The sequence below is a fragment of the Anomaloglossus baeobatrachus genome, chromosome 4, assembly GCF_048569485.1.
Source record: "Anomaloglossus baeobatrachus isolate aAnoBae1 chromosome 4, aAnoBae1.hap1, whole genome shotgun sequence".
In the NCBI taxonomy this organism is placed as follows: Eukaryota; Metazoa; Chordata; class Amphibia; order Anura; family Aromobatidae; genus Anomaloglossus; species Anomaloglossus baeobatrachus.
In genome coordinates, this window is record NC_134356.1 from 201,479,354 (window position 1) to 201,623,532 (window position 144,179).

Genomic DNA, 144,179 nt, shown 5'->3' on the forward strand with positions numbered 1-144,179 from the left:
ACTAATGATTTATACGCAACTATGTTTGTGAATATGACTACAAATAAATGTGCCTTTCAACTGTCTTAAAAAAAAAAAAATCTATGACGCCAATCGTGTTGCAGCATGGAACAGCATGTTTACTGCCCAATTTTTTTTTTACTTAAAACTGGGATAAGATCCAACAGAGAAGTTTAGGCCTCTAGATGTTGGATCCATCAGGAAGTTATCTTAACAACAATGGAAGTGGTTATTTTGTTGGGCTGAGATAGTATTTTTCAGTGTATGAACCATTTCATTCATTAAGATTTGGGTCTCATTCAGACATCTTTTCCATTAGGCCTCATTCAGACATCCGTGTCATTAGAGTTTGGTCGAATGTCATCAGTTTTTCTCATTGCTGAAAAAAGAAAACAAAATTATATTCTACTAGTCCATGAAAATTATACTGCACTTGGATAGCAATCGAGTACTGTACGATTTTTTTCATTGACCCATACACTTACTATTGGACATATATCTGTTATTTTCCTTGGAACACTCGATCCACGGAAAATCTTAGACACATGAATTATGCCATTCAATATTATAGGTATGAGTTCTCTCTTTGAAAAACATGGATAGTATTCATAGGCTAAAAAATGGACCCCTAAATTACAATACAATTGGCAAGATTTCTGGCAAAGGGTGTCCTTTTGGCATATATTGATATAACTGTACCTATACTGAAAGTTTAGTGCGCAAATATTCTTTAATTTATGTGAATCAAACTATAACAGAACATATTATGTGGGATCGGATTTATTAAAGCTGTTACCAATAACTGACCTTGTTGTTTATAGCAACCAATCACAGCAAAGTTTTCAATTTGTAAATGTACCGCCCCAGCGTCAGCAGCCAAGACTCCTCGGATCCAGATCCGCGGTGGCTCGAGGGGTCTCCGGACCTGGGAGGGGTCGTGCGGCCACTCGAAATAAAAGGTGGTATTTACAGGGGGGTTGTGTGTTGAGAGTTCGTGACGCCACCCACTGTGTGTGGTAAGGTAGAATACCACCTCTGCTGTTGGGAGCGCCTGGTGGCGATGGGATGGCAGCCAGGTGTTTAACCCCTCAGTGGGTAGGGGGGATGCCCCCGGGCTCGGTGATGGTAGTGAGAGGATACCGTTGGGGAGGAAAGGGTCACTGGGCTCACTCAGTTCAATAACGCTGACAACTTGTAAACCGTAATTCTGAGCACCGCTGCAGCTGGGAGGGAGCACGCCTGGATCCCGTGCCCGATGGTATTGCTTGTTAGCCTGTGACCTTTCCCTTGGCACCTTCTTTACTGGTTGGCCCCTGTAGTATAGAACTAGTCGGCGTCCCGCTCACCCGTATGGCTAACGGAGTGAGCGTGCTCTCAGGGTTCACGCTTGGGATTTTCTGGACTGTATATTGGGAAAGTCCTATCCCCCTCATTGCGCTAGTACCCCGATTTTGGAGCGGCTGGAGAATGGATCTTGAAGCATCCATCCTTGTCGGGAGAATTACCAGGATGCTTGAAGCTACTTCCCGGCCTAGGGGCCACATACCCCGTCATGCCCTGGCCCCTGCCCAGAGATGGCACAAGGCCACCGGCTGCCCTCTTCAGCAGTCCATGCCCCTTGTCATGATCCCCTGCGACCGGGGTTCTAGCTCCTACCAGGCCCAGACCAACGTCTGCCACATAGTATTAGCAAGGAGCCCAGGTCCTGTCCTCCTCCAACTGACTTGTGATCTCTCCTCACTAGAGTCACCACACAACTGACTACTCCTGACACTCCTGACCCTCCTAACCAATCCCCCAAGTGGGCGGCCCTATTCCCTTCAGGCTACCCATTGGTGTGTCTGGTAGGTGTGGTGCAGAGTGTTTCTAGGATTTCGATTGGCTTGTTCTTAGCAACACTAAAGATCAGGGACCCGTAACCAAGGAGGATGTGGATACTGTGCAGAAGGGCTGATTGCACAATACCCTGTGACGACCTGATAGGCCAGGGCGTCACATAAACATTGTTGGAAAAACAATGCTGCAATGTCATTGGCTGCTATGTGCAATAAATAACTAATCTATTGCATTGATCAATTCAGTAGCTAAATTTCTCTTGATTCATATGTTCATGGCAGTAATGCAGATTCCATTTTTCACATTTTCACTCTTGCATATAGCTATTGGATTTTTCAAGTCAGTATTCACACAGCAGTTTCTGCTATTTCATGTATTCCCCTTACATAGTCACTGGTGTGCATACCTTATCTCCCCATAGTGATGTTTTTTTTAGGTTTTTGCACCCAGCTTGGACTTAGAATGGTGTTCCAAACGTTATTCCTTATTTGTTAGTATTTTTTCATTTGTGAACCCTCCCCAACCACACCTATTGCCAATCCATATAATACGCATAAATAGCCTGGGTCTCAGCTTCCCATACACGGTAAGTTTTTTTTAACTGCATGAGAGGACACACACAAGCTAGGGACCCCAACGTAGAGAAATACTTTGGCGTAGTGTTGGGGTTCTATTGCATTGATCAATTCAGTAGCTAAATTTCTCTTGATTCATATGTTCATGGCAGTAATGCAGATTCCATTTTTCACATTTTCACTCTTGCATATAGCTATTGGATTTTTCAAGTCAGTATTCACACAGCAGTTTCTGCTATTTCATGTATTCCCCTTACATAGTCACTGGTGTGCATACCTTATCTCCCCACAATAAATAACTAAGGCCTAGCAGTGTGTGTTGGTTGCTATGTGCAATATATAAATGAGGCCTAGTGGTGTGTTTTGGTTGCTATGCAGAATAAATAAATGAGAATTAGCGGTGTGTGTTGGTTGCTATGTGCAATAAATATGAGCCCTAGTGGTATATGTTGGTTGCTATATGCAATAAATATGAGAGCGAGTGGTGTGTGTTGGTTGCTATATGCAATAAACATGAGAGCGAGTGGTGTGTGTTGGTTGCTATATGCAATAAATAACAGAGGCCTTTTCCGTGTGTGTTGGTTGCTATGTGCCAAAATTAAGGCCTAGCGGTGTGTGTTGGTTGCTATGTGCAATATATAAATGAAGCCTACTGCTGTGTGTTGGTTGCTGTATGCAATAAATAAATGAGGCCTAACAGTGTATGTTGGTTGCTATGTGCAATTGTGAAGCCCCGCTAGTATGTGTCGGTGCAGTACCTTCAGGGACTCCACGTGGATGGAACAGTCTGGTCACAGGTAGGGAACCTTCTTTTAGGATTGTCGTGACGCCACTCTCAGTATTGCGGTCAGCGGGGACCGCCACTGCGGATTAAGGGATGCCTGGGGCTGATGGTGGGTGCAGTCAGTATATTAGCCCCCTGAGAGTGAGGCAAGCCCCAGGCCCCGGTGTATGTGTGTGGGACCACAGGTCGCAGAATGACTCAAACACAGTCCAAGAAGTCTTTCAACGTGTTTACTCACTGTTTGGAGGTCACGGTGAGATGCCCGGGCGACACTGTGATAACCAGGTTGAACCAGGAATTCCAGGAGGCCGTTCTGAGGGTAGCTGTCCACTCGCCTTCCTTGCACTCTTTCTGTTTTAGGAGGATCCTTTGCTTGAAGCGTGGTAGGACCCCTCCAGGGAAGCTGTTACCACCCTGCTCCCCTCTCTCTGGCTCGTCTGCCGGCAGCGTGGCCTTGGTGGGATGGCTTCTGGCCCTGTCCCCTTATGGGCCTGGTGATTGCTGCTTGGCTCAAGCTCTGTGTAGTCGTGGTGAGGGCATGAAGTACCCCCCCACCTGTAGGTTAAGCAGCTCTGGATGATCTGCTGCCTGTACTGGGGACCTAGTTCCCCTTGTGTGCTCGGATACCGGGATCTCCGTACTCAGCCACCCTTCTCTCTGGATGATTTTCAGGCCGACCCACGGTACTCCTTTCTCCCCCGCTTTCAGCTACTGCACTCCTCAGGACCCGTCTTACACGAGAGCTCCTCTGCTCCCTTCCACACACTTCAACTTCTTCCTCCAGACTCCCCTCCTTCCTCTCTCTCTGCCCTGCTTCCTAGCAACTAGCCCCTGAACACACCCCTAGCTGGGAATTGAAAGTTAACCCCTTCGGGCTACCCAAGGGTCCCCTCTGGTAATGTGGGAGGCCTGGTCACTATATGTTTGTGTGTGCACCTCATCCTGGCCTTTGGAGATTACCTGGAAGCATTGCTCCCGCATGGGTGCAATACTCTGTGGTGCCTGACCAGGTCAGGGGCGCCACATTCCCCCTTAGTTATCATCAGCACGTCCTCGGGCTGCAAAGACAAGAGAAAAGGTAAATACAAACTTTTCCCACACAGGGGCAATTATTTACATTTAAACATACCAGGTACCATTCCACCACCAACCACCCACATGTCCGAACCCCACCCAAAAACCTCCAGGAGGTAGGTCGCCGGTCCTTTTGGTGACCAGGCCTGAGCCATCACATTCCCTAGACCTTTCCTCCAATCTTCCTCTCCTGAAGAGAGTGGTGTAAGGTAGGCCCCATAAACAGGCGTACCCGCTTCCGAGTGTTGGAGGGCAGGCCCCATAAACAGGCGTGCCCCCTTGTTGGTGCAGAGCCATGCCCCTCAACAGGCAGACTCTGGGGTTGATACCAAGGAGGCAACTTTTTACAATGCAAAGTTTGTGGTTAAAGCCAGTTCATAACCAGTGGTCTAACATTTTAAGGAGGTCTCACAATAGTCCTTGTGGGCACATTTCGCTTAAACGTTACTTAACTATAAACAGGTTAAACATTACCTTTCATACCGTCACTTTGAACTAAACTGTACTCTCTCTATAGCGTAATGGGAGCTGACCAAAGTTGCTGCGGGTTGATCTACGCAGTACTATACTGTCATCTGTCTGAGGTTGTGTCCTCCCACCCGATGTATGTGTCTCAATGTGAATAATAGGTGTGCTAGGTATTGATACCAGTGCATGGTCTTCTGCTTCAGCTACATTTGGCTCTTCCAGGTTCTGAACAGGTTCTTCTGGGTCTCTTACTTCTCCAGATTGAGGGAATGTAATAACCGGAATAACTACTGCTCCATTGTATTGAGGCCAACTTGCTGGAAAATCTCCAAGTACAGTATGGATCATCTTTTCTTTTGGTTCTTGAACTGGCAAAGGGTTGGGAATTTCTTCAGGGGTTCTTAGTTGTTCAGGACATTTCTTTAGGCGATCTCTAGAAACGACAGCTGTTGTTTTTCCTCCATCTTTGCTGATAAGGCATGTCTTTTCATTGCTAAGCGTCGATGGTAACACAGTATAGGGTTCTTCTTCCCAGTGATTGTCAAGTTTATGACGTCTTCTCTTTCTTTTGAGAACTATATCTCCTGGCATCAAAGGAACAGCAGGTGCTTTTCGATTGTAGGCCTTTTCTTGTTTCTCACGCTGCTGAGTCAGGCTTCGCTCCACACACTCTTGTACTTTCTTGTATTGGGCTTGGCGGTTGGAATCCCAATCAGCACCTTGTAGATGGTCTTCAGGGGTCTCAACTCCCATTTCCAGATCTACTGGCAATCTCCCTGGTCTGGCCCTCATCAGGTATGCCGGTGTGCAGTTCGTGGAACTCACAGGGATGTTGTTATACATGTCCACTAGATCGGGCAGTTTTTTCCGGCCACTGACTTCGTTCTTCTAGTGGGAGCATCTTCAGAAGGTCGAGAATGATGTGGTTCATCTTCTCACACATGCCATTGGTCTGAGGATGGTAAGGCGTAGTACGGATCTTCTGGCAGCCGTATAGGTTACAAAACTCCTTAAACACTTCAGCTTCAAAGGCTGGTCCTTGGTCAGTGAGCACTTGATCTGGATAGCCATGTGGTCGACAGAAGTGTGTCTGGAAAGCTTTGGCTGCAGTTTGACCTGTCAAGTCCTTGACTGGTACTACCACCAGGAATCTGGAGTAGTGGTCAACCATAGTGAGAGCGTAGTTGTAGCCTTGTCTGCTGGGTGCCAACTTTACATGGTCCAGGGCCACGATCTCCAGGGGCCGTTTAGTTTGGATTGGCTGGAGTGGTGCTCTCTGGCTGTGCTGGTCTTTTCTTCTAAGATTGCAGGGCCCGCAGTTTCGACACCACTTCTCTAGGGCAGATCTCATGCCCACCCAGTAGAATCTTACTTTAAGTAGGGCCTCCAGTTTCTTCCAACCAAAGTGGCCTGCACCATTGTGATAGGCTTCTAGCACCATCCTCGTATCCTTCTGTGGTACAATCACTTGCCACACCTTCTCATGCGTCCTCGGGTCAATGATGCTCCTGTAAAGTTTGTCTTGATAGATGAATAATCGACCCCTCTCCTTCCATAGGTACTGTGCCTCAGGTGGGGCTCCTTTGTCAAGGCTGGCGCCCGGCTGGCTGATCAGTTTCTTTACCAAGCCTACCGCTGGATCATTTTCCTGGGTCTCCTTCCAGTTGTAGTGAGGTAGTGGGTTCAGGGTCACCTCTTGGCGGTTGGCACGCGACTGCCGACACTGTTTTGCTCCATGGCGATGGAACGCTGGCAGCTCAATCTCTTCAAGATCATCTACATCTTCACCCTCGTCTGCTAGGTGAGGCATCCTGGACAGAGCATCTGCGTTGCCGTTCTTGCGGCCAGCTCGATACTTGACAGTAAAGTCATAATTCGCCAGTCGGGCTACCCAACGCTGCTCCATGGCACCCAATTTAGCAGTATCCAAATGGGTCAGGGGGTTGTTGTCCGTGAAGACAGTGAATTTGGTGGCTGCCAGGTAGTGCTTGAACCGCTCTGTGATAGCCCATACCATGGCCAGGAACTCTAGCTTGAATGAGCTATAATTCTCCGGGTTTCTTTCAGTAGGCCTGAGCTTCCTGCTGGCGTAAGCAATCACACGCTCTTTGCCTCCCTGCACCTGTGAAAGCACTGCTCCCAGTCCCACATTACTGGCATCGGTGTACAGTACGAATGGCAGACCGTAGTCAGGGTAGGCTAGGATCTCTTCACCCGTCAAGGCCCCTTTCATTTGTCTGAAGGAGTGTTCTTCTGCTTCTCCCCAGTGAAATGGCGGGCCGGAGATCTTTCCTTTCTTCTTTGGGTGGCCTACCAGGAGCTCTTGCAAAGGCGCTGCCATTTTCGTGTAGCCCTTGATGAACCTTCTGTAGTAGCCTACCAAGCCAAGGAACTGACGTACCTCCCGGACGGTAGTAGGTGTGGGCCATTCCTGGATGACTGTGACCTTCTCTGGGTCCGGTGCTACTCCTTCTGCACTGACCACGTGACCTAGGTACTGGACCTTTGGCTTCAGTAAATGGCACTTGGATGGTTTCAGCTTCATTCCATATCGGGATAGTGCTTCAAAGACTTCAGCCAGGTGTTTCAGGTGGTCCTCGTAGGTCTTGGAGTACACGATGACATCATCCAGGTAGAGCAGGACGGTTTCAAAGTTGAGGTGCCCTAGGCAGCATTCCATAAGCCTCTGGAAGGTCCCGGGGGCATTGCAGAGTCCAAATGGCATGCTGTTGAACTCACAGAGGCCCATTGGGGTGGTGAAGGCCGTCTTCTCCCGATCTTCTTCTGCTACAGATACTTGCCAGTAGCCACTAGTAAGATCTAGGGTAGAAAAGTAGTTAGAGGCTTTCAAGGCAGCGAGGGATTCCTCTATCCTTGGCAAAGGGTAGGCATCCTTGTGTGTTATCTGATTTATCCGTCTGTAATCCACACACATCCTCATCGTGCCATCCTTCTTTCTTACCAGGACCAGGGGAGCCGCCCAGGGGCTACAACTGTCCCTTATGACGCCTGCCTCCTTCATGTCCTTCAGCATGTCCTTTGTGCGCTGGTAATGGGCTGGTGGAATAGGCCTATGTCTTTCCTTAATGGGAGGATGACTGCCTGTGGGTATGTGATGTTGCACCCCTTTGATCCTACCAAAGTCTAGTGGGTTCTTACTAAAGACCTGCTCGTATTCCTGCACGACCCTGTAAACCCCATGTTTCTGGTAGTCGGGTGTAGAGTCAGTCCCCACGTGTAGTTTCTGGCACCAATCCTCTAACTGCTTTTGGGAGGTCTCGCCCTCTTTTGAGTCAGCTTGTGTCAGGGGACCTACAGGTGTTATGGCGTCATCTGAGCATGTAGACAGTTTGGCTATGGTAGCGTACCTTGGTAGTCTGGCTTCCTCCTCCCCACAGTTCAACACTCGTACAGGCACTCGTCCCTTGTGTACATCAACTACCCCCCTGGCTGTCAGAATCGTGGGCCAGTGGTCTGAATGAGTGGGCTCTAGTACAGCCTGGTAATCTTGTCCTCTGAGACCTACCGCTGCTCTACACCACATCATCATTTCACTCCGTGGGGGTATCACAATGGGGTTTGCATCCATCACCCGTACACTACCAATCTCACCGCCAGTCTGTTTTACCTGTTGCTTCCTCAGAATGATTCGGATCTCCTTTTGCAAGGCTCTTTGCGACCTGCCCTCAGCACCTTCAACAATCTGGTGAAGCAACAACAACACTTCCCCTAGGCAATTTTCTATGACATTAGTGCCTAAAATCATTTGCGGGTTCCTTTCTCTAATATCAGTGTCCACAACAATCAGTCCTTGTCCCTTCATTTCCTGCCTTCCCACCTTTATGGTGACCTCTTTGACCCCGATCTGGTCTATAGGTTGTCCGTTGGCAGCATAGATGGTGAGGGAGGGGTCCGGTGGTCGGAGATCGTCGTCCGACCAAAACCTACGATAAAGGACATACGGGATCGTGGTGACCTGAGAGCCGGTGTCCAATAATGCCGGGGTAGGGATCCCGTCCAGGACAATGGACAGGACAGGACGTCCACCCACGTACTGATCACAGCAGCGACCTGGGCCTGATCTTCTTAATCCTGAGGACTGGCCCCCGGCCCCAGGTTTGGCTCGTTTAAAGGACAGGCCCTTGCATAGTGTCCTGCCTCCTGGCAACGACGACAGATGGGTTGTCCAGATGAGTCATAGCGATCACTGCTCCTGCCTCGGGTTGGGGGACCTCTTCTCCTCCGCATCCAAGGGACGTCCTCTGGGTTGTCAGCTAGCAGGATCCGATGAGGGACTTTGGTCTCTGAGGGCAACTGCATTGCTTTCAGGATTTGTGCGACGTCCTTAGTGAGCTGTTGCACCTGGGAGGATAGTGTATTTATGGTCTCTGCTGGCGTGTTGAGTCCTTTTGCAGTTACCAGGGCCTGCGAGGAGGATTCCGCTCCTGCAGCCGTGGAACTGGCAGGCCATGCTGGTGCGACGGGATCTGTGTCCACAGGAGGTTGGAGTGCTTTCACTGCCCTGTCTTTCAGAATGGCAAAGTCCACGTCAGGGTGTTCCAGGGACCACAGCTTCATCTGCTTCCCATCCTCAGGAGAGCGCAGGCCCCGCAAGAATTGTTCCTTCATCATCCGGTTTCCTTCCTGATCACTGACAGGGTCCACCAGCTTGAGAGCCCGTAGTGCAGCCTGCAGCCTGAGGGCATAGGCTCTTATGCTATCTTGGGGCTTCTGCCGGCAGTTATAGAAGTCCGTCCTCAGCTCTCCCTCGGTGCGGTGTTCAAAAGCAGCTGCTAGTTTGGCAAAGATGGTCTCAACAGAGCTCCGGTCATCATTGGTCCAGGACTCAGCTTCCAATTCTGCTGCTTCAGTCAATTGTCCCAGCACCACAGCGGCCCTCTGCTTACCAGTCATCGCGTGCATGTCTAGCAGGGTGTTGATCTTCTTCTTAAACCCGGTCAGCGTGTCTATTTTACCGGCATATTGGGGCAGCCATTGCGCTCCTGGGACATACAGCAAGGAAACTGGCATTATGGGGGAGATTTCAGCCGGCGCGGCTGCGACCGCGGCACCGGCACCAGGCGCTGCTGCGTCCAGCGCGACGGGGGCTGGCATCGCTTGGGCTGCGTCGCCCTGACCAGGGGCATTACCTCCTGCAGCGTCCATTTTTCTTCAAAAATCTCCGCGCCCCCTTTCCACTTCCTGGGTCAGAACGCTCTCTGAATTGTGGGGGTTCTGGGGCGGCCACACCTCTTCGTGGGCGGTGCTCTTCTCCCTCGCGCGGGCTGCAGCGCGCGCTTTTGAAGATGGCAATATGGCGGCGGTTCAATTTTTGCGGTCGGACCTCTGAGGCACACGGTCACCTGTCTGAACAGGTCTAGTCCTTATCCTGTTCGTGACGCCAGAAGTTGTGAAGCCCCGCTAGTATGTGTCGGTGCAGTACCTTCAGGGACTCCACGTGGATGGAACAGTCTGGTCACAGGTAGGGAACCTTCTTTTAGGATTGTCGTGACGCCACTCTCAGTATTGCGGTCAGCGGGGACCGCCACTGCGGATTAAGGGATGCCTGGGGCTGATGGTGGGTGCAGTCAGTATATTAGCCCCCTGAGAGTGAGGCAAGCCCCAGGCCCCGGTGTATGTGTGTGGGACCACAGGTCGCAGAATGACTCAAACACAGTCCAAGAAGTCTTTCAACGTGTTTACTCACTGTTTGGAGGTCACGGTGAGATGCCCGGGCGACACTGTGATAACCAGGTTGAACCAGGAATTCCAGGAGGCCGTTCTGAGGGTAGCTGTCCACTCGCCTTCCTTGCACTCTTTCTGTTTTAGGAGGATCCTTTGCTTGAAGCGTGGTAGGACCCCTCCAGGGAAGCTGTTACCACCCTGGTCCCCTCTCTCTGGCTCGTCTGCCGGCAGCGTGGCCTTGGTGGGATGGCTTCTGGCCCTGTCCCCTTATGGGCCTGGTGATTGCTGCTTGGCTCAAGCTCTATGTAGTCGTGGTGAGGGCATGAAGTACCCCCCCCACCTGTAGGTTAAGCAGCTCTGGATGATCTGCTGCCTGTACTGGGGACCTAGTTCCCCTTGTGTGCTCGGATACCGGGATCTCCGTACTCAGCCACCCTTCTCTCTGGATGATTTTCAGGCCGACCCACGGTACTCCTTTCTCCCCCGCTTTCAGCTACTGCACTCCTCAGGACCCGTCTTACACGAGAGCTCCTCTGCTCCCTTCCACACACTTCAACTTCTTCCTCCAGACTCCCCTCCTTCCTCTCTCTCTCTGCCCTGCTTCCTAGCAACTAGCCCCTGAACACACCCCTAGCTGGGAATTGAAAGTTAACCCCTTCGGGCTACCCAAGGGTCCCCTCTGGTAATGTGGGAGGCCTGGTCACTATATGTTTGTGTGTGCACCTCATCCTGGCCTTTGGAGATTACCTGGAAGCATTGCTCCCGCATGGGTGCAATACTCTGTGGTGCCTGACCAGGTCAGGGGCGCCACACAATATATAAATGAGGCCTAGTGGTGGGTTTTGGTTGCTATGCACAATAAATAAGTGAGACCTATCAGTGTGTGTTGGTTGCTATGTGCAATATATAAATTAGCTATGTAATTACACGGTCCTGGGGAGCGCTAAGGAGGAGAAGGATGGTTTCTTGCTTAAAATTCTTTTTTTTTAAAACAAGAATTTTAAGTAAGAAACCATCCTTCTCCTCCTTAGCGCTCCCCAGGACCGTGTAATTGCATAGACTATTCTACATTCCCTCATTGGGACTCACAGCAAGAGCTGCTTTAAGTCTGAGGCTGAAAATCTAAACTGGGATCAGCGGTGACGGGGACTGCACGTGACCGTCCCATAAGACACAGATTACCCGGGTAGAGGAATACTTTAGTGGTGTCAGGGTTTTCCGCCCAGCTCTACAACCAACAATGTAACCTAGGTTGTGCAGGGTTGCATGACCTCTCCAGGTGAGTGGTTATACTACATTTCCAATTACCGTGTCTCTGAAATTCTTCACATGTACTCCTCCTTTTCTTTTTTTTGTGCCAATATATAAATGATGCCTAGCGGTTTGTGTTGGTTGCTATGTGCAATATATAAATGAGGCCTAACGGTGCGTGTTGGTTGCTATGTGCCATAAATAGGTGAGGCCTAGCGGTGTGTGTGGGTTGCTATTAGCAATAAATAAGTGATGCCTAGCAGTGTGTGTTGGTTGCTATTAGCAATAAATAAGTGAGGTCTAGCAGTGTGTGTTGGTTGCTAATAGCAATAAATAAGTGAGGCCTGATGATGTGTGTTGGTTGCTATTAGCAATAAATAAGTGAGGCCTAACATTTGTGTGTTGTTTGCTATGTGCCATAAATAAGTGAGGCCTAGCGGTGTGTGTTGGTTGCTATGTGCCATAAATAAGTGAGGCCTAGCAGTGTGTGTTGGTTGCTATTAGCAATAAATAAGTGAGGCCTATCAGTGTGTGTTGGTTGCTATGTGCCATAAATAAGTGAGGCCTAGCAGTGTGTGTTGGTTGCTATGTGCCATAAATAAGTGAGGCCTAGCAGTGTGTGTTGGTTTCTATGTGCCATAAATAAGTGAGGCCTAGCAGTGTGTGTTGGTTGCTATGTGCCATAAATAAGTGAGGCCTAGCGGTGTGTGTTGGTTGCTATGTGCCATAAATAAGTGAGGCCTAGCGGTGTGTGTTGGTTGCTATGTGCCATAAATAAGTGAGGTCTAGCAGTGTGTGTTGGTTGCTATGTGCCATAAATAAGTGAGGCCTAGCGGTGTGTGTTGGTTGCTATGTGCCATAAATAAGTGAGGCCTAGCAGTGTGTGTTGGTTGCTATGTGCCATAAATAAGTGAGGCCTAGCAGTGTGAGTTGGTTGCTATGTGCTATAAATAAGTGAGGCCTAGCGGTGTGTGTTGGTTGCTATGTGCCATAAATAAGTGAGGCCTAGTGGTGTGTGTTGGTTGCTATGTGCCATAAATAAGTGAGGCCTAGCAGTGTGTGTTGGTTGCTATGTGCCATAAATAAGTGAGGCCTAGTGGCGTGTGTTGGTTGCTATGTGCCATATATAAGTGAGGCCTAGCGGTGTGTGTTGGTTGCTATGTGCCATAAATAAGTGAGGCCTAGCAGTGTGTGTTGCTTGCTATGTGCCATAAATAAGTGAGGCCTAGCAGTGTGTGTTGGTTGCTATGTGCCATAAATAAGTGAGGCCTAGCGGTGTGTGTTGGTTGCTATGTGCCATAAATAAGTGACGCCTAGCGGTGTGTGTTGGTTGCTATGTGCTATAAATAAGTGAGGCCTAGCGGTGTGTGTTGGTTGCTATGTGCCATAAATAAGTGAGGCCTAGTGGTGTGTGTTGGTTGCTATGTGCCATAAATAAGTGAGGCCTAGCAGTGTGTGTTGGTTGCTATTAGCAATAAATAAGTGAGGCCTATCAGTGTGTGTTGGTTGCTATGTGCCATAAATAAGTGAGGCCTAGCAGTGTGTGTTGGTTTCTATGTGCCATAAATAAGTGAGGCCTAGCAGTGTGTGTTGGTTGCTATGTGCCATAAATAAGTGAGGCCTAGCGGTGTGTGTTGGTTGCTATGTGCCATAAATAAGTGAGGCCTAGCGGTGTGTGTTGGTTGCTATGTGCCATAAATAAGTGAGGTCTAGCAGTGTGTGTTGGTTGCTATGTGCCATAAATAAGTGAGGTCTAGCGGTGTGTGTTGGTTGCTATGTGCCATAAATAAGTGAGGCCTAGCAGTGTGAGTTGGTTGCTATGTGCTATAAATAAGTGAGGCCTAGCAGTGTGTGTTGGTTGCTATGTGTCATAAATAAGTGAGGCCTAGTGGTGTGTGTTGGTTGCTATGTGCCATAAATAAGTGAGGCCTAGCGGTGTGTGTTGGTTGATATGTGCCATAAATAAGTGACGCCTAGCGGTGTGTGTTGGTTGCTATGTGCCATAAATAAGTGAGGCCTAGTGGTGTGTGTTGGTTGCTATGTGCCATAAATAAGTGAGGCCTAGCAGTGTGTGTTGGTTGCTATGTGCCATAAATAAGTGAGGCCTAGTGGCGTGTGTTGGTTGCTATGTGCCATATATAAGTGAGGCCTAGCGGTGTGTGTTGGTTGCTATGTGCCATAAATAAGTGAGGCCTAGCAGTGTGTGTTGCTTGCTATGTGCCATAAATAAGTGAGGCCTAGCGGTGTGTGTTGGTTGCTATGTGCCATAAATAAGTGAGGCCTAGCAGTGTGTGTTGGTTGCTATGTGCTATAAATAAGTGAGGCCTAGTGGTGTGTGTTGGTTGCTATGTGCTATAAATAAGTGAGGCCTAGCGGTGTGTGTTGGTTGCTATGTGCTATAAATAAGTGAGGCCTAGCAGTGTGAGTTGGTTGCTATGTGCTATAAATAAGTGAGGCCTAGTGGTGTGTGTTGGTTGCTATGTGCTATAAATAAGTGAGGCCTAGCGGTGTGTGTTGGTTGCTATGTGCTATAAATAAGTGAGGCCTAGCAGTGTGTGTTGGTTGCTATGTGCTATAAATAAGTGAGGCCTAGTGGTGTGTGTTGGTTGCTATGTGCTATAAATAAGTGAGGCCTAGCGGTGTGTGTTGGTTGCTATGTGCTATAAATAAGTGAGGCCTAGTGGTGTGTGTTGGTTGCTATGTGCTATAAATAAGTGAGGCCTAGCAGTGTGTGTTGGTTGCTATGTGCTATAAATAAGTGAGGCCTAGTGGTGTGTGTTGGTTGCTATGTGCTATAAATAAGTGAGGCCTAGCGGTGTGTGTTGGTTGCTATGTGCTATAAATAAGTGAGGCCTAGTGGTGTGTGTTGGTTGCTATGTGCTATAAATAAGTGAGGCCTAGCGGTGTGTGTTGGTTGCTATGTGCTATAAATAAGTGAGGCCTAGCAGTGTGAGTTGGTTGCTATGTGCTATAAATAAGTGAGGCCTAGTGGTGTGTGTTGGTTGCTATGTGCTATAAAGAAGTGAGGCCTAGCGGTGTGTGTTGGTTGCTATGTGCTATAAATAAGTGAGGCCTAGCGGTGTGTGTTGGTTGCTATGTGCTATAAATAAGTGAGGCCTAGCAGTGTGTGTTGGTTGCTATGTGCCATAAATAAGTGAGGCCTAGCAGTGTGTGTTGGTTGCTATGTGCCATAAATAAGTGAGGCCTAGCGGTGTGTGTTGGTTGCTATGGGTGTTTATTAGTAAAAAACCTGGCAAGTGTTGTCAATATCGTCAGAGCGGCCGGATCAATGCTTCCTCTTTAAATAAAGAAAGCTAGAATCGGCTTGCTGTAGGCAACGCTGGCACTTTTTGACGTTTGTACTATTATGTCCTCCTTGGCTATGCGTGAGGGATAGGTACACATAATTAAAATGACGTTTTATTCAGTTACGCAATATGTCATATTGAGAATGTCACGCTGTGGAAAGTGCACGTGGAACACTATTGTTCTGTTTAATGTATGTGGGGGGGATTTAACCATGGCTGATCACACAGAATGGTGAATATTTTTGGAGTGTTTATGTTAGTGTTTATATTGTCAAAATAATTTTTAACTTACCTTTATAAAGGTGACAATAGTCTGTATGGCTGCTAACTGACAAATACTGACAGTTCTCCTATAGGCTGAGTACCAGAGCAGCTTCCCTTTAAAAGGGGTTTTCTTGGATTTTCAGGAAAACAAAACAAAACATTTGATCGCTCCCTGTAATATTTGCTTTGCAGTAATTCTATTCCTGACGTCCTCCATGTATGCTTTCCTCATCAGGGAAGCATTCTGTGTAAACATTCAGCGTTCTTTAGCTAGCTATGGTCCTCGAGATTCAGGTTAACTACAGTTAGGTCCAGAAATATCTGGACAGTGACACAATTTTCGCGAGTTGGGCTCTGCATGCCACCACATTGGATTTGAAATGAAACCTATACAACAGAATTCAAGTGCAGATTGTAACGTTTAATTTGAAGGTTTGAACAAAAATATCTGATAGAAATTGTAGGAATTGTACACATTTCTTTACAAACACTCCACATTTTAGGAGGTCAAAAGTAATTGGACAAATAAACCAAACCCAAACAAAATATTTTTATTTTCAATATTTTGTTGCGAATCCTTTGGAGGCAATCACTGCCTTAAGTCTGGAACCCATGGACATCACCAAACGCTGGGTTTCCTCCTTCTTAATGCTTTGCCAGGCCTTTACAGCCGCAGCCTTTAGGTCTTGCTTGTTTGTGGGTCTTTCCGTCTTAAGTCTGGATTTGAGCAAGTCAAATGCATGCTCAATTGGGTTAAGATCTGGTGATTGACTTGGCCATTGCAGAATGTTCCACTTTTTTGCACTCATGAACTCCTGGGTAGCTTTGGCTGTATGCTTGGGGTCATTGTCCATCTGTACTATGAAGCGCCGTCCAATCAACTTTGCGGCATTTGGCTGAATCTGGGCTGAAAGTATATCCCGGTACACTTCAGAATTCATCCGGCTACTCTTGTCTGCTGTTATGTCATCAATAAACACAAGTGACCCAGTGCCATTGAAAGCCATGCATGTCCATGCCATCACGTTGCCTCCACCATGTTTTACAGAGGATGTGGTGTGCCTTGGATCATGTGCCGTTCCCTTTCTTCTCCAAACTTTTTTCTTCCCATCATTCTGGTACAGGTTGATCTTTGTCTCATCTGTCCATAGAATACTTTTCCAGAACTGAGCTGGCTTCATGAGGTGTTTTTCAGCAAATTTAACTCTTGCCTGTCTATTTTTGGAATTGATGAATGGTTTGCATCTAGATGTGAACCCTTTGTATTTACTTTCATGGAGTCTTCTCTTTACTGTTGACTTAGAGACAGATACACCTACTTCACAGAGAGTGTTCTGGACTTCAGTTGATGTTGTGAATGGGTTCTTCTTCACCAAAGAAAGTATGCGGCGATCATCCACCACTGTTGTCATCCGTGGACGCCCAGGCCTTTTTGAGTTCCCAAGCTCACCAGTCAATTCCTTTTTTCTCAGAATGTACCCGACTGTTGATTTTGCTACTCCAAGCATGTCTGCTATCTCTCTGATTGGATTTTTTCTTTTTTTTCAGCCTCAGGATGTTCTGCTTCACCTCAATTGAGAGTTCCTTAGACCGCATGTTGTCTGGTCACAGCAACAGCTTCCAAATGCAAAACCACACACCTGTAATCAACCCCAGACCTTTTAACTACTTCATTGATTTCAGGTTAACGAGGGAGACGCCTTCAGAGTTAATTGCAGCCCTTAGAGTCCCTTGTCCAATTACTTTTGGTCCCTTGAAAAAGAGGAGGCGATGCATTACAGAGCTATGATTCCTAAACCCTTTCTCCGATTTGGATGTGAAAACTCTCATATTGCAGCTGGGAGTGTGCACTTTCAGCCCATATTATATATATAATTGTATTTCTGAACATGTTTTTATAAACAGCTAAAATAACAAAACTTGTGTCACTGTCCAAATATTTCTGGACCTAACTGTATATTATCTATTGTGATCACATAAGTCTGCCTTTTAGTTTTTTAATCACCATTGTTTTCTTAACGCTTGTGGAATTTGCTATGTCTATGTGCCTATCACATATTGATTCTTACATTTTTGAAGAATGTATCTTTTAAAGTCAGTTTACATGTTTTGGTCTACTACTTAATCCAGTTAAAAAATAAACGGGGATGGTAAAAGTCAGAAATTTTTTTTTGTAAGGAACCTGTCACCATTTTTTCGGCCTATAAGCTGCGGCCACCACCACTGGGCTCTTATATACAGCATTCTAACATGCTGTATATAAGAGCCCAGGCCGGGGGTATAATGTCGCGGGCGGAGGAGGGGACGCTGCACTCTCCCACTGCTCGGGTCCGGCTGCCGCTGCTGCTGCGGCTGCTGCTGCTCGGTGGTGGCTCGAGCGGTGGGCCGGATCCCGGGGACTCGAGCGGCGCTCCTCACCCGTGAGCGAAAGGGGGTGGTTTGGTTTAGGGATATTGTCCGTGACGCCACCCACGGTTGTGGTTATTTTGGTGACACCACCGCTGCTCTGGACGAGGATCCCGTGAGCGGTGACAGGGAGCAGCTTGGTTGTTAGTTCTCCCCTCCGTGGGCAGGGGGTTGGTTGTCCCGGGGCCCGGTGATGGGGTAGGGATGAATGGCAGGCAGATTACAGGGCCTGGTGAGATGCAGGGTCGCGGGGGCAGCGCTGTGCCGCACGGCACGGTGGTACTCACTCAGCCCAATGATGAAGACACAGTTCTCGGTAAAACACTCGGCTGGATGGACGGTGTGACGGGGGTGTACAACAGAGCAAAGGATGGACGAGGCCGAGGGACGATCCAACAGGTTTATTCACAAGAACACTGGAACAGCACACGATAAGTCCACGTAAAACAGATTCGGGGGCCCTTCCCGACAATCCTCGGACCGGATTACAAAGCAATCGTCCTTACAGTAGTCCAAAGAGTTCCACACAATCCCACGGGCCGCCACACAGGCCTAGCTCCGTCCGTGTCCACCGCCACACAGGCTGGAGCTCCTGCTCTCTTCAAGTTTCAGCTCACTCTGACTGAATCTCCCAGGTAAGCAGAGTTTACACTAGTTGGACTCTAGGCCCACCTCCCCCTACTCCCAGGGATGGAAGTGCCTCAAGAGGATATAACCTTGCATTTTAGGGGGTGATTACCTACAACAATAGAAATGTACACAGAAGTAGTTCAAATAAGACAATGAACCCAGCTTGAAATAGGAATCTGTACAGCATATACAGTGAGAGGGTAAATTACATCTTCACAGATGGGTCCCACAGACGGCTGCGGTGTTGTTGCTCCCGGCAGGTTGGTGGTAACTGCCTTTCCCTGCACCTAAGTTGTTTGTACGGTTCCAATGGGTTCCCACCGGTAACCCGCTCCCCGGCTTGGATATGGGCCGGAGGAGCCCCTTTTGCCCGCAGGCGCTGGCCCTGTGAAATGGTTGCCTTGGCGGTGGCGGTGTCTCCCTCACTTGGTTGGACTGTTGCCTTCTGTCGGGACTTGACTGTTTGGAAACCCAGGAGGTCCCCTTCACTAACGGATTCGGCAAATTCACGGCAACTCCTAGCCTGCCGGGGTTCGAAAAGCACCTGCCAGATGGTGCTGGCTTTTCTTTGTGTACCGGTCCGGTACCGCCGGGCCACCACCCGTCCACGGTCCTTACGGTAACTCAGATAGGCCACTCCTGCAGACGGTCACCACCGTCTGCCGACCTTGCTGTTCCGCCCGGGCCACACACCCGGACGCTGTCAGTCAGTTGCTCCACTACTACTCTTTCCTCCTTCCACTTTCACTGTCCAAACTAGACTGCTCTCAAGCTCTGCCTGAGCTAAACTGACTACAGTTTCCTGCCTCCAGGACTGTGAACTCCTCAGTGGGCGGGACCAACCGCCTGGCCCACCCCCTGGTGTGGACATCAGCCCCTGGAGGAAGGCAACAGGGGTTTTGTGTCTGACTTTGGTGTACCTGCTGGGAGTGTGGGGTGTTGTGGTGTTGTTCTCTGTGGCCCCTGGCTTGTCCAGGGTGCCACATTCCCCCTTAGTTAAATGCAGACCGTCCGCGGGCTGCCTGTCTATCACCGGTTTTATTTTCACCAACTGAAAAAAAGATAGAAAAACGGTAACACACATACAATTATAATAACATCTTCCCACATCGGGAGGTACTCTTACTTAAAACGTTGCAACGGTTACGGCTTCCGCTCTCACCCACTCAAGCAACCTGGCCCTGATGCTGCCCCTAAGCAAACAGGCAGCACCCCTTGACCCCAGTCCTGCACAAGTTTCCCGAGCGGGTTCTGTCCTTTTCAGGGGACCCACGTCCATGGGGAACCCCTGAAACCCCCAGAGGATTGCCACCGGTTCCGGTGGTGGCTGGGCCCCAGCCTGCTCCACTGCGGGCCCTTCCTCCAATCTGCCTCTCCGGAGGCGGTAACGGTGGAAGCTATAACAAACATTTTTATTTACAGGCCACAAGTTTGTGGTTGCCTTGCAAGTTCTCAGGCATGTTCATAAGTAGTTTCTTATGTAAACTTGTAAAAGGGGGTCCCAACGGGGACCAGTTGCCGGCAACGACCGGTTTTAAATCACGGTTGACAATCAGGTGACTTTTTCACGGGGTTCATTTGCTTATCATTTTCAAAACTTTCAAACTTTAAACACACGCATATCTGGTGGTCCCAACGGGGACGGTGACAACGGCATTCCGCTGCCCTTACTCCGACTCTTCGGTGTCTGCTGGGGGAGAGGGTGCGGCGGACACCCGAGCTTCCTGGCTGCCCCTCAGCTTGGCATCCAGCGCAAACCACCCCCTCTCCCCACAGTGCCGGGTGTACTGCACCAGGTCGCCCGGCATCAGGGTGCTCCTCCGGCAGGTGGGCATTAACATCCCGCCGGGCTATGAATACTTCGGCCTCCAGGCCCGGTTCATATATGAAACCATAGCCCCGGCGGACATCAAACCGCATCACCTGCCCTTCATACAGGGGGTCCCGGACACGGAAGGTCGCTTGTCTCAGGCTCTCCTTCTCCCGGATTGCACGGGCCACCAACTCCGCCTTCTTCCTTTCCCTTTCCTCGATTTCTGGGCCCAACGGTACCGGCTCCCTATCCCAGTACGGTGCTGCTGCGAGCTCCGGTGCACGGGTCGGGCCCCGCGAGACCTTTTGGACCATGCCCACTGCTGGTGATCTGGGCGGAAGGTCACACGGTGACTTGACCTTGGACGCCGCCTTGCAGCGGCAACCCGGCGCAACCTCAGCCGAGGTGTGGGGGATGGGCACAGGGGCTTTCTTTCGCTGGGCCTTTGGCACGGAGCGGTCTGTCGGCTCCGGCTCGGGGAATCTCTCGGGGGGTGCCTCCGGTTCAGGCTTCGGGGCTTTCCATGGTAGCACCTCCGGTCGGCTATGGGCTCCGGCTACATGCTGAGTATCGCTACCGGTTGCGGGGGTAGCGGGCCTAGTGGCGGGGTCACGGCAGCCGGGATGGGTGGCGAGGGAGGCAGCAGGGCGAGGAGGTTCAGACCGGGTCCCGCAGCCACGATGACCGACCCACTAGGGGTACCGGGGCATGGGTCACTCACCCTCCCTTCCGCAACTTCCTCCTCGCGTCTCCGCACGGTCGCAATGACCTCCGTCATGTCGGTCTCCCACTCCTCCAAGAGGAGCTGTATTTTGATCTGCAGCCGTTGTTGGAGCTGCGCGGTCCGGATCTTCACCCACGCCGCGGTTCCAGGCGCGGGGGCTACGGTGCTTCAGGACGGCATGTACATCTTGCCGGCGGCCTCTCCCAGGAACAAGATGGCCGCAGAGTCCTGGCGTCCCTGCTTTTATAGCCGCGCTCACATGCGACCAGTCGCCATTTCGTCCCCCTTAGCCTCTTTCCGGCTCCTCGTCTATTGGGGCGGGGTTTAGGCCTTCGCGCCTCCACTACTCGAGGAGACGCTCGAGCGGGAACTCTTCGCGCCCAAGATGGCGGCTTTTCAAATTTTCCAGCCGGACACCTCCGGCGGTAACAAGGCGCACCTCTACCAGACGGCAGAGTGGTAGGATGCTGTTCGTGACGCCAAGTTGTCGCGGGCGGAGGAGGGGACGCTGCACTCTCCCACTGCTCGGGTCCGGCTGCCGCTGCTGCTGCGGCTGCTCGGTGGTGGCTCGAGCGGTGGGCCGGATCCTGGGGACTCGAGCGGCGCTCCTCGCCCGTGAGTGAAAGGGGGTGGTTTGGTTTAGGGATATTGTCCGTGACGCCACCCACGGTTGTGGTGATTTTGGTGACACCACCGCTGCTCTGGATGGGGATCCCGGGAGCGGTGACAGGGAGCAGCTTGGTTGTTAGTTCTCCCCTCCGTGGGCAGGGGGTTGGTTGTCCCGGGGCCCGGTGATGGGGTAGGGATGAATGGCAGGTGGGTTGCGGAGCCTGGTGAGGTGCAGGGTCGCGGGGGCAGCGCTGTGCCGCACTGCACGGTGGTACTCACTCAGCCTAATGATGAAGACACAGTTCTCGGTAAAACACTTCCCTAGATGGACGGGTCCCACAGACGGCTGCGGTGTTGTTGTTCCCGGCCGCTCCCCGGCTTGGATATGGGCCGGAGGAGCCCCTTTTGCCCGCAGGCGCTGGCCCTGAGAAACGGTTGCCTTGGCGGTGGCGGTGTCTCCCTCACTTGGTTGGACTGTTGCCTTCTGTCGGGACTTGACTGTTTGGAAACCCAATAGGTCCCCTTCACTAACGGATTCGGCAAATTCACGGCGACTCCTAGCCTTGCCGGGGTCCGAAAAGCCCCTGCCAGATGGTGCTGGCTTCTCTTTGTGTACCGGTCCGGTACCGCCGGGCCACCACCCGTCCACGGTCCTTACAGTAACTCGGATAGGCCACTCCTGCAGACGGTCACCACCGTCTGCCGACCTTGCTGTTCCGCCCGGGCCACACACCCGGACATTGTCAGTCAGTTGCTCCAATACTACTATTTCCTCTTTCCACTTTCACTGTCCAAACTAGACTGCTCTCAAGCTCTGCCTGAGCTAAACTGACTACAGTTTCCTGCCTCCAGGACTGTGAACTCCTTGGTGGGCGGGACCAACTGCCTGGCCCACCCTCTGGTGTGGACATCAGCCCCTGGAGGAAAGCAACAGGGGTTTTGTGTCTGACTTTGGTGTGCCTGCTGGGAGTGTGGGGTGTTGTGGTGGTGTTCTCTGTGGCCCCTGGCTTGTCCAGGGCGCCACAATAACATAAAAAAAATGTTATAATACTTACCTAACGGTCGCGCGGTGGGTCTAATGGGCGTCTCCGTTGTCCAGCGTCATCTTTTTTCTCTTTCTTCTCTAGCCCCGGTGCATGACGGGTCCGACGTCATATACACTCGCCGGCATTCAGGTCCTGAGCAGGGCAGATCAAAATATTGTAGTGCACCTGCGCAGGACCAGCGAGTGTGTATGACGTAGACACGTCATGCACCGCGGCTTCAGAAAGAGAACGAAGATGGCCGAAAGAGGAGGCGCCAGCACCGGACAACGGAGACGCCCATTAGGCCCGCCGCACGACCGTTAGGTAAGTATTATAAAGTGTTTATTTATGTTATACCCCTGGCCTGGGCTCTTATATGCAGCATGTTAGAGTGCTGTATATAAGAGCCCGGTGGTGGTGGCCGCAGCTTATAGGCCAAAAAAGTGGTGACAGGTTCCCTTTAAAGGGAACCTGTCATCAGATTTTGGCCTTCTAAACTACTGTAAAACTAGCACCTTGAGCAGCAACTGTGCTGCATTCTATTAAGGTGCACATTACCCCCTGACCCCCCTGTAAACCCCAAAAATACATTTATAAAATCTCCCACGCTGTATGTAAATTGTCCGATCCAATCCTAATCTGCACCTCCTGTACCTCCTTTTGCCCTCCTCCTGTGCTGATTTACATGGATAACACCTCAGACACCATCCACTTAGGCGGGTAAAATCTCCATATTCCCGGCTCAGGCTGGCACACTTCACTCTGAGCATTGTGGGGGAGCTGAAAACATAGGTGTACCTACGTGAACTGTCAAGTTCTCTGCGCAGGTGCGAGATTTTGCTTGGCGATGTGGTTAACGTTAGCCGCTTCATCCACATTGCCATGCAAAAGCTCACACAGGTGCAGAGAACTTGCCGGTTCGCACAGACACACCTATGTTTTCGATTCTGCGCGCAAGAGTGCAGAGCAAAGTGCGCCTGAGCGAGTCGGGAATGTGGAGATTTTGCCCACTTACGTGGATGGCATCCAAGGCGTCATCCACTCCAATCAGCACAGGAGGAGGGAGAAAGGAGGGACAGGAGGCACAAATTAGGATGCCCATTGGATCGGACAATTTACATACAGGACGGGAGAATTTATAAAGGTATTTTTGGAGTCTATAGGGGGGTCAGGGAGTAACATGCACCTTCATGGAATGCAGCACAAGTGCTGCTTAAGGTGCTGGTTTTAGTTTAGAAGGCCAAAATCTGGTGACAGGTTCCCTTTAAAAATATGTGAAAGATTGGATAAAAAAAACATGCAAAATTTACTGCAAAGGTGTTGTCAAGGCTTGGGACAAGGTCCGTAATTACCCTATGTGACTATAAACTGCTGAATCGTGAGAGCGTGGGCTGTATACACTGTCAAGATTTCCAGTTATTGCCACTGGCAGTCATGTGACCGCATGTATTATGGTTTGGTAAAATGCTCGAATGTTCCTCAGTTCGAGCTACTCAAACGAGCTTGACACGAATAACCAGCATTATGGAAAATCAAGGATTATCCTGTTCGGGTCATTGCCAACCATACACAGAGCATTTCAGGAGGGAGGGCAGGAGGTCTTTTTTTAGTCACACTATGTCCTACAACGTTGTTTCATCCCATTGGAGAGGAGCCATTCAAATACTGCGACTGGCTCTTCTTGGGGTGCCTGCACACATCATGTAGGGAAGCAAGCCGGTGGGTCGTGATTGTTGTTTCACTGACTAAATATCCAAGCACTCGCGATACTCTGTTGTGCTCCGCGAGTACCCGAGCATGCTAATGCTCGATCGAGTAATGAGCCGTGCCGAGCACATATGCCAAGGAAAGGTACAGAGGACTTTTTTTTATTACAGATTGATCCAAAATAAATATAAAAAACAAATCTCAATATTCTGTGTTAAGGCTCAATCTGATCAGCATATATTCTGTCCATATGGTGTTTGTGTCAAAATAATGCATGCAATGTAAAAGCAGCTCCAGCATATCCACAATGTAGGCGGCAAACGGAGCTTGTCACATCCACGCCTGACCCATTTTTCATTCTGGCCGCATGAAATAGGCCTTGCTGAGGTATTCCCACCATATAATGCTATCATAAAATAACACATGTAAACTACTATTCACACTAGTGTCATGGCTTGTTCAGCATTTGACAGATAACTCATTGAGTTGAATTGGCACTGTGTAATGCCCTATTTCTCCTATAGTACTGGTTAAAACTAAAGGCCCCGTTACACACAGAGATAAATCTTTGGCAGATCTGTGGTTGCAGTGAAATCATGGACATATTGTTCCATTTGTGCACAGCCACAAACCTGACACTGATTGTCCACAATTTCACTGCAACCACAGATCTGCCGCAGATTTATCTCTGTGTGTGACAGGGCCTTAAGTACAAGGTGTTTCTACAGATATGGTGAAGAATCAACAACAAGTGGGACACAATTGTGAAGTTGAATGAAATTTATTGCTTATTTTAAACTTTTTTTAAAAATAAATAACTGAAAAGTGGGTTGTGCAATACTATTCGTCCCCTTTACATTTAGTGCAGCAAACTCACTCCAGAAGTTCATTGAGGATCTCTGAATGATCCAATGTTGTCCTAAATGACTGATGATGATAAATATAAGCCACCCGTGTGTAATCAAGTCTCCGTATAAATGCACTTGTTTTGTGATAGTCTCAGTGTTCTGTTTAAAGTGCAGAGAGCATCATGAAGACCAAGGAACACAACAGGCAGGTCCGTGATACTGTTGTGGAGAAGTTTAAAAAGTGTTGTTTAAAGTTTGCCACAAGCCACCTGGGAGACACACCAAGCATGTGGGAGAAGGTGCTCTGGTCAGAGGAGACCAAAATCAAACTATTTGAGCACAATGCCAAACGATATGTTTGGCGTAAAAGCAACACAGCTCATCACCCTGAACACATGTGGGAAATGTCGTAAAGTACAGTCCTCAATCAGTTGATTTGACTTAGCCCGGTTGTTTCTGGGCCTCGTACTGGGTCTGAGTACCCCTTCCTGGTGCTCCAGTTTCCAATGGGTTCCCCGGTTCGGTACCGGCGGGCCACCGCCCGTCCCCGGTCCCTACAGTTCCACCGGCTGTAATCCCAGCTCCTGCAGGCGGCCACCACCATCTGCCTCCTTGCCAGAGGTAACTGGACTCCAACCCAGACACCTGTGTAGACTATGGCAGACCTAGGCACGGGTCTGCCCTTGAACTTCACTCCACTCCACTTCACTGTCAAGACTAGACTAGACTACTGTTTTTCCCACCTCCGGGCCTGTGAACTCCTCGGTCGGCGGAGCCAACCGCCTGGCTCTGCCCCCCCTGGTGTGAACATCAAACCCGGAGAGTGGTGACAAGGATTTTGGTAGTTTGGCTGCTGTCACCTTACTAAGGGGGGAGAGGGGCGTGTGTGCATGGGACTACCTGGGACAACCTGGCTAGTCCAGGGCATCACAAACACTTGGCACAATGAGAGTTATTCAGACGGGGGTAGCATGAAGCAATTGTTTAATTTACTCCAAAGCTGGATTCACAGCCACACAGCTCTATAATGCTGTATGCAGTGGCGTAACTAGAGTTGGATGGGCCCCGGTGCAAAGTTTAGACCTGGGCCCCCCCTCCACATACACAGACACTTGGGGTAAGGCATACCTCCCAACTTTTAAAGAAGGAAAAGAAGGACAAAGTTTGCGGCGCGCTATGCGCGTCGCGGCAAATTTTTAGGCCACGCCCCCTAACCACACCCATTTCACAGTCACGCCCATATCCACTCCCCATCCACACCCATTCAGCATGGACACGCAGGCAGCCGGCGGGCCTCCAGCATGGACACGCAGGCAGCCGGCGGGCCTCCAGCATGGACATGCAGGCAGCCGGCGGGCCTCCAGCATGGACACGCAGGCAGCCGGCGGGCCTCCAGCATGGACACGCAGGCAGCCGGCGGGCCTCCAGCATGGACACGCAGGCAGCCGGTGGGCCTCCAGCATGGACACGCAGGGAGCCACAGTTAGGCGGCCGGTCGCCCACACAGTGAGGTGGCCGGTCGCCTTCACAGACAGGCGGCAGGGGGGCGCCCGCACAGACAGGCGGCAGGGGGGCGCCCGCACAGACAGGCGGCAGGGGGGCGCCCGCACAGACAGGCGGCCGGGGGGCGCCCGCACAGACAGGCGGCCGGGGGGCGCCCGCACAGACAGGCGGCCGGGGGGCGCCCGCACAGACAGGCGGCCGGGGGGTGCCCGCACAGAAAGGCGGCCGGCCGACCGCACAGACAGGCGGCCGGCCGACCGCACAGAGAGGCTCCGGCCGGGGGTGAGGGGGGGGAGGGAGGGAAATCAGCGCTGGGGAGATTTTACTGTACCAGCAGCAGCACAGGCAGCGCTCCTCTCTGTTATGCCACGTCTACTGGGATGGTAGGAGGGAAAAGCAGGGAGGCGGAGAGAGAGTGGGTGGGCGGAGCCCGGGAGCCGGCCGTCCCGATTGTGGCAACGGGACAAACAACGTAAAGCGTGAAAGTCCCGCTGTATCCGGGACGGTTGGGAGGTATGGGGTAAGGGATAATGACACTGACACTCGGGGTACAGGATAATGACGCTGACACTTGGCTCTCACCCACAGCACCCTGAAATCCCTCTATCAGCACCCAGCTTTCCTATGTTCTGATATTTATCTTGTACTCAGCACCCAGCTTTCCCATATCAGAGCATGAGAAAGCTGGGTGCTGAGAGATGTATATCAGAACATGGGAAAGCTGGGTGCTGAGAGATGTATATCAGAACATGGGAAAGCTGGGTGCTGAGAGATGTATAGCAGAGCATGGGAAAGTTGGCTGCTGAGGGAAAGAGCCTTTTTCCCTCAGCACAAAACATTTCCATCCCATACTTGTATCTTTGTCCCCCCTGTATAAAGTTCTCAAAATACTATAACAGCCCCCACATAGCCTTCCAAATAATTGTATAAAGGGTCTCACATAACCCTTCATATATTAGAATGCAGATACATAGCCCTCCATATATTATAATGCACCCCCATAATCCTCCATGTATAAAGTAGCCCTTCAATTATAATGCATTTCCCATAGTTCTCCATGTATTAAAATTCACCCCATAGTTCTCCATATATTATACTGCACCACATAGTCCTCCATGTTTTATAATGCACTTCCATAGTCCGTGTATAAGGTAGCCTCCATAGTCCTCCATATATTATAATGCAGCCCCCATAGTCCTATATGTATTATAACACAACCCCATAAAACTTCAGATGGTATTATGCAGCCCCATACTCCTCCATGTATAATTCACCCCTATATTCCATGTATAAGGTGTCCCTTCATTTTGTATTATACAGCCCCCCCCCGACCTCCATTTTAATGCAGCCCTATAGACCTCCAGTATAATGCAGCTTCATAGACCTCTATGTATATTACACCTCTATATTCAATGTATAAGGTGTCCTTCATGTTTATTATGCAGCCTCACCAGGCCTCCATATATAATAATGCAGCCAACCTCCCCAGGCCTCCATGTATAATAATGCAGCCAGCCTCCCCAGGCCTCCATGTATAATAATGCAGCCAGCCTCCCCAGGCCTCCATGTATAATAATGCAGCCAGCGTCCCCAGGCCTCCATGTATAATAATGCAGCCAGCCTCCCCAGGCCTCCATGTATAATAATGCAGCCAGCCTCCCCAGGCCTCCATGTATAATAATGCAGCCAGCCTCCCCAGGCCTCCATGTATAATAATGCAGCCAGCCTCCCCAGACCTCCATGTATAATAATGCAGTCAGCCTCCCCAGGCCTCCATGTATAATAATGCTGCCAGCCTCCCCAGGCCTCCATGTACAGTATAATGGAGTCTCCCCAGGCCTCCATGTACAGTATAATGCAGCCTCCCCAGGCCTCCATGCACAGTATCATGCAGCCTCCCCACCCCAGGCCTCCTTGTACAGTATCAGGCAGCCTCCCCACCCCAGGCCTCCTTGTACAGTATCAGGCAGCCTCCCCACCCCAGGCCTCCATGTACAGATGCAGCCTCCCCACCCCAGGCCTCCATGTACAGTATCATCCAGCCTTCCCACCCCAGGCCTCCATGTACAGTATCAGGCAGCCTCCCCACCCCAGGCCTCCTTGTACAGTATCAGGCAGCTTCCCCACCCCAGGCCTCCATGTACAGATGCAGCCTCCCCACCCCAGGCCTCCATGTACAGTATCATCCAGCCTTCCCACCCCAGGCCTCCATGTACAGTATAATGCAGCCTCCCCACTCCAGGCCTCCTTGTACAGTATCAGGCAGCCTCCCCACCCCAGGCCTCCATGTACAGATGCAGCCTCCCCACCCCAGGCCTCCATGTACAGTATCATCCAGCCTTCCCACCTCAGGCCTCCATGTACAGTATAATGCAGCCTCCCCACTCCAGGCCTCCTTGTACAGTATCAGGCAGCCTCCCCACCCCAGGCCTCCATGTACAGATGCAGCCTCCCCACCCCAGGCCTCCATGTACAGTATCATCCAGCCTTCCCACCCCAGGCCTCCATGTACAGTATAATGCAGCCTCCCCACTCCAGGCCTCTGACCACCGTGTACTCATATATATATATATATATATAAAAAAAAAAAAACAAGTACTCACCGCTCTCCTCCTTCCACTGCTGCTCTGTCCTGACGTCTCCTTGTTCCACTGATGCTGTACTCCCGAGTCCCTGCTCTCCTCCTTCCACTGCTGCTCGTCCTCCCGGTGCTGCGGTCGGCGTCCTCCCTCCCTGCGCTCTGTGCACTCAGGACAGCAGTCGCACAGGAGTGACGTCACCGCACAGGCACAGGGGCAGAATGATGATGCAGAGCGGCGCCGGCCGCTCTTTGCTTCATTATTACTGTGCGCGGTGACGGGGGAGGGGGGCCCCGGTGCCGCCGCTGACATCGGGCAGGAGGGCCCGGTGTCGGGGGCGGCAGCGGGTCATATAGTGGGCGCGTGCACTGTGATAGATCAGCGCAGCTTCTCTCTCACTGAGAGGAGCTGGCTGCTGATCTGCCGGGTCCCCGCGGGCCCCAAACCGCCCGGGTCCGGTCGCGATCGCGACCGCTGCGACCGCGGTAGTTACGCCACTGGCTGTATGGTGTCCTCCGTGCTGCTCTTCTGGCTTTTATCTGTGGAGAAAGCGATATGAGAAAGTTCATATAGAGGCTAGATAGAAATAGTGTTATTCATCATATGCACACAAAGGACAGCTTATTTTGAAATTTTACCTAAAGGCTGCTTTACACCAGGCAATCTATCGTGCGATAGATCGTCGGGGTCACGGTTTTTGTGACGCACATCCGGCATCGCTGGCGATGCCGGCCTGTGTGACACCTCCTAGCGACGCAGTATCGCTCACAAATCGTGAGTCGGGTACTGCTCGTTAGGTTCCATAATATCGGTTACTTTAGTTGACCATCGTTTCCGTGGTAGCACACGTCGCTCCGTGTGACACCACGGGAACGATGAGCAGCTCACCTGCCTCCCGCGGCCGCCGCCGTCTCTATGTGGAAGGAAGGAGGTGGGCGGGATGTTTACATCCTGCTCATCTCCGCCCCTCCGCTTCTATTGGCCGGCGGCCGTGTGACGTCGCTGTGACGCCGAACGTCCCTCCCACTCCAGGAAGTGGACGTTCGCCGCCCACAGCGAGGTCGCACGAGAGGTAAGTATGTGTGACGGGGGTTACTACCTTTGTGCGACACGGGCAGCGATTTGCCCGTGACGCAAAAAGGACGGGGGCGGGTACGATCGATTGTGAAATCGCACAATCGGTCGTACCGTGTAAAGCAGGCTTAAAACAACATTACATGCACACATTTCATCCGAAACATTTAGATGGGAGATTCTTTAATCATGGCAACTAAGTGCTTTGCATATTAAGGGATTACATTCTTTGGCATTTACAAGACCTCAGATATACAGTAGCTACATAAACATTATGGGCCTAATTCAACAAGGTGATATCACCAGAATACTGATGTAAAACACCTTGAAATGTTGCAAAAATTTTGAGCAACATGAAGTTGCCCAAAAAATGGCTGACTTTTTACATTTTCACACCAGTTTTGGTCATCTGGGCGAAGCTGGTGTGAGATAGGGTATGGTTAAGCCCACCATGTAAATTAAAAGCTGTTTTGTAACTTACACCAGAAATGTTACTCCAGTCTTGGACTGAATTAACATTTGTGGCAAAATCCACACAAATGCCACATAGCTTTCTCATGAGCCAGATCAGACACCCCATACTTTGCACTGACGAGGGGCAAGCACCCCGAAACACCGTGTCTGCAAATTGGGATTCTGATCTGGCTTCTATATCCTGAGTCATATTGCAAAGGATTGTTAAAAATCCACTTGTGACTTTTAGGATCGCTACTTCCAATAGGTGGCGCTGTGCTAGAGTTTGTCTCCTTTACTGGAGAGACAATTTGAATATTTCTTAGAGGGGCGTGGCAGCTATAAGTCCCCTTACCTGGCAGCCAGACTGGCTTGCAAAGTCTCCTTAAGGAGAATAGTGTTCACCAGTGAAAAGATTAATTAAAGGGAATCTGTCACCAGGTTTTTATCAGCTAATCTGAGAGCAGCATAACCTAGGGGAAGAGATTCTGATTCCAGCGATGTGTCACTTACTGAGCTGCTTAGTGTAGTTTTGCTAAAAATCACTGATTAATCAGCAGTAGATTATCATTACAGGACTACTGTATTTGGTCTGCTGCCAGGTAGTCCAGCATATTCATGAGCTCTGTATAACTGCTAGATCTGCAGCAGAGAAAACACTGATTTTATCAAAATGACAGCAAACAGCCCAGTAAGTGACACATCACTGGAATCAGGTTCTCTGTCTCTACATTATGCTGCTCTCTGATGGGGAACAAATACTCTTAATAAATCAGTCCCTTGGGAATCATTTAAACACATCATATCAATTTTGCATTAAATTCTTTTCACGCAGTGTATTCCAAAAAGAGACCAGAATTTGTTTTTGATTGTTTAGCTATTTTTATAGGTGTAATGACAATCTTTGTAATATTGTACAACTGAGGAGAAACAAGTTTTATGGTTGATTGTTTTAGAGACTTTCAATCTGTTCTAAATGGTGTAACTAAACGGTTAATGGAATGACATATGAGAACTTAATTTCCTTCTTCTGTTATGTCAAATCAAATCAAATCAAATCAAATAAGCTTTATTGGCAGGACCAAATACAAATTAGTTTTGCCAAAGCAAGTGTACATTAGGGGCTGGGGCTGTGGGGATGGTGGGTGGGGACTGTAGGAAGGATGGATGGGGCTCATCCAGGGTGGGGACTGTGGGGGCACTTCTAGGATGGGGGCTATGGAAGTCCATGGCTTATGATGGGGCATATCCACGGTGGGGACTGTGGTAACGGTGGATGGGACATATCCAGGGTGGGGATTGGGGGGGCCACATCTGGGATGGGGGGCTATGGAAGTCCATGACTTATCATAGTTCTCTTTCTCGAAGTCTATGGCATTCGCTCACATACTGCGCTGCTATCTCCACTGCGCTCTCTTCTTCCCCCAGCAGGATATATATTTTCTCTTCCTCCTTCATGGAGCTGAAATCCGGGAAGAGATGGGAGAGTCTCCTGAAGTGAGTGTCCCTCACTGCTGAGTACTTGGTGCAGTGTAGCAGGAAGTGGGTTTCATCCTCCACGGCCTCCAGGTCACAGTGTTGGCACAGTCTGTCCTCCCTGGGCTTGTAGCTCTGCTTGTGACGTCCGGATTCGATGGCTAGACTGTGGGCACTGAGTCTATATCGGCTCAGGGTCCTGCGGTCTCTGGGGTCCGGGATTTTCTCCAGATACGGGGCCAGTCTGTAGTCTCTCTGTAGTCTCTGGTACGTGGTCAGTTTCTGTGAGGTGTTGATGTCGGTCCTCCAGTCACTGACATACCTCTCCTGGCCCTCGTCTACCATCTTATGTATTATTATTGTTATGTATTAGCATGTTACAGGCCATAGAGAAGTTAGGCCTTGTGCGCACTAGGCGTTTTTGCCGCGTTTTTAGCGGCGTTTTTTACCGCGTTTTTGTGCTAAAAACGCAGTGACATTTCTTCCCCAGCAATGTCAATGGGTTTTCAGAACTGCTGTCCGCACACAGCGTTTTTTTTTAGCTGCGTTTTTGTGGTGACCACAAAAACGCAGCATGTCAATTATTTCTGCGTTTTCCACTGCGTTTTTCACTCATTGAATTCAATGAGATGTTAAAAACGCAATGAAAAACGCATATAGCCGCGTTTCTATGACTAAAAACGCAGCTATAAACGCAAGGGGTGGGCACTACAGTGACGTGTACAGGAAGAGGATTCCTTCTGTTGGTAAACACAGAAGCATGAATCCTCCCGGTACCGTCACCGCTGCCTCCACCTCCCGTCCTGTGCATGTCAGCTCCGTGCGGCGCCATGTCTGGGCGGGAGGTGGAGGCAGCGGCGAAAACCAAAGTGAACAGTAGGAAAAAAAAATGTCATATATACTCACCTGTCCGCAGGGTCCCGGTGCCATGCCCGCTCCCAGCTCCTCCCGGTACCGCCGCTCTGGCTGTGTGCAGTCTCCCCGGGGCAGGACCTTGCTTGCAGGACCTGGCGCTGATCACCTGATGCAGTCACCTGACGCATCAGCTGATCGTAGTCTCGCCGGCTTTTTCACGCCCGGCCGGCTATCAGCTGATCCTGCCGTCAGGGGACTTCATCAGCTGATTACTCCTGCAGCCATCGGACGGGATCAGACTCCTGTCCAATCGATCGCTCCAGGAGCTGCCGGTAATCACCACAGCACATAAGTGAGTATTATTTTTTTTTTTTTTGCACTGATGCATCTGCTGATTGTATAATCGGCTTTTATACAATCAGCTGCTGTGTCATGTGATTCAGGCACTTGATCCTGACACATCATCTGATCGCTTTGCCTTCCAGCAAACCGATCAGATGATATTGGATCCGGATTGGACGGCGCGGGACCCTGACCCAGGATTACTGCGGAGGGGGGTTCTTTATTTCAATAAAGATGGAGTCACTAATTGTGTTGTGTTTTATTTCTAATAAAAATATTTTTCTGTGTGTTGTGTTTTTTTTTTATCATTACTAGAAATTCATGGTGGCCATGTCTAATATTGGCGTGACACCATGAATTTCGGGCTTAGGGCTAGCTGATAATATACAGCTAGCCCTAACTCCATTATTACCTAGCTAGCCACCCGGCTTCAGGGCAGCTGGAAGTGTTGGATACAGCGCCAGAAGATGGCGCTTCTATGAAAGCGCCATTTTCTGGGGTGGCTGCGGACTGCAATTCGCAGTGGGGGTACCCAGAAAGCATGGGCACCCTGCACTGTGGATTACAATCCCCAGCTGCCTAGTTGTACCCGGCTGGACTCAAAAATTATGCGAAGCCCACGTCATTTTTTTTTTAAATTATTTCATGAAATAATTAAAAAAAAAGGGCTTCTCTATATTTTTGTTTCCCAGCCGGGTACAAATAGGCAGCTGGGGGTTGGGGGCAGCCCGTACCTACCTGCTGTACCCGGCTAGCATACAAAAATATGGCGAAGCCCATGTCATTTTTTTTTTCTTTTTGGGCAAAAAACTGCATACAGTCCTGGATGGAGGATGCTGAGCCTTGTGGTTCTGCAGCTGCTGTCTGCTCTCCTGCATACACTAGTGAATGGAGGATGCTGAGACTTGTAGTTCTGCAGCTGCTGTCTGCTCTCCTGCATACACTAGTGAATGGAGGATGCTGAGACTTGTAGTTCTGCAGCTGCTGTCTGCTCTCCTGCATACACTAGTGAATGGAGGATGCTGAGACTTGTAGTTCTGCAGCTGCTGTCTGCTCTCCTGCATACACTAGTGAATGGAGGATGCTGAGACTTGTAGTTCTGCAGCTGCTGTCTGCTCTCCTGCATACACTAGTTCTGCAGCTGTCTGCTCTCCTGCATACAATGAAAATTTTGAAGAAGGAAATGACATCAGACCTTTTTTTTTTTTTTTTTCATCAACAATCTTTAATGGCATTGTGCACTGATTAAAAACGCAGTGAGTAAAAACGCAGCAAAAAACGCACCAAGTCGCGTTTTTGCCGCGTTTTTTAGCCGCGGGTGCGGTTTTTTAGACAAAAACGCACATAAAAACGCAGCGTGAAAAAAACGCCTAGTGCGCACATACCCTTAAACAACCATATAAAAGCAACGCTTTACTGCTTAGGCTATGTGCACACAGTGCGTTTTTCTCGGTGTTTTTGCGCGTTTTTCGGGTGCGTTTTTGGCCTCAAAACTGCATGACTTTGCTTCCCCAGCAAAGTGTATGAGTTTTCATTTTTGCTGTCCCCACACAGCGTTTTTTTTTCAGCTGCGTTTTTGTGGTGACCACAAAAACGCAGCATGTCAATTATTCCCGCGTTTTTCACTGCGCTTTTCATCCATTGAGTTCAATGGGATGTTGAAAGACGCAATGAGAAATGCAAATAGCTGCGTTTTGGTGCGTTTCTAAGACCAAAAACGCAGCTATAAACGCAGGAGGTGGGTAGTAAAGTGACGTGTACAGAAAGAGGATTCCTTCTGTCAGTATATACAGAAGCGTGAATCCTCCCGGTACCGTCACCGTCGCTTCCATCTCCCGTCCTGGGCATGTATGCTGCCGTGCGGCGCCATGTCTGGGCGGGAGGTGGAAGCGGCTGCGAAAACAAAAGTTAACAGTAGAAAAAAAAAAAAAAAGTTATACTCACCTGTCTGCAGACTCTCGGTGCCATGTCCGCTCCCAGATTCTGTCACGGTATCGCCGCTCTGGGTGTGTGCAGTCTCCCCGGGTGCGTATGCCTGCAGGATGAAGGACCTGGCGATGGATCACCTGATGCAGTCACCTGACGCATCAGGTGATCGTAAGTATCGCGGTGAAGCGGGCGCCCGGCCGGTATCAGCGGATTCGTCAGGAGACTTCATCCCTGATTACCGGCAGCTGCTGCAGCTATCGGACGGGATCAGACTCCCGCCCCATCGCTACAGGAGCTGCCGGTAATCAGCACATAAGTCAGTATTATTTTTTTTTTTTTTTTGCACCGATGCATCTGCTGATTGTATAATCGGCTTTTATACAATCAGCTGATGTGTGATGGGATTCACGTAGTTTAACCTGACACATCATCTGATCGCTTTGCCTTCCAGCAAACCGATCAGATGATATTGGATCCAGATTGGACGGCGCGGGACCCTGACCCAGGATTACTGCGGAGGGGGGTTTATTTCAATAAAGATGGAGTCACTAATAGTGTTGTGTTTTATTTCTAATAAAAATATTTTTCTGTGTGTTGTGTTTTTTTTTTTATCATTACTAGAAATTGATGGTGGCCATGTCTAATATTGGTGTGACACCATGAATTTCGGGCTTAGGGCCAGCTGATAATATACAGCTAGTCCTAACTCCATTATTACCTAGCTAGCCACCCGGCATCAGGGCAGCTAGAAGAGTTGGATACAGCGCCAGAAGATGGCGCTTCTATGAAAGCGCCATTTTCTGGTGTGGCTGCGGGACTGCAATTCACAGCGGGGGTGCCCAGAAAGCTTGGGCACCCTGCATTGTGGATTCCAATCCCCAGCTGCCTAGTTGTACCCGGCTTGACTCAAAAATTGGGCGAAGCTCACGTCATTTTTTTTAAAATTATTTCATGAAATTCATGAAATAATTTAAAAAAAAAAAGGGCTTCCCTATATTTTTGGTTCCCAGCCGGGTACAAATAGGCAGCTGGGGGTTGGGGGCAGCCCGTACCTGCCTACTGTACCCGGCTAGCATACAAAAATATGGCGAAGCCCACGTCATTTTTTTTGTTTGGGGGGGCAAAGAAATCCTGCATACAGTCCTGGAAGGAGGATGCTGAGCCTTGTAGTTCGACAGCTGCTGTCTGCTCTCCTGCATACACTATTGGATGCAGCATGCTGAGCCTTGTAGTTCTGCAGCTGTCTTCTCTTCTGCATACACTAGTGGAGAATGAAGAACACATTGAAGAAGGAAATGACATCAGACCTTTTTTTTTTTTTGTTCACTGATAAAAAACGCATAAGGACGCAGTGAGCAAAAACGCAGCAAAACGCAGCAAAAAAACGCACCAAATCGCGGCAAAACGCGTGCGTTTTTTGCCGCGTTTTTCGACGCAGGTGCATTTTTGTGCGTTTTTAGCGGCCAAAAACGCACAAAAACGCAGCGTCAAAAAAACGCACTGTGTGCACATAGCCTTAGACTGTATAGAGTTCATGTGCAGTAATCTGGAATTTGTTATTTAGCTCTACCTGGAATTACGCATTTAATTAGTGTATATACATAATTTCTTAAAAAGCTCCCTGTCATCAAAGAGAATCTGTCAGTAAAATTGAACACTTTCCCCTCTAAAAATAAACCAGCATATCTGCACATGCGGGTCTCTGCAAGCTAAGTCCATCAGCACATTTATATCTTCTATCTGTTGCTGTATTTCAGAGAAAATAGTATTTAAAGGGAACCTGTCAGGTGCAATATGCACCCAGTGCCACGAGCTGTTCTGGGGTATATTGCTAATCCCTGCCTAGCCGTCCCTGTATACACTAGCATAGATAGAGATCTTTAGAAACAGTATTTCTAAAGATCCTTTATGGTATGCTAATGAGTGTAGGGACTAATCGCAAGGACGTCATATACCCCAACTAGACCGCCTTCTTAGCATGTTAGTACACCCACAGGGGCATGGTAACATTCTATTCAATTCCCATTGCCCAGTGTAACTGACAGTGACGCAACTACCTGTGTCCAAATGCATGATCAGAATACCGGTCATGCGCACTATGAAGCTGGGTGTACGCATCCTGTCTTCAGAGAGAGTCTAGTGTGCATGACCGGACATGCCGGGTCTTCTAATCTTGTGTGCCGCCCCCACGCCAGCAGCCGGGCTGCTTGGATCCAGATCCGCGGTGTGGCTCCAGGGATCTCCGGACCCAGGGGTCTCGCGGACACTTCAAATAAAAAGGGGGAATTGGTTGTATGTGGGCTTTTCTATGTTGTCCGTGACGCCACCCACGGCGTGTGGTAAGATGGGGTACCACTGCTGCTATTTGGGAGCACCCGGGGTGTGGGGATGGCAGCTAGTTGTTTTAACCCTCCGTGGGTAGGGGTGGATGCCCCGGGGCCCAGTTTTGCTGTGCTGAGGATGGTGGCTGCAGGGGCCAGCGTGCCCGGTCGGACCGGGGGATGTTAGTGTACTCACAGTCAAAGAAATCACACAAGTCCAGCAGTAAACCAAGGTGCCAGTGGCCGGCCACCACGGCCGGGTGTATTCTGGTCCCTCACCCGGGGTGATGGTCTGTGTCACTTTCCTCTGCATTGTTTAGTTCTCTTTGGACTTCCCGGTATGGAACACGGGAGTCCGCTCCCAGAACTACGGGTGGGAGCCTTGCCCGCAGACGCTGACTCGTGGGATCTAAAGGGGCCCTGGTGGATGCCCTATCCCCCACGGTGGGCTGCTGGTTTGCTCTTTTGGGACTTTGGGTGGGACAGGACCTATAATCCTGTCCTCAACTGGTGAATTAACAAAGCCGGTGGTTCCAGTCCTTTCTACAGGGTCCAGGTAGCCCCTCTGTTCACGGTTTCCGGGTCGGTTCTCCGGTGTCGGTACCGGCGAGCTCTTACCCTGTCCCGGTCCACCTCAGATCTTCGGCAGCCGTCTTCCCGTCTCCTGACAGACAAGGACCACCGTCTGCCACCTAGCCAGCACGCCGGGGCTCCAACCTCGACGCCTTTCCTCTCTGGCTTCCACTTAAACTTCACTTTCTCCTCTCCTCTCTCACGCCTGCTCAGCACTTCATCTACTCAGAGTCAGAACTCAACAACTACTCTCTTTTCCCACTCCAGATTCTCTAGACCCCTAGGTGGGCGTTTTCCTTCCACCTGGTCCCGCCCACTGGTTTGCCTTTCCTATCCTGGGGGTGATGACAAGGGTTTTGTCGGCTCGGTGTAACTCTGTGAGGGAAGGTGTAATGTGGGGGTCTACTCTGTGTATGACCACCTGGTGGTGCCAGGGCGTTATATTTGCACACTGAGCCTACACCTGGTGTCTGAGAGGTAGTGACAATGGACACAGGTATGTGCATCACCATTGATGATGCTGGGCAATAGGCATTGAATAGCATGTTAGTATGTCACTGTGGACGTGCTAACATGCTAAAAGGGAGGACTAGTCGGGGGATATAATGCCCTTGTGACTAGTCCCTCTACACATTAGCATTTCACAAAGGATCTTTAGAAATTCCTTTTTCTAAAGATCTTTTTATGTATACTAGTACATGCTGGGACAGTAATGGGTGCTTTACACATTGCGACATTGCTAGCGATTGCTAGCGATGTCGCGTGCGATAGCACCCACCCCCGTCGGTGGCACGATAGGTGGTGATCGCTGCCGTAGCGAACATTATCGCTATGGCAGCGTCACACGCACATACCTGCTCTGCGACGTCGCTGTGACCGGCTATCCGCCTTCTTTCTAAGGGGGCGGTTTGTTCAGCGTCACAGCGATGTCACAGCAGCGTCACTGAACTGCCGCCCAATAAAAAAGGAGGGGAGGGGATGAGCAGCCGGAACATGCTGCCCACATCCTTCCTTCCTCCTTTCCAGTGGACGCAGGAAAGGAGATGTTTGTCGTTCCTGTAATGTCACACATAGCGATGTATGCTGCCTCAGGAACGACAAACAGCATCGTTCCTGCAGAAGCACCGATATTATGGAAATTAATGACGTGTCAACGATCAACGATTTTCCACGTTTTTGCGCTCGTTGATCGTCGCTCATTTGTGTTACACGCTGCAATGTCGCTACCGGCGCCGGATGTGCGTCACTAATGACGTGATCCCGACGATATATTGGCAGCTATGTCGCAGCGTGAAAAGTACCCCTTAGGCAGGGCTTAGCAATATGCGCCCAGAACTACTCGTGTTCTTGGGTGCATATTGATCCTGACAGGTCCCCATTAATTGATATGCAAACTAGGTGTTATGTGCTTTGGGCGTGACAGAGCACTTAACAAGCTTCTACCTCTCAAGGTAGCTTCCAAGCTAAAGAGGCTGGTGGTGAGCAGGGGAACGACAGACGACAAAGACTTGTTAAAGGGAATCTGTCATCATGTTTTTGCTACCTCATCTGAGAGCAGCATTAAGTAGAGACAGAGACCCTAATTCCAGTGATTTTTGATAAAATCACTGTTTTATCAAAACTACACTAAGCAGCTCAGTAACTGACACATTGCTGGAATCAGGATCTCTGCCCCTACGTTATGCTGCTCTCAGATTAGACGACAAAACCTGCTGACAGATTCCCTTTATGTGCTCTGTCATGCCGAAATCACTTAACACCTAATTTACATGTAAAGAAAAAAAAACACTATTCTATCGGGAATGCAGCAACAGATAGAAGATGTAAAGGTGTCCATGGATTTAGATTTCAGTTATATGCATTTCCATTTAACTGCGATTTGATGGTTGATCTTGCTGGACAGAATACCTTTAAGACAATGTTCACACGTTGCGTTTTTTGTATTTTTTTATTGTTTTTATGCAAATGAAAAGCTGATTTTTAGAGTACCAGCAAAACTTATGAGATTACAGAAATTACATGCAAACAGAGACACACACTTGCTTTTTTTTCTGAAATGGAAAACTGCTGCATTTTTGCTCCATTTTTGAAAGAAGCAGCATGCCATTCCTTTCGGTGTTTTTTGCTGCTTTTTTTCTCAATTGAAAACAATGCTAGTGTAAAAAAACCAAAGCATTTTGCTGTATTTTTTGCTGCGTTTTTGCTGCTTTTGTTGTGAATGAAACCAGCTTTATGTAAACAAGTACTTTAGATTAATGACACACCTAAAACGCAGCAAAAAACGCAACAAAAAACACAGCTGTTTTGCTGCCAAGAAATAAGGTTTTGCTGCAGAAAAAAAAGTGGCAAAAAAGCAACATGTGAACATAGCCTAACTCAAAATCTGTATTACATTACTTACATATTTACCATTAGTGACAGCACTGAATCTCACACGTCTCCTGAAAAGGCTGTAGAGGAAAATTGATACAGAGATTATGAAATCCCTAAGAAAAAATTGTTCATACTGTCAGATCTATCTGCTGTGACTGAGATATACGGGATTATATCTGTGACCACACCATATTGCTTTAATCCATGAATTGTATGTTTACGCAGCAAACACATTATGCCTTAAGGCCACTTCACACATAATGAGATTGTGAACGAGATTGTTGCTATGTCATAGTTTCTGTGACGCAACAACAACTTTACTAGCGATCTCGTTATGTTTGACACGTACCAATGACCCGCCCCCTGCTGTGAAATCGTTGGTCGATGCTGAACAGCCTGGGCCATTTTTGGCTCGTTGGAGTCCTGCTGGGCAGGATGGATCTGTATGTTTGACACCTACCTACGATTTCGTTAACGACCTAGATTAGAACTTTAGTGTGGCACATAGGCATGTAGTTGCGTCCCCGTTTCCGCGCGCCCTCTGCACCGATTGGTTGGCGCTGATAAACACTAGGGAACGAAGGAGGGATGAATCCGGGGGCAGATGCAACTTTGATCCGAAAAGCAAGCAAGCAACCAACCGGGTACAAAGTACGAATGAATCAGGGTGGAGTCGCAGGTTCTATTCTCAAAGCAAAGCTCAAAAGAAATGACAAAGGATGACGCGATACAAAAGTTACCTTTTAGGCCCGCCCAATCAGAACGCAGTATTAGCCACCAATCGGAGCGGAGGGGTGTGGAAAAGGCGAGGCAAATGCACGCCTACGTGGCTCACTGCGTTTCACTACGCCCCTAGTCGAGATCGGAATCGTTACCACAGCTGTTGTGTGACAGGGTCCCAATGATTTACAAGATCGTTATACGGGTCGCATGCTCGTTCCTAAAGTTGGTGTGTGTGACACCTCACATACGATTTCACCAGCGACTCAGCAACGATCCGGGAACTGTGACGTAGTAGCGATCTCGTTCACGATCTCGTTATGTGTGACTGGACCTTTACTAGGTGTTAGTGTAAGCAGCCATCCAGGTGGTTGCAGAAGGTTCTAGAAGTTACCTCGTTTCGTGGTAATGTTAGTACATTTCAATCTTTGAATATTGTTCTCTTGAATCCTATTATCTGTTATGTGCCTTTAAGGCAGCGAAAATAATATTACTTTCTGTAAAATTAAAATCAGCATAAACTTTCTATGCCCCGTGGGTCACAGCTTTCAATCATCTACTATGGTTATTTTGTTGGAGCAATACATGCTGAAGCTCAACAGACTCGTCAATGTTCTGCATTTATTGGGAAATTGTCAGTCCTCAGGGTGATAGCCCAGTGAGACATACAGTATGTGTCAACAATTGCATAATAAAACTCAGCAAGCTTACTTATTGATACATAAATTCCAATATAACTTATAAATTCCAATATAATAATCTAAAGTATAAAGCTGTGTATGTGTGTGTGTGTGTGTGTGTGTATGTCCGCTAAAGGAATCCGCACCATTGTATTTACCGCACCGTTGCATTTACAATCACAAAATGTTGCACAGCCACCTCATTTGACTCAGGGAACGTCAAGTGTTGCGGACGGGGGCCGCTGCCACTTCTCTCTCTCGGGGGCCTGCTCGGATCCAGGTTCGCTACTGCAGCTCGAGTGGTGACCGGACCCGGGCTCGCACGGCCGCCCGTCCTCACAACCGTCGGAAAGATGATATTGACAAGGGAGGTTGTCTGTGACGCCACCCATGGGTTGCGGTGAAGGATGTTGGCACCGCCGCTGACTGTTGGTGGGGGCACCCGGGGCGGATGGAGTGGGGCAGCAAGGTGGGATCCCCTCCACGGGTAGGGGAGGTGTAGTCCCGGGGCCCTTGGATGGAACACAGGACTGATGGCTGCTGGACCGGACCAGGGGACAGTGGTGTACTCACAGTTCAATAACTTCACACAAGTCCAGTAGTAAACCAATTTGCCAGTGGCTGGCTGCCTTCGGAGGGTGCATTCGGGTCCCGCACCCAGGTTGATGAGCAGATAACACTTCCTCCTGCACTTTGTGTTTCCTTCTCTTTTGGACAACTTCGCATGGAATGGAGAAATCCACTCCCGGTTCTATTTGTGTTGGGAACTGTGGCCCATGAAAGCTGACCCTCGGGATTTCAGTGGGTTCTTGGCGGACACCCTATCTCCCGCGTTGGGCTTCCGTATCGCTCAATCTGAGCAGTAAATTGGGACAATGTCTGGAACCTTGTCCCCGGCTGGTTAATTGGAGAGGGGCTTGCAACCTTCCTTGCCCTAGAGTCAAGGTACCCCGCCTGTGCACGGCCTTTGGACCGGATTCCCGCTGTCGGTACTGGCGGGCTACAACCCTGCCCCGGTCCACTTCAGGTCTCCCGTGACCGGATCTCCGTCGCCTGTGGCTCTGCTCACCGTCTGCTACCTAGCCAGGTAGTCCAAGGGCTACGACCCCTGACTACACTGCTGTCAGCTCTCCACACTTCAACTCGAACTTCACTTCGCTCTGACCCAGACTGTTCTCCACTCTAACTCTCACTGACTTGTTCCCGCCTCTGACTCCTCAGGACTCTTAGGTGGGTGTTCTCATCTGCCTGATCCCGCCCACTGGTGTGTCCTAGTTATCATGAGGGGGTGGCTAAGATTTTATGGCTGTGTGGTATGCCTAAGTGTGGGTTGTGATGGTGACAAGGAGGATGTGTACTGTTTGTGACTACCTGGTTTTGACAGGGCATCACACAAGCACTATGTTTTAAGGGGAAATTTTAACCCCGTGCTTACTTATTGTTTGAATATTTGATGTAATATATTAGCTGTTTTGATAGTTAGCCTGGACATTTATCAGGTTGCGTATAGCAACCAATCACAGCTCTGTTTCTATTTTGCTGCAGATCATGTGGGAGAGTGGGAGAGAGACATAGAGAGGGGGAAAGGGTGAGAGGAAGAGAAGAAGAGTGGGAAACTGGAAAAGAGGAAGAGTGTCAGAGTGGGAGAAAGGGAGAGAGGGAGTGTGGGAGAGAGAGAGAGAGAGTGAGAGTGGCAGAGTGGGGGAGAGGCAGAGTGGGAGGGAGGGAGAGTGGCAGAAAGGGAGAGAGTGAGAGAGAGGGATTGGGAGAGAGGGAAAATAGGAGAGAGGGAGAGAGGCAGAGTGGGAGAGAGGCAGAGTGGGAGAGAGGCAGAGTGGGAGGGAGGGAGAGTGGGAGAGAAGGAGAGTGAGAGACAAGGAGTGTAGGAGAAAGAAAGAGAAGGAGAGTGGAAGAAAGGCAGAGAGAGAGAGTGGGAGAGGGAGAAAGACACAGAGACAGAGACTTAAGCGGGGTTTACACACTGCAACATCGCTAGTATCGGCTAGCGATGTCGAGCGTGATAGCACCCGCCCCCGTCGTACGGGGGTGGTTCGTGCGGCGTCACAGCGACGTCACACAGCAGGCGTCCAATAGAAGCGGAGGGGCGGAGATGAGTGGGACGTAACATCCCGCCCACCTCTTTCCTTCCGCATTGCCGGTGGAGGCAGGTAAGGAGATGTTCGTCGCTCCTGCGGTGTCACACACAGCGATGTGTGGTGCCGCAGGAACGAGGAACATCATCGCTAATAAGCAAGGGCGTAACTACCACGGTTGCCGTTGTCACGATTGCGACAGAGCCCGGGAGGTTAGGGGCCCACGGCCGCCCGGCAGATCAGCAGCCAGCTCCTTTTTGTGAGAGGAGCTGTGCTGTTCTGCCGCAGACCACGCTGCGTGGCGGCCGCTATATGACCCGGTCGCCGCCGCTGACACCGGGCCCCCCTGCCTGGTGTCAGCGGTGGCGTCACCGTGCTCCTGTCACTCACTGCGCTCCCGTCACCGCGCTTCCATCACTCACTGCGCTCCCGTCACCGCGCTCCCGTCACTCACCGTGCTCCCGTCACTCACCGCGCTCCTGTCACCACGCTCCCATCACTCACCGCGCTCCTGTCACCACACTCCCATCACCACGCTCCCGTCACCACGCTCCCATCACTCACCGCGCTCCCGTCACCGCACACTGCTTTGATATTGCATAGAGTGGCCGGCGCCGTTCTATGCATCATCAGTCTTCCCCTGTGCCTGCGCGGTGACGTCACTCCTGTGCAACTGCTGTGTGTGGTGAGAGCACAGAGCACAGGAGGATGCCGACCGGAGCCACGGGGGAACGAGGACAGAAGTGAGGATGGGCAGCGGTGAAACAAGTAGAGGTGAGGACAGAACTGCGGTGGAAGGAGAAGAGAGGTTAGTACTTGTTTTTTTTTGTTTTTTTTTTATAGATCAGTGAGTACACGGGGAGGTTGGCTGCAGGACGCATGGAGTCCTTGGAGGGGGCCTGGCTGCAGGACACATGGAGGCCCTGGGGGGGCTGACTGCAGAACACATGGAGGCCCTGGGGGGGGGCTGGCTGCAGAACACATGGAGTCCTTGGGGGGGCCCTGGCTGCAGGACACATGGAGGCCCTGGAGGGGGCTGGCTGCAGGACACATGGAGTCCTTGGGGGGCGGAGGCTGGCTGCATGACTCATGGAGGCCTGGGAAGGGGCTGGCTGCATGACACATAGAGACCCTGGGGGGCTTGCTACATGACACATGGAGGCCCTGGGGTGGCTGGCTGTATGACACATGGAGGCCCTAGGGGGGCTGGCTGCATGAAACATGGAGGTCTATGGGGCTGCATTATACATGGAGGTCTATGGGGCTGCATAATAAACATGAAGAACACCTTATACATGGACTATATGGGTGCATTATACATTGAGAAGTATGGGGTTGTATAATACAATATGAAGGTTTATGGGGCTGCATAGTAATACATATAGGACTATGGGGGCTACATTATAATATATGGAGGACTATGGAGGTTACTTTATACATGGAGGACTATGGGGGTGCGTTATAAAACATGGTGGACTGTGGTGCAGTATAATATATGGAGAACTATGGGTGAATTATAATACATGGAGGACTATGGAAAATGCATTATAATACATGGAGGACTATGGAGGTTCATTCTAATATATGAAGGGTTATGTGGGACCCTTTATACTATATGGAAGGCTATTATAGTATTTGCAGAACTATATACGAGGGGGGACAAAGATACAAGCATGGGATGGGAATGTTTTGTGCTGAGAAAAAAAGGCTCTTTCCCTCAGCACCCAGCTTTCCCATGCTCTGCTATACATCATTTCTCAGCACCCAGCTTTCCCATGCTCTGCTATACATCATTTCTCAGCACCCAGCTTTCCCATGCTCTGCTATAATCTCTCAGCACCCAGCTTTCCCATGCTCTGCTATACATCTCTCAGCACCCAGCTTTCCCATGCTCTGATATGGGAAAGCTGGGTGCCGAGGGAATGATGTATAGCAGAGCATGGGAAAGATGGGTGCCGAGGACAAGATGGATATCAGAACATGGGAAAGCGGGTGCTGATAGAGGGATTTCAGATCATGGGAAATCTGGGTGCTGTGGGTAAGAGCCAAGTGTCAGCATCATTATCCTGTACCCCGAGTGTCAGTGTCATTATCCCATACCCCAAGTGTCAGTGTACGTGGAAGGGGGGCCCGGTCCAAATTTTGCACCAGGGCCCATCAAACTCTAGTTACGCCACTGCTAATAAGCATTAAAGGATTTTTTGTTTCAGGACGACCTCCACGCGGCAAACGATTTTGACCACTTTTGCGATCGTTTAAGGTCGCTCAAAAGTGATCGCGTTAATGAAGCCGGATGTGCGTCACAAACACCATGACCCCAACGATAATTCATTAACGATATCGTAGCGTGTACACCCCGCTTAAGTTATTATCCTGGGCAATGACGGGTACTCCAGCTAGTCACTTATATTAATGAAACCAGCAATGTAGATCAATCTCTAGGCTTCATTTTGGTTGTGATGGGTATGTCCCAGGCTATCTATCTATCTATCTATCTATCTATCTATCTATCTATCTATCTATCTATCTCTCTATCTATCTATCCCTCTATCTATCTATCTATCTATCTATCTATTTATCTATCTATCCCTCTATCTATCTATCTATCTATCTATCTATTTATCTATCTATCTATCTATCTATCTATCTATCTATCTATCTATCTATCTATCTATCTATCTATCCCTCTATCTATCTATCTATCCATCCCTCTATCTATCTATCCCTCTATCTATCTATCTATCTATCTATCTATTTATCCATCCCTCCATGCTTTTAAAATTGGTTCAATAATAAGCTTTAAATGATTAAACAGATATTTGCCGGCACAATAGACATGTTATTTTCTTCAGAATCTTTATAAACATATCTAATGTACAGCTAGGGTCAGAAATATTACGACAGTGACTGAATCTTTGTAATTTGGCCTCTGCATGGCGCTATGTTTAGTTTAAAATAAAGCAATTGAGATACAATTGAAGTAGAGACTTTCAGGTTTAATTGAAGGGGCTAAACAAAAGTATCCTGTGATACGTTTAGCAATTGAAACAATTTTTCTACAAAGCCTCTTCCTTTCAGGAGTTCAAAATTAATTGGCCAAAATTTACCACAAATGAATTGTCCATTTTTAATTCTTCATAATCTGTTACAGGCTATGACTGCCTGAAGTCTGGAAGCATTGGATATCACCAAATGCTGGGTTTCCTAATTTGCGATGCTTTGCCGACCTTACTGCAGCTGACTTCATTTGTTCCTTGTTTGTGGGTATTTCTGCCTTAAGTTATGTGTTCAGTATGTGAAATATGTGCTTGATGGGGTTGAGATCTGGTGATTGACTTGGCCATTAAAGAATATTCCACTTCCTGGGTTGCTTTCGCAGTATATTTTGGGTCATTGTCCATCTGCACTGTGAAGTGCCATCTGATCAACTTTGCTGCCTTTGGTTGTATCTGAGCAGAAAGCTTTGTAAACGTCAGAATTCATCCATCTGCTTCTGTCCTTTGTCACATCATCAATGAACACTAGTGACCCAGGGCCACTGGAAGCCATGCATGCATTGCCCAGCCATCACACTGGCTCCACCATGTGTTAGGGTATGTGCGCACGTTGCTTTTTACCTGCTTTTTACCTGCTTTTTTGCTGCTTTTTCTTCTGCGCTGTTTAATGCCAAAATGGATGTGTTCTTCTATTCAAGCAAAGTCTATGGGAATTTGGGTTTCTTGTTCACACTATGTTGTTCAAAATGCTGCCTTTTTGTGGCAGAACTTTGGTCAAAAACTCAGCTTTGCAGTGCAAAACCCAAATGGCAAAAACAATTGACATGTTGCTTCTTTGAAAAGCTGAGTTTTTGACCAAAGTTCTGCCACAAAAAGGCAGCATTTTGAACAACATAGTGTGAACAAGAAACCCAAATTCCCATAGACTTTGCTTGAATAGAAGAACACATCCATTTTGGCATTAAACAGCGCAGAAGAAAAAGCAGCAAAAAAGCAGGTAAAAAGCAGGTAAAAAGCAACGTGCGCACATACCCTTAAAGAGGATGTGGTGTGTATTGGATCATGTGCCATTCCAAGCCTTCTCCATACTTTCTTCTTCCCATCATTCTGGTACAGGTTGATGTTAGTCTCATCTGTCCAAACCATTCTTTTCTAGAACTGGGCTGTCTTCTTTAGATGCATTTTGAAAAAGTGTAATCTGGCCTTTCTATTTTTAAGGCTGATTAATGGTCTGCATCTTGTTGTGAACCCTCTGTGTTTGCACTCAGGAATTCGTCTCTTTATTGTAGACTTAGATACTGAAACACCTACTTTCTTGAGAGTGGTTTTCACTTGGGTGGATGTTGTGAAGGGGTTTTCCTTCACTAAGGAAAGGATTCTGTGATCATCCACCACTATTGTCTTCCTTGGACATCCAGGCCTCTTTGAGTTCCCATGCTCTCAAGTGTGCTCATTTTTTTCAGAATATACCAAACTGTTTATTTGGCCACCCCTAACATTTCTACTATCTGTCTGATGGATTTCTTCTTTTTTTCAGCCCAATGATGTTCTGTTTCTCCTCCATTGAGAACTCTTTTGACTGCATGTTATGAGTTTACAACAACAGTTTCCAAATGCAAATGTCACACCTGGAATTAGCTCCAGAACGTTTACCTGCTTAATTGATATTGGACTAACAAGGACATAGTCCACACAGTCCATTAAAGAGCTTTTAAGATAATTGTCCAATTACTTTTGGTCCCTTTAAAAAGAGGCAGCTGCATGTTAAAGAGCTGTAATTCCTAAACTCTTACTCCAATTAGGATGTGAATACCCTCAAATTAAAACTGAGAATATGGACTTAAGCCCGCTTTACATGCTGCAATGTATCTTACAATGTGTCAGCGGGGTCACGTCGTAAGTGACGCATATCCGGCATCGTAAGGTACATTGCAGTGTGTAACAGCTACAGTGCCTACAAGTAGTATTCAACCCCCTGCAGATTTAGCAGGTTTGATAAGATGCAAATAAGTTAGAGCCTGCAAACTTCAAACAAGAGTAGGATTTATTAACAGATGCATAAATCTTACAAACCAACAAGTTATGTTGCTCAGTTAAATTTTAATAAATTTTCAACATAAAAGTGTGGGTCAATTATTATTCAACCCCTAGGTTTAATATTTTGTGGAATAACCCTTGTTTGCAATTACAGCTAATAATCGTCTTTTATAAGACCTGATCAGGCCGGCACAGGTCTCTGGAGTTATCTTGGCCCACTCCTCCATGCAGATCTTCTCCAAGTTATCTAGGTTCTTTGGGTGTCTCATGTGGACTTTAATCTTGAGCTCCTTCCACAAGTTTTCAATTGGGTTAAGGTCAGGAGACTGACTAGGCCACTGCAACACCTTGATTTTTTCCCTCTTGAACCAGGCCTTGGTTTTCTTGGCTGTGTGCTTTGGGTCGTTGTCTTGTTGGAAGATGAAATGACGACCCATCTTAAGATCCTTGATGGAGGAGCGGAGGTTCTTGGCCAAAATCTCGAAGGTAGACCGTGCTATCCATCTTCCCATGGATGCAGACCAGATGGCCAGGCCCCTTGGCTGAGAAACAGCCCCACAGCATGATGCTGCCACCACCATGCTTGACTGTAGGGATGGTATTCTTGGGGTCGTATGCAGTGCCATCCAGTCTCCAAACGTCACGTGTGTGGTTGGCACCAAAGATCTCGATCTTGGTCTCATCAGACCAGAGAACCTTTAACCAGTCTGTCTCAGAGTCCTCCAAGTGATCATGAGCAAACTGTAGACGAGCCTTGACATGACACTTTGAAAGTAAAGGTACCTTACGGGCTCGTCTGGAACAGAGACCATTGCGGTGGAGTACGTTACTTATGGTATTGACTGAAACCAATGTCCCCACTGCCATGAGATCTTCCCGGAACTCCTTCCTTGTTGTCCTTGGGTTAGCCTTGACTCTTCGGACAAGCCAGGCCTCGGCACGGGAGGAAACTTTCAAAGGCTGTCCAGGCCGTGGAAGGCTAACAGTAGTTCCATAAGCCTTCCACTTCCGGATGATGCTCCCAACAGTGGAGACAGGTAGGCCCAACTCCTTGGAAAGGGTTTTGTACCCCTTGCCAGCCTTGTGACCCTCCACGATCTTGTCTCTGATGGCCTTGGAATGCTCCTTTGTCTTTCCCATGTTGGCCATGTATTAGTGCTGTTCACAAGTTTGGGGAGGGTCTTAATTAGTCAGAAAAGGCTGGAAAAAGAGATAATTAATCCAAACATGTGAAGCTCATTGTTCTTTGTGCCTGAAATACTTCTTAATACTTTAGGGGAACCAAACAGAATTCTGGTGGTTTGAGGGGTTGAATAATAAATGACCCTCTGAATAAACTTTTCACAATTTAAAAAAAAAATAAAAAAAGAAATAACATTCTTTTTTGCTGCAGTGCATTTCACACTTCCAGGCTGATCTACAGTCCAAATGTCACAATGCCAAGTTAATTCCGAATGTGTAAGCCTGCTAAATCTGCAGGGCGTTGAATACTACTTGTAGGCACTGTACGTGCGATTGCGATTGAACGCTAAAACGTTCATCGCACGCACGTCGTTTATTCCTCATAAATAATGTCAGGTTGTTCATCGTACCCGGTGTAGCACACATTGCAGTGTGTGACACCCCGGGAACGATGAACAGATCTTACCTGCGTCCTGCGGCTCCCGGCCGGTAATGCGGAAGGAAGAAGGTGGGCGGGATGTTTACATCCCGCTCAGCTCCGCCCCTCCGCTTCTATTTGCCGGCTGCCACGTGACGTCGCTGTGACGCCGAACATCCCTCCCACTCCAGGAAGTGGACGTTCGCCGCCCACATCGAGGTCATATGGACGGGTAAGTGCGTGTGACGGGGGTTAATCGTTTGTGCGGCACGTTCAACAAATTGAACGTGCCACACATATGATGGGGGCGTTGCAAATCGCATACGATATCGTATGCGAAATTGCAACGTGTAAAGCAGGCTTTATAAACACATATTGATTACATTGAATTACATTATATTGAAAATGTGTTGGTAAACAGGTAAAATGCCAAAATATGTGCTGGACCTAACTGTATATGGTCACACACTTCCTTTCAACAATGAATGTTCGCCACCTTCACCTGATATATACACAGGGTAAAAGGTTTTGTTGGGTTGTTTGGCTGGTGTCTACAGTTGTGTGTACTGATCTTGTTGCTTGCATGGATTATTTATTAAAATGATTCTTTAAAAAAAACCTTATCAATGGACATGTGAATGTAAATGATTAATTCTCTATGGGACTTCCAGAGATAGCTTGGCTTTCTCCATCAATCCTATAGAGATTTAATGGAGTAGCAGTGCACATTCACAAACTAAGATGCCTGTTCTGGCTATCGGTGGGAGTCTGAGCAGTCGGACCTCCACTGAGCAGTGATATAATTTATTTGTACTGGAATATCTGTTCAAGCATGCATTACAATTGAACGTATATCAAGAATAGTAATTAGGATCATGTTTGTAAGTACTGCAGTCAGTATTGAAAAGCTCATGTGCTCTTCCTCTATGTTCTAAATCAGAATTTTCATCTTGGAATTATGTTAATATCTTAAAGATGTTCATATTTTTTGTTTTATGTTCTTCCATGACATTGCATTACTAGCCTCAGAAGGCTTTACAGGGACTATATTATGTAACACTGCTTACTGTTTAGTCAAAGAAGCATATAAAGGTCATGTAAAGCATTGCTGCAGTACTATGTCTCAGGATTATAGTTCAACGACTTGACCCCTGAACATCTTGCTCTTTATAGGGTCTATATTTACTATGAACATGCCTTACAGCCCACGTAGAAACCATTGTTTATTGTGGTCCAAAATAGAAATGTGTAGAAAAATTATGTATGTCTCACTTTAGAGCTGATTGTAGTGTAAACAGAGGCAACTGTTTAGATAGATACCATATTTTTCGTTTTATAAGATGCACCAGATTATAAGATGCACCCCAAATTTAGAGATAAAAAAAGGTAAAAAGAATAATAATGGGGTCCGTCTTATACGCCGGGGTTGTCTTACCGGAGGGGGGCAGCAGTGGTGGTGAAGCGGGTCACAGGAGGCAGAGGTTGTGCTAGCAGCAGCAGTGGGTCAGTGGCAGCAGTAGCGGCGGCTGTCAGTGGTGGCAGCAGCAGCGGTCAGTGGTGGCGGTCAGTGGCGGCAGCAGCGGTGGCAGTCAGTGGCGGCAGCAGCGGTGGCAGTCAGTGGCAGGCAGCAGCGGCGGCGGTCAGTAGCGGCAGCAGCGACAGCAATCAGTGGTGTCATTGGCGGTAGCAGTGGCAGGTCCTTGGTGTCCGTGGCGGCAGCAGCGGCGGCGGGTCTGTGGTGGCAGCAGCGGTGGTCAGTGGCAGCAGTAGCGACGGCGGTCAGAGGCGGCGGTCAGTGGTGGCAGCAGCGGCGGTCAGTGGTGGCGGTCAGTGGCGGCAGCAGCAGTGGCAGTCTGTGGCGGCAGCAGCGGTGGCAGTCAGTGGCGGCAGCAGCGGCGGCGGTCAGTGGCGGCAGCAGTCAGTGGTGTCATTGGTGGTAGCAGTGGCAGGCCCGTGGTGTTCGTGGTGGCAGCAGTGGCAGCGGGTCTGTGGTGGCAGCAGCGGCGGTGGTCAGTGGCAGCAGTAGCGGTGGCGGTCAGAGGCGGCGCTCAGTGGTGGCAGCAGCGGCGGTCAGTGGTGGCGGTCAGTGGCAGCAGCAGCAGTGGCAGTCAGTGGTGGCAGCAGCGGTGGCGGTCAGTGGCGGCAGCCGCAGTGGTGGTCAGTGGCGGCAGCAGCGGCGCTCAGTGGTGTCATTGGCGGTAGCAGCGGCAGGTCCGTGGTGTCAGTGGCGGCAGCAGCGGCGGGTCAGTAGTGGAGCAGGCCAGTGCGGAGAGTCTCCCAGTGTCCATGGTCCCGGTTCAAATGATGGCGCCTGGAGCGGCGCATGCGCAGATGGAGCTCTCATCCAAGGCTCCCGGCACCATCATTTGAACTGGGACACTCACCGCACAGCCACCGCAGTCTGCACAGCCACCTGCCCGCATGCATGCACAGAGTGGTAGCCAGCAAGCCACCTGCCCACCCGCACAGAGAGGCAGCCGGCCTCCAGGACAGAGAGGGAACCGGCACTGACAGACACACGGCCGTCAGCACGCAGACACAGGAACCCGGCCGCCCAAACACTCCCGGTCGCCGCACAGACAGCCCCCCCGGTAAGCTATATTCAGATTTTAAGACGCACTCCTCATTTTCCTCCCAAATTTTTGGGAGGAAAGCACCTTAAGTCTTATAATCCGAAAAAAAATGGTAAATATGAATAGACATCAATTTCTCCTCAGATGTTGGTAACAACCAATCCAATCCACACAGGCAAAGAAATCAAACCATTTATATCCATAAATTTAGTATAACAATGACAAATGACACAGGAAAAAAGTATTGAACACTTACTGAAATTTATTTAATACTTTCTACAAAAGCTTTTGTTGATGATGACAGCTTCAAGACGCCTCCTTTATGGAGATCCTAGTCGCATGCATTGCTCAGGTGTGACTTCCTAACAAACACTCCTCAAATCCTGAAGGCTCCATAGGCTCCTTCTAAGAACTCTGAGATTTAGTTTGTTCCATAAATTTTCTATTGGATTCAGGTCAGATGATTGGCTGGGCCATTCTGGCAACTTTATTTTCTCTCTGAAACCAATTGAGAGCTTCTGTGGCTGTGTGTTTGGGATCATTGTCTTGCTGAATATGTCCACCCTCGTTTTATCTCCAATATCATGGTACATGGTAGCAGCGTGGCTGGCCAGTAAAGGTCTAAAAGATGAAGAAATAATGACATGGACTCCTTGTTCACCTGATCTTAACTCCATAAAGAACCTGTGGTCCCTCATAAAATGTAAGATCTACAGGGAGGGAAAACAGTATACCTCTCGGAACAGTGTTTGGGAGGCTGTGGTGGCTGCTGCACACAATATTTATCGTAAACAGATCAAGCAACTGACAGAATCTATGGATGGCACGTTGTTGAGTGTCATCATAAAGAAAGGTGGCTATATTTGTCACTAATTTTTTGGGGTTTTGTTTTTGCATATCAGAAATGTTTATTTCTAAATTTTGTGCAGTTATGTTGGTTTACCTGGTGAAAATAAACAAGTGAGATGGGAATTTATTTGGTTTTCATTAAGTTGCCTAATAATTCTGTACAGTAATAGTTACCTGAACAAACAGATATCCTTCCAAGATAGCCATATCTAAAAAAAACCACTCCAACTTCCAAAAATATTAAGCTTTGATATTTATGAGTCTTTTGGGTTTATTGAGAACATAGTTGTTGATTAATAATAAAACAAATCCTCTAAAATACAACTTGCCTAATAATTCTGCACACAGTGTATTTTCCCAGTATTTCATGGGGTTGTCTAAATGTTGATGAGTGCATTACTTATTGTTTTCTTTGAAACAATTGTGCCTTCTGATTCCAGGTCTTTCTGTAGCTCTCCACAGGTAGTCCTTGGCTCTTACACAACTCTTCTGATAATTATTTTCATGCTTCTGTCTGAAGTCTTGCTGGGAGCACCTGGTTTTGCAAATTTATGGTAAAAAGATGTTCTTTATACTTTTGAATTATGCCCCAAACTTTCAGTAGTTTTGAAGACTTTCTGTAACCGGTGTCAGCAGTATGTTTTGCACAATAAGACTGTGAAGGTCTTAAGACAGCTCACTGGTTTTACCCATCATACGATGTTCCTTGCCTAGTACCTTGATAATGAGACACCTTATTATAGGCCATCAGTTGAATAAATCACAGAAAAAAAATTTACTTCCAAAATAGAAAATTTAATGAGGTACAAAGTTAAAAGGTAAGGAATAAAAATAAAAAACAAAAAACTCGCAATAACACTAAGTGTGGAGAGAATGCCCACTATCCAAAAAAGGAAGGGGGTATGATGAAGAAAACCAGCTGGTTGAAAGTGAACCAGTGGGTGATCTATCCGAATAAGTATACCACAACACTGATTAACATATGCTAATATCTTTATGACCAATTTAGACAAAGGTTTCCACTACCAGACAATCACCCACAAAACATTCAACCCAGCTGATAATGCATAAGTCAGACATAGACAATCTTGTCACAAGTCAGACAGTCAGTCAGATCAGTCTGTAAGGTGTAGTCATCAATTACATAGAGTCAGCCATCAAAATTTGAGCATCCCCAAAAGATTGATGGAACAAAATAACATCAAGAAAAATCCAACGCGTTTCACCTCTCAAAAGAGGTTCATCAGGGGTATATACATGTATAGAAATATTCATAGATAGATGTATTCGTTCTCTCATAAAAACAGAGATTATATAATATGATATGGGACCACCATAAAAATATTGTCTGAGGACAGTAGGCTAGGTGCTCCTGATGTGTCAACACCCAAAGTTTTTCTTTATAACATAGCTGCTGGATTAGGAAGCCTCTTTTTCAGGAAAATCCTTTATCAACTCATCTCCAGTATGCCGAGTTCAAAAAAATCATCATAGATTCACTGTAGCAGCCAACCAGTGGTATTTTTATTTCCTACAAGGCTTGTAACATATAAATGTATTCAAAGGAGGCTGACAGCACAGCTAACAATATGTGTACATCATAAGTCCTCACTATCTGCGGTGTATCAGATCAAGCACCAGAGGAACACACAGGTAACAGATGTCCTACACGTCCAGTGAGACTTTGCATAGACCGAGTTGCTGTAGCTCCAGTGTCTGTCCTCAGAGTTGCCCATCAGTGGCCATCAGTTGAACCAGCTGATATTATTTTTCACAAAAGTGACAGGATTGCTTTCTAATTACTGATATATTTCAGCTCTTGTCATGACTTTCCATGCACCTCTCCCTCATCCTGTGTTCAATGCTTTTTCCCTGTGTCATTTCCCATTACTAAACATCACTACATTTATGGACATCTATTTTTTTATTTCTCCACCTGTGCGGATTGGATAACTTGTTAATGACACCTGGTAAGAAATCCATGTCAATAGCACCTTTAGAAATATATGTACTTAGAAATATGGTGACGTGTTCAATACTTATTTTATCCACTATATATAAATACTAACTGTACTACCCGGCTTCCCCCGGGTTAATAACTGCTGTTAACAAAATAGAATGTATTAACAAAAATGTATTCTGCACACAAAAACCACAAAACAAATAGATATAAATGTAATTATAATGTCTGTCTCCCCCTCTGTATATATCTCTCTGTCTCTCAATCTCTATCTCTTTGTCTGTCTGTCTCTTTCACTGTCTGTCTCTGACTGTCTCTTTCTCCATCTGTCTCAATCTCTTTCCCTGTCTGTCTATCTATCTCTTTCCCTGTCTGTCTATCTATCTCTGTCACTTTCCCTGTCTGTCTCTTTCCCTCTCTTTCCCTGTCTGTCTCTTTCCCTCTCTTTCCCTCTGTCTCTTTCCCTGTGTCTATCTCTTTGTCTGTCTCTTTACCTGTCTTTGTCTGTCTCTTACCCTGTCTGTCTCTTTCCCTCTCTTTCCCTGTCTGTCTGTTTCCCTGTGTCTGTCTCTGTCTAATTGTGTCTGTCTCTTTATCTGTCTGAGTCTGTCTCTTAACCTCTCTGTCCCTCTCTTTCCCTGTCAGTCTGTCTCTTTGTCTGTGTTTGTCTCTTTGTGTCTGTCTCTTACCCTATGTCTATGTCTGTTTCTTACCCTGTCTGTGTCTGCCTCTTTCCCTGTCTGTGTCTGTCTCTTCCCCTGGCTGCATTGTGACATGCCAGCATTCCATTTAAGGGTGTGGCTGCGCATTCTTCTGACGTTCTGGCTGCACTGTGGCTCCCAGCTCCATTTGCTTTAATGGAGGCAGGTTTTTTGGTGAATAACTGTAAAGTGCGGGGTTAAAATTTCCCCTCATAACATAGCCTATGACGCTCTCGGGGTCCAGAAGTGTAAGTGTGCAAAATTTTGTGGCTGTAGCTGCGATGCCAATCCCAGACATATACACACACACACACACATACATACACACATTCAGCTTTATATATTAGATACAGTGGATATATATATATATATATATATATATATATATATATATATATATATATATATAGTCTATATGTTCATTGTTTATATATTTTTTTCTTATTTTGTCACATCTATGCTACCATAGGGCATTGAGCCAAAGATGGGACACCCTCATCTATATACATGTGTATTTTACACACAATATTAGGATAAAAGTATAGGAATGCCTACACATTTCACCTATAAATCCATCAGGGGTGTCCAAGCTTTGCAACTGTAACAGCTTCCACTCTTCCACATTTATGAAACTTACTTTGTGGATTAGGGCACAGTCATGCTTGAACAGAAAAGGGTTTTGCCCAAACTGTTCCCCCAGTCAGCATTGGAAGCATACAATTGTCCATAAATTCACTCAGAAACCAGCTGGGATTTTCACATTCATGCACTCCTTCATTATATAATGAATGTACGAGCCTTATTAGACCTGAAAGAAAACTGATAAGTATTTAATTTTCTTTTTATATGTTTTACGCCACTCCACGTGATTCTTGGCATGGTGATGTAAGGCTTACAATCAACTGCTCGACCATAGAAACCCATGCCATTTCAACAAATATTTTTTGTGCTGATTTTAATAACTAGAGATGATCGAATATCTCAAATATTCATCTTCGCAAATATTTGCCGAATAAATCGCCACTATTCGACTCTTCGCGAATATTTAATGCGCAATGTAAGTCTATGGGAAACCCCAAATAACAACTATTCAGAACTATTCGGAACTATTCGGGCTTCCCATAGACTTAGGGGTACTTTACACGCTGTGACATCGCTGCAGATATATCGTCGGGGTCACGTCATTAGTGACGCACATCCGGCGCCGGTAGCGACATCGCAGCGTGTAAAACAAATGAGCGACGATCAACGAGTGCAAAAACGTGCAAAATCGTTGCTCGTTGACACGTCGTTCATTTCCATAATATCGGTGCTGCTGCAGGTACGATGTTGTTTGTCGTTCCAGCGGCAGCACACATCGTATGTGTGACGCCGCTGGAACAACAAACCTCTCCTTACTTCCGTCCACCAGAAAAGGAGGAAGGAAGGAGGTGGGTGGGATGTTCCGGGCGCTTATCTCCTCCCCTCCTTTTCTACTGGGCGGCGGTTCAGTGACACTGCGGTGACGTCGCTGTGACGCTGAACGAACCGCCCCCTTAAAAAGGAGGTGGTTCACCAGTAACAGCGACGTCGCTGCGCAGGTATGTGCGTGTGGCGCTGCTGTAGCGATAATGTTCGCTACTTCAGCGATCACCACATATCGTGCCACCGACGGGGGCGGGTGCTATCGCACGCGACATTGCTAGCCAATGCTAGCGATGTCACAGCGTGTAAAGCCCGCCTTACATTGCGCATCGAATATTCGCATAGCGGCGACCTATTCGGAAAATATTCGCAAAGCCGAATATTTGAGGTATTCGATCATCACTATTAATAGCTGAGAAGTTTTGCAGCTCTGTGAGCAGGTATGAGGATGCACGTACGATGAGGAAATAGTAACAATTAAACCGACAACAGTTTATTCACTTTATTCAGATTTAGCAATTAGTGTTTTGAGCACGAGGTCCGGAAATGGAACAGTTGGTGACAATAATGCAGAACATGTTGCAATAGAAGATATAACAATACAGATATACTCTGTATAAACACAATACTATTTACAATTAATTTTTCTACTTTTACAATATCATTAATGGTCATTGTCAATGATATCTTGTTCTTAACCTGACACTCAAGGAATCCTCAGTGTCTGTTCTCTACCCATCACTGTCTTCAACTATCTAAATGACACAAAATAGCACACAGACCCTAAGGGGGATTTATGGCACAACCCACTAGGCTTCCAGTCTAATTTAGCAAAGTCTTCTCTCACACAGCACGCTGACCACATTTGTTTTCTGAAGCGCATTCTTAGTCCTCACCTGGTACCGTACAACTGCAGAAGATGCAATGGCTCACAAACACAGTATTTTGCTATAGCCAAGACGTCGTTTGGATTAAGGGTCTTCCTCAATAACTCTGTCGTTGGTTCTCCTCAGGAATGCCACATGACCCTCCTCAGGAATGGCACATAATCCTCCGACAACACAGCACATGATCCTCCTCTGGCATGGCAAATGATCCTCCTCAGGCACGGCACACAATTCTCCCTCCAGCAGTCCTTCAGCTATAAGTTCGCTCCACTTCCCACATGACCATTCTGCTCCAGGTTCAGGCATCAACTCCGCCCCGTCTTCATTCGGCTGAGCCTTTTATATTTACTAACTGCACCACAGCTGTCACCTCACCTGGTGTCTCCTCTTATTTGCTTTGTAGGGGACCCATACTTCATTCTTCGGTTCCTACTGTCATCATTCTCTTCACCTTGCTGAGTTTTACCAATTTTGGGCAGCAGATGGTGAAGCTTACTTGCAAGACACTCAGTTTTACGCGGGTGTCTCTTCACTCTTGGATCTCCTTACAGCTCAATAGTTCTTTAGTCAGCAGAGCACTGGTTACTTTTATTCACTATGCATCTCAGTTCTAGGTTACCCTGCTCTGTAACTTCTCGTGGCCTGACATTTTGTGACTGAGTTTCTGTGATTCCTAAATTTTTCAGTTTTCAATAATACTACTGTTACCGTTGAAGGTAGAATAATTAGCAAGCAAGAAATTTCCCAAACTGACTTGTTACAATGGTGGCTGTCATGGGGTCCTTCTCCGATATCCAACAATCAACAGAGAGACAGACAAGCGAGCAATCCAAAGAATATTTATTTCATGCGATCCAGAATGTCCATCAAATAATCCACCACACAAAGGGGTAAAATAGTCCAGTAATGGCATAAATGTTCAGGGGATCAGTCACACTCCTCCAGCAGACCTTCTCCAGGGAAATCAGGGTTTCTCACAGTCTCTCTGGGGTGCTGGCCACAGCTTCAGCATCTCCCTCAGAGGGTCAATCCTTCTCTCTTGTCCTTCCAAGCCTGACTGACCAATTCTTCAGATAAGCAGAGAGTTTAGGTGGATCCCAGGCCCCCCTCCCCCAGACTTAGGGACAGAAACAGTACAGGGGGTGATTACCTATAGACAATACAATATATACACAAGCAATACAGAGAATGGACAGTGAACCACGCCTAAAATACGAACCTACACAACATGATACACAACCCCCCATATTCCACCATCACAGTGGCATTGGAGTTATTTCACAAATGTTTGTAAAGGCAATGAAAACCCTTAATTCAGTGATTCCGAGGTATGTCTTAATATTTTTGTTCATATTTTTTGTATACACACCAGGTCTGACCACTGAACGGATTTCTCTATGGCAATACTGTCCATGAGCCAAGTATATATCACGTCTTTGCTTCATGTTGGTAATCTGACTTATCACATATCATTTTGTAATTTTTGGTAAAAACAAAGCTATAGGCAAGATGACATGTTTTATTATTGTTCTCAAATGGATAATAATTTTTATGAGAAAAACACATTGGGGGACAGTTTTATAATGCTAACAGCGTAAATATATCCAAGAAAATATAGATAAATTATTATCATGATTATTCCACCTGATACGCTGCAAGCTTGCTCTGTATTACAAATAGTTTGTGATCAGGCCTCCAGAGGTTTTCAGCAAACACACTTCAGTGTCATTTCTTAGCACAAATGCTGCATTTCTGTTACCTAGAGCCCCATGGCGCTGCTGCACTAAGAATATACAATTTCATCTACATCAGCAGATCAGCATTGTTTGCTGCTTTCCCTGTCTATAATACCATGGGGTACTGAAGCAAAGATGTGAAGATGTGACAACCTTACATAATTATATATACACGTATTACAGTATATATATTTGTGTATATATATATATATATATATATATATATATATAATCTATATATATAATCTCCTTCTGTCTGTCTGTCTTGCTCCAAAATTGTGTCACGTGACATTGTCACCGTAAGTGTCATAAAAGTGACAACTGTCAGATTGGCCGCTGGGCTCAGCCTGGCCCCGCCCCCCCCACGGATTGGCCGCTTGCCTCGGCCTGGCCCCGCCCCCCGCATGGATTAGCCGCTCTGGGCTTGCTCTGTCTCCACCCCCCCACGGATTGGCCGCTCGCCTCGGCCTGGCCCCGCCCCCCCACATGGATTAGCAGCTTGCCCCGGACCTCCGCACGCATCGCCCGCTCCAACGTACACCAGCTCCCGGTACACATGTGCAGGGAGCCGGCATACGCTGACGCCTCGCCCGCTCAGCCCTGCTCCAGCGTACACCGCCTCCCGGTACACATGTGCAGGGAGCCGGCATATGCTGCAGTCAATAATGAAGTGTCATGCAGCGGTGAAAGAGTTAAAGACACTGCAAGACACTTCATTATAGGCAGCGGGCACCCCCAGAAGAGAGAAGACAGAAGAAAGAAGACCCCGCAGTCATACTCGCCAGACGCCGACCGGGAGCAGGTGAGCGCATCAAGGTCCTGCAACGGCAGAACACACACACACACCTCACACACACATCAGATTGCATCCACAAACAACAACATCCTGTGATATCGCTTACTTCTCGGCGGCGATACTGTGCGTGCAGTGACCTTCGAGGACCTGCTGGAGGATCACATGGCTTTCCTTCTCCGGATGTTGTGAGTGTGTGAGTGCGTATGTGCGATATTGTCAGTGTGTGTGTGCGTGTATGCGATCGGGTGTGTGCGTGTATGCGATCGGGTGTGTGCGTGTGTTCTGATGTGTGAGTGTATGCGATCGGATCTGTGAGTGTCGGCAGAGGAGCATGGCATGCAGCACAGTTGCTGGGACTGCCCACTGGAGGGCACAGGGAGAAGTGGGGTGTGAGTGTATGCGATCAGATGTGTGCGTGTATACTGTCTGATACTGTCTGATACTCTAAGATGTACAATAGCAGTACAGCGCAGTAATGTGGAACTGAGAGGATTCCTGAAACTATCTGAGAAGGTAGTTAGCTGGTAAACCACTAGGGGGCGTAAAAGTGGAGGAAACGTATGAGCAGGGAATTCCCTAGCACAGGTAATACTAGTCAAGCTCACCAGATGGCAGTAGAATCGTCAGAAAGCCGTGTCACAACATGAGGTTTTGTAAGCACACAAGGGCAAAGTCTAAACATAGTCAGTCAGAGGGAAGCAAATAGTTAGTAGCCGGGAAATCAGAGCCTAGAAGCGAGGGGGAGTGGGAAGACAAGACAGAATAAAGGTAAACAGATAAGGAACGAACAGGGAGACAGCGGGAGAGACACTGATGGAAACAGACAATAGAGGAGGTTAACAGGTCAGGTGAACACGGAGGTCAGGAGGGGGCAGGGCAGACAACAGGTCACTCAAGAGCAGAACACAGCAGAGCCAGAAGTATCACTGGCGAAGTCCAAGAGAAGCAGTGCCCTAATAAAGCAGCCTGACCTCCAGAACAAGGCAGAAAGGATTAACCCCTAACGTGACTTGCATCAGAAGTGAAACTAAAAAAAAGGCTCAGCTCCAGCTGAGCCAGGAGTCAATCATGACAATGTGACTGTGGAGCACGATGGGGGTGCGCAGTATAGGGGATGGAGCACGATGGGGGGTGCGCAGCATGGGAGATGGAGCACGATGGGGGGTGCGCAGCATGAGGGATGGAGCATGATGGGGAGTGCGCATCATGGGGGATGGAGCACGATGGGGAGTGCGCAGCATGGGGGATGGAGCACGATGGGGAGTGCGCAGCATGGGGGATGGAGCACGATGGGGGTGCGCAGCATGGGGGATGGAGCACAATGGGGGGTGCGCAGCATGGGAGATGGAGCACGATGGGGGTGCGCAGCATGGGGAAAGGAGCACGATGGGGAGTGCGCAGCATGGGGGATGGAGCACGATGGGGAGTGCGCAGCATGGGGGATGGAGCACGATGGGGGGTGCACAGCATGGGGGATGGAGCACGATGGGGAGTGCGCAGCATGGGGGATGGAGCACGATGGGGAGTTCGCAGCATGGGAGATGGAGCACGATGGGAGTGCGCAGCATGGGGGACGGAGCACGATGGGGGGGTGCGCAGCATGGGGGATGGAGCATGATGGGGGATGCGCAGCATGGGGGATGGAGCACGATGGGGGTGCACAGCATGGGGGATGGAGCACGATGGGGGGTGCGCAGCATGGGGGATGGAGTACGATGGGGGAGTGCGCAGCATGGGGGATGGAGCACGATGGAGGGTGCGCAGCATGGGGGATGGAGCACGATGGGGATGCATAGCATGGGGGATGGAGCACGATGGGGAGTGCGCAGCATGGGGGATGGAGCACGATGGGGGGTGCGCAGCATGGGGGATGGAGCACGATGGGGGGTGCGCAGCATGGGGGATGGAGCACGATGGGGGTGCACACCTCCCCCCCAAAACACACACAGCGCCACACGCGCACCGCACAACACACCACACACTATTTTTTTTTTTATTTATTACTCCTCGTGTTGTTGTTAGAGAGAGATACAACACCCAACACACAAACACCGCGGCATACACAAATATACGCACATACCGCGCAACACACACATTGCACAAAACATACTCCCCCAAAACACACACACGCACTCCACACCCACACAAACCGCGCAACACACACAGCACCACACAGAGCGGCTGTAGACTAGAGTTGAGCGCGGTTCGTGGTTCGTGGTTCTCCAGTTCGCGGCTCGAGTGATTTTGGGGCATGTTCTAGATCGAACTAGAACTCGAGCTTTTTGCAAAAGCTCGGTAGTTCTAGAAACGTTCGAGAACGGTTCTAGCAGCCAAAAAACAGCTAAATCATAGCTTGGTTTCTGCTGTAATAGTGTAAGTCACTCTGTGAATCAAACTATTATCACATTTCAGTGTATAGTGTGCGTGAACAGCGCCTTCAGATCACTGCTGTTTCTATAATGGCGATCGCCATTTTTTTTTTTTTTTTTTCTTGTCTTCCTTCCCTAAGTGCGCGCGTCTTGTGGGGCGGGCCAGCATGTCAGCCAATCCCAGACACACACACAGCTAAGTGGACTTTGAGCCAGAGAAGCAACGGCATGTGTGATAGGATCTGCATGTCACATGTCCCTGCATTATAAAACCGGACATTTTCTTCACGGACGCCATTATCTGCCTTCTGCGTCTTTGGTGTCAGACATCACTGTCGCAGCTCCGTCTTCCTGAGTCCTATAGCCGATACAGCTGTATGCGCTGCATACACAGCGTTAGACAGCTTAGGGAGAGCACTTTATAGCAGTCCTTTTAAGGGCTCCAACCGGCAGGGTCAGAGAGCCATAGGTGACAGGTCCTGCAAACAGCAACAGCGTCTGTGTAGCCCAGGTCAGGGATTTCCTACCTGCATTTCACCATTAGGAGGGAATAGAAAGGCAGGCTTCCATTCCTCTACCCAGAGCACCACAATCCTGCCACTGTACCCTCTTGTCCTCTGCACACTCCAACTGATAACTAAGCCATTATACTAGCAAACACTCAGTGTACCTAGTGGCATCCTATACGTGGCTATTGGACTTTGCTATAGTCCCACTAGTGCAAAGACATTTGCAGAGCGCGTCTGCCTGCATTGCACACTACAACTCATTCTAAACAAGCCATTATACTAGCAAACACTCAGTGTACCTAGTGGCATCCTATACGTGGCTATTGGACTTTGCTATAGTCCCACTAGTGCAAAGACATTTGCAGAGCGCGTCTGCCTGCATTGCACACTACAACTCATTCTAACCAAGCCATTATACTAGCAAACACTCAGTGTACCTAGTGGCATCCTATACGTGGCTATTGGACTTTGCTATAGTCCCACTAGTGCAAAGACATTTGCAGAGCGCGTCTGCCTGCATTGCACACTACAACTCATTCTAACCAAGCCATTATACTAGCAAACACTCAGTGTACCTAGTGGCATCCTATACGTGGCTATTGGACTTTGCTATAGTCCCACTAGTGCAAAGACATTTGCAGAGCGCGTCTGCCTGCATTGCACACTCCAACTCATTAAAACCAAGCCATTATACTAGCAAACACTCAGTGTACCTAGTGGCATCCTATACGTGGCTATTGGACTTTGCTATAGTCCCACTAGTGCAAAGACATTAGCAGAGCACATCTGCCTGCATTGCACACTACAACTCATTCTAACCAAGCCATTATACTAGCAAACACTCAGTGTACCTAGTGGCATCCTATACGTGGCTATTGGACTTTGCTATAGTCCCACTAGTGCAAAGACATTTGCATAGCGCGTCTGCCTGCATTGCACACTCAAACTCATTTTAACTAAGCCATTATACTAGCAAACACTCAGTGTACCTAGTGGCATCCTATACGTGGCTATTGGACTTTGCTATAGTCCCACTAGTGCAAAGACATTAGCAGAGCACATCTGCCTGCATTGCACACTACAACTCATTCTAACCAAGCCATTATACTAGCAAACACTCAGTGTACCTAGTGGCATCCTATACGTGGCTATTGGACTTTGCTATAGTCCCACTAGTGCAAAGACATTTGCAGAGCGCGTCTGCCTGCATTGCACACTCCAACTCATTAAAACCAAGCCATTATACTAGCAAACACTCAGTGTACCTAGTGGCATCCTATACGTGGCTATTGGACTTTGCTATAGTCCCACTAGTGCAAAGACATTTGCATAGCGCGTCTGCCTGCATTGCACACTCAAACTCATTTTAACTAAGCCATTATACTAGCAAACACTCAGTGTACCTAGTGGCATCCTATACGTGGCTATTGGACTTTGCTATAGTCCCACTAGTGCAAAGATATTAGCAGAGCACATCTGCCTGCATTGCACACTCAAACTTTTTTAAACTAAGCAATTTTACTAGCAAACACTCAGTGTACCTAGTGGCATCCTAAACGTGGCTATTGGACTTTGCTATAGTCCCACTAGTGCAAAGACATTTGCAGAGCACGTCTGCCTGCATTGCACACTACAACTCATTGTTACTAAGCCATTATACTAGCAAACACTCAGTGTACCTAGTTGTATCCTAAACGTGGCTATTGTACTTTTGTCAATTCACAGTATTGGAACGTTATTTGCAGCACGTCTGCCTGCATTGCACACTCAAACTTTTTTAAACTCAGCCATTTATAGTAGCAAACACTCAGTGTACCTAGTTGTATCCTAAACGTGGCTATTGTACTTTTGTCTATTCACAGTATTGGAACGATATTTGCAGCACGTCTGCCTGCATTGCACACTCTAACTTTTTTAAACTCAGCCATTTATAGTAGCAAACACTCAGTGTACCTAGTTGTATCCTAAACGTGGCTATTGTACTTTTGTCAATTCACAGTATTGGAACGTTATTTGCAGCACGTCTGCCTGCATTGCACACTCAAACTTTTTTAAACTCAGCCATTTATAGTAGCAAACACTCAGTGTACCTAGTTGTATCCTAAACGTGGCTATTGTACTTTTGTCAATTCACAGTATTGGAACGTTATTTGCAGCACGTCTGCCTGCATTGCACACTCAAACTTTTTTAAACTCAGCCATTTATAGTAGCAAACACTCAGTGTACCTAGTTGTATCCTAAACGTGGCTATTGTACTTTTGTCTATTCACAGTATTGGAACGTTATTTGCAGCACGTCTGCCTGCATTGCACACTCTAACTTTTTTAAACTCAGCCATTATACTAGCAAACACTCACTGTACCTAGTTGTATCCTAAACGTGGCTATTGTACTTTTGTCTATTCACAGTATTGGAACGATATTTGCAGCACGTCTGCCTGCATTGCACACTCTAACTTTTTTAAACTCAGCCATTTATAGTAGCAAACACTCAGTGTACCTAGTTGTATCCTAAACGTGGCTATTGTACTTTTGTCAATTCACAGTATTGGAACGTTATTTGCAGCACGTCTGCCTGCATTGCACACTCAAACTTTTTTAAACTCAGCCATTTATAGTAGCAAACACTCAGTGTACCTAGTTGTATCCTAAACGTGGCTATTGTACTTTTGTCTATTCACAGTATTGGAACGATATTTGCAGCACGTCTGCCTGCATTGCACACTCTAACTTTTTTAAACTCAGCCATTTATAGTAGCAAACACTCAGTGTACCTAGTTGTATCCTAAACGTGGCTATTGTACTTTTGTCAATTCACAGTATTGGAACGTTATTTGCAGCACGTCTGCCTGCATTGCACACTCAAACTTTTTTAAACTCAGCCATTTATAGTAGCAAACACTCAGTGTACCTAGTTGTATCCTAAACGTGGCTATTGTACTTTTGTCAATTCACAGTATTGGAACGTTATTTGCAGCACGTCTGCCTGCATTGCACACTCTAACTTTTTTAAACTCAGCCATTTATAGTAGCAAACACTCAGTGTACCTAGTTGTATCCTAAACGTGGCTATTGTACTTTTGTCTATTCACAGTATTGGAACGTTATTTGCAGCACGTCTGCCTGCATTGCACACTCTAACTTTTTTAAACTCAGCCATTATACTAGCAAACACTCACTGTACCTAGTTGTATCCTAAACGTGGCTATTGTACTTTTGTCTATTCACAGTATTGGAACGATATTTGCAGCACGTCTGCCTGCATTGCACACTCTAACTTTTTTAAACTCAGCCATTTATAGTAGCAAACACTCAGTGTACCTAGTTGTATCCTAAACGTGGCTATTGTACTTTTGTCAATTCACAGTATTGGAACGTTATTTGCAGCACGTCTGCCTGCATTGCACACTCAAACTTTTTTAAACTCAGCCATTTATAGTAGCAAACACTCAGTGTACCTAGTTGTATCCTAAACGTGGCTATTGTACTTTTGTCTATTCACAGTATTGGAACGATATTTGCAGCACGTCTGCCTGCATTGCACACTCTAACTTTTTTAAACTCAGCCATTTATAGTAGCAAACACTCAGTGTACCTAGTTGTATCCTAAACGTGGCTATTGTACTTTTGTCAATTCACAGTATTGGAACGTTATTTGCAGCACGTCTGCCTGCATTGCACACTCAAACTTTTTTAAACTCAGCCATTTATAGTAGCAAACACTCAGTGTACCTAGTTGTATCCTAAACGTGGCTATTGTACTTTTGTCTATTCACAGTATTGGAACGATATTTGCAGCACGTCTGCCTGCATTGCACACTCTAACTTTTTTAAACTCAGCCATTATACTAGCAAACACTCACTGTACCTAGTTGTATCCTAAACGTGGCTATTGTACTTTTGTCAATTCACAGTATTGGAACGTTATTTGCAGCACGTCTGCCTGCATTGCACACTCAAACTTTTTTAAACTCAGCCATTTATAGTAGCAAACACTCAGTGTACCTAGTTGTATCCTAAACGTGGCTATTGTACTTTTGTCTATTCACACTACTGCAAATCTATGTGCAGCACCTCTGCATGACAACCTCGTGCTCTGTTTTTAATAAGCTATAATGATAGCACAAAATACTGCCATTTTGTGGCATCATAGAACTGGCTGTTGTATTCCATTAGTGCCCCACTGGTGACAAGCTATTTCTAGCACCTCTACATCACACCCTCATGCACATTTAGCTACGCTAATGTTATAGCAAACTCATGGAATTCATTGCTGCATTTCATAATTCGGAGGGATAGAAAGTCAGGTTTCCTTTAGCTTTTCCTTCTGTTCATAGACAGCATCTCCAAGACAAATTTCCCCTCCACGTCTAAGTGTGGAGAGGCAGCTAGTGCGCATGCGTGTGCCGATGTACCCCAGCTGCAGCATAATTACAGTGTTTCGCCTAGTGAGTATGCTCAGCCTGACTGTGCCATTCCTGACGCTAAGTCTTCATTTCGGGATACAGCGCATGCTCCCACACTAAGTGTGAAAAGCCTCTTTGCACAGGTGCTTGCATTCTGTGCCGGGTCTAAGTCCTGTTTTGTGCCTAGACACCATGCTAAAGCTGATAGTCTTTTTTCAGAGACTGTATTTCATGCTACTGAGCATGCTCAGGCACTTCCTGCATCAGAGACTAGGTCCGGTAATGAACTCTTTGGCCCTGGCCCTGATGTGGGGGTCCCATATAGACCACAGGGCATCAGGTGTCCTCCCAAATGGCTTGCAGAGGCCCACACCTATGACTTGTCACCGCATTATTGATGGTCAGACGATGACTGGTGAGGTGTTTGGGTCATGGCAGCCATGAGGTCATCATTGAAGTTGCGTTTCCAAATAGGACGCTAGTTATGCCACTCATGACGTGTCACTCTGCTTTTGTCTCCAGGAGGTGCATTGTGGTTCACCCTGGTTTGGGGCGGACCCAGGTTATAAAAGGGGCTGGAGCCAACAAGGAGGTGCGCAGTCTTCTATTATGCTCCGAAAGAGCACACCTCCATGTGTTGAACCCATTGCGGCTTTAGGCCAGAGGTAGGCAGGGATAGGGTGGTGGATGCAGGCCACCACCACAGTTGGTAACGCAGAACGGTTAAGACCAGCTCCTGTCCTAACAGTCCTGCTTGTGCAGCCCAGTGGCATTAACAGGCCTGCTGCTGCTGATGCGCCTGCTGTCCACAGGTGTGGCCCCTACGCACACGGTCAGCGTACTCAATGGCCCCTGTGTTGTTAACAGGGAGTTCCTGGGCTGGGTGGGCATGTGGACCCTGTGACGCTAACAGGGCTCACAGTCTCCAGATCCGAATGGCGTCTAACTCGGTTCAGGCTACTATTAGTTTCATAGCCACACAGCTCTGTATCCTCCACCAAACCTTCAAGTTGCCAACCTCTCCTTTTCCAACTGGGAGCACGGTGGACACTGACTGCTGAAGGTGATATATACCTTTCTCTTTCTTTTCTTATTAATTTTTGTTATATAGCGGTCACAGATTATATACCACTTTATCCAAATCTGCCAGTCCCACTGTAACAGATGTTGTTTCTTCAGCAAATGTTACAGTTGTTTAACCACCAAATCCACGGACCCAAATTTTTTTCCCCTTTCCAACACACCTGTTCCCCTTTCCAACAGCATCTGTCCTTTTTCAACTCATTTTGGGATATGACCAAAAGTGCAACTGTGCAGGGACACCGTACTCAACGCCATCTCAGCACAGCAGCCATCCCTCGGTCCCTCCGATGTGGACAAGTAAAAGACCATTTCCTCCTATCCATGACAAAGTGTTGAGATTCACTCTGTGCAGCACTGGTGTTTAGTGGAAAAGTAGATCTAAGATTGCGTACCACATTCTGCAGATACTCCTGTATACGTGCGTCTATTTCTATGGCAGGAATTAGTTCGCCAAATTTTGTCTTGTACCGGGGATCTAACAGTGTGGCAACCCAGTATTCAGGATTACTTCAAATTCATACAATCCGAGGGTCATGTAGGTAGTGCAGCAAGAAGGCGCTCATGTGTCTTGTGCATCCAGGAGGACCAAGTCCTTGGTGTGTTGGTGGCAGAGAGGTGAGAATCGTGCATCCTTCCTCTGCCCTCTACCCACAACCTCGCACAACCGAAATGTGAGCAAGCTCTCACTCATCTGCTGAGTCTTCCATGCCCATCGCCAGTTCGTCCTCCATTTCTTCATGGGCTCCTGCACTTTCATCAACACTTTTTGCTGATACTATGCGCCCTTGTTAATCCCTCTCCCTCACCATGACTGCCGCATAGGTGCCGCTGACCATCTGGACCTCGTAGATCTTGTTATCCCTTCCGCATATGACTCCTCCTGTACTTCCTCCCCTTCCTCTTGTCCCAACACCTGACTCCGAATAATAATTACAGTGTGCTCCATCATGTAGATGACCAGAATTGTCACGCTGAGAATGACATTGCCAGTGCTAAACATCTTCGTCGACATTTCAAAACTGTGTAGCAGGGTGCATAGGTCCTTGATCTGACACCACTCCAGCAGCGTGATCTGCACCACCTCTGGATCAACTTATCCCAGGCTATATGTCTTACCGTATTTCAGCAGGGCTCTGCGGTGCTGCCACACACGCTGCAACATGTGCAGATTCCAATTCCTGCGTGTCGGAACATCGCATTTCCGGCGTTTAACTGCCAGACCCTAAGACTTCCGGAGTGATGAAAGTTGTTGAGCTGCTGTGTGCGCACGATGGAAGTGAGCACATAGCGAGCGTGCCCGCTGCACAAGGACATGTAGGCCGTGATGGTGTTTTAAAAATTGCTGGAGAATTCGGATCAACACGTGAGCCATAAAAGGCACGTGTGTCACATTGCCCTGAGGATGGCCCGCAGCCAGGTTTGCATCATTGCCGCACACGGCTGTTAAGTCACCAACGGAGTCCGCTCCGTCAATTTGTACTCCGGTCGCCAGGTGACAACGTGTTCCTTTCATGAATAGTGCTGATGATGGGAGAGTAGTCGATGCCAGCGGCGCAGGTGGACGCAGGTTATGCTCACCCACTGGGCTGCATTACCTTGACAGATGCAGAATCTCTGGCTGAATGTAGCTGGTGGGTATCTCACAGATGAAATACCATCATTCAGCTACAACCAATGGGAAGACACCACACCCTTTTTTATGCCCATCCTGTCTGCAGACCACTGCCAGACATAGCTATGAACCTCTGGTTAATTTTACCCCCAGTTCAGTTTTATGATTTTGTGTGCTTGTTACCTGACTACTTTTCCTGCTTGCTGTTTATGTACCTTGTTGGCCGATACGCATTTCACCTCTGCTTGTTTTCTGATTAAGTCCTGGCCGTCCCATTCTGTTCCTGTTCCTCAATTAATGTTTTGACCCTGCCTGACTACTATTCTCTGTAATAGCGGTGTGACTCACATTTCCCATACATTTCAAAGTAAAACTTTGACCGCCTGATGGCATTGAGCTCTGCTGCCAGCATAGTAAGGAGGTGTGTGGTAGTCCTTGTGCGCAGTTGCAAGGAAGGGTGGCCTGACCACACAGGGTTTGCGCAAAGGTAGAGGACCCACACGAGGTTGAAGAGGCAGAAGCAGTGTATTAACTTCTACATACAGAACAAGGATTGAAACAACTCGTGGGGACGGCAAGACTTGTACAGCAGACCCTTCTCCATCTCTCACCATAGTTTGCCAGTGCCCAGTCAGTGACATGTAATGACCCTGTCTATGCTTACTGGTCCAAGTATCTGTGTTGAAATGCACCCTGTCGCACACAGATTTTCTCAAGGAAGTGGTGATGTTGTGTGCGACATGCCGGTGTAGCGCGGGCATGCTTTTCTTGGAGAAGCAGTGGTGATTGGGCATCTGGTACTGGGGCACAGCGACAGACATAAGGTCTGTAAAATCCTGTGTGTCCACTACGCGTAAAGGCAGCATTTCGGTAGCCAACAGCTTACAGAGGGATAGAGTCAACCACTTAGCTTTGTCATGGGTCGCAGTAAGTGGCCTTTTATTTGACCACATCTGAGGGACAGAGATCTGGCTGCTGTCTGTAGACGGTGTTGAGTAGGGTGTCCCTGGAAAAATGCAGGTTTGTGAGAAAAGTGCAGGCGGAGACATGATGTTGGCTTCATCTTGCCTTCAGATCTGTTCATCTTGTATCATTTTTAAAAAACACAGCAAGCAAGGGTTACTCCAAGCGGAGTCTCCCTTTTTTTCCAAAAATTGGGCCCCACACAGACACCTTATCAGTGGCAGCACTTGTGCCCTAGTTGCAAACAGGATGTTTTGATTTGCATCAAGCACATTCCAAATCCACAAGCATTTACTCTCCCCAGGATGACACAGGGGTAGTAAATTCCTTCTGGATCCATGACTTGTTCATTTTGATGAACGTCAGTCTGTCCACATTGTCACTGGACAGACGCGTGCGCTTATCTGTCAGCACACACCCAGCAGCACTGAAGACACGTTCAGAGACAACGCTGGCAGCTGGACACGACAAAATCTTCGAGGCGTAACTGGAGAGCTCTTGACATTTTTCTAGATTTGAAGCACAAAAGGAGCAAGGCTCCATTTGCAAAGTCATTGCATCGATGTTCATTTGGAGATACTCCTGTATCATCCTCTCCATCCGTTGACTATGTGTCAGACTTGTTGTCTCTGGTGGCCTTGCAAAGGAGGGTCTAAAAAAATTATGAAAAGATTCCATAAAATTGCTGTTACCAGCACCAGATACGGTCCTACTGGTACGGGTAGACTGTTGAAGATGACGAGGCCGTCCCATGTTTGTCAAGTTACAACTGGGAGAATCACTCCCTTCACCTGCACGGTTGTTTGGTGGAAAAGCCGAGCTAAGATCGAGTAACAGCTTCTGCTGATACTCCTGCATACGTGCGTCCCTTTCTATGGGTGGAATTATGTCACAAAATTTGGACTTGTCCCGGGGATCTAATAGTGTGGCAAGCCAGTAGTCATCATCACTTCTAATTTTGACAATACGAGGGTCATGTTGGAGGTAGTGCAACAAGAAGGCACTCATGTGTCTTGCGCAGCCATGCGCACCAAGTCCACGCTGTGTTTGTGGCATAGAGGTGCTAACCGTTCTTTCTTCCTCTGTCATCTCCCCCCAACCTCTTTCAACTGAAATTTGACCAAGGTCCCCCTCATCTGCTGAGTCTTCCATGTCCATGGACAGTTCGTCCTCCATATCTTCATGTCCTCCTGCACCTTCCTCAACATCTCACCTGCTACCATGCGCCCTTGTTGATCCCTGTCCCCCATGGTCCCATGCCTGCCGCGTTGGTGATGATGAACGTCTGGACCTTGGTGATGTTGTTGTGTCTTGCGCATATGAATCCTCCTGTAGTTCCTCCCCTTCCTGTTGTCCCACCCCCTGACTACGAATAGTGTTTAGCGTGTGCTCCAGCATGTAAATGACTGTAATCGTCATGCTGATAATGGCATTGTCAGCGCTAAACATATTCGTCGCCATGTCGAAACTGTGCAGAAGGGTGCATAGGTCCTTGATCTGAGATCACTCCATCAGGGTGATCTGCCCCACTTCTGCATCTCGTTGGCCCAGGCTATACATCATGACGTATTGCACCAGGGCTCGCCGGTGCTGCCACAGTCGCTGTAACATGTGGAGAGTTGAATTCCAGCGTGTCGCCACATCGCATTTCAGGCGATGAACCGGCAGGCCGAAAGACTTCTGGAGCGATGCAAGTCGCTCAGGTGCGGCGGTTGAACGGCGGAAGTGAGCACTGCAGACAGTTTCCGTGCCCTGGTCAGAAGGCCATCTAGGCCGGGATAGTGTGTTAAAAATTGCTGGACAACAAGGTTAAACACGTGAGCCATACAAGGCACGTGTGTCACCTTGCCCAGGCGAAGGGCCGCACCCAGGTTTGCAGCATTGTCGCACACGGCCTTACCAGGCTGCAGGTTGAGTGGAGACAACCATTTATCAAAATCAGTCTCCAGAGCTGCCCACAACTCAGTCGCTGTGTGACTCCTATTTCAAAGACATGTCAAGCTAAAGACCGCCTGATGCCGTTGCGCTCTGCTACCAGCATAGTAATGAGGGGTGCGTGATTCCTTCTGCGCAGTGAGAACGCTGGTGGCCTGACCAGGCAGGCTTGGGGCGGAGGTGGAGGACCCAGATGAGGTGGAGGATGCAGAAGCAGTGGCGGAACTTGGACAGACAGAGGATTGACACACAAGTCGTGGGGACGGCAAGACTTGTGCAGCAGACCCTTCACCATCTATCACCATAGTTACCCAGTGGCCAGTCAGCGACATGTAACGTCCCTGTCCATGCTTACTGGTCCAAGTATCGGTGGTGAAATGCACCCGTTCACACACAGAGTTTCTCAAGGAAGCGGTGATGTTGTGTGCGACATGCTGGTGTAGCGCGGGCACACCTTTCTTAGAGAAGTAGTGGCGACTAGGCATCTGGTACAGGGGCACAGCGACAGACATAAGGTCTCTAAAATCCTGTGTGTCCACTAGGCGGAAAGGCAGCATTTCTGTAGTCAACAGCTTACAGAGGGATAGAGTCAACCTCTTCGCTTTGTCATGGGTCGCAGGAAGTGGCCTTTTATTTGACCACATCTGAGGGACAGAGATCTGGCTGCTGTGTGTAGACGGTGTTGAGTCGGGTGTCCCTGGAAAAATGCAGCTTTGTGAGGAAAGTGCAGGCGGAGACATGATGTTGCCTTCATCCAAAGTTGGTGCTATCGATGTCTGAGAGAGCTGTACACACTCACTTGTTTCCCCTTCCAAACCAACTGACGACCTACCAAGCAAACTGCCTGTTGCGGTTACAGTGGTGGAAGTTGTGGGTGGAAAAACAGGTGTGACAGCTGTCCCCACAGTCCTAGAAGATGACGAGCGCGCGGATGCACTGGAAGGGGCAGGCGGTGGATGGTTCGCTCCGCTAGGCCGCATTGCAGCACGGTGAGCTTCCCATCGGGCCATATGATATTTATTCATGTGACGATTCATGGAAGAAGTTGTCAAACTGCTGAGGTTTTGACCTCTACTAAGAGAACCATGACAAATTTTACAGATCACATAATTTGGGCGATCTTTTTCTATGTCAAAAAAGGACCTGGCTAGGCAAGGCTTAGAGGCCATGCGACCTGTTGATCCACCCCGAATAATGCTCAGAGGCAGAGTGGTGGCTGAGGATGCAGTTGTAGACGTGCTACCAGTGCTCCGACTGTGTCCAGGAAGGCGCCAGGTTACTTCGACGTCGGTTGCATCCTCCTCCACCGCCTCTGTTGACCTCCTCGAGTGTCTGACTGTGGGTTGACAGTAGGTGTGATCTAGAACTTAATCATCAATTGTTGTGTTTGCACTCCCCTACCCCTCAGACCGAGTTTCTTCTTGCCCTGACCGAATATTTAAGTTGTCATCCCAATCGGGTATCTGCGTCTCATCTTCATCAGTATGTTCCTCATTGCCTATAACCACAGTTGTTGGAAAGGCAGCATTTTGGTAGCCAACAGTTTGCATATGATGAAAGTCAACCTCCAAGCCATTTCATGCCCTTCTAAAAGCATGTAAAACACAGCGAGGGGACTCCAACCACAGTCTCCCTCGTTGCCACTAACTGGGCCACACACACCCCACTTGACTGGCATCGGTTGACCCCCCCTTTTGACAAAGAAAAAGATGCTTTGCATGAAGCACTCTCAAAAATACGCGTGCCTTTCCCGTCCCCTGGCTGACCCAGGGGAAGAAAAGTCCTCTGAGAGCCATGACTTGTTCATCTTGGTTCTTTTAGAGACACAGCGAGGGGACTCCAACCACAGTCTCCCTCGTTGCCACTAACTGGGCCACACACACCCCACTTGACTGGCATCGGTTGAGCACCCTTTTGAAAAAGAAAAAGATGCTTTGCATGAAGCACTCTCAAAAATACGCGTGCCTTTCCCGTCCCCTGGCTGACCCAGGGGAAGAAAAGTCCTCTGAGAGCCATGACTTGTTCATCTTGGTTCTTTTAGAGACACAGCGAGGGGACTCCAACCACAGTCTCCCTCGTTGCCACTAACTGGGCCACACACACCCCACTTGACTGGCATCGGTTGACCCCCCCTTTTGACAAAGAAAAAGATGCTTTGCATGAAGCACTCTCAAAAATACGCGTGCCTTTCCCGTCCCCTGGCTGACCCAGGGGAAGAAAAGTCCTCTGAGAGCCATGACTTGTTCATCTTGGTTCTTTTAGAGACACAGCGAGGGGACTCCAACCACAGTCTCCCTCGTTGCCACTAACTGGGCCACACACACCCCACTTGACTGGCATCGGTTGAGCCCCCTTTTGAAAAAGAAAAAGATGCTTTGCATGAAGCACTCTCAAAAATACGCGTGCCTTTCCCGTCCCCTGGCTGACCCAGGGGAAGAAAAGTCCTCTGAGAGCCATGACTTGTTCATCTTGGTTCTTTTAGAGACACAGCGAGGGGACTCCAACCACAGTCTCCCTCGTTGCCACTAACTGGGCCACACACACCCCACTTGACTGGCATCGGTTGAGCACCCTTTTGAAAAAGAAAAAGATGCTTTGCATGAAGCACTCTCAAAAATACGCGTGCCTTTCCCGTCCCCTGGCTGACCCAGGGGAAGAAAAGTCCTCTGAGAGCCATGACTTGTTCATCTTGGTTCTTTTAGAGACACAGCGAGGGGACTCCAACCACAGTCTCCCTCGTTGCCACTAACTGGGCCACACACACCCCACTTGACTGGCATCGGTTGAGCCCCCTTTTGAAAAAGAAAAAGATGCTTTGCATGAAGCACTCTCAAAAATACGCGTGCCTTTCCCGTCCCCTGGCTGACCCAGGGGAAGAAAAGTCCTCTGAGAGCCATGACTTGTTCATCTTGGTTCTTTTAGAGACACAGCGAGGGGACTCCAACCACAGTCTCCCTCGTTGCCACTAACTGGGCCACACACACCCCACTTGACTGGCATCGGTTGAGCACCCTTTTGAAAAAGAAAAAGATGCTTTGCATGAAGCACTCTCAAAAATACGCGTGCCTTTCCCGTCCCCTGGCTGACCCAGGGGAAGAAAAGTCCTCTGAGAGCCATGACTTGTTCATCTTGGTTCTTTTAGAGACACAGCGAGGGGACTCCAACCACAGTCTCCCTCGTTGCCACTAACTGGGCCACACACACCCCACTTGACTGGCATCGGTTGACCCCCCCTTTTGACAAAGAAAAAGATGCTTTGCATGAAGCACTCTCAAAAATACGCGTGCCTTTCCCGTCCCCTGGCTGACCCAGGGGAAGAAAAGTCCTCTGAGAGCCATGACTTGTTCATCTTGGTTCTTTTAGAGACACAGCGAGGGGACTCCAACCACAGTCTCCCTCGTTGCCACTAACTGGGCCACACACACCCCACTTGACTGGCATCGGTTGAGCCCCCTTTTGAAAAAGAAAAAGATGCTTTGCATGAAGCACTCTCAAAAATACGCGTGCCTTTCCCGTCCCCTGGCTGACCCAGGGGAAGAAAAGTCCTCTGAGAGCCATGACTTGTTCATCTTGGTTCTTTTAGAGACACAGCGAGGGGACTCCAACCACAGTCTCCCTCGTTGCCACTAACTGGGCCACACACACCCCACTTGACTGGCATCGGTTGAGCACCCTTTTGAAAAAGAAAAAGATGCTTTGCATGAAGCACTCTCAAAAATACGCGTGCCTTTCCCGTCCCCTGGCTGACCCAGGGGAAGAAAAGTCCTCTGAGAGCCATGACTTGTTCATCTTGGTTCTTTTAGAGACACAGCGAGGGGACTCCAACCACAGTCTCCCTCGTTGCCACTAACTGGGCCACACACACCCCACTTGACTGGCATCGGTTGACCCCCCCTTTTGACAAAGAAAAAGATGCTTTGCATGAAGCACTCTCAAAAATACGCGTGCCTTTCCCGTCCCCTGGCTGACCCAGGGGAAGAAAAGTCCTCTGAGAGCCATGACTTGTTCATCTTGGTTCTTTTAGAGACACAGCGAGGGGACTCCAACCACAGTCTCCCTCGTTGCCACTAACTGGGCCACACACACCCCACTTGACTGGCATCGGTTGAGCCCCCTTTTGAAAAAGAAAAAGATGCTTTGCATGAAGCACTCTCAAAAATACGCGTGCCTTTCCCGTCCCCTGGCTGACCCAGGGGAAGAAAAGTCCTCTGAGAGCCATGACTTGTTCATCTTGGTTCTTTTAGAGACACAGCGAGGGGACTCCAACCACAGTCTCCCTCGTTGCCACTAACTGGGCCACACACACCCCACTTGACTGGCATCGGTTGAGCACCCTTTTGAAAAAGAAAAAGATGCTTTGCATGAAGCACTCTCAAAAATACGCGTGCCTTTCCCGTCCCCTGGCTGACCCAGGGGAAGAAAAGTCCTCTGAGAGCCATGACTTGTTCATCTTGGTTCTTTTAGAGACACAGCGAGGGGACTCCAACCACAGTCTCCCTCGTTGCCACTAACTGGGCCACACACACCCCACTTGACTGGCATCGGTTGACCCCCCCTTTTGACAAAGAAAAAGATGCTTTGCATGAAGCACTCTCAAAAATACGCGTGCCTTTCCCGTCCCCTGGCTGACCCAGGGGAAGAAAAGTCCTCTGAGAGCCATGACTTGTTCATCTTGGTTCTTTTAGAGACACAGCGAGGGGACTCCAACCACAGTCTCCCTCGTTGCCACTAACTGGGCCACACACACCCCACTTGACTGGCATCGGTTGAGCCCCCTTTTGAAAAAGAAAAAGATGCTTTGCATGAAGCACTCTCAAAAATACGCGTGCCTTTCCCGTCCCCTGGCTGACCCAGGGGAAGAAAAGTCCTCTGAGAGCCATGACTTGTTCATCTTGGTTCTTTTAGAGACACAGCGAGGGGACTCCAACCACAGTCTCCCTCGTTGCCACTAACTGGGCCACACACACCCCACTTGACTGGCATCGGTTGAGCCCCCCTTTTGACAAAGAAAAAGATGCTTTGCATGAAGCACTCTCAAAAATACGCGTGCCTTTCGCCTCCCCTGGCTGACCCAGGGGAAGAAAAGTCCTCTGAGAGCCAGGTCCACATTGTCAGTGGACAGACACGTGTGCTTATCTGCCAGCAGACCCCCAGCAGCACTGAAGACAGGTTCCGAGAGAACGCTGGCTGCAGGACACGACAAGATCCTCAAGGCGTACGTGGCGAGCTCAGGCAATTTATCCAGATTGGAAGCCTAAAATGAGCAGGGCTCAAGTTGCACAATAATGGAATCGATGTTTCTTTGCATATACTCATATATCTGTGTGTCTCCCTCTTTTTCCTTGTCCAGCTGTTTTGTTTTCACATGAGTATATGTCCTTGTCACTTTCCCATGTGTTTGTGTTATGTTGTGAGTTGTTTGTCACCTTTTGGACACCTTTCAGGGTGTTTTCTAGGTGTTTTACTGTGTTTGTGATTGCCTGCCATTGTTTCCTATGGGCTCGAGTTCGGTTCGTCGAACGTTCGACGAGCCGAACTCGAGCCAGACCCCCCGTTCGGCGAACCGCCTCGAGCCGAACCGGGACCGGTTCGCTCATCTCTACTGTAGACACACAGCACTCCACAAACAACGCAACATACACAACGCAACACACATACAACACCGCTCTCACACACCCCCCCACCCAGACAACACCCAGAACATTTACAGTGCCCTACACAAACACTGGCAACTACACACAACAACACTAATATATATAACAAAAAACATACATTAACTACACAATAAATTCTAGAATACCCAATGCGTTAGAATCGGGCCACCTTCTAGTATATATATATATATATATGTATATATATATATATATATATATTTATACATATATATATATGTATTTTTGTTTATTAAACATATATGTGTGTATTTAGATATATATATATACATATATATATATATATATATATATATATATATATATATATATACTGCTCAAAGAAATAAGGGGTACACAAACAACAGAATGGTATTTTAGTGTTCCCTTTATTTTTTTGAGCACTATTTATACAGCACCTTGTTCACTGCTGCAATAGGACAGAGTATAAATAAAAAAACTGGACAGGATACATAAATCCATCATAACTTATTCAATAAGTGTGGGCCACTCCCAGAGCATATAGTGTAAAAATGGGATAATAGGGGAGATTAAAGACCCATACAATACCAACAAAGTAATCCATAACCATGCTCTTAATGCAAAAATACAAAATCTTTATTTAGGATTTTACCAATAGTTTACAAGAGGAAATATAAGGAAGCAATACAATCACATACAAAAACAGGTGCAAAGTAAGAGCTCCAGAGAAAACCATCAGACAGTGAATCAAACAGTGGGCGACCGTATAATATTAGCAAGTTTCACCCACAAGAAGTGCAGCCACTAACACCCATTCAGGGATTTTACATATAAACAGTCAAGTGACAAATATACTATAATCCCATAGGGCTATATTAAATGGACATCGTACAGTAAGGGGTTAACAAGTCTTACCCATGTTTTCAAACACTGTTCAGATGGACAAACGCCCCCAACGCGTTTCCTAATCTTCTTCGGGGGGCTGCAGCCACTTTATATTCATTTTAAAGAACATTATAAGTCTATTAGTTCAGGGAAGGGTTCATCACTTAAAACCTACACAAGATCAGCAGGTGAACAAAAAGGGGCTAATGAACTGGCAGGGGCTAGAGTGTAAATCCAGCAAACAGAGCATCACCGCTTCACATTGTTAGGTGCTGCCAGCCAAGTTTGAAGTCGGGTTACTACCAGCATGGGAAACCGGCAAGGAACCCCTGTTTTCATTCATTTTTCATTATATACGAGCATGTTACAGGGAGTGATGCTCTGTTTGTTGGATTTGCACTCTAGCCCCTGCCAGTTCATTAGCCCCTTTTTGTCCACCGGCTGATCTTGTGTAGGTTTTTAAGAAGCCCAGAAAAGATGCAGTTTAGAATAGGACCCAGCAAAGGAGGGTACCGTGAAGGGGCGCTGGGCTAGTATTACAATGGCCATTCTAACATTCTAAATACCTCCCAAAAATGTTATAAGGTAGAGTATTTTTGTGGTTCTGCAGTATGCGACTGTTATGTTTATTTATATATATTTGCATTATGTACATGTCGCGGGCGGGGAGGAGGGTGTCAGCACACCGCGCTCACCCCTTCTGCTCGGGTCCGGCAGCTGCTCAGTGGTGGCTCGAGCTGTGGGCCGGATCCTGGGGTTTCTCGAGCGACACTCCTCGCCCGTGAGTGAAAGGGGGTGTTTGTTGGGTGTGGGGATTGTTATAGTTCGTGACGCCACCCACGGTTGTGGTGATTGCACCACCGCTGCTCAATACGGGGATCCCGGGGATGGTGATGCGGAGCAGCCAGGTGTTGTGTTGCCCCTCCGTGGGTAGGGGTTGGTGATCTCGGGGCCCAGTGATGAAATGTGAAGTGTAGGGCCTGGAGGGCGCAGGGACGCTGGGGCAGCGCTGTGCCTTGCGGCACTGTGGTACTCACTCAGCCTGACACACGGACACAGTTTGTACGGTAAACCAATGGCTGGTAGGACGGTCCCACAGACGGCTGCACCTGCACTCCCGATAGGTGACGGTGATGTCCCTCTTCCTTGCACCTGTGTTGACTGATGGTAGCGGTGGATTCCCTCCGGTTACCCGCTCCCCGACTGCAATCTGGGCCGGAGGAGCTCTACACTTTGCCCGCAGGCGCTGGCCCTGAGAAACTGGTGCCGTGGCGGTGGCGGTGTCTTTCCAATACGGGTTGGGCTGTTGCCTTCAATCGGGACTTGGTTGTTGGGGGATCTGCGTCCCCGTCACTGACGGATTTGGCAAATCTGGCGACTCCTAGCCTTGCCGGGGTCCGAGAGGCCCCTGCCCTGGTGCTGACTGTCCTTCGGAACACTGCTCCAGACCACCGGGCACACAGCCAACGGGGTCCTTCCAGGAACTTCCAAACGGTCCCCCTCCAGACAGTCACCGCCGTTGCTGACCTTGCTGTTCTGGCCCTCACAAAGCTGGACCCTTCAGGCTGTCTTTCTCTTCTGTCACTTCACTTGCTTTTTCCTCCCTTACTACTTTCACTTTCTTAACTCCTCTACTTAGCTCCTCACACTTGCCCTACCTGAGCTGTCTCTGTTCACCCTCTCATGTCCCTCACTGGACTCTATCTGCCTGGTTACTTCCTGCCTCCAGAGTTGTGAGCTCCTCGGTGGGCGGAGCCAACCGCCTGGCCCACCCCCTGGTGTGCATCATCAGACTCCTGGAGGAAGGCAACAAGGATTTGTAGGTTAGCTGTGATGTGCCTACCTGGAGTGTGGGGTGTGGTGGTGTGTGACCTGTGTCCCCTGGCTTGCCCAGGGCGACACATTCCCCCTTAGCAAAATGCAGACCGTCCGCGGGCTGCCATCCTACACCGGTTTTATTTTTCTGTAAAAGGGGGTAACAGGGTTAAGAAAACATAAATAACATTTTTAATCAAAACTCTTCCCAAGACGGGAGGCACATTTACTTAAACGTTGCAACGGTATACGGTTACGGTTTCCGCTCTCTCCCACCCAAGCAACCTGGCCCTGATGCTGCCCCTAAAACCCAGGAAGCACCCCTTGACCCACAGTCCAGCACAAGTCACCCAAGCGGGATCTGTCCTTCCCCTCCAGAGGGTGGCCACCGGTTCCTTTGGTGGCTGGGCCCTGGCCTGCTCTGCTCAGGGCCCTCCCTCCAACCTGCCTCTCCGGAGGCGGCATTGCGGAAACGGTAACGGTACCCAACATATTTACAAGCCACTTAACGTTTGTGGTGCCCTGCAAGTTCACGGGCTTGTCCATGGATAGTTCCCATGCGAAACTTAAACGGTCCCCACGGGGACAACGGTGCCGGCTCCAATCGGTTGCAAATCACAAAGCAAATCTGGTGAAGTACTCGGTATCATTTCACTTATCATTCTTTCAACAACTTTTTCAAACAAACAAACTTCAGTGATGGTCCCAACGGGGACGGTGCAACGGGCATCCGCTGCCCTACTCCGGTCCTTTTGCTGCTTCATCCGAGGGAGGGGATGCAGAGCTCACCTTGCTCTCCGGGCTGCCCTTCAGCTTTACATCCAGGGCGAACCACCCCCTCTCTCCGCAGTGCCGGGTGTAACGCACCATGTCCCCCGGTATAAGATTGCGGCCAGGATGCTCCTCGGGCAGATGGGCGTTCACGTCCCGCCGGGCCACAAACACCTCGGCCTCCAGGCCCGGTTCGTATATGAACCCGTAGCCCCGGCGGACATCAAACCGCCTCACCTGCCCCTCGTAGAACGGGCCCCGGACACGGAAGGTCGCTTGCCGCAGGTTTTCCTTTTCCCGAATGGCTCGGGCCACCAGCTCGGCTTTCCTTCTCTCCCTCTCCGCGATCTCCAGGCCCAGCTTTGTCGGCTCCCTGTCCCAGTATGGAGCTGCTACCTGCTCCGGCGCACGGGTTGAGCCCCGCGGGACATCCAGCACGTTACCCACTGTCAGGAAGGTGGGTAGCGTATCCCGCGGTGTCATGGCCTTGGGCGCTGCCTTGCAGCAACAACCCGGCGCCACCTCAGCCGAGGTGTGGGGGATGGGCACAGGGGCTTTCCGCAGCCGGGCCTTCGGCTCGGAGCGGGTCGTCGGCTCCGGCTCGGGAAACTGCTCGGGGACTGTCTCTGGCACAATCTTCGGGGCCTTCCAAGGTAATGCCTCCGGTTTGTTACGGGCTCCGGCTACAGGTCGGTCCGCTGGGGCGGACGGGCTGGGTATCGCTACCGGTTGCGGTGGTAGCGGGCCTAGTGGCGGGGTCACGGCCTCCGAGATGGGTGGCGAGGGAGGCAACGGGGGGAGAGGGCTTGGACCGGGCCCCACAGCCGCGATGACCGGCCCTGCAAGGGCATCGGGACGTGGGTCACTCACCCTCCCTTTCTCCGCCTCTTCCTCGCGTCTCCGCACGGTGGCTACAACGTCCGCCATGTCGGCCTCCCACTCCTCCATGAGGAGCTGCATCTTCACCTGCAGCCGTTGATAGAGCTGCGCGGTCCGGATCTCCACCCACGCCGCGGTTCCAGGCGCGGGGGGTACGGTGTCGCGGGACGGCATCCACATGGTGTCTTCACTGTTTGCTTCCAGGAACGGTATTCTCGCAAGGTCCTGGCGTCCCTGCTTTTATAGCCGCAGCTACATGCGTTCAGCCGCCATCGCGTCCCCCTTAGCTCTTTCCGGCCCCTCCTCTCTCGGGGCGGGGTTTTGGCTTTCGCGCCTCTTCTACTCGAGAAGACGCTCGAGCGGGAACTTTTCGCGCCAAAGATGGCGACTTCTGAAATTTTCCTGCCGGACACCTCCGGCGATAACAAGGCGCACCTCTACCAGACGGCAGAGAGGTAAAATCCTGTTCGTGACGCCAAGTTGTCGCGGGCGGGGAGGAGGGTGTCAGCACACCACACTCACCCCTTCTGCTCGGGTCCGGCAGCTGCTCAGTGGTGGCTCGAGCTGTGGGCCGGATCCCGGGGTTTCTCGAGCGACACTCCTCGCCCGTGAGTGAAAGGGGGTGTTTGTTGGGTGTGGGGATTGTTATAGTTCGTGACGCCACCCACGGTTGTGGTGATTGCACCACCGCTGCTCAGTATGGGGGTCCCGGGGATGGTGATGCGGAGCAGCCAGGTGTTGTGTTGCCCCTCCGTGGGTAGGGGTTGGTGATCTCGGGGCCCGGTGATGAGATGTGAAGTGTAGGGCCTGGAGGGCACAGGGACGCGGGGGCAGCGCTGTGCCTTGCTGCACTGTGGTACTCACTCAGCCTGACACACGGACACAGTTTGTACGGTAAACCAACGGCTGGTAGGACGGTCCCACAGACGGCTGCACCTGCACTCCCGATAGGTGACGGTGATGTCCCTCTTCCTTGCACCTGTGTTGACTGATGGTAGCGGTGGATTCCCTCCGGTTACCCGCTCCCCGACTGCAATCTGGGCCGGAGGAGCTCTACACTTTGCCCGCAGGCGCTGGCCCTGAGAAACTGGTGCCGTGGCGGTGGCGGTGTCTCTCCAATACGGGTTGGGCTGTTGCCTTCAATCGGGACTTGGTTGTTGGGGGATCTGCGTCCCCGTCACTGACGGATTTGGCAAATCTGGCGACTCCTAGCCTTGCCGGGGTCCGAGAGGCCCCTGCCCTGGTGCTGACTGTCCTTCAGAACACTGCTCCAGACCACCGGGCACACAGCCAACGGGGTCCTTCCAGGAACTTCCAAACGGTCCCCCTCCAGACAGTCACCGCCGTTGCTGACCTTGCTGTTCTGGCCCTCACAAAGCTGGACCCTTCAGGCTGTCTTTCTCTTCTGTCACTTCACTTGCTTTTTCCTCCCTTACTACTTTCACTTTCTTAACTCCTCTACTTAGCTCCTCACACTTGCCCTACCTGAGCTGTCTCTGTTCACCCTCTCATGTCCCTCACTGGACTCTATCTGCCTGGTTACTTCCTGCCTCCAGAGTTGTGAGCTCCTCGGTGGGCGGAGCCAACCGCCTGGCCCACCCCCTGGTGTGCATCATCAGACTCCTGGAGGAAGGCAACAAGGATTTGTAGGTTAGCTGTGATGTGCCTACCTGGAGTGTGGGGTGTGGTGGTGTGTGACCTGTGTCCCCTGGCTTGCCCAGGGCGACACATACAGATACGCACCTGTTCACACTGTTAGATGCTGCCAGCCAAGTTTCAAGTCAGGTTACTACCAGCATGGAATACCGGGAAGGGAACCCCTGTTTTCATTATTTTTTCATTATACATTATATATATACACACACAGTATATACACACTGGAGATCAAAATTAGAGAACAACATACAATTTCCTAATTGTTAAGGTCATTGTGTAGTCCTCTGAGATTATATCCTAACATGAGTAGACGAGCAGTTTTTACGCTTATGTCATAAATTTAATTTATTCTAAAGCACATAATAAAAATGTAAATGAGATGAACACAGATCAAAATTAGAGAACACTTTCAGATACCTGCAGGTTTTTGGTGTTAATCTGGCACCTGGTGCTAATTCCTTTAATTATCTGACAAACCCTATTTAACTAGCAGCGTAACCTTTCAGTTTCCACTGACTTTGAAAAATGTTGCGCTGTTCCAAAGTGACTGAAACACTCGCAGCAGGTTGTCCAGATGAAGGCCAAAGGGGTGACCCTACCAGCCATAGCAAAAGAAGTTGGTCGAAGTCTGTAATTTCGAGAATATTACATCTTAACAATATCACAAACTCTTTCAAGTCCCCCAAAAAGGCTTGTCGACCTCGAAAGACAAATGCAAGAGAGGGCAGGATAATGCAGAAACACTCCATGGCTAATCGTTTCAACACTGCAGCTGGAATTGCTCGCCAGTTCAGCACTGAATAGGGTAAGGATCTGTCTCATTCTACAGTGTCACGACGCTTAATTCCATTTGGACTGAAAGTCCACTCTGCAGTGACCAAACCTTTCATTACAAGAAAGAATCGAAAGGCTAGACTTACCTTTGGTGAGGAGCATGTTGTGTGGACAGCGGAGAAGTGGGCCACAGTTCATTTAGTGATGAAATAAAGTTTAATATATTTGGGTCTGATGGGAAACATTATGTTCATCAACAAACTGGGGAAAGACTGAACCTAAAGTATGTTAAGAAGTCAGTGAAAAGTGGTGGAGAATTTATCATGGTTTGGGGAATGTTTTCTGCAGTAGGAGTGGGACCTCTCATACAGCTACATGGCAGAGTGAATGCAAGTGTGTATCAGAACCTTCTTCAACAACATGGGGTTCCTTATTTGCATTCATCACTCAATTATCCATTCATTTTCATGCGGGACAATGCCCCCTGTCCCACAGCAAAACGGGTAAATAGAAAACATTGAAAAAATGAAATGGCCAGCCCAGAGTCCTGATCTAAACCCAATAGGAAGCCTCTGGAAATTCCTTGGTGACAAAGTTATGGCCAAGAACCTACAACAGTCAAAAAACTATGGAAGAGACTGGAAGAAGAATGGACTAAAATCACACCAGAACATTGCGAGAGACTAGTGATGTCCTGTGGCTGCAGATGTGCTGAAGTCATTCAAAGCAAAGGTCTGCAGACTTCCTACTGGTTGGTGACTGTTGTTACCTTCAGAAAATTTAGTTATAATCTTTCTCTGTGCTACAGTTATTGCTGTTCTCTAATTATGAGCATCACATTTTGGGCAAAATAAAGGATTTATGTCGATAAACTTTGGATCTTTTGGAAAACACTGTTCTAGTGGCATGGTGTACTCCTTACCAAAACCCTTCAGATGTTCATCAATGTAGATTACATTATTTCAGAGAAAAGCAAGTGATACATGTTCTGTAATTTTGATCTCCAGTGTGTGTGTATATATATATATATATATATATATATATATATATATATATATATATATATATATATATATAAAAGTATATGTTGTTATTAATTTAGTGCCTTTTATTCCATGGCGCTTTACATGTGGAAGGGGGTATACACAATAGGGACATGTACAACAATCATAAACAATACAAGGCACAGACTGATACAGGAGGAGAGAGGACACTGCCCGCGAGGGCTCACAGTCTACAAGGGATGGGTGAGGATACAGTGGGTGAGCGTAGTACACATATATATATATATATATATACACACACACATATAAATATCCATGTGGCTTTATGTACAAGTGACCACACATTTTTAACCCATAAAACTGATATATATGTATATATATATTAGCTTAGTGAAGCATTTCTAACATGAAGGGGAGCAGTGGGCTATAATGAGTTGTTCAGTCTTCAAGAAGAGCAATTTGTAATGTGCAATAACCAACATTCCTCTACAATAATGTGTTAGTACCAGTCAGCCAGAATGACCCTATGAAACGTTTCAGCCATTGTTTCCTTCAACAGTGCCAGTGGAAACTCTACTTTTCAATACTTATGATGGCTTTGTTGCAGCAGACTGCCATGATAGCTGTGACAACAAAAACGTCCCCATTACAATGTCCCATGAAAAAAAATTAGTGCCAAGCAGAGTGACCCTATCTCGAATGGAGGGCGGTGTAGTGGTTAACGATACTGCCCCAGACTGTGCAGCAAGGGGTTAATCCTGCTGCTGTTGTAATTGTCAGCCTCATCCACATCCCTGGATCCTGCTCTCCCTGGGAAGGAGGGGACTCCTCCCAGCTCCTCCTTAGAGTTTGAGCCCCATTATATCACGTGCCCCTTTCCTATATATAGGGAGTCGGGGGTAGGGTTTCCCCCTCTTCCCCTGGGGGTTTCCAGGATCCAGCAGCAGCTCGTCCCTCCCTCCCTCCCTGTTGCTATTCGTTTTCATTGTTTATGACATTATTCTGTTTTCTGTTGTCAACAGTTAATAACATTTTCTCAAGTGAAGTCACAGCGGCATGTTTAAACAGGAGTTTGGTGGGAGAGCGGAAGTCCACGGTCGTGTGTCTGAGATCCCTTCTCACCTCCGAAGTTGTTTGTTGATGTTTACATTTTATACGGAGTGAAAAATTTTATAAAAAATTTATATATCCAAGTAAAGCTGTGACCGATACCTGCCAAATATTGTGTCTGTGTGTTTTCTGTTTGGACGGGGATGTGTTTTAGAGGGTATAGTGTTGATTCATGTATTTACAGTCTGTGACAACTAGACTGAAAGCTAGATTTGTATGAAACATAGTTCAACATGGGCAGTGTCAGCCCTAAAAAAGCATATTAAGCAGACATTGCCATGCCTATTTGGGGGAAGTAGAAATGTATATGCTAGTAATTTATCTGTATGGCAGTGCACAGTTCTATACCGCTACTTCCTGTAATCACATGAGGAACCTCGAAGCTGCTCCTGCACGGGGAAATAATCCACTTGAAGACATTAAGATGATGAGCGTGAATGCGAATAATAATGTCTTGTGTTGATGTTGGTAATGGATTTGCCATCTTAGAATTATGATAAACATCCCACAGAGCAGTTTGCTGTTATGAAATAAAGTCACTTGTGGCAGCGGAGATAAGACACAGGCACAGCACAGCAAAATAACATGAGCAGTGAAATTGAAGGCACATTTAACTGAAGTAGAACATGCCCGATCCTCATATAACCCCTGCTCACGGCATAGCTCTGCCGTAAAATGCCAATTTTAAGTTATGAATTGAAATACAAGGGTCATAGATACTTATTATATATCATACTATATGGTGGATACATTCATTGAAACAATGGATAAGGTACTGATATGATACCGGTGGAAATTGTACAAGCTTGTCTTGTAGTTTGTATATCGATATCAAAAGGAATGATTGAACACAGAGGATGGCCCCTGACCAAGAACAATATATGGGCCCTTTGCAGTCCAATAACTCATCATAATGCACAATTCCCCCTGCTTTGGAAGTAGACGTGGCCCCCTTACCTCTTGGGTCACCGCATCAAGAACAATAGATGGGCCTTTTGCAGTCCAATAGTTCATCATAATACAGAATTCCACCAGCTCTGGAGGTAGAAGTGGCTCCTTTACCTCTTGGGTCACTGACCAAGAACAAAATATGGGATCTGTGCAGCCCAATAAGTCATCATAATACACAATTCCACCTGCTCTGGAGATAGATGTGACCCTCTTACCTCTTGGGCCCCTGACCAAGAACAAAATATGGGCCCTGTGCAGCCCAATAAGTCCTCATAATACACAATTCCACCTGCTCTGGAAGTAGATATGCCCCCCTTACCTCTTGGGTCCCTGACCAAGAACAATATATGGGCCCTTTGCAGTCCAATAACTCATCAAAATGCACAATTACCCCTGCTCTGGAGGTAGAAGTGCCCCCTTACCTCTTGGGTCCCTGTGTCACTGCACAGGTTGCACCAATGTTATTTTTGCTCCTGGATATCGATTAGTATTTGCCTTCATTTGTAATTGTTTTGTTATGCTGAGTGTTTCCCAGGAGCCTGCTTTACACGTTGCAATTTCGCATACGATATCGTATGCGATTTGCAACGCCCCCATCGTATGTGTGCCACGTTCAATTTGTTGAACGTGCCGCACATCCGATTAACCCCCGTCACACGTACTTACCTCCCATACGACCTCGATGTGGGCGGCGAACGTCCACTTCCTGGAGTGGGAGGGACGTTCGGCGTCACATTGACGTCACGCGGCAGCCGGCCAATAGATGCAGAGGAGCGGAGCTGAGCGGGAAGTAAACATCCCGCCCACCTCCTTCCTTCCGCATTGCTGGCCAGGAGCCACAGGACGCAGGTAAGATCTGTTCATCGTTCCCGGGGTGTCACACACTGCGATGTGTGCTACCCAGGGTACGATGAACAATCTGACGTGCAATTCTAAAGAAAGGTACGATGTGTTTGCGATGAACGTTTTACCATTCAATCGCAATCGCACGTAGCTGTCACACACTGCAATGTACCTTACAATGCCGGATGTGCGTCACTTACGACGTGACCCCGCGGACACATCGTGAGATATATTGCAGCGTGTAAAGCGGGCTTAAGGGTATAAATTATTTGTGTATTCCAGATCAGCTTGTTTGTCCTGGTTTTGATAACACAGTTCAGCTCTGTGTTTACTTGGACACTATTATTTTTACTTCTTGTTTGTTTATTTTTCTCAATTTACCTTATATAAGGTGTATGAGTTATTTAAGATCCAGTTCACACTGCATTCAGGTACTAAACACATAATGCCATCGGACCCCTAATCCTCTAAACATATGCAGCTATACGCCTAAATAGTAACACGTGTTTGTAATTGACGAATAATCAACCTAATACAAGTCAAAGCGGAACCCAATCATTTTTCTGGGAAATCCTCAAGAAAAGTGCTTGGGTTCCCCTGTGACTTGCATAAGGTTCCTTATTCAAGACAAATAATGGAATAGTGGTAGGTATTCAGTACGAATAATCTGAATCTAAATATTTTAGTATTCACTTATCACTAATAGTCGCCCAAATCTATAGCATGATTTTGAGAATATATTATGTGTTTTACATACTTCCTGTTTTATCAAAGTGAAACTATGAACAAAATGTGCTTTGAGATACTGATCAGTTATGCTTTCGAGGAAGAAAAATGCAATAAAGTGATCGACATAAGCTAAATAATGAACAAACCAGGGTCCCTATGCTCATAATACCATATAATATCGAAATGCAGGTAAATGTCATATTGTGTCTTCCAGAAGATAAGAATGTAGACACAAGAAAGTAACTAAATTTTAACATTTTAGAGCAAGAGATACTGTAGTCCAAAATGCTATGTCCCTTCTGTAAAATTATAGATACGTGTTGCAGCTTTAGTGTATTAAAGAGATCGGCCACTACTTTCCCATTGATAGCCTGTCCATAGGATAGGTCATCAATGTCTGATCAGTCGTAGTCCGACTCCCGGCATTACCGCAGATCAGCTGTTACTGGTGAATCCTTTTGATTTGAATGGGAAGCGGATGTGCAGTATCCGGCCGCAGCCGCTATCAGTTGATGGCAGTTCCAAAACTGGCCATTTCTGACTACCTGCTACTGCCACCAGGACCTAGAATAACTGATTGGCGGGGGTGCGGGGTGTCGGACCCCGACTGATCAGACATTGATGGCCTATCCTAAATATAAACCATCAATGTTAAAGTAGTTGCTAATTTCTTTTCTTTTCAATATTCTTTTTATTTTTATGCATAATATACATAAAACAGTTTGACATACAACAAACATAATGGTAAATTAGACATCTTCCTTATACAGGGCCACTGGAATTTGTTAAAACATTTTCAGTTTAAGAAAACCAGTATTGCTAACGGAAGGCCTAAACATTTTTTAATCAGGGTAGCATATAATAATAACAGTTTTCCTTCCTAGTAGGATTCCATATTAACTCCCTGTTTAATTTTATCTAAAACTATCCTTCATAGGAAGGTAAGAAACAACATAACTAACTTCATGCCCCAAGCGTGGGGTATAATATAGTGCATTAAAAAGAGTGAGGGGTGGAGAACCCCATGAAGACAAATTCGACTCTCCACCATTAAGCAGTATGATATAGTGAGGGAAAGATACATTCAATATACGGGGGAGTAGTAAAGAGGGGAAGAAACAAGGGGGTGTTATTAAAGATAAGGGGATGGAGAATCTGGGATGGAGCACTATGACGTTACCAAATTAAGATGTTGGTTGGATATCCAAAAAGCTTTCCAAGGGGCCCATACCCTATCAAATTTCATTTGAGTATGATACACGAGTGATGCTACTTCCTCTATGTGAAACAATTGGTCCATCCTCGGTAACCATTGTGAATCCGAGGGACTGTGAGTTGTCTGCCACAAGGGTGGGATGAGTAGCTTTGCTGCTGCCAGAAGAAAAAGAAGTAATGTCTTATTCAACATCTTTGATGAATTCACTAATAGGTTCAAAAAAATCGTACTTGATTGCGGTTGGTAGTTTAAAGAGCATATTTGCTTTGAAAGTCCCAATATCTGGCTCCAGAATGGTTTGAATACCTCGTAATGCCACCAAATGTGCATAAAGGTGCCTCCAGCACATCTCGGGAAGAGATGGGGACCATAAGTGCATTTTCACTGAGGTTGTATACCATCTTGTTATTATATTGTAGGAGTTCTCCTGTACCTTCACACATACTGATGGCACAAAATACCCTTTATAAATCTGAGTGATCTCAACACTTGAAAGATTTAGTTTTAAATCTTTTTCCCAAACAAATACATATGCCCGCTTCAGCAGTAATTTCCTGGTAATGCAGGTAATGTCAGCCATCCAGCTTTGATAGCTGACAACTCCCTAGTGGGAAGGCCTTGAGGTAAGTAGGTATTGATAGCTACTTTTAAACACCTATATTGAAGGAAATTCAGTGTTCGTGGTGCAATCATATTTTATTTTTCCCCTGTCACTAACGTCCCGTTGTCCAGAATCCTTTCAATTGGAGTGTTTAAAGGGAAATATGCACCCAGAACCACGAGCAGTTCTGGGTGTACATTGCTATTCCCTGCCTAACCGTCCATGTATACACTAGCATAGATAAAGAGATCTTTAGAAACAGTATTTATAAAGAGATCTTTTATCGTATGCTAATGATCGAGGGGACTAGTCCCCCTGGGCATTAGTTCCCCTGGCTAGTCGGCTCCATTAGCGTGTAAGTATGTCCCTGTGGGCGTGCTATCATGCTAATGAATACGCATCGTCACAGGATGATCTAACTCACCTCTCCGCCGCCATCGTTACCCAAAGGGGAATTTTGGCTCAGTGCTTGACCCCGGAGTTTGGGTCATACGCACTACTTCAGTTTGAAGCCGGGACGCGTACACCCGGCTTCATAGTGCGCATGACCCAAACTCATGTGCACTGAGCCAAAATCCAGCGTCGGACGCGATGGCAGCGGAGAGGTGCGTGAGATCATCCTCTGACGCTGCACATTCATTAGCATGTTAGCATGCCCACAGGGGCCCATAGGGGCGTACTAACATGCTAATGGACTGACTAGCAAGGGGAACTAATGCCCAGGGAACTAGTCCCCTCGCTCATTAGCGTAAGATAAAAGATCTTTAGAAAACCTTTTCTAAAGATCTCTTTATGTATGCTAGTGTATACAGGGAGGTTTAGGCAGGGATTAGCAATATACACCCAGAACTGCTCGTGGTCCTGAGTGCCTATTGCCCCTGACAGGTTCCCTATAAGGTATGAAGCATGTTTGGGATTTGATCTGAGAGCAGCATAATGTAGAGACAGAGATTCTGATTCCATTGATGTATCACTGAGCTGCTTGATGCAATTTTTATAAAATCATTTTTTTCTGCTGCAGAATTAGCAGTTCAGCTGGGGGCACATGGGAATTACTGTGATCACCTCGCGTGACACTCGGCTCCCGCTGGCAGTACAGCAGAGCCAAGTGTCATACAAGTGTCCCTGCGACTGAGGTCCGTTCATGTGAGCAGACCTCAGTTGCAAGGGGCTGGTCAGTTCTGAGGAGAGGCGGGCCAGCACAGCGGAGAGGCAGGCTGCACTGAGGAGGGGAGGGATTTCTCTCCTTCTCTCCTCTGTAGCCGGCTATTGCCATTCTTGCACTGCACTTGCGGTACACCGGTGTACTGCGAGTGCAGTGTGATTTTTCTCTCGCCCCATTAACTTGAATGGGTGCGAGAGAAACAATGATCGCATTACAGTCGCATCATGCTGCGATTGTTTTCTCAGTCTGATTAGGGCTGAGAAAATAATCACTCATGTGCGCTGACACACAGGCTAATATTGGTCTGAGTGGAATGCGATTTTTTATCGCACTCCACTCGCACCGTTTTTCTCGTTGTGTGTCTTAGGCCTTCTCTAAATGCCGTGCTCTGTATAACCCCACCTATACAACTGGTAGCTTTCTGTATACAATGTAGGCAGACAGCTGCCAATCAATGATGGGGGAAGAGTTATACAGAGCTTATGAATATGGAAGACTGCTGATAAAACTGATTTTATCATAATTATTGCAAGCAGCCCAGTAAGTGACACATCACTGTGATCAGTGTCTCTATCATTACATTATGCTGCTCTCGGATTAGGTGGCAAAAACGTGATGACAGATTCCCTTTAAGAAGTGATATAGCTTAATATGAGGATAGTACACATATACCTATATCTGGAGCAATATCTTGTTTGGGCTGGATGACTTGAGAATATTTACCCAGCAAGATGCAGACGTATATGCCACTACCGATTAAGCAATGTTCAGTGACAAAAAAGAAAAAGACAAATAGACTGTACAGGCTTGTTCTACTCTGCCAAAAATACATATGAGTGAAGAGCGTCTAGCCAAAACCAGTTTAGTAAAGAGAACAAACAAGGACTCTAGTGTCCAAAGTTCTATGAAGCAAACATTTGCTGTTATGCTCACTTGTTACTCGCTGTTGGATTAACGTAGAACAAAGCAGTTAAAACTAAAGTGATCTCTGGAAAATCTTTTTATTTCAGTAAACTATTTGACAATAGGTAAGGCAGCTCCCTGACATTGAGCTGTTTGTCAATGGTCCAGGATATGTAAACCCAAGAAATCTGCTCCTATCTCTACTACACAACCACTTCTCCCAAGCAAACGTAGGACGAACTGATGTGAGTAAGTGGTTGAACTATGTCATCATCCAGAAAGAGAGGTGTGGCAGATAGAAGTATATCATACTTGGTTTTGGAAGAATGGATACCTTCCTTTCGGGAAAACTTTTCTCCTTGCTGAAACCTGACAAACCAATTTTGTCTGCCAGTGAGGCGTCTTATAGCTGCAATGCTCCTCTGGGAAATATTCATCTTGTCTCTTGAGGGAGGAAGGAGACAAACTCTAGTGCCACCTATTGGAAGTAGCAATCCTAAAAGTCAAAAGTGGCCCTTTAACGAGTCTTTTTGTATGACTTAGGGGCACTTTGCACACTACGACATCGCAGCTGCAATGTCGGTGGGGTCAAATCGAAAGTGATGCGCATCCGACGTCGCAGTCGATTTCGTAGTGTGTAAATCCTTTTTGATATGATTAACGAGCGCAAAAACGTCCCAATCGTATCATCGGTGTAGCGTCGGTCATTTCCATAATTTCGGAAGGACCGATGTTACGATGTTGTTCCTCGTTCCTGCGGTAGCACACATCGCTGTGTGTGAAGCTGCAGGAGCGAGGAACATCTCCTTACCTGCTTCCTGCAGCTCATGCCGGCTATGCGGAAGGACGGAGGTGGGCGGGATGTTTACGTTCCGCTCATCTCCGCCCCTCCGCTTCTATTGGCCGCCTGCCGTGTGACGTCGCTATGGCACCGCACGACCCGCCCCCTTAATAAGGGGGCGGTTCGCCGGCCAGAGTGACGTCGCAGGGAAGGTGAGTGCATGTGAAGCTGCCGTAGCGATAATGTTCGCTACGGCAGCTATCACCATGATATCGCAGCTGCGACGGGGGCGGGGACTATCGCACTCGGCATCGCAGCATCGGCTTGTGATGTCGTAGTGTGCAAAGTGCCCCTTAGGATTTATGCCAGATCAGAACCTCAATTTGCAGACAAGGTGTTTTAGGATGGTTGTCCCTCATCAGTGCAGAGTATGAGCTCTGATCTGGCTGTATGAGAAGCTATAGTGGGGTCTAAGGGGAAATATTTTCTCCTTGCAAAGACCTGACAAACCAATTCTGGCTGCCAGTGAGGAGTTTTATAGCTGCAATGCTTCTCTGGGAAATATTCAAATTGTCTCTTCAGAGAGGAAGGAAACAAACTCTAGTGCCACCTATTGGAGGTAGCACTAAGGGGTACTTTGCACACTACGACATCGCAGCTGTGATGTCGGTGGGGTCAAATTGAAAGTGACGCACTTCCGGCATTGCAGGCGACATCGTAGTGTGTAAAGCCTAGATGATACGATTAATGAGCGAAAAAGCGTCGTAATCGTATCATCGGTGTAGCGTCGGCGTAATCCATAATTACGCTGACGCGACGGTCCGATGTTGTTCCTCGTTCCTGTGGCAGCACACATCGCTGTGTGTGAAGCCGCAGGAGCGAGGAACATCTCCTACCAGCGTCACCGCGGCTCCCGTAGGATATGCGGAAGGAAGGAGGTGGGCGGGATGTTTACGTCCCGCTCATCTCTGCCCCTCCGCTCCTATTGGCCGCCTGCCGTGTGACGTCGCAGTGACGCCGTACGACCCGCCCCCTTAATAAGGAGGCGGGTCGCCGGCCAGAGCGACGTCCCAGGACAGGTGAGTCCATGTGAAGCTGCCGTAGCGATAATGTTTGCTACGGCAGCTATCACAAGGATATCTGTTATGTCCGGAACCATGGAAGACCACCACAAATCATTGGCAAAAGATGACAAGAGCATTGGCAACTAATCTGGCCACCACTGTTATGATCCGGAACCATGGAAGACCACCACAAATCATTGGCAAAAGATGACAAGAGCCATCCTTTTACTAACCATCACAACTAGAAGTAGCCGAGGGGTGAACTAACATCCTGTGCACCGCGGACCCAGCCGGAGAACTAACTATCCTAAAGGTAGGAAAGATGAGTAACTCTCTGCCTCAGAAAATAGACAAGAATAGCTAGCCCCCCACATTCAAAGACTGCGGTGATATAGGAAAAACACAATACACAGGTAGATGACAGGATTAGCAAAAGGTGAGGCCCCCGCTGACTAAAATAGGAAAGGACAGGAAAGGGACTGATGGTGGCCAGAGAAAAACCCTGCAAAATACCAACTTCCTGATAGTACAAAAAGGCCCTCAGATCGCACGATCTGAACTCCGTCCTATACCAGGTGCCCTTGTCATACCAATGAACAGAAAACAAGAATCATTACAAAGTCAACAAGCCACAAACACATGGACCCAAAGGACCTATACTCCACACAGAACTGCAGGGAGTTCCCCAACAAGCCACTGAGGAGGAAAATCCCTGCAAGCGGATAAACTGAAAATAACCACAGCAAATGACAAACCCAGATAAACAAAAGAACCAGACAATAAATAAAGAGCAAGCACTTATCTGGGGAAGATGTGGTGTAGAGTAGGATTAAGCAGGCTGGAGATACAAAGAACAGCTGACATCCGGCAACAGCCTGCCATCAGACCAGGATTTAAATAAGCAGAGAGTTAGCAAAGGAAACACCCACTGCACAACCCACCTGGTCCAAGTCCAAACCATTCCTGGCCACCAGAGGGAGCCTCCCAGCAGCCAAAACATAACTAACATTCACAACAAATATCTCTGCTGCGGGGACGGGGACTATCACGTGCGACATTGCAGCATCGGCTTGCGATGTCGCAACATGCAAAGCCCGCCTTAGTCATATGAAAAGGCTCGTTAAAGGGCTATTTTTGACTTTTAGGATTGCTACTTCAAATAGGTGGCGTTAGAGTTCATCTCCTTCCTCACTGAATAAACAATTTGAATACCTTCCTTTGTTAACTTTCCATTAAAGATGACCTTTCACTTCATATTTTAATTTAAACTGATTACCCACTTCAACTAATTCTGGATCAATTTGCTAATTTTCTGTTCACCAACTGGGTGTGTACTAGAGAACTCTTTAGCCACTGTCATATTTTGATTGGCCAGCATTAATGGAAAAAAAAGAAAATGCCCACAGAGACGTTCTGCGGAACATGCCCAGAACAGTCAAGCACAGAGCTTTGGCATGGAGGGTACAGAATTGAAAAAAAACTGGTCCAAAACCAGTGGAGCAGCGCCAATTGGTGGAGCTAGTCAGTTTAACATGAAATGTCCCCTTTAATGTGCTTTCCTGAGCCCTAAACACTAATGTTTAATCCTTAGGCGGGCTTTACATGCTGCGACATCGCTAGCAATTGCTAGCGATGTCGAGCGCGATAGCACCCGCCCCCCGTCGTACATGCGATATCTAGTGCTTGATGCCGTAGCGAACATTATCGCTACAGCAGCTTCGCATGCACATACCTGGTCGGCGACGTCGCTGTGACCGCCGGACAATCCCTCCTTCAAGGGGGAGGTGCGTTCGGTGTCACAGCAACGTCACCGCGATGTCACTAAGTGGCCGGCCAATAGAAGCGGAGGGGCGGAGATGAGCGGGACATAACATCCCACCCACCTCCTTGCTTCCGCATTGCCGGTGGATGCAGATAAGGAGATATTTGTCATTCCTGCGGTGTCACACACAATGATGTGTGGTGCTGCAGGAACGACAAACAACATCGTATCTGCAGCAGTAACAACATTATGGAAATGAACGACGTGACACAGATCAGCGAATTTTTACGCTTTTGTGCTCGTTCGTCGCACTTAGGATTTACACATTGCGATGTCGCTACCGGCGCAGGATGTGAGTCACTAACGACGTGACCCCGATGATATATCGGTAGCGATGTCGCAATGTGTAAAGCCCGCCGTATGGTAGGCCATCAATGTTTGATCAGTAAATTTACAATCCCCAAGGCACTTGCCAAGCAGCAAAATTATAAGGCTCTTCCTGCTTATGTTATTGATGACCTATCCTTAGGACGTACTGAATTATATGGTAGCTTACTGCACTTCTAAACAATGGCCTCTACAGCTCTGTGATAACAGATAATCGGTGACAATGTCAAGGGTCAGACCCCATCTATCTGCTAATGAGTCTAAGTATAGGTTATCCATATCATAAACTTGAACCACCCATTTACAATATTGCATAACCTTTATTCTTTACATAGAACATTGTCTCATCTATGGCCCGCTGTGTCCAGTACTAAGCAATGCTCTGTTCAAATGGGTTAGGCCCCTGTTAATCATTCATTGTATGACTTTCGTAATAATAGGTCATTCTTGTTTATGTTCAGGGAAAACCCCTTTACAATTATATGAAATCATCTGAAATGTATTTCCTATTGGTAGTCTATATTCCTAAATTGACTACGTATCTGGGGCTTCAATATCTGTAAAGCCCCTTCACACGTCTGTGATTCCGGTACGTATGATTTACGTTTTTCGGAGGCACAGACATACGCAGACCCATTAAAATCAATGGGTCTTTTTTCACAAATGTGTGTTACAGTCTCAAGTAGATGTAGAAATTTGTCACTCAAGATAAATGTGAATAGTGGTCTTTTATTGAGAAGAACTTATAGGACCAGCACAAGCACAGACGTTTCGGTCAAAGATCTTCATCAGTGTGCATGCAAGGGGTCCTCAGAAGGTATAGCAGCTTGGCAACTGGCGTAGTCAGGTATGACGCGGTGTCCACATCTGTGTTTGTGCCAGTCTTACAATTTCTTCTCAATAAAAGACCACTATTCACATTTATCTTGAGTGCCAATTTTCTACATCTGCATGGAGACAAGTCTGTTTTTCTCCGGCAGCACTGATGTCACACGGACCGCACACTGATGTGATCCGCGGGACATCAGTGTGACACATACTGTAGGAAACACGTGTTTTTCAAATAAAATGATTTTGTATACTCACCTGTATCCAATGCTGCTGTCTTTGGCGCTGCTGTCACTTGCTTCCAGGCTTGCTCATTATGCTCATGAATATTCACTGCACTGTGAACCCAGAAGCAGCAACACTAAATACAGCAGCACCGGAGACAGCAGCGCTGAGCACAGGTGAGTAAAACGTTGCTGATACCCGTGTGCTATCACAGAAAGCACAAGGAGAACACTCATGTGCCAAAATCACGGCACATGGACGGCCATACGCACCTTCAACACGGACCATGAAAAAAGTGTGTTTTTATCACGGACATGTGAATTTGGCCTGTCTGTCTTTATAACTAGAAAGTCACTTTAGCTTCATCCACACTGACTTTAACCCTTTAATTCTTAAATATAACACTCCACAAAAAATGACAGTGAGATCAAGATCAAATTGTTGCATAGAAATGGATTACCACTCCAGAAAGAAATCACCAGAGACACATCACCCATGTGAAGAACAGGAGAGCAGCACCCACCGAACAACATTCATAGCAGAGGTGTCGAGTGGAACAAGGCTAGGAGGTCAGCAGTAGCAGAGGTCAGCATCAAGCAACACTTATCATAGCGATGGGTGGAGAACTACGCCTTTTCTCAGAGACCTAAAGTTAGTAATTAGTAACTTCATAAGGAGTCTGTATGAGAAAAGTTCAGCTTTTTCCAGAAACACTGTTGTACATTGGCTGTGCTTGATGAGTCCCATTCAATGCTGAACTCACCACAATAAATGCCATTAAGAACTTCGGCAATAAAAAATTAAAACACTTTCAGAAATAATGAAATTGTGTATTAATGGAGTATAAGGAACTTGGTTTACGTTAACTTCTTTGCTTCGATCAGTGTTTTGAAACAGGAAGAGTAAGTGCAAACCACAGAGCTATTACTGGCACAGTCTTCTACATTCTTGCTGTCATAAAACATTAAAACTTCATGTATCTATATCGCTGTATATATGTCGTGTGTCAATCTTGTTGTATTCAGCAGTGCTGTCTGTACAGAAGCAAGGTTTATTCACATGGCTGAGCTATCGAGCAGTGCCTGAGGACCAACCACTGACCGGACGTTTAGACCCCCTTCCTTTTTTATGGATGAAGGAATGCAATGATTGAATGAAGGAACGCAATGATTGACTCCCACCTAAAATCAATGGAGTCGTTGAGCATCTCACAAAAGAGGATGTTTTATCAATGCTTCTAGAATTTTCTTTAGGACAATGGCAATATACTGAATTACAGCCAGTCAGGATTATAAAGACAAAGGATGTTTCCCATTATAAGTAAACATTTCTATATATCGGGGTTATTATTTTACCAGTGGACGCAGTTCACTGCAGGATTAGCCCTAATTACCATGTGACTCCGTGAAGTCATCCAAAAATGTTGTCACATGGTGAGACTGTGTAACTTGGCAGGTCTGTGGAAGTGAGGTTGCATCAGGGGGATAAGCTATCTTTATGATACACTGTTCTAAAAATACGACACAAATACTGCTCTATCTGGAATCTAAATTAGAACCAATTAAATTACTCTTTGCATAGGGAATTTGTAGGAAAAATTACAGAACTTGCAAGAATAACATTTAATACTCAGTACATTACTGGGATCAGCCAGCGATATAATGTTACATAGTTACATAGTTACTTAGGTTGAAAATGTGTAATGCTCCATTTCACTATTCCAAATTTTTTGCTCCAAGGGTGGTGACCACTGACATGCAATCTGAGATTGGCTTAAGCGGGCTTTACACGCTACAATATATCTTACAATGTGTTGGCGGGGTCACGTCGTAAGTGACGCACATCCGGTATCGTAAGGTATATTGTAGCGTGGGACAGGTACATGCGATTGCGATTGAACGTTAAAATGTTCATCGCATGCACGTCGTTCAATTGCTAAAACTTGAACATGAGGTTGTTCAATGTACCCGAGGTAGCACACATCGCTGTGTGTCACACCCCGGGAACGACGAACAGATCTTACCTGCGTCCCGCGGCTCCCGCCGGCAATGCAGAAGGAAGGAGGTGGGCGGGATGTTTACGTCCCGCTCATCTCCGCCCCTCCGCTTCTATTGGCCGGCTTATGCGTGACGTCGATGTGATGCCGAAAGTCCCTCCCACTCCAGGAAGTGGACGTTCGCCGCCCACATCGAGGTTGTATGGAAGGGTAAGTACATGTGATGGGAAATAATCGTTTGTGCGACACGTTCAACAAATTGAACATGCCGCACATACGATGGTGGCGGTTACGATCGAATACGATAACATATGCTTAATCATAACGTGTAAAGCAGGCTTTACTCACTAATTCTCTAAATGGAAGGTAGTAGAGAAGATTGAATCGATGTGCAGAGAAGTGACTTTGAGTTGAATTTCCCGAAATTAATAGGTCACCCCGAGTTTGAATAGATTGCAGTTTGATGCATTTAAATTGGCCACAGACAAAAAAAATGCCCAGAGCCATTTCACAGACTGCTGAAGAATCACAGAGCTGGTTAATGCCATCAATAACAGCCAAACTTGGGCCTCCCATGGTGCACTACAGTTATCACATGTTGTAGTACAACCAATTAGATGGGACTATCACAGGCAATATAAAAGATGGGGGTCGGCAAGGCAGCACCATTTTATATTACAGTTTATAGATGGAAGGTCAAGGAAATCTAAGGCACTGAGAGAGCTCCTCCCCGTTTATAAATCTTTATTTGTCCCAGCATACAAAAGAAAAAGTGTAATAACTACATTTCGGCCGACAAGGGGCCTTTTTCAAGCCATAAAAATGACGTACAAAAAAGGCCCATTGTCGGCTAAAACTTTGTTATTGCTCTTTTTCTTTTATATGCTGGGACAAATAAAGATTGATAAACGCAGAGAAGCTGTCTTAGTGCTTTGGATTTCCTTGGATTTTCTACAAAGTTGCATCTGGTGGAGAGCTGTACCAAACAGCAGGAGCAGTGGAGTGGTACATGGGACATTGTTGATTCAAGTATGGATGGAAGGTCAGAGAGCATATAGTTCATTCCATATAGGGATAGAAAAAAGTCCAAAATTGGATTTTATTCCAGCACTGCAATAGTATTGAAACACATTAAAAATGGGAGTGCTAAACAATTTGTGAATAATAATCCCCCAAATTATCCAAAAGTTCAAAATGAGATACAAAGGTACGAATATATTGAGCAGTGATATAGTACAATAACAACAGCACCTTAATAACACTATTTTTTGCAAACCCTCCAGGAGGGCAGGCTACTTCCCTGCACACTAGCTTTATTAGTTTCTTAGTAAACACAAATCCTGAAACCTAGGCTTGTGTGTCGCAGGCAGGAAAGCCATATATATATATATATATATAAACATTATTCACAAATCCAGAAATTTTAAAAGCAGCTCTGTACCTCTATACTCACAACGTGAGTTTGTTGTAAATAATTTTTAACTTTTTTTGTGCACACTTTGTTGTAGTAGACCAATCCTTGACCCGTACATACCTCCTGAATAAAGAGCCTTTTGCAGGTGCTCTCTTTTAGGACGCATACTAACATACTTTTCTTGTCTTGTTCATTTTTGAATAGTACCAGCAGTGCAAGTTTTATTAATCATTTATCTAATGAACACATTAAAAAAATTTCAATACCTGTTTTAAAAGTCCAATTTATTAACCATACTCCTTACTGCATGTTGTTGCTGTATTTTCGATTCCAAGTGTGTACCTACATGCAAAGTGCCTACTTCTGAACATAGGATTTTGGGTTAGGTTAAAGTTTTGTTAATGAGGAAGGAATAAGGTAAAAAAGAAAAAAGTAAGAAAAAAGTTAAGGTTTTACAACTGTTTTGATAGTCGAATATACCGTATTTTTCGGACTATAAGACACACTTTTTTCCCCCCAAATGTTGGGGGAAAGTGGGGGGTGCGTCTTGTAGTCTGAATATTGGCTGCAGGGAATGAGGGTGCTGCGGTGGAGCGGGTCATCAGCGGCACGAGCAGGCTGTAGCAGCGCCTGCCATGACCATGTGGGCCCCTCATTATATATGCACGCCCATCCTCCCGCCCATCATCTCTCAGCACTGAAGTCGGCACTGACAGGTGGGCGGGATGATGGGTAATAATCGTATATGGTGGAACAATAATGCTGCTTGTTGCCATAAATTACTTTCTCTATACATATTACCCTAGTAACATGGTACTTTAGGTTTACAAATGTTGAATTTTTGCAAGTTGGTGTGTACATTTTAAAAAATAAATTAATTCAATCTAATTTAACAACTGTACAACAATACTGCTGCCTCTTTCTGCAAATTACTTACCGTGCGTATACTTAATATAACAGGGTAGAATACTGGATTAGATTTATTGGTCAGGAGGAATAATAGCATTTAAAGAAAAAAACTAAAAAAAACCCCATAAATTTAAAAACATTATACACATGATTTCCTTTTGCATACCTGTTTGACTATATTAATTTGGCACCCATGCATTGATTAATTTCCTTTGCCTGTGCCAAGCATATTGAGGAGAAAATGGAGGGCATAGTAAAATATCTGTCACATTGTCATCCTTTGTCAGTATTCTGCTCAATCCACCTCTTCTGCCACCATAACTCTTATTGTGTGTGTGTGTGTGTGCGCAATCTAATTGTGTGTGATCTGATGTGTGTGGGTGCGCGATCTGATGTGTGTGGGTGCGCGATCTGATGTGTGAGCAATCTGATGTGGGTATGCGATCTGATGTGTGTGTGTGATCGGATATGTGTGGGTGTGCAATCTGATATGTGTGGGTTTGTGATCCACCACATGTCCTCCCATTCAGCGTCTGGGCACTATGAATGCGGGGTCTTCTGTCTTTTTTCTTCTCTCTTTTGGGGGTGTTTGCTTTCTAAAATGAAGTGTTCTGCAGTATCTTTAACTTTTTTATCTGCATGGACATTTCATTATTGAACAGCGACTAGGGCTTTTTTCAAGGAAAGCTTATATTTAAGCCTTACACTGAAAATGCAGAAAATTCCTGCTGGGGTTTATTTATGGGGGAGGGATTATTTTTGGAAAACAGGGTAATGCTTCACCTCCCATCTCTCTTAGCATCTTCACTCTAGATTGCGACTTCTAGCCGAGACTAGGCTCGAGACGTCAATGTGCATATCCTGGCAAAGTCGCAGCCGCAAGTCTTGGTGTCATAAAGTTCTGCCTGATAACATGACGTCACATGCCACCGCAACTTTAAGTTGCAGGTGCGCAGAGACATCAATGATGTAGTTCAAGCCAGAAATCCTGTCATAGAATGCGTGACTAGATCTGAGATATCTATGGGCATGGATGTTGTAGGCCTAGAGTGCAGATTGCTAGGGCCAAAACAAGTCATGAATTCACCACATTGCCGTTACCTGTCAACATGTGCACTGGTTCATGACTTACAGACATGACTGGGCCATGAAATGTGCAGAAATGTCAAAGGCTTAGCTGTGGCACAGTGTAAAGATGCTTGAGTTTTCAACGCATGAAGAAGGAAAGAAGATGCACCAAATTTGAGCTGCGGAGATGAGCAGTGAGGTATTGTTTTTTTTTTTTTTTCTACATCTAATGTTTATCATGCCTCAAGGACCTCTCCATATTCTAGGACATAATAAGGGACATTCAGTTAGCAGAGACCAAATTTGGTGTGAACTGAATTTCCTGGTAAAATCTGCCTAATTTGGCAGATTCAAATCTCATCAGATCCGCTAATCTCTAATCAAAAAGAATCAGGCATGAATCAGTATCTACTTTCATTTATGTGCATATGATATTACATACTATCTGCCTGCCTGTCTGTTTTCTACACAGTTCTGTTGCCATTAGTGCGGATGGCCCACACTCAGCCATCCCTGCACTTCCTGACCAACATGTCCTTGATGCTATATTACTATTACTGTTGCTGACTCTACACTGCCAGACATCCCCATGCCTTTCATGTCTTAATCCTTCACCGTGCGACTTCTGCCACTACCACTGTGCAAGTACGCCATGTACAAATCTCTTTGCTGCACACTGTGTTTTATAGTGATAGCATGAACTGCTGATGCAAAATTTACACTCTTAAGGGGTCTTTACACTTTACGATATCGTTAATGTTTTATCGTCGGGGTCACGTTGTTAGTGACGCACATCCGGCGTCATTAACGATATCCCAGGATGTGATACTTACCAGCGACATTAAGCGACCTCAAAAATGGTGAAAATCGTTCACCATGGAGAGGTCGTCCCAAAACCAAAAATCGGTAATGGTTGATTATCGATGTGGTTCGTCGCTCCTGCGGCAGCACACATCGCTATGTGTGACACCGCAGGAGCGAGGAACGTCTCCTTACCTGCCGCCGGCCACAGTGCGGAAGGAAGCAGGTGGGCGGGATGTTACGTCCCGCTCATCTCCGCCCCTCCGCTTTGATTGGCCGGCCGCTTAGTGACGTCGCGGTGACGTCACTGTGATGACGAACGTCCCTCCCCCTTGAGGGAGGGATTGTTCGGCAGTCACAGCGACGACGACGACCAGGTACGTGCGTGTGACACTGCTGTAGCGATAATGTTCGCTGCGGCAGCGATCACACAATATTGCATCCACGAAGGGGGCGGGTGCTAACATGCTCGATATCGCTAGCAATTGCTAGCGATGTCGTAGCGTGTAAAGCCCGCTTTAGGCTATGTGCCCACGCCCACGCTGCGGAATTTTTGCGGAATTTTCTGCGGATTTCTCAAAAATCCGCAGTAAAGCGAGTCCCCAGCCATTTCTAAGGCATTCTGGAAGTGTTGTGCCCATGCTTCAGATTTTTCCGCAGCGGAAATAGTGCGGGTTTCCCTGTAGAAAAATCTGCAGCATGTGAATTATTCCTGCGGATTTTTCCACGCAATCTCTGTACTTACCTGCCTTGATTGAAGACACCGGAGTAACTTCCTCCGGTGTAGAGGAGCATGGTGGAGCCAGGAGCAGGAAGCAGGAGGTGGATGGGGCCTGCACAAGCTCCGGTCATGTGACAGCTGGAGCTAGTTCAGGCCCACCCACCTTCTCCTGCATAGTGCAGATAGACACGGCCGGAAAAGACTAGCCTGTTTCTGCTCCCTGTAAAAAGGGATAATTTTAGAAATGCTTGGTAAAAAACTTTATAATTGTTTATTATTTTAGAATAGTAAAGCTGTTGCAGATCCCAAAAATGAGATAGATTTTTCACTACTTGTTGAGAATCCAATTTTGTGTTTCTCCTTTAATCCCTACATGACCTTGGATGTACTGGTATGTCTAAGGTCATGTCCCTGCCTTTCATGCAGGCTCGAACGCTGAGCATACATCTTTCCCTGCACACGTTGCTGATCTGATCAACCGATATGTATCTCTAACATCCATGGGGGGATTGGAGATCCACCAACAGCTGTTAATCAGTTAAATCCCGCTATTAATCTGTGACAGTGGTATTTAACACGCTCTGGCAGTTAACACACCATTTCCAACTCCTATTGGTGGCCCCATGACATGATCTCGTGACTCCAATGAGTTGTCATGACAGCTAGGGGTTGACTGATGATGACCCCTGTGTCTGTAATCATGATCTTCCTGCCAGCTGCGAGACGACACTCATAAGAAGTCAACATTTTGCTGTACAGAGCAGCGCTGATACATTGCTATGTACAGCACAGTTGATTGGATGATCTCAGCTTCAAGTCCCCAAAAAGGACTAGTAAGTACAATAAAATGGAAAAAAAGAAAAAAAATGTAAAAAAACCCCACAAAAGTTCAAATCATTCCTTTTATCCCATTGAAAAATAAAACAATAATAATAAAAACACATATTTGATATCGCTGCTTCTACAAATGCCAGTATAAAATAGATAAATCTGATCGATAACAGGAAAAAAAATAGAAATGCCGGAATTATGTTTTTTGATTGCCACAACATTAAAATAAAATGCAATAATAGGCGATCAGAAAAAAAACAAAATCGCACAACAAAATGGTATCAGTAAAATCATCAGCTTAAGGTGTAAAAAAAAAAAAGCTCTCATACAGCCCCAAACCCTGAAAAATGAAAACGTAATAAGTCTCAGAGAATGGCAGCAAAACCAATTTTTTTTTTTTTTTTTACAAACTTCAGAATTTTTTCACCACTAAATATTTTAGAAACTATACATGTTGGGTATCAATGTATTCGTACTGACCTGGATCATCACACTGCTAGGTCAGTTTTACCGTATAGTGAAGACGGTACTTAAAAAAAGCCAAAAAACAATTGTGGAATTACTCTTTTTTTGCAATTTCACCACCCTGTAAAAAACAAACTCTCGTACAGCTATGTTGATGGAAGAATAAAAAAGTTATAGCTCTTGAAAAAAGGGGAGGGAAAAAAAAGTGAACGAGAAATGGAAAAATCGCCAGGTGCTAAAAGGGTTAAAAGTTCTGAGCATACCTGTTTTTGCTTCCTAATTAAAGGGATAATTTTAGACATTCATTTAGCAAATAACAAAGCTTTTGATCCTCTCCAAGTAAGAATAATTTTTCCAATACCTATGTGAAAAAGCCCCACTTCTTCCATATGCCTTCTGTCGCGGGCGGAGGGGACGAGCTCGCTACGCTCGGGTCTGGGGCTTCTGCTGCTGCTGCTCGGTGGCTCGAGCGGTGGGCCGGACCTGGGGACTCGAGCAGCGCTCCTCGCCCGTGAGTGAAAAGGGGTAGTATGTTTAGGGAGATTTTCATGACGCCACCCACGGGACGTGGTGATAATGGCACCACCGCTGCTGGTAACGGGGTTCCCGGGAGAGATGGTAGGATGCAGCTGGGATGTTGTCCCCCTTCGTGGGTAAGGGGGTTGGTGATCCCGGGGCCCGGTGGTGTAACGGGAAGGCTGGATGGTGGGGGTGCAGGGACAGCGCGGCGTGGTGCCGGTGGCACTGGTGTAGTCACTCAGACAATCACTGACAGAGTCGCTGGTAAACCAAAACGGCCGGATGGACGGGTCCCGCAGCCGGCTGCAGCGTTGTTCTTGTGCTCTTCCCGGACGGCTGATGGTGGCAGTTCTCGGCCATGTTCACGAGCAGTTTCTCATGTGGGCGATAAAACACATAGGGTCCCTCCAGGGACAACTTGCCGGCAACGGCTGGGATAATCACTGTAAACAATCAGGTGAAGCTTCGGTTTGATTTGTGTTAATTCATTCACAACTGGAACAATCAACATGCTGCAGAGGGTCTCAACGGGAAAACTTTCTCCTTTTCGGACGGTTACTCCAGCTCCCCCTCCGATGCAGACCCGACCCCCGCCTCAAACATCTCCAATACACAGCAGGCGTGGTGGGAGAGAGCCATCCGATATCCGTTCCCACCGCTCCGCGGGACATACATGGCTACCGGGGCGCTACCATCAAGGAGGCTTTCATCTGCTTCCTCTGAGCTGGAGACCGGTTCTGTGTCGGGCCCCGAATCACTACCATCCGTTTCCGCGCCGGGCGGGTTGCCGCCAGCCGCCGCGGTCTCCGGGCCCGCCACTCTTTCAGCCACCTCGGCCTCCTTGGTCTTCCTGTATCGGCACTTCAGGTTCTGCTGTCGATGCAGGGGGCCGCAATCCAGATGGACCAGCAGCGGCGGGGCACGCGGGCATTGGAGGAGGAGGCAGCATGGGGGCCAGGGGTAGACCGGGTCCCTCAGCCGTAGCGGCCGGTCCCTCAGGGACATAAGGGCGAGGGGCACTCACCAGCGCCACCATCATGGCCTCCATCCCGTACGCCCTGGCGACCGCAGCTAACTCCTCTACCTCCGCAGTCCACGGATCCATCAGGAGGCGTATCTGGTTCCAGTGGCGCTGATAAATCTCAACCATTCGGGCTCTTATCCACGCCGCGGTTCTGGGCGCCGGTTCTGGGAATTCAGTGCTCTCGAACGGGGTGGACATGCTGCTCGCTGGTTCCAGGAACAATATTGGTACAGAGTCCTGGCGTCCCTGCTTCTTTATGCCCTCGGTTACATTAGGCAGGCTTTCACCCGCCCCACCTTGGTTCTTTCTAGCCTTTCCACTTGTTGGGGACGGGGCTTTGCTTTCACGCCTTCCCGGCTCGGGGAAGACGCTTGAGCAGGAAATCTTCGCGCCAAAAGATGGCGGAACTTTCAATTTTTCGGCCGACCACCGCCGGCGGAGACCACAAGGTGCACTTCTACTGGTAAGTAGATCGGTTCTATCCTGTTCGTGTCGCCAAGTTGTTGCGGGCGGAGGGGACGCACTCGCCACGCTCGGGTCCGGGGCTTCTGCTGCTGCTGCTCGGTGGCTCGAGCGGTGGGCCGGACCCGGGGACTCGAGCAGCGCTCCTCGCCCGTGAGTGAAAAGGGGTAGTATGTTTAGGGAGATTGTTCGTGACGCCACCCACGGGACGTGGTGATGATGGCACCACCGCTGCTGGTAACGGGGTTCCCAGGAGAGAAGGTAGGATGCGGCTGGAATGTTGTCCCCCTCCGTGGGTAGGGGGGTTGGTGATCCCGGGGCCCGGTGGTGTAACGGGGAGGCTGGATGGCTGGGGTGCAGGGACAGCACGGCGCGGTGCCGGACGGCACTGGTGTACTCACTCAGACAATCACTGACAGAGTCGCTGGTAAACCAAAACGGCCAGATGGATGGGTCCCGCAGCCGGCTGCAGTGTTGTTGTTGTGCTCTCCCCGGACGGCTGATGGTGGCTGTCTTTCCCTGCACCTGTTTGAATGTTCTGACTCCTGTGGTTGCCCACCAGTAGTCCGCTCCCCGGAGTATAGGTGCCGTTGGAGCCCGTTTTGCCCGCAGGCGCTGGCCCTTGGATCTCTAGCCTGTGGCGTTGGCTGTATATCCTCACAGTGTGAGCGGTTGCCTTCTGTCGGGACTTGGTTGTTGGGGAACCCCTGGGGTTCCTGTCACACTCGGATTTGACTATTGTCGGCGGCTCCCAGCCTGGTCGGGGTCCGATGGCCCTGCCTGTGTGCTTAGCTTCACTCTGCTCCCCGGTCCGGTACTGCGGGCCGACGCCCGATCCCAGTCCTTACGGTTCCACAGAGTTCCACTAAGTCCTGCAGACGGCCACCACCGTCTGCCAACCTTGCTGTCAGTGCCTGGGCTCCTACCCAGGCACACGCAGTTTGTGACCTCTCACTTTCACCTCCTGAACAAATCTGCTCCTTTTCCCGCCTCCAGGCCTGTGAACTCCTCGGTGGGTGGGGTCAACCGCCTGGCTCCGCCCCACCTGGTGTGGACATCAGACCCTGGAGGGAGGCAACAAGGGTTTTTGTCTGACTGTTGTAACTGCCTAGGGTGGGGGGGGGTGTATGTTGGTATGTATGTGACTACCTGGCTAGTCCAGGGCGTCACACTTCCTGTGTACAAACTTCAGCATCTGACCTCAAAAAGAGATAATTTTTGGACTGCTTTTACAATTTAAGTAGCCTAACAAGTTTCATACTGCAGTGTATTGCTTAGTAGGCTATTATTTAACACCAGTTACCATCCAATACCAAATATGTGTATATTTTTTATTTTTTTTAACCATTTAATTTTCGATGGGACGAATGGGGGATGATTTGAACTTTTAGTTTTTTTATTTTTTTACATTTTTTTAAAACTTTTTCTTTTTTTTTATTTTACTTGTCGCTCTAAAGGACTATAAGAATCAGCAGTCTGATCACTCATTCATTTCTCCAGATCAGAACTGCACAGCTCAGATCACTAGAAATGCTCGTCTTCTATTACAGCCAGCACTCTGCTGGCAGTAACAGGAAGTGAGTCATGATAGCAACAGGAGTCATCACATGACCCTGTGCTACTATGGCAACCATCGGATCCCCCTGATCACGTCACGGCAGGTAACTGTGCATTACCCGCTGCGGACATTTAGTCTCTAAGGGTGTTAACAGGTGTGGGTGGATTGTGGATCCACCTGGACTTTCGAGGCACATGTGACGCCCTGGCCTATCGGGTCGTCACAGGGTATTGTGCAATCTGCCCTTCTGTGCAATATCCACCTACTCCTTGGTTACGGGTCCCTAACCATTGGTGTTGCCAAAGACCAGCTAATCAAAATCCTAAGAACACTCTTCAACACACCCACCAGACACACCAGTGGATGGCCTGAGTGAAATAGGGTCGCCCACTTGGGGGGGTTGGTTAAGGGGAGGTCAGGAGTGTCAGGAGTCAGTCAGTCAGTGAAAGTGAGAGGAAGACAGGAGCTGGGCTCCTTGGAACTACTAGGTAGCAGACGTTGGTCTGGGCCTAGTAGGCTTTGGACCCCCGGTCACAGGGGATCGTGACAAGGGGCACGGCATTGTCATGGAGGACAGCCGGCGGCCTTGTACCATCACTGTGCTGGGACCAGGGTACGACAGGGTACGTGGACACTAGGTCAGTGAGTAGCTTCAGGCAACCTGACAATTCACCCAACGAGAACGGAGTCTTCAAGATCCGCTCTCCACCCGCTCCAAAATCAGGGTAATACCACATCGAGAGGGATAAGACTTTCCACAAATACGGTCCAAGAAATCCCAAGCGTGAACCTTGAGAGCAAGCTCCCTCAGTTAGCCATACTGGGGAGCAGGACCCGACTAGTTTTAGGCTATAGGGACCAACCAGAAAGAAACAAGGTGCCACGTGAAAAGGTCACAGATCAACAGGAACCACCAACAGAAACGGGACCCAAACGTGCTCCCCCTTAGCGGCAGCGGTGTCCAGAACTTTGGTTTACTACAGTTGTCGGTGTCAGCGTTATTGGACTGAGTACGCAAGTGACCCTTACCCCCCCAACGGCACCTCCCTGTCACCACCACTGAGTCACGGGGCATCCCCCTACCCGTGGAGGGGTTAAACACCTGGCTGCCCACTCCATCTCCACCGGATACTCCCAGCCGCAGAGGTGGTACTCCATCTTACCACACACCACGGGTGGCATCACGAATTCTCAATATACCATACCCCCTGTAAATACCCCCCTTCATTCGAGTGGTCGTGAGACCCCTGGTCTGGACGCCCCTCGAGCCACAGCGGATCCGGATCTGAGCAGCTCGGCTGCTGACACGGGGGCGGTACACACACGTCTGCTGTATGCAGAAAGCAGACATGTGTGGGGATCACCACTGGCTCACCGCAGCAGCCAGCAGTGATCACCTCTTTATGATTTAGGACGTACTGGTACGTCCTCGGTCATGACGGGGTTAAAGAGCTAAAAATTGGTTAAATACAATCCTAAGAGATATCACTGTTATACACCAATTTTTAAGGCAATTAGAGGCTTTATAATACTGATATTCAAGGTGAATTTATTACTGTATCTGCAAATCAAATGTTTGGTGAAAATTCAGTTTTCAACGATCACCTCTACAAGGCAGGAAAGATAGCTGTTAGTCAACAGTATTGCTTGTATAAGACCATTACTGCATTGATTTTTATAAGATACTAGCTGTAGCACCCGGCGTTGCCCGGGATAGTAAATGTCTCTCCGTTTCTCTCCCAGTCTTTGTCTGTCTGTGTCTCTCCTTCTCTTTCCCTGTCTGTCTCTCTATATCTTTCCCTGTCTGTCTCTTCCCCTGCATGTCCCTGTCTGTCTCTTTACCTGTCTATCCCTGTCTGTCTCTTTCCCTGTCTGTCTATCCCTTTCCCTGTCTGTCTCTTTCCCTGTCTCTCTGTCTCTTTCCCTGTATCTTTGTCTGTCTCTTTCCCTGTCTCTCTGCCTCTGTCTGTCTCTTTCCCTGGCTGCATTATTATACGTCAACATTCTATTTAAGGGCGTGGCAGCGCATTCTTCTGAAGTTCTAGCTGCCCTGTGGCTCCCAGTTCCATTGACTTTAATGGAGGCAGGTTTTTTGGCAAATAACTGTAAAGTGCGGGGTTAAAATTTCCCCGCAAAACATAGTCTATGACGTTCCCTGAGTAAAATGGAGTGTCTGTGCAGAATTTCGTGATTGTACATGCGATGGTGCGAATTCCTTTAGCGGACATACACACACATACATACACTCAGCTTTATACATTAGATGATATATCTGTTCATCAGCAACTGAAAGTCAACACTAAACTGTATTTCCCTGTAATCTTCTTCCTGTTTATTAAAGCTGTATGCCTAAATGTTCCTTTCAGAGACAGCAGCCACTCTATTGTTTTAGACACTTCCATTTGAGCCACTGTAATACAGTATGTTATGTATAGCACTTTTCAGTATGTACTGCCTTAGGCCCCCTTCACACGTCCGTGAAAAACACGCACGTGTGTTACGGGCCGTTTTTCGGGTCCGTGTCCCGTTTTTGTGTCCGTTTTTATGGTCCGTGTGGCACCTGTGTGAATTGCGTATGCTAGCCGTGTTTGTGTATAGAACGTCCGTGTGTGCGTGTGGAATTAACGTGTATGTGTACGTGGAATGTCCGTGTGGAATGTCCGTGTGTGTGATGCACAATGTCGTTTATAAATGTCGGCTGACAGCAGACAGAGTTGCGCGATGAGAATGAACTCGGGTGAACTTCACCCGACTTTATCCTCATACCGCGGCTCTGTCTGTGTCGAGTACTGATTAGCGGTCACCTGTGAAGGATTCACCGGTGACCGCTAATCCCCCGAGTGACTGAAGTTTCCCCCCCTCTCTCCTACTCACCGTTCCTCGATCCCCGGCGCGGCGCTGCACGGCATTCACACTGCTGCGGTGGCTTTTACTATTTTGAAAAAGCCGGCCGCTCATTAAACAATCTCCTATTCCCTGCTTTCCCCGCCCACCGGCTCCTATGATTGGTTGCAGTGAGACACGCCCCCACACTCAGTGACAGGTGCCTTACTGCACCCAATCACAGCAGCCGGTGGGCGTGTCTATACTGTGCAGTAAAATAAATAAATAAATAATTAAAAAAAAACGGCGTGCGGTCCCCCTCAATTTTAATGCCAGCCAGATAAAGCCATACGGCTGAAGGCTGGTATTCTCAGGATGGGGAGCTCCACGTTATGGGGAGCCCCCCACCCTAACAATATCAGTCAGCAGCCGCCCAGAATTGCCGCATACATTATGATCGGGGAACGGTAAGTATGAGAGAGGGGGGGAAACTGACCGACAGACTGTGAGAGAGGGACAGACAGACAGAGAGACCGACAGAGAGACAGAGAGACCGACCGACGGACTCAGGGAGATTGACCGACATACACAGAAATAGAAAGAAAAGCCGACATCACTAGAAATAAAAACACCAAACGGACACGGACTATAGGTAGATGCATACGTGTTTACTAACGTGTGTGCACATGCCCATAGACTTTCATTGTGTCCACGTGTGCGTGCTCCGTGCAGATAACGGACATGCATCCGTGCAAAACGCAAACACATACGGATCACGGACACGCACACACGGACATAATGAAATAACGCACGTGTGACCACAATCATAGATTAACATTGGTGCACGTTTGGCCTTGTCTCCGGTATATACGGAAACGGGCCAAACACGCACGTGTATCACGGACAAGTGAAGGGGGCCTTAAGCAGTGATTTACTATAACATCACTGAAAGTACAGGATCTTCATTGATCCCAAACTATTTTGCCACACATATGGCAAATCTTACTTTATCTCCTGAATTTGCAGGAAGACTTTTAATACCGCAAGGAAATCAGCTAGCAGAAGTAATTAGTAAAATTGCTATTTTATCAGTTGCACAATTTTATAATCTTGGGTTATTCAAGGTAGGTCTAGGTCTTGTTTACAAACTTGCGCCTCTAAGTATTTTGACATGAATTCTTTGTCATTATTGTTTTGCACTGAGGGAAGGGACAGAACTAAATCTTGCAAATGACTTTTTTCTATTTCTGTCAGTCTTCTTAGGGCGGATTCACACATAACATTTCTTGGAAATGAGCCACATTTTTGTGGCATTTTTCCTGGTATTTTTTGTCTTGTTTTTCTTTGGCAAAAATCTAGACAACTACATCTAAGCTGTAAGTAAATTGTGATTTATTAGCTGCACCTCAAATGGATGTTTTGTTCTTTCACTTATATATTTTTTTTATTCCATAAACACAGCATGCCCTAGGTGTGGCATTTTTACTTGCCTATTCTCATATTCTTTCCTATTAGAATACAAAAAAACAACAAAAATGATGTTTTAACATGTGCTATCCAAAAACTATTTGCAATTAACTATGTTTGATATTAAATAAGTTGTCCAGGACTTTTATATTAACGGCCTATCTTTGGGATAGGTCTTTAATATCTCAATGACGGGGATGCGACACCCAGAGCATATATTCAGTTGTGGAGTGGAACTAAACACTTCCATCAATTGCATAGTGACACTAAGCACTGAATATCCATACACTTGATTTGAATAGAGAGGGAATGTGCAGTACCCAGCCATGGCCATTATACAATTGATGTAGCTGTGGTGAGTAGCCCTTAAGCTGAGCAAATTAAGCCACCACTTGCATCAGGAACAGCTGATCTGCAGGGGTTTTGTGATGGCTGTCTGGGACCACAGAGTCAGGATGGCTGTCATGGACAGACTAAAGGCTAGCTGCTTACTAAGCAGGATCCCGAGGTCCCTGAAACCCTTTAACGACTGTGTAGGGATCTGGAATTACACAGAGCCCAGGAGTTTGCTGTCTATGGAAGGCTGAAATCCAGAGAAGAGAAGTCGCTAGGCAGGGTCGAAACCAGGAAATACAAAAGGGACAAAATTAACAGGCAAGAGAGTGGTCAGGTTATCAGGCTAAGGTCAAACTGGAGATGGCAGTGAAGTACAAAAACAGCAGGCAGCAGAGTGGTCAGAGAACAGGGAGAGTGGTCAGAGAACAGGTCAAAACACGAGAATCAATAGTACAAAGCAGGATGTGAAGCAGGCAGCAGCAATAAACAACAAGACTATATCTGGCAGCTACCAGTAGACTGGAGTAGGAATAAGAAGGATGTGGTGCTTTCCCATTGTCCCTGGTTGAAAGGTGGTGACTTCAAAAGGAAGGCACACACCACTACAGTCAGCCAGTGGTACTGCATGTCCAGCATAATGGATGGGCGGAGCTTGCACCCACCAGAGCTACTGATTCCTCCCCCATCGCTAGCACTATCAACCATGGGAATACAATGGTGTCTGGTGATTGAAGCAGAAGTCGCAGGAGCGGACTGTGGTGGAGACATGACAGGTTTTGGGTGTCACAGCCCCACCGATCAGATATTAATTCCAAGGTCATCAATACTAAATGGGTTCTCTAAGAATGAAATAAAATGTAATCCATAAAATAATTAAAACCACAGCCCATCCTAGTTACATGTCAACACATTCTGCAGACTACAGACATATAGCTTCCGAGACCTGTATCTTGTCTCAACTGAATAGCTGTATCACACATACCTCATTCAATGGTTGGCCAGGAGCAGGGCTGTGAAGTGTGAAGAAATGTTTTAACTTATGTTATGAGTGATGAGAACTCTGGCTTCATTCTCCACTTCCTTAATCTGATATCTTCATAGCAATGCATAACTGACTGTGTCAAACTTGAAAGCAAATAAACAATGAGGAGGATGAACCTGGAGACACCCCCTTTTGTGCTTAGGAAGGAAAACAATGTCTTCGCACAGCAGGTTGCTGACTGAGGTATATGTGATACAGGTCTTATCAGTCGAGATGAGACACAGGTCTTTGGTGCTGCATGTCTTCAGTCTGCAGCCTTTACTAATACCTCACTAAGATTGCTGCAGTTTGAATTATGTAATAGACTCCATTTTACCTAATTCTTGGAGAATCCCTTTAAAGTCTCATGCATCCAGTTTAATGACTTTATTTGCAAACATAGAAAATACTGCAACAAAACTATATAAGAGTAAGCCTTACAGTACCTTGTCTATACTTCATAGTAAGTGTATATCACTTTATTCCATTGTGCATTAACATATGTGAATCATGGCATATAGATTTTTTTTTAAATTGAAATGACATTTACTTGAGTTTAATTAGTTAACACATTTAAAGACTAATTTACCCTGAGGCCCTGCGGTTGGAAGATATGTGGGAACAACGAAAGAAGACTATTATCACACCTACGTTCCCACCCAGTGTGCATTGAAGATGTCCTTGTACATAGTCTGTTGCTTGTATGTGCTTGTTCGGTTATTTTCGTCTCTACCACTAATGGATATGCCTTACTTTACTTTCCAGAATAATAAATGGAGAATATAAAAAACTTCACGCCCTGTTTAAATGCCATGTATTTGTAATCTAAAAAAATTATACCAAGAACAATTTTATATTTCAAGTCACGCATAATGTGTAAAAATCCATTGAAAAATAGTCTGAAATCATTTTGTTTGGGAAAAATAAAAAGAGCAAAACTAAAATAATGTGGTTGCATAAGTGTGAGCAATCTCATATAGTTGGGGTTGTGTTCAGAATTAGCAATCATAGACACTACACAGCTGCCATCACTTACAGTGATTCTAATTAACCCCAGAAAAGCTTAGCTGTTCTAGTAAGACTTCCCTGACTTTTTCTTTTTACCATTTTACAGCAAGTGCTATGGGCCAAAACACAGCAAAGCAAATGGATCTCATTTAAAAAAACAACATTGGGGAGAAAAGTACAAAAAATTCCATGGCATTAGATATACTATTTTACGCTGTGAAGACGAGCACCAAAATGTGGCTTAAATTTGGCACAACAGTGACATTGCCTAGAAAAGAACAACACTCAAAATTTGATGAAAAGACCAGAAGAAAATTGGTCCAGAAGGCTGGAAAGAGGCCCACAGTAACATTAAGGTCCATTTCAGACGTCAGTGAAAAACACAGACGTTCTTCACTGACATGTAAAACACGCATATGTCTCTCCATGTGCCGTGATTCACGGCACACGTGGGTTGTCTAAGTGCAATCCGGGCTCCGTTCTCCGTGGTCCGTGATTGCACATAGCAATCAACTCATCTGTGCCCGCTCCCGCTCTCCTTGGTGCTGAACGCTCCCGTGGTGCAGCATCCGGCCAGCGCTGACCCCCGCAGTAGCTACTTCTGGGTCGGCTGTGTCATTCATTCATGAATATGTACGACAGTAATGAGCTGGCTCAGAAGCAGCAGACAGCACAGGCTGCACAGAGCGTCGCTGGAGCCGGGTGAGTAAAAATGATTTTATTTTAAATGTCTGTGTTTTTCTGGCACTTGTTTCACGGATGACACACAGATCACACCATAGTGTGGTCCGTGGGACATCAGTGATGCCAGAAAAAAAACGGACATGTCTCCATGAAGCACGGACACGCATGTACACCGCACGGAGACATGGTTAGTGAAAAATCACTGATGTGTGAGCAGACCCATTGATTATAATGGGTCTGCGTATGTCGGTGATTCTGGCACGTATTAAAAAAAAGCACAAACGTACCAGAATCACTGACGTCTGAAACAGGCCTAAAAGAGTTGCAGGAAGTTCTGGCAAATTCTGGTTGTGTACAACATGTAACAGCAATCTCCTATATTCTTCATATGTCTTGCTTGTGGGGTAGGGTGGCAAGATGGAAGCCTCTTTAGTAGTGATGGATGGGCATGCTCGCCACTGATCGATACTCGGTCAAGCATTGGCGTGCTTTGGCACTCTCGTTACTTGATCAAGTATCGCGGGTCCTCAAGCATCATGTGGACCACACCTCCCTGACAAAGGCTACGGCTGAAGCAGTTTATAGATTTTTACACCCTTATGTGGGTATTTATTTATATAAAAAAATCTTTATGTACTTGTCCTGCTTATATTGACCCTGCTGAACCTTGTGTTGCTTTTTCTATTCCTTCATTGATTTCCTTGCACTCATATTTTTATTGTTTCAATTTATTTAATAAAGTAATATTTTATTGGATATCTGTCTTTGGCTACTTTTCTTTATAGGTTTTCTTGCCTCAGTAGCTTGATTTTGTGATATACAATTTTTGATTGGCAACACATTTAGGTTTTGAGTCCCCACATGTATTGTGGCTGTTTATCAGCCACTAAACATAGGGGATTGCTTGCCAATTATGGTAGTGCTGTAGCCATGTTGGCTACTAGCATTACTATGATTGGCCGGTCACATTGTGTTATCAGGTGTATATAAGACTCGGTGACACAACGCTCGGCACACTCTAACCTGGAAACAGTGTAAGGATAGCTGCTGGAAGAGGGATAGGTTTGTATTACAGTCCTTGCTGTTGCACCTAAAACCAAAAGTCCTTTGTCAGGTCTATAATCCAATCTAATCCTTAAAAAACGCTGTTTGCCACATTTAAAGCCACATTCAAAGCAAGGAGAGCTGCAGGAGGCTGTATAGATTTGGATTACAGGCATAGAGGCACATATTATAGATTTAGGCTATGTGCGTACGTTGAAGATTTGGTTGCAGAAAAAAAATGCACTTTTTTGTGATGTGTTTTTGCTGCTTTTTTGGTGCATTTTTGATGCTTTTTTATGCATACATTTTTTCCATGTGTTTTTCATATATTTGGGCTGGAAAAACGCTGGCAAAAATGCAAGAAGAATTGACATGCTGCAGTTTATTGTCTGCACCAAATCTGCATGGGAAAAAAAACCAACATGTGCACAACACATCAGAATTCTCACTGGGTTTGCTGACATGCTATTTTGTGACAAAACTGCACCCAAAAATGCATCAAATATGCAGTGTGTACACATAGCCTTACAGTCCTTGCTGCTACACCCCAAAACCAAAAGTCCCTTATCAGGGCTAAAGTTATATTATTCTCTAGTAATACAGCTGTTTGCACATTCAGTGTAGGGAGAGCTGCTGAAGTAGGGATAGGTTTGGACTACAGACAGATAGGCAGGGATTATAGCTGTACGGTCCTTGCTGCTGCAACCTAAAACCAAAAGTCCTTTGTCAGGGCTAGATCTATTATAGTCCCTCTCAGCTACATAATTTAATATGCACAAGGCATGCAGTAAGATACAAGGAAGTAGACATGCTGCTGATGGTGCACAAGTTTCTTTCAAGAAAGTGCGAACAATAAAAAATGGTAATTTGCAACCTTTGCTGTGCTAATGTGACGCCCTGGACCCCCAGGGGTCACAGTACACTAACACCACACACACACACCCTTCCCTGGGTAGGTGACACCAGTCAATCAAACCCTTGTTGCCACCCTCCAGGCTTGATGTCCACACCAGGTGGGGCGGAGCCAGGCGGTTGATCCCACCCACCGAGGAGTTCACAGACCTGGAGGCGGGAAAAGACAGTAGAGAGTTTGTGGTAGTGAAAGTGAGAGGAGTAAAAACTGTTGTTGTCTGGGTTGGAGCCCAGTTACGTTCAGCAAGGTCGGCAGACGGTGGTGGCCGTCTGCAGGAGTTGGTGTAGGTCAGCGGAACCGTAGGACCGGGGTCGGGCGGTGGCCCACCGGTACCGAACCGGGGAGCAGGTTGAAGCCAAGCACCAAGGCAGGGTACTCAGACCCCGACCAGGCTAGGAGCCGCTGAAAAGGTCAAATTATCTGATTGGACCTCAGGGGTTCATTCCCACCTAAGTCCCATCAGAAGGCAACAGCCCAACCCGTCCGGATAAGTGCCACCGCCAAGGGCCAGAGATCCAAGGGCCAACGCCTGTGGGCAAACGGCCTCTCCCGACACGTACACGCCGGGGAGCGGACTACCCGTGGGAAGCCATAGGAGTCAAATACACTTACACAGGTGCAGGAAAACGACAGCCGCCATCAACCCGTCCGGGGAGAGTGAGAACACCGCAGCCGGCTGTGGGCCCCGTCCATCCAGCCGTTTGGTTTACCGGAGACTCTGTCCTTCTGTGTCTCAGTGAGTACAACAGTGCCATCCGGCACCGCGCTGCACCGCAACGTTGCACCCGCGCCCACGCTGCCTCCCCGCCTCGGCACCTGCACCTATACCTCCTCCCTACTCCCGAACCGGGGCCCCGGGACCAACAGCCCCTACCCACGGAGGGTCAACACCTTAGCTGCTCTCCGCCATCGCTCCCGGGATCCCCCATCACCAGCAGCGGTGGTGCCCACCATCACCACAACCCGTGGGTGGCGTCACAACCGACATCCCCAAACACCCACCAAAAACCTCCCCTTTTTACTCGTGGGCGAGGAGGCGCTGCTCGAGCCCCGGGTCCGGCCCCGTGCTCGAGCCACCGAGGAGCAGAAGCACCGGACCTGAGCGCCAGCAAACCCAGATGAGCGGTGTTCCCCACCCATCCGCCCGTAACACTAAGATCAGCAGAGGCCTGACCACTACGAGCCTGACAAACAAAAGAATGCTCAGGCACATGTCATCAAAGCAGCTGACTAGGTGGGCAGAATGCCTGGGTCAGGTCCACAATCAGTGTCTGCAGTTGACACCACTGCCTCTTCCCCTGTGCTAAATGCTTGTCAATCTCCTGTCGAGGATGCAGGCTTGGATGCCTGCACTTGATGTTGCATATTCACAACCACTTTCAACAACCATGTGACACAAAGGTGAACTTCCTTTCAATAAGCATGTGATTTATGAAGGTAATTGATTGCACCAGACATTTTAAGGGGCTTAATAGCAAAAGGGATGAATACATATGCATATGGTAATTTGTTTTTATTTTATCACATAAATTTAATCATAAATTTATTTTTGCCTATATTTTCCTCACTTCACTTCACCAACTTAGTTGACTTTAACCAATTTTAATTGAGTATTTAGTGGTGATACATCACACACAATTCGGATTACAAAAATACTTAAAAACAGGATGTGATGTAACAAAATAGGTAAAAAGCTATGGGGTGAATACTTTTGCAAGGCACTGTATGTATGCGTACCCCCCATGCGTAAATGTTTTGCAAATAGGGCATAGGCTTTACTAGTCTAGAAGTCCCACTATTTAATAATAGTACAAAAAATGTATTCTAAGGCCCTCCTATATGTGTCCTCCAGTGTGTATTGGAGTCCCTCCTTCTAATTTTTGGAAGCCCGGGCATATAGTGCATAGGCTTTAGGAGTCTAGGAGTCCCACTACCTATCAATCTTAGCAGAATGTGTATGAGGTCCTCCTTTATGTCTAATACAAGTTGTATTGCAGTCCCTTTTCGTTCCAATTTTTGGCAGCCATTGCTTGCACCAGACATTTTTTATTGGCTTCATAGCAAAAGGGATGAATATATTGTATATATGTGGCACCCCTGACCCCAGGGACCCTTCACCCTCCTTCCAACCCCCTCTACACTGGACAACCTTGCACCCGTCTGTTTGTCTTTTCATATAGCCGACGGGGCCATGCAGCCGGGTCAGGCCAGTCACAGCAGCAACCCCAAATACCACTGGCCCGGTGACAAGTAACGCCCTTAGGTCCTGTGGGGCACAACATATACACATGGCATTTTATTATGCAATAAATTCAAATTTTGCCTATATTTTCCCTTCATTTCCCAAACATATTTAGTTCTGATGCATCACACACAAATCAGATTACAAAAATATTTATAAACAGGTTGTGATGTAACAAAATAGGTAAAAATTCAAGGATGTGAATACTATTGCATGCAGGGCCAGATTAAGGTTGGTGGGGGCCCCTGGGCAGAAAACCTGGTGGGGGCCCCATAACGTTAACATTTTTAGCCATAACAGTAGAGCGCGATAGCTGTAGCATTTAGATATAAATCCAATGAACATGTATCTTATCCTGTTCTGCCACATTCAGATTTACAGTACTACAATACACACACAGTCCAGGATAACTCACAGCCGTCACATATACACAGGCTGCTTTACACGTTTCAATTACATATGTGATCTCGTATGCGATCGCACCCGCCCCATTGTATGTGCGGAACGGGCAATTTGTCGCACAAACGATTAACCCCCGTCACTAGAGATGAGCGAACCGGTCGCGGTTCGGCTCGAGGTCGGTTCGCCGAACGGAGCTCCCGTTCGAGTTCGGTTCGTCAAACGTTCGACAAACTGAACTCTAACCAATAGGCTATAATGGGAGGCAATCACAAACACATAAAATTGCATTATAAATGTACACATACAGTTAATAAACATTGCCATAACACTTACCGGTCCCCGCAATCCCTCCTGCACTCTGTCTCCTGCCGCTATTCCATCCGATGATCGCAGAATCCTGCCGGTGACTGGCACTGCCAGCAGAGATGCAGGACCTAACGTGACGTCAAAATAGCCATGTGACCAGTCACGTGGCTATTATCTCATTGGCTACAGACTGGTCACATGACTATGACGCGTCATGTAGGACCTGCGAGTGCATCTCTCCGGTACACGGTGCACATTTGTGTATCGCCGTGTACCGGCGACATGCTCTAGCACACGGTCGACTCCCCGTTCCGTTAGGGACCGGCTGACACAGCCGGTCATTAATGGAGATCACCGTTGCCATAGCAACACCGTTAGCGGTGACGTCACCGCTAACCGCGGCTCCGAGAGCACCGTTGCTATGGTAACGCGTCTGTCAGCGTTACCGCTGTTACCGCTGACAGCCAGCAGCACTGATCTCTCACGGAGTGAAGGCTGCACGCTGCACGCTACTTCCCGATTGTAGTGATGATTGTAGTGAGGATGAGGTGCCCCAGCTCATCAATTGATGAGCTGGGGCACCTCATCCTCACTACAATCGTCACTACTACTACACTAGTGAGGATTGTAGTGAGGATGAGGTGCCCCAGCTCATCAAGTGATGAGCTGGGGCACCTCATCCTCACTACAATCCTCACTACTACTACACTAGTGAGGATTGTAGTGAGGATGAGGTGCCCCAGCTCATGAAGTGATGAGCTGGGGCACCTCATCCTCACTACAATCCTCACTACAATCCTGAAGTGCAGTTTATTCAAATTCATTTAAAGGCACTTGGAATGCTGAAATTGCTGCTTATAATTTAAGCCTCTATTAAAAACCTCTTATCAGCGCTGGTTTATTGGGGATTTATTGGGCTGACAGGGGGTAATAAAGATGGAGTCTCTAATGTGTCTGTGTATTTATTTCTATTAAAGTATTTTTTCTCTGTGTGGTGTCTTTTTTTTAACCCTTTATTGGAGATTCTTAATGGCCGGGTCAAACGTGCCTGACATTAAGAATCTCTGGCTTAATACTGGCTAGTAAAACAAAGCCAGTATTAACTCATGATTACCCAACAAGCCACCCGGCTCCAGGGCTGTTGGAAGAGTTGGATACAGCGCCAGATGATGGCGCTTCTATGAGAGCGCCATTTTCTGGGACGGCTGCGGACTGAAATTCGCAGCAGAGGCGCCCAAAACCTCGGGCTAACCTGTGCTGCGGATTCGAATCCCCAGCTGCCTAGTTGTACCTGGCTGGACACAAAAATGGGGCGAAGCCCACGTCATTTGTTTTTTAATTATTTCATGAAATAAGTGAAATAATTAAAAAAAACGGGCTTCCCTATATTTTTGGTTCCCAGCCAGGTACAAATAGGCAACTGGGGGTTGGAGGCAGCCCGTGGCTGCCTGCTGTACCTGGCTAGCATACAAAAATATGGCGAAGCCCACGTCATTTTTTTGGTGGGCAAAAAACTTCTGCATACAGTCCTGGATGGAGTATGCTGAGCCTTGTAGTTCTGCAGCTGCTCTTCTCCATACAGACAGACAGCAGCTGCAGAACTACAAGGCTCAGCATACTCCATCCAGGACTGTATGCAGAAGTTTTTTGCCCCCTGAAAAAATTATGTGGGCTTCGCCATATTTTTGTATGCTAGCCAGGTACAGCAGGCAGGTACGGCTGCCCCCAACCCCCAGTTGCCTTTTTTTATTATTTCATGAATTTCATGAAATAATTAGAAAACAAATGACGTAGGCTTCGCCCCATTTTTGTGTCCAGCCAGGTACAACTAGGCAGCTGGGGATTGGAATCCGCAGCACAGGTTGACCTGAGCTTTCTGGGCCCCACTGCTGCGAATTGCAGTCTGCAGCCGCCTCAGAAAATGGCACTTTCATAGAAGCGCTATCTTCTGGCGCTGTATCCAACTCTTCCAGCACCTGCCTGCTATACCTGGCTAGCATACAAAAATATGGCGAAGCTCACGTCCTTTTTTTGTAGTTTTTTGGCAAAAAAAATAAAAAATGCTTACCTGGATTTTCCATTGCCAGTGAAGGTAACACCAAGCAGTGGGGGTTAGCAGCCAGTAGCTGCTTGGATTACCCTTAGCTAGCAATACAAAAAATGCAGCGAGAGCCCATATATATTTTTTTTAATTATTTATTTAAATAACTAAAAACAAAATGGGCTTCCCTGTATTTTGATTGCTGGACATCATAGTGCTGTAAAAATAAATCTTTAAAAAAATGACGTAGCGCTCCGCGGTATTTTTGATTCTCAGCGCAGATAAAGCAGACAGCTATGGGTTGCCACCCCCATCTGCCTGCCGTTACCTTGGTTGGCAATCAAAATACAGGGAAGCCCATTAATTTTTTCTATTTAAAAAATAGTTAAAAAAAAAAATGACGTTGTGTCCCCCCATTTTTGATAGCCAGCTAGGGTAAAGCAGACGGCTGTAGCCTGAAAACCACAGCTGGCAGCTTTACCGTGGTTGGGGATCCAATGTGGAGGTCCCCTCAGGCTCTTTTTTATAATTATTTTATAAATATTAATAATTACACAATAAAAGTAGGTCCCCCCCCAAATTGGATCACCAGCCAAGGTAAAGCGGACAGCTGTGGTCTGGTATTTTCAGGGTGGGAAGGTCCATAGTTATTGAGCCTTCACAGCCTAAAAATAGCAGGCCGCAGGCACCCCAGACATGGCTCATCCACTAGATGCGCCAATCCTGGCGCTTCACCCCAGCTCATCCCGTGCCCTGGTGCAGTGGCAAACGGGGTAATAAATCGGGTTGATACTAGCTGTAAAGTCACCTGAGATCAAGCCCAGCAGTTTGTGATGTCATGGCGTCTATTAGATACCCAACATCATAAACTGTCAGTACTAACAAAAAAAAAAAATCGACAAAAGAAATTTATTTGAAAAAACAGTCCCCAAAACATTTCCTCTTTCACCAATTTATTGTAAGAAAAAAAATAAAGGGGTCCCACGACAACTCTGGACCGTCTAGAATATGGGGGGGAGACACTTAGGGAACGTATCCCCCATTTTCTAGGAGTGCGGACCCTTCATGTGAGGAGTGTGGGTGCAATGAATCTGCACTCACTCTCCCCGGGTCCACAGCAGCAGAGTCCATGTCGTAATGGTTGCTACCAAAGCTGCAATGCCCTGCTCATGAGGTAAGGGCATGCCTAATCAGGAGAACTACTGTAGAGGAAGCTCTGCTCACTGGTATATAGGTGCTCAGAGGTAATAATAGATAAAATTAGTGAGTAACCTCGGCACTCTAAATCTCCCAGACTAAGACAGTAAGTCACAACGGATAGTAATGCAAAATCACTCTTTATTGGTCCGTATTAATAAAAACAATGTTTTCATAAGCATATATGTTTTTGTCCAAAACAAGTTACAAATGACGTTTCGGCCTGGGCCTTCGTCAGATTGGACTTATCTGCATGTAATCCTGAAAAATGACAATAATCAGTATCACATAAGAGTGAGAGAACAATAACATAAACTCGAACAATGTAGAGGTACAATTGGGATGCAACACAGCAAGAAATGAAACACATGATACAAATGTCATAATACAGTACAAGGACAATATAGTAATGACAAATATGGGGTCAGAGTAGGCTTAGACAGCTCTGGTACGAAAGAGATGTCAATCATAAAGTAACATGTGCAGTAGGTGTAGAGCTACACTATGCATGGCAGAGCTAATGGGTAGACCGACCATAGAAAAAGAACAGAGGAAAAAGTGGAGAAAAAGTGGAGAAAAAGTGGAGAAAAAATGGAGAAAAAATGGAGAAAAAAATGAAGAAAAAGTGGAGAAAAAGTGGAGAAAAAGTGGAGAAAAAGTGGAGAAAAAGTGGAGAAAAAGTGGAGAAAAAATGGAGAAAAATGGAGAAAAAGTGGAGAAAAAGTGGAGAAGAAGTGGAGAAGTGGAAAAGAAGTGGAGAAAAAGTGGAGAAAAAATGGAGAAAAAGTGGAGAGAAAATGGAGAAAAAGTGGAGAAAAAGTGGAGAAAAAGTGGAGAAAAAATAGAAAAAGTGGAGAAAAAGTGGAGAAAAAGTGGAGAAAAAATGTAGAAAAAGTGGAGAAAAAATGTAGAAAAAGTGGAGAAAAGGTGGAGAAAAAGTGGAGAAAAAGTGGAGAAAAAATGTAGAAAAAGTGGACTAAAAATGGAGAAAAAGTGGAGAAAAGGTGGAGAAAAAGTGGAGAAGAAGTGGAGAAAAAGTGGAGAAAAAGTGGAGAAAAAGTGGAGAAAAAATGGAGAAAAAGTGGAGAAAAAGTGGAGAAAAAGTGGAGAAAAAGTGGAGAAAAAATTGAGAAAAAGTGGAGAAAAAGTGGAGAAAAAGTGGAGAAAAAATGGAGAAAAAGTGGAGAAAAAGTGGAGAAAAAGTGGAGAAAAAATGGAGAGAAAGTGGAGAGAAAGTGGAGAAAAAGTGGAGAAAAAGTGGAGAAAAAATGGAGAGAAAGTGGAGAAAAAGTGGAGAAAAAGTGGAGAAAAAAAAAAGTGGAGAAAAAATGGAGAAAAAGTGGAGAAAAAGTGGAGAAAAAATGGAGAAAAAGTGGAGAAAAAGTGGAGAAAAAATGGAGAAAAAATGGAGAAAAAGTGGAGAAAAAGTGGAGAAGAAGTGGAGAAGTGGAGAAGAAGTGGAGAAGAAGTGGAGAAGTGTTTGTTCATGCCAGATGGGAGATAAATAATTTTTTACCGGCGCTGTCATTTACTGTAACGTGATCATCGGTGTACGGTGTATACCTGTGATCACGTGAGCGGGGACCGGAAAAACCGTCCTGAATCATGATCTCCAGGGTCTCAGCTAGCCCTGAAACCCCGGAGATTTTCTGACGCCGGGGGGCGTTATTCACTTATTTCTGCCTGCTGTTTATAAACGGCAGATCAGAATAAGGCTATATTAACACGACCGATCCATTTTTGCGGTCTGCAAAAAACAGTTCGTTTTTTTTTCACGGGTGCATCCGTGTGGCATCCGTTTCCGTTCCGTAGATGGTCCGTATGTCATCTGTTTGTCATCCGTGTGCCTTCCGTTTTTTTTGTGTACTGCAAAAAACTGAAAGAGGGTAAATGCATAAATTTACCCAGGGTCCATAGCTTCATCCTACATGAGGCGGTCACATGTTCACTCCAGTGCCATTTTCTACTGCTTTTAACAGCGTAGAGCGCTCTGGTGATTTTCTTGTGCTTGTGCACTTCATATCAGTCTTTTCTGTCATTATAATGGCAGAAAGACACATAATGTCCCACTCTCCTGCATTTCGTAATTTTGCACCCTTTGGTGCCTTTCATGTGGCACTAAGGGGTGCTTAGCTTTGTATTTAGCCAAAAAAATGAAAAAAAAAATGACGTAGGGTTTTCCCTAGTTTTGCAGCCAGCTATGGTAAAGCAGACAGCTGCAGCCTGCAGACCACAGCTGGCAACCTCACCTTGGCTGGTAATCCAGAACTGAGGGCACCCCACGCTGTTATTTTAAATTAAATAATTAAAAAAAACAAACACGTAGGGGTCCCCCCAAAATTGGATCACCAGCCAAGGTAATGCAGACAGCTGGGGTCTGATATTCTCAGACTAGGGAGGTCCATGGTTATTGGACTCTCCCCAGCCTAAAAATAGCAGGCCGCAGCCGCCCCAGAAGTGGCGCATCCATTAGATGTGCCAATCCTGGTGCTTCGCCCCAGCTCATCCCGCGCCCTGGTGCGGTGACAAACGGGGTAATATATGGGGTTAATACCAGATGTGTAATGTCACCTGGCATCAAGCCCTGGGGTTGGTGAGGTCAGGCGTCTATCAGATACCCGACATCACCAACCTTGTCAGTAATAAAAAAAAATAGACGACAAACACATTTTTATTTGAAAAAACACTCCCCAAAACATTCCCTCTTTAACCAATTTATTAGAAAGAAAAACAAATCCAGGTCTGGTGTAATCCAAGGGGTTGCCATGACAATCCACACTGTCCCAGTCAATGAAGATCAGAATGTTCCCCATTGGCTGGGAGAGCAATGCAGTGACCTGAGCTAACATCAATGGGTCAGCCCAGGTCACTGCAGGGGATGACAAGTGCTGCTGTCAGCGAGGTACATTACCTGCGCTGATCTCCTGCACTGTCGACAGCACCTGTCACTGAGTTCAATGACCGCCGCCTTCACAGCCAAGTATCGCGAGAGGCCTGTGACGTCACCGCTAGTCAGTCTCGGGTCAGAAGCGAGAGAAGGTGATGTGACAAGCGGCGGCCATGGAGGACAGTGACAGCGCTGAGGTCGGGATGGCGGGACTTCATCACCGCAGGTAAGCCGAGCGGGACCATGTGTGCAGAGTGTGTGTGCAGAGTGTGTGTGTGTGTGTGTGTGTGTACGTGTGTACATGCCGCGGGCAGGAGGGGGCGGAGCGAGCTGAGCGGGGAAGTGTGGGTTTCCTGCACGTAACTAGGATAAACATCGGGTTACTAACCAAAGCGCTTTGCTTGGATACCCGAGGTTTATCTTGGTTACCAGCTTGTGGCAGGCTGCCAGCGATGGCTCCTGCACACTGTAGCTGTAAAAAGCCCTGCTTTTTGCTGCTAGAACCGTTCTCGAACGTATCTAGAACTATCGAGCTTTTAGCAAAAAGCTCGAGTTCTAGTTCGATCTAGAACAGCCCCCAAAATCACTCGAACCGCGAACTGGAGAACCACGAACCACGAACCGCGCTCAACTCTACCCGTCACACGTACTTACCTTCCAAACGACCTCGCTGTGGGCGGCGAACATCCACTTCCTGATGGACGAGGGACGTTCGGCGTCACAGCGACGTCACACAGCGGCCGGCCAATAGAAGCGGAGGGGCAGAGATGAGCGGGACGTAAAAATCCCGCCCACCTCCTTTCTTTTGCATTGCCGGCGGGACGCAGGTAAGCTGTGTTCATCATTCCTGGGGTGTCACACACTGTGATGTGAGCTGCCTCGGGAACATTGAACAACCGGACGTTCAATTTTTAGAAAATGAACGACGTGTATGCGATCAAAGTTTTAACGCACAATCAGGGTCGCACGTAGCTGTCACACACTACAATATCACTAACGATGCCAGATGTGCGTCACTTACGACGTGACCCCTCCGACACATCGTTAGATATATTGTAGCGTGTAAAGACCGCTTTACTCACATATTTTTTATTGATCCCAATGTTAAGGCAGCCAGGGCCGGCTCCAGGTTTTTGTGGCCTCCGGGTGAAAGAGTCTCAGTGGCCCCCATCCACACACAGACACGCACACACACATACAGGCATACGTATATACATATTTGAAGACTAATTCAGAAAAATACATATAAACAGACAAATATATGCACAGTCATATACACTGACACACATGCAGACACAGACGCATTAGGGCTCGTGCACACGTTACGTAATTCCATGCATTTACGTTGCGTATAGCACTGCAGTGTAAATGCATGCGTCCTGCGTCCCCTGCACAATCTATGAAGATTGTGCATGATACATGCGCACGTTGCTTTTATGAAAGCAGCGATTTGGGTGCTAAAATGTTTACCCAAATCCGTGTGCTCATAAAATGAGCATGTCAATTATTCCGTGCACTATGGATGCAGCTCCCACTCTGTCTATGGTGGGGGCAGCAGCCAGAGCGCATGAAATCGGCTTTTTTTGTACAGAAAAACTGCATCCATTATGCAGTGTTTCTGCAGCGATTTGACGCGCACATGTGCTGTCAGATCGCTGCAGAATATTCAGCAGATACGTGCGCATGAGCCCTTATAGGTATTAATATGGGGAAGTCGCCAGCAGCCTCACTCACCTCTCCCGCTTGTTTCCGTCCAGCTCCTTCAGAACATGTGGCTGTGTTTCACGATGGCTGTCACTAGAAGACATGACTGCACACTGACAGCACTGCTGTATATACATCACAGGAGGGGCTGGGGGCTACAATATATACATTACAGGAGGGGCAGTGGGCATAGACGTTACTGGAGTGGAAAACAGCTCTGGTGGTGTACTCATTACTGGGATGGGTGACATAGCGCTCTGGGGGACCCATATAGTTCTGGGGGGGGCCGCACAGACTGCTCTAATTCATATATACACACACACACACAGTGCTGCTTCTTACACACACACACACACACAGCTCTGACACACACACAGACACAAATACAATGCACCCCCCATTACTCCATACACACACAAACACACTACAATGCACCCCCTATCACCCCCTACACACACACACACACACACACACACAATAAAATGCACCCTCCATCATCCTCTACACACACACACACACATACACACACACAATGCACCCCCCATCACCCCCTACACATGCACACACACACACACACACACACACAATGCACACAATGCACCCACCCATCACCCCCTACACACACACACACACACACACACAATGCACCCCCATCACCGTCCACAGACACACACCCATCCCCTCTACACACACACACACACACAATGCACCCCCCATTACCCCCTCCCCACACTCAATACAATGCACCCTCTATTACCCCTCCCCCCACACACACAATACAATGCACCCTCCATTACCCCTCCCCCCACACGCAATACAATGCACCCTCCATTACCCCTCCCCCCACACACAATACAGTGCACCCTCCATTACCCCTCCCTCCACACACACAAAATACAATGCACCCTCCATTACCCTTCCCCCCACACACACAATACAATGCAACCCTCATCACCCCCTACACATACAAATTACACTACCCCATCACTACACACTCCTGCCTCCCCCCTCCCTCGGAATACAGTGCTCCTCCTCTGCCTGTCACAAAGCTGTGTTCCTTCACAAATGTTTCCCGTTATGTGTCCTCAGCCCCTCCCCACTCATCCCCATTAATTAAACCTGTCTCTTCAGCTCCTTCATGGAGCGCTCGCTTCCTTATGTCCCCTGTGTGCCGGCGCCCGCAGCACTGTGATGATGTCAGCAAGGTGCTGATCTCATCACGTTGCTGCACGTCGGGGGCGGGGCCCAGTCCCGGCGCACTGTTCAAATGTATTTACGTCTGAAAGACGCAAATACATTTGAATAGAAACGGAAAGAGGAAGCTGTGGTCATCGGTACCGGCTCTGCTGCGCTCCTCTGCAGTGTGTACATGCCGGGCACACAGCAGAGCCGGCACAGCAGCTGCCATCCCCCCTCCCCCGGGTACTAGCAGGGAGCATTGGCACACCTCAGACCCCGGAAGTGCAAGCGCTGGTACTTCCGGGGTCAATCAGCGTCTCGTGCCCGCAGTTTGTGTTTGCATCTTAAAGATACAAATACAAATAAATAGTGGTGCGCCAACCCCCCCCCCTCCTCCCCGAAAACACAGCTGATTTATTAGACTGTCTTTACAGGGGGAGAGGGTGTGAAGAAAAAAGAAAATGCTGACAGGTGCCTAGTGGCAAGTATGGCCCTGGTGGTGGGGGCCCCCTTAGAAGCACTTTTGGTGGGGGCCCGGGGCTGAAGCCCTGCCTGCCCCGCCTATTATCCGGCCCTGATTGCATGGCACTGTATATTTGTATACCCCAGGGGTAAATGTTTTGCACGTAGTGCATAGGCTTTACTTGTTCAAGATTCCTATTCTTCTTTAATAAGAACAAAATATATTCTCAGGCCCTCCTCTATATATCTTCCAGCATGTATTGGAGTTCCTCCCTTTAATTGTTTACAGCCCTTTCACATAGTGCATAGGCTTTAGGAGTGTAGCAGTCCCACTACCTAACAATTTTCACAGAATGTGTATGAGGCCCTCTTTTATGGGTGCATCGGAGTCCCTTTTCCGCCTCATTTTTGGCAGTTCTTGCATTGTCCACATAAGCTTTGTGAGTTTTAGGCGGGCTTTTCACGTTGCAACATCGCAAGCCGATGCTGCGATGTCGCACGCGATAGTCCCTGCCCCTGTCGCAGGTGCGATATCTTGTGATAGCTGGTGTAGCGATAATTATCACTACGCCAGCTTCACATGCCCTCACCTGCCCTGCGACCGTCGCTCTGGCCGGCAACCCGCCTCCTTCCTAAGGGGGGGGTCGTGCGGCGTCACAGCGACGTCACACGGCAGGCGGCCAATAGCGGCGGAGGGGCGGAAATGTAAACATCCCGCCCACCTCCTTCCTTCCGTATAGCCGCCGGCGGCAGGTAAGGAGATGTTCCTCGTTCCTGCGGCTTCACACACAGCGATGTCTGCTGCCGCAGGAACGAGGAACTACATCGTACCTGATGCGGCACCGGCATTATGGAAATGTCGGAGCCTGCACCGATGATACGATAGCGACGCTTTTGCGCTCGTTCATCGTATCATCTAGGATTTACACACTACGACATCGCAAGTGACGCCGGATGTGCGCAATTGCGATGTCGTAGTGTGCAAAGCCGCCCTTAGAGTCTATCCTTCATAAATTAAATAGGATGTGTCTGACTATGTCAAACCCACCACATGCCCAGACAAGGTAGTAAAATGTTAAAATTACATTTACCAGTGACTACCAGTAGGTATAGTTTTATTTCCTCCTCGACTATGTCATCTACTGTAGTCAGTGGACTGGGAAATAGTGACATGGCCTGGCTATTAAGACTATGTTCACACGTTCACATGCTCACACATTTTTGCTTTTTTTTTTGCAGCATTTTTTCATGTGTTTTCATATGTTTTAGGCAAATGGAAAGCTGTGTTTTACAGTACTAGCAAAAGCTAATAACAAGTCTAGTGCACGTAATTGTTTTTTTTTCCTAACTAAAATGAAAAACAGTTGCATTTTTAAAAGAAGCAGAATGGTAACTTTTTAGGCATTTTTTGCAGCTTTTTTGCAATGATCATTCAACATTGAAAACAATGAGAAAGTTCTAAAATGAAGCAAAAGTGCTACTTATGAACATAGCCAGAGGGGTTGAGGAGGTGTTTTTTTCCCCCCTTTTTCATTTTGCCTTATATACAAGTTATTATACAGGAACGAATGTTTCTCAATATTTTTTCCCGTAAAATCCATTTTATCTTTGGTTTTGTATGTTTTATCGTCAGTCTGCAAAAGTGGCGTAATACTCTGACAACATTGTTCCCACCAGTCAGAGATGCATCCAGGTGTCTTACTCATTCCCATTCCATTTGAGTGTGGTTTCCATGCTTTTCATTGATTTTCATGCCCTTCCCAGCTTCCTGAGTGGGTCTTCTTGAAAAATGCCTGAGTCTCCCACTTATGTTCATTATATTCATCACTGAAATCGAGTCCTTCCGAGTATATGACCTGCTCAATTGTATCAAGCACTCGAACATTTCAGTGCTCATTCATCACTACTTACAAAACAGCATTCAAGCCAGGCTATGCTTTGCCAAAATTTATATCAACCCTGCCAAAGGCATGTTGAAAAACCTGTTATAGTCTGATGAGGCCAAGGTCATACTTTTTGGCTAGAATTCCAAAAAGTATGTTTGGCATGGACCCAACACTGCACATCGTCAAAAGAACACTATACCCACAATGAAGCATGGTGGAGGCAGCATTATGTTTGGGGCTGTTTCTTGGTAACTGGAACTAGGACTTTAGTCAAGGTGAAGGGACTTTTCATTAGTTCCAAATGTCAGTCAATTTTGCATCAAAACCTTCAGGTCATTGTTACAAAGCTGAAAACGAAGTAGTTCACATTTGAGCACAACAATGACACTAATCATGAAAATAATGGCTTTCCCAAAAGAAAATCAACATTTTGAAATGGCCCAGCCAGAGCCTGAACCTGAAACAAATTGAAAATCTGTGGGTTGACCAGAAGAGGGCAGAACACAGGAGATGCCCTTGCAATCTGGCAGATTTGGAGAATTACTACAAGGAAGAGTGGGCCAATATTGCCATTTTTAGATGTGCCATGTTGGTATACCTACCCAAAAGGAGTGAATTCTGTCATAAATTCTAAGAGTACTTCAACAAAGTATTAGTTTAAGGGTGTGCATACTTATGCAACCACAATATTTTAGGTCTGTATTTTTCATTATACACCCCCCCCCAAAAAATGTTTATTTTTCAATTGAATTGTAGAGATTATGGGTGACATTAAAGGTGAAAAAAAGTTCTGAAATTATTCTTCTTGGTATAATTTTTGACATGACAGAAATGTGACATTTTAATAGGGGTGTGTACATTTTTTAGATCCACTGCATTATGTTTTTGACTAGTGTAGTCTTATTTTTTTTTTTTTTTGGTCAATCCGTTAGACATAGCTCATGTATTTTAAACAATTTTGTAAATTATTATTCAAAGTAGCTACCGTATAAACAGTAATTCCTGACATTCCTGTCATTGATATCACTCTATATGCATTATGGCCAAAGCAGCAGTGACTGCTATGGTAAAGACGGTGACAGAGCTTACCCTGGAAGGATGTGACTAAAGGGTGCTTTACACGCTGCGACATCGTTCAAGCGATCTCGTTGGGGTCACGGAATTTGTGACGCACATCCGGTCGCTTTAGCGATGCCGTTGCGTGTGACACCTTTGAGCGATTTTGCATTGTTGCAAAAACGTGCAAAATCGCTCATCGGTGACATGGGAGTCCATTCTCTAATATCGTTGCTGCAGCAGTAACAAAGTTGTTCCTCGTTCCTTCGGCAGCACACATCGGTACGTGTGACACCGCAGGAACGAGGAACCTCTCCTTACCTTCCTCCCGCCCGCAATGCGGAAGGAAGGAGGTGGGCGGGATGTTTGTCCCGTTCATCTACGCCCCTCCGCTTCTATTGGGCGGCAGTTCAGTGACGCAGCTGTGATGTCGCTGTGATGCTGAACGAACCGCCCCCTTAGAAAGGAGGCGGTTCGCCGGTCACAGCGATGTCGCAGGGCAGGTAAGTAGTGTGACGGGTCTGGGCGATGTTGTGCTTCACGGGCAGCGATTTGATCATGTCGCACAACCGATCGGGGCGGGTACCCATGCTAGCGATATCGGTCATGATATTGCAGCGTGTAAAGCGGCCTTTAGTGGATTCCTGGTCTTCTCTAGAGCCTCTGGAAATGAGGTTAGATTTGGACTGTAGGTAGCCACCAGGTGCCACTCCTAGGTAATTCGCGGGATCAAAATTGCTGACATGAACAGCAGCAGGTCAGACGTGTTGGAGCCACAGACTCAAGTCTGGATTGCTAGCAGGTGAGACGGAGTCAGAGCCACAGGCTGGAGTTTGGACTCTTGGCAGGCGAGATGGAGATGGAGACACAGGCTGCAGTTTGGATTGGTAGCAGGCAAGACAGAGTCAGAGCCAGAGGCGGGGCAGGTTCAGGAAAAGGTGCAAGTTCAGGCAGGACAGGTTCAGATACAGGTGTAGGCAATATGGCAATTACATACAGAGCAGGTTCTGGTTTGTGTTCTGGTGCAGACCGGATGGATTTGGGTTCAGTAAAGTCAGGATCAGGTTCAGGTGAATACAGGCTCACAAGGACCTGACAACACACTTGCAGGTACAAGACACACTAGGTACTTAAGTTGCTCAGGCACCTCTTTACACTTAAATACCTAGTGCCTCTTAGCCATAGACTAGTGAGGGCACTTCTGGAGTACATGCACTGCCCTTTAAGTAGTGGTCAGCGCACGCGTGCACTAAGCATGCGGACTGGAGACCTGAGCAATGTGAGCAGGCTCTGGGAGCTGTGGCAGGAACCAAAGCAAGAGGCTGGCTATGGTTGTGAGAATGTCGGCGTTCCTGCTGAGAGGAGGCAGCGTTATAATAAGCCTGAAAGAGTCTATCAACAGAACAGCAGTCCTGGGAATCTCTATCTTGTCTACCTACAGTAAAGCAAAAGCAAATTGTCTGCTGGTGGTCTGAAGGAATGTTTTGGAGAGTTTTTTAGCCATGACTGTTTTACTTTAATTTAGGCTACTTTTTTCTTTTGTTGGTTTGGGTGATGGAGCTATTTTGGAACTTATTTTTTGGAAGTTGAGTCATCATTTTTATTGATACTATTTTGGAATAGATATGACTTTTTTCAGCATTGTGGTGACTAAAACATGCAATTTGCTGTATTTAATTTCTGTTTGTTTATAGTGTTTATCATACATTCAATTAGTTTTATATTTTGATGGATTAGACTTTTGTGTGTTTTTTAAATTTTTTAACATCTTTATATTTAAGTAGGAGAAAAGGTAAGTGGGCTGTGTGAGGGCAGGTAAAAGAACGGGGATTCAAGCATTTAGCTCGAGCACCTGTGGCACTCGATCAAGCACCAAGCATGCCGAGCAGCCCAGTGCGCGATCGAGTACCGAGTAGTGCCGAGCACTACTCCTTACGTCCGCTGCTTTTTCTGACAAACCTGCTTACAATGACCTTATTGAATTTTTTTTGGGTGAACCCAATTAGGAATTTAGCGATGTTAAAGCTTTATTTCTAACTCTCATGTATATTGCGCTATTCTAACATATGCTGTGCTTAGATGATTATGAAACTAGATGGATTTATTATGACTGCGAGGGTTAATGAAGGAATTTAGGTGGTGAAGTCAGTGTGGGATAAGGATTTTAAACAGATTGGTGGAAAGGAAAACGGGCAGGTCAAAGGGGGGTATAAAGAGCAGAGTCGGGAAACACTCATCCTATTTCCTACCTCTGACTGGAGAAGAACACAGAGACCAGGATAGGAAGGAGCAGGTACCACTATGAGCGACACATTAGAGAGACTGGTCATTGTAAAGGCCACTTTACACACAACGATATTGCTAGCGATCTCGTTAGCGATGTGACACGCCCAGATCATTGCTATGTTTTGCCGAGATCGCTCATAGGTCGTTTTGTAGCGGTCACACGTACTCATCTCACAAACGACGCTACATCGTTTAGCGATTTATTGTTTGACCAAGGTGGTCGTGTGGACACCGTCACACAGCATTCCTCCCAACGATTCGGGCAACGACAGAGGTGTATAATTGTCCATAGCATACACCCTGGCGTGTGATTGCCTCGCTCTCTCCATGCCCCAACTTCCATATTGTCAGAATCTTCTCTGGTCTTCTGTAACGTGATTGTTTGTCTGTGAAATAAAAGGCCGCATTTGCGGCTGCCCCGTGTGACGCAACCACCGGTGCCGCACGCGTGATCTGTTTTGTGTGTGTGGGGCATCCTTTACTCCTTTCTGTCTTCTCCAAGGTATGTTTTTTGGGGGTTTTTTTAAAGGTTTTTTTTTTAATCTTATTGTATTTTTGTAAGTTTAAAGTCTTATTAAATTCAGGGCCGTCATACGCACCATGTCATGCTATACTACCCCATTTTCCTTTTTGTTTGTTTTTTAAGTTTATGTTTACTGCATGCTTTTTGTTTAGCTTTTGTCTCTTATTTTTTTTTAATTTTTTTTTTATTTTTATAAATTTAAAAAAAAAAAAAAATTACATGCGGCCAACATGTGCTTACATGAACATGTTAACAATGCAGGATAGGGCTCAGTGTTTTTTAACTCCGGAAGTATGCACAAAAACAAGATCTAAAATTCATTTGAAAACAAATATAAACCGATTAACCAAAACAACAGATAGTAACTGAAAATTAAATAACACACACGTCACAGCAGAGCTCTGTAATGAAACGCACACAGGACCGCGTGCAACCACAAAGGACGTCAATAAAACTTTGTGTCCGCCTTATTAACCATGGCTGCCAAATCAAAACGCAGTTGGGATCACCAATCAGAGCGGAGGAGGCGTCGAGAATTGCTCATAACGACAGGCCCGCATCGCTGATGACGGATGCACTAACGATGTTGTTCGTCATTGGCAGGGTGTCAAACGTAGCAATATGTCTTCAGCGTTCGAAACGACGAACAATATTTTGAAACTGAACGACTTGTCAACGATCAACGATTTTCGCTTTTTTTAAGATCGTTCGGAGTAGCACATAGGTGTCACACACAATGACGTCGCTAACAACGACGGAAGTGCATCACGAAAACCGAGACCCCGACGACATATCGTCAGATAAATCGTAGCGTGTAACGGGACCTTTAGAGTACCTCAGGAGGGATCCACATGGTTCCATGACATGTTCTGCTCCAGGCACCAATCCATTTAAAATCCTTATCTCACACTGACATCACCACCTAAATTCCTTCATTACCCTTGCAGTCCATGGCTCCTTCGTTAATCACTGTGAAGCCTACAAAACTACAGGAAAAAGGTCTGCATAAATCTAAAATGAGTCTACAGTCTATATTTATATATTTCTGCTGTTATGGTGCAGGAGATAGGAAAACTATGGAACTGAAATACCGATCCATATTTACATTATTACAATATCAATATTACAAATATCTATATTATGGACGAAAAAAATGTAGTTGAAGAAGTGGGGTAACTCAGAAAAAACACACATGAGCAAAGGGAGGGGCCTGCACTTTTGAAGAGGAGCAGTGTGCTGCTGGGACATGTCATTTTAGCAGATAAGAGAAGGAACGCCCATTCAGCTTTGTGAAGATGGATGCACAGGGTACATAAGGAGCTAAAAAAAATAGAAAAGTACGAGAAAGAAAATTTAAATTGTGCTTGGTCTGTACATTACCAATATGAGGTGCTGCTGATAAGTCTTTCACTTTATGATCTTTTTTTGTTTCTATGGTAACGAATGTTACATCACATGAAAGCCTTATGTGTCTAATATATGTTTTCAAAATTTTGTGTATATTGCTTATGGCAACAGTGTTCTATGCAGGCGGGAAAACAATATGGCGGAGTCTAATGCGATATTCACAGCAACTGAGAGCAAAGGAGTGATAACATTCTTGTTTCTGCAAGGAAAGGCCACGTAGTTCGCCTCTTCCAAAGAAGTTGAGGGTGCAAAAATCAGCCAGTAAGGTGATGGCGTCTGTGCTCTGGGATATGGAGGGTGTGCTGCTAGTGGACTACCTTCAAAAGGGTTCCACCATCAATGCAAGGTATTGCATTAAACATTTGGACCAATTGAAGGCAACTCTGAAGGCCAAAAGGTGCGAAAAGCTGTCTAAAGGAATTTTGTTCCTGTAAGACAATGCCTCCGCTCACACTACATGAGCGACCACGGCAAAACTGGCAGAGCAGGGCTTTCAGCTGGTTTACCACCCACCTTATTCACCAGATCCAGCTCCCTCTGACTATCATCTGTTTCCAAACCTGACGAAACACCTCAAGGGTGAAGCGACCGGTGGTAGGGCCGCGGGTGTGTGTGTATGCTCTATTCCAACAAAATCCCCATACTCAGATTTTACCGGTAGTAACATTTCTTTACTAGGAAACATATTTATAAGACAATCAACCGAACTATCTGCGCACATGTGTATAGTGGAGTCCCCCGGATCTACACTCCTTCCGGGTACGCAGCAAAAAGAAAGGAAGAAAACAACAAAGAAATGGCAGCAACTTTCCCTAACTTTCCCTACAATCACGTACCAGTCTATCCCGGAAGAAGAAGATGCCGCTCCCACGTCGCAGGCCTGGAGTCTCATGATGATGGGTCCCGGTGCAGCGCTGAAGGGATGCAGCTCCTCGGTCTTTTCCTTTGATCTTCTCCCGCTGGTAACGGATTATAGTCAGTCTTTTAGTCCCGGGGCACACCGAGCAGAAGAAGGGAGGTCACAGCCCCTGCACTTGCACTCAGGGTGCGATGCTCTGCAGTCAAGTTGTCACAGCCCCTGTATTTGCACTCCGGGTGCGATGATCTGCAGTCCGGGAAGATCCTCAGCGAAAACAAAGTCCTGCAGCCCGAGGATGGCAGGAACCACTTCCACAGGATGATTCCTCCACGAATCCGGTGGCAAAAGAGCCCTGTGTTCAGAGAGACCACATGCAGCTCTCTCCTGGCTAAGCTCCGGGGCTGAATAACTTTCCCGCACTTTCTCTTCCTGGTTAGAACACACAAGCTCCTGAAGGGGATTTCCCACCTCTGTGTTTGTGATTGCACAGTCTGACACTGCCCCCTTGTGGGCAAGGGCTGAAGCAATATTCAAATCCATTTCTACATTAATGATGCAGTCTGAATTGTTGATCCCATTACATACCCCCCCACTTAAAGGTTGGCAGTCCCTGTCAACTACCGTCGGTTCCCAGGCAGCGATGACTGCAGATGTCACAGGGGTTGGTTGAGAAGTGGGCCATACATACTGGTCCCTGTAAGACCGCCCGGGCGGGATCCCAGCAGTGGTGCAGTCAGTGCGTCTCAAGGGTCGGTTGTTCCCCTCCCCGTCCTTGTCTTTACGCCCCACTTCAGTCAGCACTCTGGGGGAAGAACTGGGTTGTGTAGGTGAGTCACCGGCCTCAGAGTCGACGTGATCACTACACTGGGAAACGTCCGTGACGTCAGTCGTGTTAGCAGCGTCACCCCCTCCGGGTACTGTGGTAGGGGAGTCAGGCTGGGATCGGCAGGGACGCAACATATTTCGGTGCACAGTGCGAATGCTGCGACTGTCTTCACCCTGCACTCGGTATACATGCCCGTTGGGGTAGGGGCGTTCGATTGCCCGGTAGACTTCAGTCTCCCACTTGGCTCGAAGTTTCCCTTGTGGCTTCTTGATACGGAGCAGGACTAGCTGTCCCAACTTCAAGGGTTGCTCTTGCACGGGGAGTGGGTCAGCATGTATCTGGCCCCGGATTTGTTGGCTCACCAGCCGGTGTACAGTCTCCATCTTCTGTCGGTGAACATTTAGCCAGGAGGGGTAGTTATGGCAGACATCATCTCCAGGGCGGAATAGGTTCAGGTCATGGACCCCTTTTCCGGGGCGGCCAAAGAGAAGGGTGTGTGGGGTGTAACCAGTCACGGAGTGGACCTGGTTGTTGTAGGCCCATACTAGATCAGGAAGGAATTGGGGCCATTGGTCTTTCTTATCATCGGCCAGGGTGCGGATCAGCTGGAGTAGAGTCCGGTTGAAGCGTTCACATGCACCGTTCCCTTGTGGGTGGTAAGGAGTGGTCCTCGACTTCTGAATCCCATACATCCGATGCAGCTCTTCGATGACTCGGCCTTCGAAACAAGCCCCCTGGTCAGAGTGCAACCTCTCCGGACACCCATAGACATGGATGAACTGTCGACAGATGGCCCGTGCAGCCGATTCAGCCGTCTGGTCTTTGGTAGCAACAGCGACAGCGAATTTTGTGAAGTGATCCACCATGACTAGGCAGTACTGATAGCCACTGCTCGCCGTCCCAATCAGCAGATAGTCCACCATCAACAGCTCAAGGGGCCTGGATGTTTTAATTGTCTGGACAGGTGCCCGCTGCTCAGGGGACTTGTGTAGTTCACAGGTGCGACAGGTCTGGCAGACGTCTTCAACCAGCTTGCGGAGCCCCGGACAATAGATGGACTGTTGAATCCACCGAAAGGTCTTGTCTATTCCGAAGTGTCCATTCCTTTTGTGGGCTTGGGCCACCATCTCACGGGCCAATTGATCAGGCACCACAACTTGTGTGCATTCCTCCAGCATGTGCGACAAGAGAACCTTCCGGTATAGCACTCCTTCTCTCAGAATCAGCCGGTCCCACTGACTGAGCAGGGTCAAGGTCCCGGTAGACAGTCGTGCCCGTATATCGGTGGGAGGCTTCTGCTGCCGCTTCACCCATTGTTTGAGTAGAGCCCATTCAGGGTTCTGATCCTGGAGCCTGCACCACTCCTGGGGTGGCAAGGCGACCCCCACTGGAGTTCCAGCTTCGCCCACAACGAACTGGCGGTAATCCATCATCTGTTGGGCGAGCTTTGCAAAGTCAGGCGTCTCGTCCCCTTCT